Here is a 144179-nt window from a genome sequence, read left to right as displayed (position 1 = left end):
CTAGCATGCATGAAACTCTGGGTCTTATCACTGGTGTTTTAGTCAGGATTCTATTGTTGTGACAATCTGACCAAATAATTCTTATAAAATAAATCATTTCAGGATGCTGCTTATAGTTTCAGAGGTTTAGTTTATTTATTTTAGTCATGGGGGGAAGCATGGCAGCATGCAAGCAGACATGGGTGCAGGAGAAGTGCCAGAGTTCTATATGTAGATGTACAGGCAGCAGGAAGAGAGAGACACTGGGTCTGGCTTGTGATGTAGGAGGGTCATCTGTCTATGTTACTTTCATTTGTTAATAAAGAAAACTGCTTGACCTGATAGGTCAGAACATAGGTAGGTGGGGAAGACATAACAGAATTCTGGGAGAAAGAAAGCAGAATCAGGCAGATGCTATGATTCTCTGACCAGAGACAGATGTTGGTTAGGATCTTTACCGGTAAGCCACCACCTCGTGGTGATACACACATTAAGAGAAATGGGTTAACCAAGATGTGAGAATTAGCCAGTAAGAGGCTAGAGCTAATGGGCCAGGCAGTGTTTAAATGAATACAATTTGTGTGTTGTTATTTTGGGTGTAAAGCTAGTTGTGCAGGAGCCAGGCAGAGCAAAAAGCAGGCCTGCCTGCAGCTCCTTCTACAGGCTTGGGCTCTTGAAACCTCAAATATTATCCCCAGTGACATACTTTCTTCAACAAGACCACACACTCTAATAATTTCAAATAGTGCCACTCCCTGGTGACCAAACATTCAAATATCTGAATGGCCTATGAGGACCATTATTATTCAATTGGTATGGCTTGGTGATACATGCCTACAGTTCCACTTCTGGAGGGGGCATGATGAAGGTAGAAGAATCACAGTTCAAAGTCATTCTCAGGAAAATAGAGAATTCGAGGTCAGCTTGGGATACATGAAACCCTGTCAAAGAAGAAGGAGGAGCAGGAAGAGGAGGAAAAAAGTGATAGGGAGGAAGGAAGAAGGGGAAGAAGGGGTAGAGGAAGTAGAACAGGGAAATATTGAAGCATTTCTGTTCTATATAATGGGACTTATGGGGATCTACTTCAAAGGATAGGGGCTTGTAGAGAGAGGCTGGGGGGGGGATCAGAAAGGAAACAAAGTTATACAATAGATGTTTGGGTGTAGAGAGGTGGGGGAGACCAAGTGCTGTTAGTCTGTCTGACAGTATGCAAGGCCTTGGTCCAACTGATTTGCTTCCTTGACATGAGTTATTTGGTGTCACTGTGACTGATCATCCCAAAGAATGCATGGGATCTGTGCCCCTGTGGCAGAAGCCTATGGTTTCCAGCAAGGCTGCTTTGTGATGGGCAGGGCAGCTGCAGGAACTGGAAAAGTGCCTTCAAATTGAACCAGCAGTGGCTGAGCCTGTCCAGAGATTAGTTCATCTTTGTGAGCCACTAAAACTGTACAGAGTCAAGAATATGCTACCTGGCAGAGGGTTGTGCCTGCCTCAAAACGTTTCCAGGTCCTAGTTGTTATCATAAGTTTTATCAAGACCAGAAGATTCTTTAAAAAATGCCAGCCATTGTTTTGACTGAGAGGGGTGCAGGAGGAGGCAGAGAGAAGTGAATAGATCAAGGAGATAATAACAAAGGCAGGTGCACCCGTCATTTGTGCTGGACAAAAATAATTTGGTTGATAACTTCAGTGTAACTCATGACCATACTGAAGTTTCTAGAATGGATTACAAACAGTTACTATTAAGCATTCTAATGATCACAAAATATAATTTTTCTTTTTTAAAATCTTTCTCATAGTATTGATTGAATGAAGGAGTTCTTCAAGACTCCTCCTTTGGACATTATCAGTACTGATGTTTGCCTCTTTACTCGACTACTGTCCTCATGGGATCACCATCTTTGCCTTGACAACTCTCAAGTTTACATGTGTAGTAAGGACTTCTCATATCAACTATCTCCTGGAATTCTTGATGGAGGAAAAGAAAAGACAGTTCATCTTTAGTGTGTCTAGAATGGAACACCTGATGGTATCTTTAAGCTTGTCCTTACTTCTCCCAGCTCAGCTAACAGGGAACTCTAGTTTTTCAGTTACTCAAGATGAAAGTCAGAGTCATTTTACTGTTGTGTTATCCTTTGATCTACATTCGTGCATAAGCAGAATTTTAACTAGCAGCAAACATGAGTTTGTAGGTAACAGCCAACCAACTCTTAGTATCCCAATTATCCTTACCATAGCCCAAGTTCCTAGTATCTCTAACCTGAATCATCAAAATAATCTCTTAATTAGTATTTTGGTTTTGACCATATCCCTCTCTAGTCAAGTTTTCTTACTGCAGCTGAGGTGAAGTTCCTCATCTAAATGTTTGCAAAAAATTCTTACATTTCATTTATAATTTAATTTCAGAAGTTGACATCCTTAATATTTGATGTAGATTGGATCCACAGCAAACTGAGTTTCTGGCTGTGCTCTTTTCTGTCCTTGTCCTTCCACTCTCTGACAAATGTGCCACAGCATCCCATGCTCCGTGCCTTTATACTTGCTAGTCCTTTGGCCTGGAGACTTTCTCCAGGTCTCTGCTTTGCCAGGTCCCTGACTCCAAAAGTATATAACACAACAGCTTTAATGTCACATTTCAAGATATCCCTGCATTACACATTTCAACCTCCCTCCCCCACTTCTTTTGTTCTTTCCAAAAGAACATTTTCCTTTTTAATTTTTTCTAATACCTAATTGCATCTGACATGCTGTCTTGAGTTATTCATGTATTTCATGTGTATATTCCCTAATTAATACCATCAGAATGAGGTCACACAGGATTTAATAGCAGTATAAACCACTGTGTAGTCCTCAGGGCACAGAACAGTGTTCTTCGTTATCACTTGATAAGCATTTTAAAAATTCATCAATGAATAAAGATGAAGTAGACACACAAGACAACCTTGACTCATAAAATCTAGAAATCAGTACTAGAAACTAGGGATTGGGGATCATAGCTCAACTGACTACCTGCTCAGCATGTGAATGGCCTCAGAACAATAACAAGTTACCAATAAAACAGTATAAGGAGAAGTATTGTGGAAAAATGGGTTATAACAAAGCTATATATTGTTTGAATTGTCAAGTCTGGAGGAAGGAAAGGAGAAAACCACTTCTTTTTAGCAGTTAAAATTATTTGACAATCCTTCCACCTCATTTCATGGCCTATAGAAAAGTAAACCTCAAAAATAAATTAAAATTTCATATACATTGGAGAAGTCCAGATGTAATTGAGTGACATCATGGATTGTGGTAATTTAAATGTGATTGGCCCCTAAAGCTTATAGCGAGTGTCTCTATAAGGAAGTGAGGCCTTGGTGAAGTAGGGGTGGCCTTGTTGGATGAAGTGTGGGGGTAGGATTTTAGGTTTCTTATGTTTAATCTATTGTGGAGGTCCAAAAGGGCCCATTTCCACTTTGACCAAAGGTCAGAGAGTTGGGAATTTCCAGTTCCTTCAAAGTTATTGTGCTTCTACCTCAGACAAAGGTCCAGGTGGGACCAGTTGTAAACCAGGGAGGTCTGCTCTCTCAAGGTTATTGTCAACAGGTAAGGCTAATTGCCAGACCTTGTGTTCCTGGAATAGAGAAGTAGATTGTTCCTACCTCAAACAAGAGTCTCAGGATCCAACTAAATTCCAGTTCCCTTTATGAAGATAACTTGGGATTCCACCCAGGGAGTGGTTTGCCTACAGAGTGTTTTAGTCTAGGGTGTGAGTGTGACTTGGTGATTTGTTTTGTCTAGCAATAGAATGTTTAACTATGAATGTAGCCCTGTAACTTTCAGTTAGTATGTTCATTTCCTTGCATCATATTGATGCAGTCTTTTGTTTTACTCCTACTTTTTGGGGTCAAGGGTATTTTAAGCAATTGGAAATTAAACACGGGCAAATTTTCAGTACTCACTGAAAAATTCCCTTCCAATACTATCCTATATGCTTCTCTGTTTTATTATTTTCATTTGTATCTTCATATTCTTTACTATATTTCTAAATCCCCATGCCCTTACCCTGGTGAGAGGTATTTTTGTCGATGCTGGTCACTGACAGTCTATGCCTAGTTCAGTTCACTTCCTGTGGCTTCTGGGTCAATATGTAAGATTCTCAACTTCTCTAGCACACCTGCATGCTGCCATGCCTCATCATGATGATAAAGGACTAAACCTCTGAACCATAAGCTATCCCAGTTAATGTTTTCCTTTATAAGAGTTATTGTCATCATTGTAATGGTCTGTCCTGTCCCTTTAAGACACCATGGAGGCAGGCGGATCTGCCCTCTGCTTCTGACCTGAGCTCTCTTCCTTTTCACCTCTCTCCCAAAGAGGTAGCTGCCTCACTCTCTCTGCCTCTCTCTGCTCTTCTCCCTTCTCCCCTTCACCCTTATCCTCCATAATCCACTAAATAAATATCCAATCTCACTCTGCATGATGTGCCTATCCATCTTGGCCTCTCACCCACCACATGGCTCCCTACCTGTGATCTGCTGCCCCAAGTGGCCCACCATTTTATTTTTACCATAACTTTTGAGCTTGTGACTTGGCCAGGCTCTCCACTTTCCCTCTTGCCCACAGGTGGGCTGGCTGAGAACATGTGGAACCCTGGGCTTGGGAACCAAGTTTCTTTACAACAGCTCTGCATTCTATCTGCCTGAACACACACACCATCAGCTTGGGTGGTGAGTTTTCCCCTTCCAGTCAGCCAACTGCAGCCTTCATGGTTATGGTTGAGCCCTTCACTCACAATCATCTCTGGTTGCCTTCCATAGCTAAAATCATGACCAGACAACCCGGGGTCAGTCCTCCACACTAGCACTGCACACACTATGCAGTGCATTTGATTGGGAGGACCAGGGTTTCTCAGATTTTTCTTTCTCCTTTCTTTTTCTTTTTCTTTTCTTTTCATTTCTTTTAGTGGTCCCCGCCACGAGAGACCTCTTGGAGTGGCCTCTAGCCCTTTATGGTATCTAATAATAGCAGCCCTAACCACCTAATACTGACTGAGAAAGAAGTTCTTTCTAAGTAGAGATGAAAATTATTTCTGAAGGAAGAAAAGATAACCCAAAAGCACATAATTTCTTGTTCTGTGGTGAATTAATATGTATTCCATGTAATTAACAATCTTATTTCTGTAATTTCTTTTCAATGATTTTAAATGTACTATCTTTCATATTGAATAAACTATATTCAACATTTTAAAAAGTTGAAATAAAAAATTAACACATACTCACTATGGATTTGTAAAATAATTATGTTTTTTAATTTCAAAAGTAATATTTTGGGAAGAGAAGAGAATCTTAAATTTATAATGCATGTTATATACCATATTCCACTTTTATATCTTCGTGTAAGAATCATTAAGAATTAAGCAGTATTTAGAGCACCATTTACATTAGTTATCACAACAGAAGTCCTGTGGGTCATCTGTTGGCATATGGATAAAATGATTGTTGCATCAGAACCATTGTCATCCACTCTCTTTTTTTAAACAATGACATAAGTGTTGTATATACTGTGTTTTTATAGCTTACTGTAGACGTTGAGATTCACTCAACACAGTCCTTCATTCTGTAATATCAATACCTACAGAGTTAGTAAGAATGGTTTTCTGGTCAAATGAAATTTTGACTTCATCCAGGAGTTGTGATAAATAAAAGACATGCTGGAACTTTTACATAAGGGGAAGGCCTATGAAGGGGTTCACTGGGAAAGGAAAGCAGGAATTCCTTCAGAATTCTCTCCTGTCTGTGAACCAGGATGCAAACTTGTATTTATACATAACATTCAGAGCACTTTCTCTCTTCTGTCCATGGTCCCCTGACCTGGAGTTTTAGAGACTGATGCCTACTCTTTGATCATCTTGTCCCTGAGCTTGCCAGGTTTCTGCAAACCTCAGGCTCCCCTGCTGGGGTCAGATCCAAGTGGAAGAGAGGCCTTTCCCTGGTGACTGAAAACAGAGCTTGTCAACCAGCAGGGAGACAAGAGCCCAGTGCCGGGTGAGGGTGGCAGATGAAAGGCTGATGAGATGCTGATGTTATCCCCTCTAGAGGGTGACAAGTCAGGTGCAGCAGGCTTTGTGCTTCTATACAGTGTGGCTGCAGATGCCACTGGATACCAAGTAAGGACAAGAACATGCCCAATAGGCACGATTACTGTAAAGGGAAAAACCTCTTTTTAGTCAGGGAAGAAAATGATCACCTTGGGGGTATTGCTCAAGTGATTTCTGGGAATCCATGAAGGGAACTCTATAGGGCATGCAAAGTTGTGGAGAACCATACATACTCATCAATAAAAGGCAAATGTTCCAGATATCTATTTTCTTTCCCTTCCTTTTAGGACATTCCATTTGTTTCTGCTCTGTCCTGCTGGCCTTAGCACATTGTATGGCATGCAGAGTAGATACCCTATATGTTATGGTTTAAATAAAATGCTGTGGATTCCCGAGAGGCACAGCGGCAGAAATGTTGCAGGTCCCTGAGTGGCAACAGTGGGCAGTGGGTCATGAAGGCAGCCAATTCCAGGTAGGGAGCAAGTCCCAGGCAGGGAGCCACATTGTGGGTGAGGCTGAGATGAATATGCATGTCACAAGACCATGCTGAAGGTTTCTGAAGGCAACTGGTCTCAAGCAGGGAGCTACGTGGCAGATGAGAGACAGAGACATGAATAGGCACACCATGCAGAGTGGGGCTGGATATTTATTTAGTGAGTTATGGAAGGGAAGGATGGAGGAGGAAAGGGGAGAAGGTGGAAGCACAGAGAGAGGCAGAGAGAGAGAGAGAGAGAGAGAGAGAGAGAGAGAGAGAGAGAGAGAGAGAACTGGGGAGAGGAGAGGAGCCATGGTAGCAGCTACCTCTTTGATCGCGAGACAGAAAAGAGGAAGAGGCTCAGACTGGAAGTGGAATGAAGATCATCCTGCCTGGCAATAGATGGGGGAGGGAGTGGGCAGGGCTTGTCTCTTAAAGGGACAGCACAGACCATTACATTCCCATCTCTTTTTTATAATAAAAAGACAGGAGGTTAGGCACAACAGGTTAAAGGAATTGGGGTGGCAGATTCTCAATACTGATTCCTGCTTATTTGTGGGCATTGTCTTGAGGGGAACCTAAAAAAGCTGGGTGCTGGTCACATCCTGGCATAGCTGGTCTCTTTGTTTCTATCTGGTGTTTGTGGTATGGAAATGCCTGGTGTCTCTTATACCTGTTTAAGGTGTTGGCTGAACAGAGGACAAAGTTAAGTTTATGAAAAAAATTTAGGGCCAGGAATTGAGAGGGTGTATCGGACCTGTTTAAGGTAGACCCTTCAATAAGAAGTTTTTGAGTTTGTGAAAACATAAGTTTTAGACATCAGAATGACTGTGACAGATAATTTTGCATAATGAAAAGTATTTTTAAGACTATGGAAAGCAGCACAAGAGAGAAATTTGATAGCGTGTACTTGTCCTCACACCTTTATAACTTACAGGTACACAACTTAATAACTAGTATTTGCATTTTGCTGAAATTTGTTTGGTGAGTTATTTTTAAACTGGCAAAACCTTTCAGCTGTCAAACTGCATCAGAGATCTTTGAGAAAGATAAAATTTTATTTGAGTAGTTATTGATTTAAAATTGACAGAGAACTTATTTGGGTGGCACCTAGAGCTACTCCTCATAGTCCTCCATGGTCACTGAGGGTTGTATTTTTCTTTTGTTGTTTAGTACAGGGCCTGCCAGGTTTCAGAAGTCCTGTAGGCTAAGAAATCTGTAGGAAGACAAGCCTACCTTGACCTGAGCAGCTAGGCTGTTGATTTCAGTGATTTTGTCCATTTTTGGTGATATTCAGTTTAGATGAAAGGCAGTTTTACCCAGTGGTCAGCACTTGGCAGTTGAGGCAAATTGTGGATGAACATTGTTCTGTGCCATCTGTCATCTGACTTCTTTGGAGGAAACAGAGTGCTGCTAGGAATCATCCTGTCTCTTTTTGTTATGAATTTTTAAAATAATTAAGCATTTAAATGTCATATCCCCCAGACCTCTGAGCAGTTGAGGGCTGTTTGCTGGGTATAGATGAGTTATAACTACAGTATAGAATCTGCCTGGAGAGCTGGGTCCAAGCTTGACTGTACCATCATATTTTTAGCCATGGAAAGCAACCAGAGATGAATGTGAGTGAAGGGATCAACCATAGCCGTGAAGGCTGTAGTTGGCTGACTGGAAGGGGAAAACTTACCACTGAAGCTGGTGGTGTGGTTGAGGTTGGCGTTCAGGCAGATGGAACACAGGGAGTACCATCTGTTAAAGAGAAACCTCTGGGTCCCGACCCCTGAGGAAGGATGGGAGAGCCTCCTGAGTCTCAGGCACCAATGTTACGGTGGCAGTGGGCAATGTTTGTGGTGGCAATAGGCAGATGCCGCAGGTCCATGAAGGCAGCTGGTCCTGGGCAGAGAACCACGCGGTGGGTGAGAGCCAGTTGGCTGGGCAGCTGGTCACACGAGGAGCTGCAGCCTCAGTGGGTGAGAGCCAGATGGATACACATGCCATGCAGAGTGAGGTTGGGCCTTTATTTAGAGGTTATAGAGAGAAAAGGGGAGAAGGGAGAAGAGCAGAGAGGCAGAGAGAGAGAGGGGGGGAGGGGGAGAGGAGAGGAACCACGGCAGCAGCTACCTCTTTAGGAGAGAGACAGTAAGAAAGGAAGCTCAGGCCAGAAGAAGAAGGAAGCTCTGCCTGCCTTGGTCGTAAACAGGGGAGGGAGTGGGCAGAGCTTGTCTCTTAAAGGGACAGGACAGACCATTATAGTATGTGCCCCAGCATTCCCTACTACACAGCTGAATAAGGACAAAATTCTGAGCTCAGAGTAGCAGGGGCCATAGAGGGTCAGAAAAGCCTCAACAAACAAGCAGAATGTAAATAAACAGAACTCTGTAAAACTTAAAACTCTCTTATGAGTGACTAGTGAAAGTTATGCCGAATAAGTTCCCAGTCTGTACGGACATTTATTAATGTGCCAAAGTTCAGAAGAAGAGAGAAGGGAGAGCCAAGTCAGAAATTACCATCAGAGGAAGAAGTGCCAAGTGTGCATAAGAGGAACAAAGCATCCAGGACAGAAAAAGGGGGGTTGGTGGAGGTTAGGCTTTGATTATCTCTGCATCTAAGTCTACCTTCCTATGCCATTCCTTTAATATTGATAAAAAATTACTTGTATCCTCATCTCTCAGCTATCTTGACCCGTAATATTTCAGTGGGCCAAGAATATCTAAGCAAACAAGAGAGTGCTTTTTGAATCAGACTCTGATCACCTCTCCGTTTCTCACAGCTCTTACAAGAACTCAGAAGACTATGCATCAGGAGTCTGGGATACGATGACCCAGTAGTCAAAATGTAACCTTGCCAGCATTTCCCTGACCCTCAATTCCCTACTAACAAAGGTGCTTGAAAAAAAAAACATTTTAAAAACAATCTGTACTATCCACTCTTCTCCTTACTTAAATCTTCCCCATAAAGAAAAGACTCAAAATATGAAGGATTCCGAGTCCAAAGTATTGTTCTACTTGGCATTCAGAAAATTAGTATGAACATTTTACACAGCAGAATATCTAAGTTAAAATGGTACATTTTTTCTTTTTCCTACTGCTTGGTAAAAATTGGTCATTCATCATGTACTCCAGACACAGGACCTATAGCTCCTGAGCTAGAATTGACCAGAATGCTTCCTCTTCCCCAAAACCAACTAGGAGACTGAGTCTTGTATGTAAAAGCAAAGAACCTTTATTCTTACACAAGTTTGCAAAATCGTACTCTTCATATCCCAAGGTATTGAAGTGATCAGAGAGCCACGAGCTCAGATGGGGTTGGGTTTTTGTAGTAGCAAAGGTTGGGGTGAGGGATTTCTAAGGTTCAGGATCCCTGATTGGCTGCCATCAGTCTAGGGGAGTCCTGGTGAAAAGCGATGTGTGTGTGTGTGTGGTGGCAGGTAATCTTTTCTACAATGGTTGGAATGTTAGAAATTTCCTTTGGGTAGTCTTTTCCTAGGTGGTGCTTGGGTAGTCTCAGCCGGCGTTCTTTCTTGGAACCAGGTATTATCTTAGGGTATACTATTGAGACTCTGGCCTCTATTGTGCTGGTCGTGGCTGGGTCATACAAGGACCAGCTTTCATGGTACTAAGGTGCTATGCAAGTTTTAAAAGGAAGGAAGCAACCAACAATCCTAGCCTGTTATGATGTCTAGGAACCACATCAATGACCAGCATGGCACAGGAACCCTAAGAGTGCAGTAGTAGCACACAGAGCTTAACCATAGCCAATAGCGCTCTTCTAATGGGATGTAAGACCACTCAACAAGAGGGAGACCATGTCTGGTACTGGCAACCTAGTCAACTACCCAAGGAACTAGTGAAGTCATGGATCTTGGAGGAGAAACCTACAACCACCACTTTACTAAACCAGCATAATCCTTAACTACACTCTAAATATTTGTTGTCCTTATACTCACAGAGAAGTACAGGCCTCACCCCTCATCAAGTAAATATCTCTTTGCAGCAGACAGAGATCATTACAGAAAACCACAACCAGTCAATATACAAGGAGGTGGGGCTTAGTCCTGTAGTCAGTGTCTGCTTCTTCATTACTAGCCACCCAGACCCAAAATAATCACACAGAAATTGTATTCATTAAAACACTGCTTGGCTAGTCACTTAGGTGTGTTTCTAGTTAGCTCTTATATCTTAAATTAACCCATGTCTATTAATCTGTACTTTGCCACAAGGTTGTGGCCTACTGGCAAGTTTCCAACAGGCTCCTGCAGGCATCCTTCTCCTTCAGTGCATCAATGGTGTTTCTCTGACTCTGCCTTCTTTCCTCCTCTCTCTGCTTGCAATTCCTGCCTTGCTCTATTCTGCTACGCCACTGGCTGAAACAGCTTTCTTTATTCATTAACCAATAAAAGCAACACATAGACAGAAGGACTTTCCACACCATTTCCCCTTATCCGTTCAAATAAAAATGAAAGTTTTAAATTTAACACACTAAAATTACATATAACAAACAGATATCAATCAAGAATTACAGATACAATGTTTATATTGACTTTATTTTTTATGACAACTAAGAAAAAATATAACTATAACTATCTATTCTTCAACTCCATCAAAAAGTCCAGAAGAATATAATATTACCTAAGTAAACAGGAAGTGCATTGTAAGAAACTTCCAAAGCTCTAGAACTGACAGAGACATCTCGCTGCCTGGACAGTCACCCAAAGTTTTTTTAGTAACATTGGGGTACCCATCTTCAGCTTACAGGCCCAAAGTAGCTGGCAGAATTTTCCATGAAGCGGGAAATTTCAAAGACAGTTCAACCTACATTGGCAGTTTGTCAGTCACTTCCCTCTGTGACCTGCAGAATGTCTGGCAGACTCTTTTATGAAGCCAGAACCCCGAAGAACAGCCTCACCTTTAGGTAAATTCAGCAGTCATTTTTCTGCATGTTCCACATGTCCAATTCATAAAGCAGTTCAGGCAAGAGCAGGTTCTTACCCAAATGGCTAACAAACTACATAAGGAGCCTCTTCAATGCCTATCTTCCTCTTGAAGTAATTGGTGCTGCCAGGAGCAGATGAGTCTCATTGTCATGAAAAGTCCTAAGTTCTTAAAACATTTTAAATGCCATATTCCATAGTCTTTTAAAAGTTTGAAGAATACCTATCCATCTGAAATATATCTCTGTACATCTAGAAACCCTAACAAATGTGCCAACAGGCTTGACTATTACAGATGGCTATCTATCTGTACTTTTAATTATACATTACATTTTTAAATGAACTGTACCTTTAAATGAACTTAACCAAGAGCAGAAATATACATATAACAAAATTGATCTTAAATTTGTATCAATAGACAAAAACCATACCAATGCAAAGTATTCATCTCTATAGCATATCCCCCTTTAAACGTAAACAAAAATTTCTAAACAATATTTGGGAATTTGTGCATAGTTCTTTCCAAACTGCTTCTGTGATTTTTTTGGGGGGGGAGGTGGTTAAATTAAGATATAAGAATTAACCAGAAATACAGTTAAGCTATTGGCCAAACAATATTGCAAATAACATGGTTTTCTGAGTGATTATTTCAGGGCTGAGCAGCCGGGAACAAACAAGCAGCCTCATACAACACCTTCTCTTAAAAGAATCATATCTCTGCTTGCTTATAGCAAACAGAGCCCACCCAAGAAGAAGTTGCTACCAAAAAGCCATGCTTAGCTCTGTACTTTTGTGTCTAGAATTCCTTTCCAAGCTCTCTTAGGTTTTTATGTAGGTATAGCTGGCCCATGTTGATGCACCAATCTGTTGTCAGAGGCTGCTTGTTCGTTCCCGGCCACCCACACCCGAAATAATCACACAGAAACTGTATTAATTAAAATACTGCTCAGCCAATCACTTAGGTGTATTGCTAGCTAGCTCTTATATCTCAAATTAACCCATATGTGGTCATAGCCTACTGGCAAGGTTCTACCGGGCTCCCACAGGTGTCTTTCTCCTTTGGTGCCTACATGGCATCTCTCTGACTCCGCCTTCTTTCCTCTTCTATCTACTTGGAATTCCTGTATTGCTCTATTCTGCTAAGCCAGTGGCCAAAAAAGTTTTATTCATTAACCAATAAAAGCAACACATACTCAGGGCTTTCTACACCATAGTACCAGTGAATAGATCTACAAATTAACTCACACACCCAAGGCTCAGGGAACACTGCATAAGAAGAGACAGAAAGAGTTTAAGAGCCAGAAAACCAGAGAATTTGCTGTGAGATTGTTTCTCCTAGTAATGCCAGAAACAGCACCTATAAAATCTCAGGAACATGGCTACCTGATCATAAACTGAACAAGGATCACAATGGAAAGCCAAAGTGGACGGAATAGCTAAGAAATGCTGAAAGTGGGAGAAATAGTCTTGCCCAGGGATGAGCACACTATTGGTTATCCAGTACCAAAATATCCTGGAAACATATACATGTAAGTAACATTATACAGACTGAGAAGTTTGCGATTATAAATTTAGGAATACATGAAAGTAACAACAATTACTGATCAAAGAGGTCATATATTTGAAAGAGAGTGAGGAGGGACATATGGGAAGGTTTGGAGGAAGAAAGGGAAGGGGGAAATGAGATAATTATAGTCTCAAAAATAAAAGAAGAAAGGTTTTGCAAAAAGGCAGCCACGTTACTGTTCAATCCTTTATTGAACAGGGTTATTTACAAGGAAGTAATGTCTGGCCTTAGAAATTTCTGGGTAAGAATTGTACAGGAAAGAACGAATTACATGTAGATTTGGTAGGAGTCCAGGTCAAATTTTGCTGGGTTGCTACAATGACAGACATTTTTCACAACTTTAGCAGCTAGAAGATTTCAAGTCAAGGCTCTAGAGACCAGAAGCCACTTCTAGCTTACAGACTGTTGTCTTCTTGTGCAGTCTTATGCATCAGAGCAGAGAAGGTACTCATCTACCTCACGCCTGTCTCACAGGACACCATTCCCCCCTGCAAGTGATCACCATCCTCCCCTCATGATCCTCCAAAGGCTAATTCTCACCACATTTGGGATTTGGGCTTTGGCATGTGAATTCTGGGCAGACATGGTAAGTCAGTATGGTCTTGGTGCTGGTCTCTGGTCTGTAAAGTGCCAATCACTGAATGACCTTGAACACTTTCTGCCTCTATTTCCTTTTACATGAAATGTAAGATCATCTTTGTATGGCATTGTTTTGACAGTGTAATGAAATGATGAATATCTAAATGTTTTAAGGATGATAGAAAGTCATACAAATCAATGCTTCTATAGTATTCCCTTTACATACCACTTACTCACAAGTGTCTTTTCTTCCCGGAACTCTAACAAGCAGAGGGATGACTGGTGGTTTCGTGACCTGACTGAGGTCTGACCTTCTTCTAACCTTTTCTCATTCTCTACTCATCGTAACAGATCCATCTGTACACAAGCACCAAGAGGAACCCGTGTAGCATTTCCCCTTCTTCCCTCAACCTTTAGTTTCCCAGGAGAGAAAGATATGCCAACCCATCATGAAAACTAGTTTTTACAAACTCCATAAAATATTTCAAAAAAAATTATGTTTAGGTGGCCGTATCTGAACATTGACAAACAAAATGATAGTCAAACCAGTTACAAAGAAAAACACCAAGTTTTATACTACTTCCCATACCAAAACAGGGAAGGAAAAAGAAAAGATTTTTAAATGTTATGGGTATGGGTGTTTTGTTTGCATCTATGTTTATGCACCATGTAGATACCTGGTGTCTGTAGAGTTCAGAAAAAGGCATCAGATCTCATGGAACTGGAGTTACAGATAATTGTGAGTGCTGTGTGATAATAAAAATGAAACTCAGGTCTGGTAATCACTGAGTCTCCTTTCCAGCCCCATACGGATAATTTTTGAATGAGAACAAAAGGTAAAATTATCTATCACACGTTGTTATGAAACCCTGTTACATAGTCAGATAAAAAGATGAAAGAAAGCGTGAGTCACTCAGAATACCATTGATGTCAAACCTTACACACACACACACACACATTTCATTAACAAGGAACTACAAAGAGGATTCAAGAAGACATAGAAAGATTAAGCATTTATAGAGGCTGAAAAGCAAATAAAAATACTTTGATAATATTCACAATTTAGATGCAAACTTATCTGCTACCTCACAAGGTGGCAATTGTGTAATTTTAGGGTGTTTGTCTCCACCTGGATTATTATTTTCTCCTTTGTGCACCACTCTTTGAGGAGAATCATATTGACCAATAACAGTTTTATAGGAATTAACCTTTATACTTTCAGTTGTTAAATATCACAATCAATAGTAAATGGCAAGTCAAACAAAAGTGGTTACTCTGAGAGTCAGGAAAGTCCCTCATTTAGGCCCAAATACAAGACCTGGCCAATGATAAAAAGGACTTGCTACATTTCTAATTATTTGATTTAAACTTAACAGTCCATTATACACCATGGCTTCCAGAATTTAACATTATTTCATGAGAACTTTAGAATTCTGAATGGTAGTTTTGAATTATTTCATTTATGCTGATGAAGGAATTGAAATCCAGAGAGATCAAGAAGTTTCACCAAATTCACACAACAAATGATTTCCCCAATCTGTTTGTGAAACCTTTGACCTCATACATGTACTGTACCAGAGGTTCTCTGTGTATTTTTCTATACAAGAGTAACTACAAACACTGGGTAGCTTTTTCTAACATCAATCATTGTGGGTTAGTTTGGCCTGATTTTCATAAAATGAGATGGTGTATATACAGTTCGTGTCTTCTTGGGTCTTCAAGGTGTCTCTTATAATGGTAAAACATTCACCCACAATCTTGTGTGTAGCAGTTCTTTAGGAGGTTATTCCGCTGGGAATGTATAGACACAATCTGTGTGTAGCAGTTCTTTTGGAGGTTATTCCACTGGGTGAATGTATAGACACGTATCTACTCTCTTGCTGAAGAAACTTAGAGTAATTTCTAATTTTGTAGACAAAAAATTCCTGTGGATATAAGCTGCCATTCTTACTGGCTGAGTACTCAGGAAAAGAACTGTTGGGTAGTAGGTCATATGTCCACTTAGAGTTAGTAGGCACCACGTGCACTGCTGAGGTGATCACACTAGTTTCTGTTCCCACCAGCAGATGTAAGGACTTCAGTACCTTCATTTTCCCACCAACACTTGATGCACCACTCTTTAGTTTTATCCACCCTACAGCATTCATAAGTGCTCCTAATGCTACATTTGATACAGACACTACGATAAATAAAGGAAATAATTGCACATCCTACAAGATGTTAGAAATACACCTTATTAATCAAATGGCTCACAAAGCAATTAACAATGACTCTCTGGGACTAGTGCATGGCCTCGTGCTTCCAATTTGGGTTGTTATTTTGCAGAAGGGTGCTATATACTGAAGCACAATTGCTCCTACATCCTTTTTCTCACATGGGCACCAAAATTCTGATGGTGTTTTTCCAATTCAATCTAGTTGGTACAAAAATTTGTACCAAAATTGGATTTTTTGGTAATTTAGTATTATATACAATGCCTAAATTAGGAATCAACACTATGCAAAGCACTGCATACATTTAAACAAATTTAAGCAGAAATCCAGACACATCGAACTCAGATATCTAACTTCAGAATGATTCCTGTAATAGTAAGAGAGCAAGAACACAGTAAACTGAGGGTGTTCCTCTATTTTGTTGTCTGTTCTGTTCCAGTAGAACCCGAAGATTAGGTGCCTCTGTCAAGGCAGATGTACTAATGTACAGAAAATCTGTAACCCCTACTCCTGTAGATACTATGACTTTATATTTTAACTGGTCTAAAACTGTATTTCTGAATCTGCAGTTATTTTTGTTCCTGCTGCACAGACTTATACAACCTAGGATTCTGAATGAGGCTGCTATCCATCAATGGCCAGACTCTCTCTCCTCCAGGGGGCCAGTGGGTGCAGTAGGCAGGCAGCCGGCTCAGAGACAGCTGCAAGTCCCTGCAAGATCCCCAGCGGGCCATGTGGCAGCCGGCAAGAGACAGAGACTTGGACAGACACAACATGTAGAGTGAGGTTAAATATTTATTCAGGGGGTTGTAGAGGGGGAAGGGAGAAGGGGGACACACACACACACACAGAGAGAGAGAGAGAGAGAGAGAGAGAGAGAGAGAGAAGAGGAGAAAAGGACAGAGAAGGAGGAAAGTGGAGAGACACGCATGCCAAGAGGGAACAGACCGAATCTAAGATGGGTGGAGAGGGCAGGGGTCGCCAGGAGTGGGCATGGCTTGCCTCTTAAAGAGACAAAAACCATAACAGGAGTGAACACCAGGAAATAATCAAGTTGAGGGCTGAAATTAATAAAACAGAAACAAAGAAAACAATACAAAGAGACAATGAGACAATTTTCTTTGAGAAAATAAACAAGATAGACAAAACTTTATCTAAAGTAACCAAAAGGCAGAGAGAATATCCAAATTCAAAAAATCAGAAATGAAAAGGGAGGATGTAATAACAGACACAGAAGAAATGCAGAGAATCATCAGGTCATACTTCAAAAACCTGTATTCTACAAAAATGGAAAATTTAAAGGAAACAGATAATTTTGTGGATTGATACCAAATGCTCAAATTAAATCAAGACCAAATGAACAACTTTAATAGACCTATAACCCCTAAGGAAACAGAAGCAGTCATCAAAAGTCTCCCAATCAAAAAAAAAAAAACCCAGCACAGAATTCTACCAGAATTTCAAAGAAGAATTAATACCAATACTCTTCAAATTGTTCCACACAATAGAAACAGAAGGGACATTGCCAAATTCTTTTTATGATGCTACAGTTACCCTAGTCCTCTGACCACAGCAAACAAGCTCGGGATAAACATCTGCATCTGATCACTTTGCTCCAAGAGAAGATGTCACATATGCACACACCAGGGATCAGGAAAATATTTTGCTCCACAATGAAGCAAGGATGAGTAGTTCTATATACAGATCTACAAGAGGACAGCACTGGAGCAGAAAGCCCTTCCACACTCATAGTTCATGCAAGGGTTTACAGATGTCACTCAGACATCAGGCTCCTCTGGATTGTGTCAACTACTGGAGGTAATGCTCGGGAGTCTGTGCTGTAATATTTCTCTCAAGGGCATTTTGATATTTGACCAAGTTGGGAAACCCTGTGGCCAGAAGCTCTATCAGAAAGCGAGCTTGGCACTATCTTGCAGCAGTTCATGTGATCCTCTGAGTTCTTGTAATCCACTGTTGGAATGGGCACTCTGCAGGCAAGACTGCTAAGGTTGATGGATAGCCCAGTCTTTCCATAGGTGGTGGAGTAGACTGTTTCACAGAGTCCACACTGAAGTTTCAACAAAACTATTAAATGCTAGCAAACCATTAAGGCACATGGAAGGAATGAAGTAGGAAAAGAGGAGAGGCCAATGAGAAGATGACTCTATAGGAATCAGTAGGTTATTATGAAAACCAGATATGAGTTCTGGCTTCTAGAGATAGGCACAGATCCTGTGGAACACTGTACTTCAGGCCTGTACAGTGAATGAGAGCATAGACTCTGTTTTGTTTTACATGGGGTTTTGCTACCTACCCAGGCTGATCTCAAACTCTCAATTCTTCTGACTTAGTTTCCAGAGTGCCCAAGTGAGATCTTGACAGTCTTGAGAAAATGAAAATGTTATCAGGAAAGAATAAATTGTTTACAAGTGAGTATGATGGAAAAGTTAGTATAAGCTTTAACATGAGTTAACTCTTCACACAGAACAGTGTAAAAGATTCCACCAAAGAAAACATGATGGGCTTCTGAACATTTTAAGGGTGCACTTAGCCCACTGTGCAGTATATTCCTATTGTCTTAAAGGGCTTCTTCTTGTCTAATTTAGATGACAACTTCAGTGGCATGCTGTTTCTAGACCATAATGAAACCAAGATCCTCAAAAAATCCTTCCAGAGCCGGAACACAAAGAGGGGCTTCAGATTTGAGAAGACTGAACTGATATCTAGATGTAGCGATCCACAAAGAAAGGTACGATTAGAATCATTTCATTTAAAGTGGGTGTCTTAAACATTTTTCTGAAAATCCAATTTTAATGTTTTATTTTTGTAAAAGGAAAGAGTACAAAGATTTCTTGGAAAACTAGAATGATTCATTTTGTTCAATTCATGCCCACCAATGATTGAACCCGTGATTGGCAGGTGGAATTTCATCTGCAGCAGCTGTGGGTTCTGCATACATAGCACAGCATCATAAATGCTGAGGGGCTGGGCACTTCTGAGCCAGGAGTGACTTCTGAGATCCTACCAGAATAGTCACAGACTCAACATTATTTAACATGATGGTGATTTGGTTTATCTGTCTAACGGTGTGACCTGTGACTGACCTGTTTTTCACAAAGGACAACCACTTACTAGAATTAAAGAAAAAAATAATTTCCCGCTCTCTGGAGAACACTACTAATAAGTAATCTTGTTGTCACAAAGGCCACAGCCTACAATGCAGCTACTGAAGACCCACTGGTGTCATTATAGAGGGGGAAGAACTAGCAATCCAATTAAATTATAATAAGCTGAACTATTTCAGGTGCTTTTAATCAACACAGTTCTTACTCTAAGTTATGGGGAAGGTCTTCAAGGCTGAGAAAAGGAAAGGCTAATGTTAATGTAAATGAATAATTGCTGAATGGCTTGAATGAAGGCAGTCGACCTGAAAGAGTAAGCCTTGCCTCTTCATTGCTTTATTTCCTGGGACCTCAACTCATGCCCTTCAATACCTGACCATAAAATTCTTTGGAAACAGTCAAGTATCTGGAGTGTGGCCCTTCTTGTCTCATCTTCATTGTCATGGAATTGCTTTCCAAATATAAACTTGTGCATGCCAGTGCCTGGACAAAAGTCTTCTGTGTTGATTTAAGCATCATGGAAAGCACTTGCAATCCAACCTAACCCACCTCTTCCACTCACAGTGTGAACCAAGCAATACACTCTACCTTTTACTTCCGCGATGCCAAATCTTTCCTGCCATGCAGCCATCCATGCCGTGCTCGTGCCTCTAAGCCACCGGTTACCCTCGCCCACACAACCCCCTTTCTCTTCTACATCCTCAGTTTGGTCTGTTGCACAGATTCTCTTGGTAACCCAGGCAAAGTAAATTTATCTCCCTGGACGCTCTCTCCTCCCTTCCTGCCTCTGGACTCCTCCACGATGCTTATATGGCAGTCCCCAGCTACTCAACTGGTTTGACTGAAGACATTCAATCCATTGAAGTAAACAGAGGACTAATTTTAACTTACAAATGGCTGCTACTGACTGTGTTTCTCATCTGCTCTTTTGTCTCTCTGGGCAGCAGGCTCTTATAACAACATTTTGTTCTAAGTCATAGCTCTTCAGTCACTTGTGTTTGTTAAAACACTTTGCTCCTGTAAACTATTGAATATTTGGCTCAAACCTCTCTCCTCCCCAGGGAAGCAATTCAATGGCAGATCCACTCTGTGGCACTGGCTCCTTCTTTCTTATGTTATGTGAAGAAGGAGAGGAAGAGAAGGGGCCCCTTTGTCCCTGTTGTTTTTATTGCCTTTAGTGGTGGTGAGGCTGCTGAAATTCTGCTGTTCTTCTTAGGGCTCAGGGAGAATATCCTGAATGAGTAAACATGCCATGACCTTAGATCTCCACTGAAGAGAACACCAGTCTGGGGAGATGACTCAATGAATGGGTAAAATGCTTGTTGTGCAAGCAGAATGACCTGCATTCGGATTCATAGCACCCACTTCTAACACACACACACACACACACACACACACACACACACACACACACACCAAACATCTCAGAACTGGAAAGCAGAGTCATGAAGGGCCTAGAGGCTTGCTTGCCAACCAGGCTAGCCAACTGGTAAGTTCTGTACCAAAAAAGCAAGTTGGAGAATCAGTGGAAGACACTGAGCATCAAGGCCCAGCCTTCACAGGCAAACACATATCAGCATGCACACATGCATACATATTCACACATGTACCGTAAAGCTTTCCTAATGTTCCCTAACCACTGATGACTTCTTTCAAGAAGACTCATTGTACCTTCCAGCTGACTCCAACATAGAGGCATCCCGTCACACCCCACTATCACTCATTCTCCTTTGCCCCTCCCCATAATATTTTCATAAAACATGCTGGACCTCCAGTGGATTTTATTGTTAGAGAATTTCACCTATCAGAACTATGAGTAAAATCTTGAAAATGAAAATATGTGCTCATATACTTAGGTTTAAAATACAAGATAGTTATTATTTACTGTAGGTTCTTTCTCCATTATTTTATTTCCCCTGTTTGTCTCTTTCAGGAATGTGTCTATGGGATCAATTAGAAATCTTATAAATTATACAACTTCAAACACAAATAAAAATCCATATGCCTTTATGTTCCATTTTAGAAACAATCTGGTCCCATGTTTCTCAAAATATGTTCTTAAAACACAAGTGATGTTCTGAGAAGATAGTGTTCAGTGCTCAAACATACTTGGGAGAGCCTATATTCTCTAGACTCCTCTCTTAGAGAATCATTATAGACATGAGAACATCAACAAGCCTTGACAGGTCTGCAGTAAATAAATTGGATAGGTACTACACAATTTAGAACTTCACAAAATTATTAAAGCTCTTAATTTTCTATCCTAATTTTGTACCCTCGTTACCTTAGTATTGCTATAATAGGACACCATGACCAAGGCAACTTGTGAAAGAGTTTAGTGAGGGCTTACAGTTTCAGAGGGCAATGTCCATGACCATGGTGGGGAGCATGGCAGCAGGCAGGCAGGCGTGGTGCTGGAGCAGCAGCTGAGAACTTACATCTTGAGACACAACTAGGAGGTAGAGAGGGAGACATTGGGAGTGGTGTGAGCTTTTGAAACTTCAAAGCTTGTTTTCAGAGATATACCTCTTCCAGTGAGGCCACACCTCCTAATCCTTCCCAAACAGTTCCATCAATTGGAGACCAAGCATTTAAACATACGAGCTTATGGGAGATATTCTTATTCAAACCACCACACTATGTGATGTCTACTGATCCAGTTTGGGACATGCTAACTTTAGGATGAGTAGTACAAAGAATGCAAGAAATGCCCTTGCAGAAATCTATTTGTTTGTACTCTGTAGTCCCATGGCTCTGAGGTCTATTTGGTGACTCAGGTACCAACATCTGAAAAAGGAGAGGTTGGAATTCACTGCTGCATCAACTCTGATAAGACAGATTTTACGAAGGGACCTTGTGGTTCCATCAGTTTATCAGTGTGTATTTTAGAAAATCTAGGAAAACTCTACCAAGTTAGATTTTAAAAACATGAAGAATTTGTCAAAAGGCAAGAAGATACTTTGTAGAAAAGGAAAAAAATGATTTTAAACCATATATTTCTGTAATACATGATGAAAAGTTCAGATGAAGTATCAACAATTTTAGGTTTTTATGCATACTTAGAGTAATACATACTTTACATTTTTCTCCTCAAACAAGTGCATTATGGATTTACTAAGGTAAATATTCAGGCTATGATATTAGAGAAATCTAGATTGACCAATTTTTGGTACACAGTTTTAATCAGGGAGTTACATATCAATAAAAGGGAGAAACATAGTTAATGTTTTGTGGTTAATTTACAAAATTATTGGATAGAAATAAAATTCCACATGACCAAACATGAAATGAAAGCAATTTGGAATCTCCACTCTGTTCTTTTAACCTTAAATAATCAAAAGCATTATGAAAAGGGTTTATAAGAGCTGTCCTTTGTTTTGCTTTGAATCTAACTTAATTTTTCCATGTCTTTCAGATTTCCTCCTGGTGGGACTGATTGCTGGAGGGCTCCAGCCACCTGAGAAAGGCATCCTTCTTCCTGTCGCCATGCCAACTGCTGGGGATTTCCCCCTTCTTTCTCAGTCTTCCCATCAATGTGGGACCGATACACTCCCCCACCTTGGCGGGAGCACTATTTCTAACTACATTTGGCTCCTTCCCTCGCTTTTTGTGTGATACAAGAAAACTGGCAATGAAATTGTCTTTTCGAATATGATTTTCATTCGGTTTTGTTTCCTTGCTTTTATTACTGACGTCTTTGTGTGATAGAGCAGGCTGGGATCCCACTGCATTTACATGGCAACCAGGAAATCAGTCATTCGGCGTTGCCGTGGTAACCAGAGTGGGGGAAGGGAAAGGTCCATTTATCACAGTAGGCTGTGTCCCTTACTGGAAGCCTACAAAATTTTTAGACAAAGGTCACTCTGAAAACAGCAACCAAAAGAAAGAAAAAGGAAGGAAGGAAGGGAGTGAGGAAGGAAGGAAGGCCCCCAAACCCTGGCCTCAAGACAGGCCTTTGTGTGTGTGCTGGCATCATCAAGCAGGAAGGTGCTGGGCTTGTTGCAGATGCCATAGAGGGTAGAGGGCTTCTCCTTCTCACCTCTGCCTAGCACCCAGGGCTCTGACAAGTCGAGCAAGCTAAAGAAAGTTTGTGATCAGCTGGACCAATGCGGTCGGAAACTAGTAGTCTACAGGAAAAGGCAGGTATCCTTGCTGTATGAGGAGAGTTCGTCTCTGTTGTTCTGCTTTTATGGCTGTGTGGAAACAGAGATAAGGGTGCTGACCTGAGAAAAGCAGAAGTATCTGCTGAGTCTTCTTTCCTGTCACGTTTATTAAGGACAGTGGTTCTCAATCTGTGGGGGCATCAAACGATCCTATTACAGAGGCCGCATATCAGAGATCCTGCGGATCAGATATTTACAATACATTTCATAGCAGTAGCAAAGTTACAGTTACGAAGTAGCGTCGGAATAACTTTAAGGTTGGGGGTCACCACAACATGGGGAACTGTATAGCGTTAGGAAGTTGAGAAGCACTGGTGTAGGAGTTGAAAGCAATCGGCTTTCAAATCCAAAGTGGATGAGGCTAAGCAGGATGATGTCTTTTCTATAGGCCTGGTGATTAGACTCTTCAGTGAGGAAAATGGGGCAGAACCATCCAGCTATGGGCAGATTTATGTTGGTAACAAAGAGGAATCTAGACCCGGTTGGGCACAGACTTACTTCCTGGATTTACTGGTGTGACTTTTATAGGAAGAGTCCATCCAGCTCTAAAGTTGAGGAAACATTATTTGCTCTTAAAGTTTTTTATTGGAACAAGCCAAGAGATAGTAAAATACCATCTTCCTTAAAAAAGAAAAGTAGGTTGTTCTTTTCCCCTTACAGGCTGAGATGAGGAAATTGTTGACACTGTCCCCTCCACCCTGTTTTCATCTCTGCCTAGGGCTCCAACTTCCATCATTCACTTTGAACCTCTCTTCCTCCTACTCTCCTTCTCTCACATTCAATTTAGCAACAGATTCTCACAACCTTATTTTGAAAATATACCCTGACTCTTTCTCTGTACCCTTATTATCTGTCACCCTGAACCATGCTCCCACATCTTTCTAAATAAATTAACAAACAACAGCAACGAAAAGCTTCTGATTATACTTGCAGTTCCCTTTTTGAAAATCTGCATTGTCATCGTGTCAGGCAATTCAGACCATGCCACCCTGCTCCACCCGCTTACTGAGCATCACACTCACTCACTATCACCACCAAACCTGTTCAGATGTGGCTCCTGACGATGTCCCATTCTCACACCCTAAGTCTCTTCTATTTGTGCGTTCCTTGCCCATTTTTACTCTTCTGTGTTCCTTGAAAACATCTGCTGATCCCAGGGCCTTCATACTTGTTGAACATTGTGCCCTGGAAATTAGAGCCACCCCACCCCAGTTACTTTTTCAGAGACCCTATCATAAGAAGAACACTCATTTCTATCACCCTGGAAACAGAGGGCAGACATTTTATTTTATTTTGCAAAAGTGGCAGGACTAGTCACAGAGGTGTGTGCAGGGTTAAGGGAACCACACACAGCAACATTCAGTGCCGAATCCAGACGTGAAGGAGCTAGGGCTGCAGGAGCGGAAACAGCTGCTGTCCTCGAAACAGTGGGCATGACCAAGGACTTGTGGCTTTTGTGGAAGGAAATCAGAACCAGAGCAATGTGTTAAGGAACATGCTGACCTCACTTTCTGCCCACTGGCCAAACACAGACAGAAAGCAGAGGCAGAAAGAGCTGGAGTGACAGAGTTTTTGCACAGTGAATTTTCCCTAACACAGGAGATGGAAAAGCCATAAATATCAACTATTTCTTATAGTTTCTGTGGGTCAGGAGTTTGGGAGCCAATCTTTGTATTTCCAGGCCCCTTCTCACCAGATGCTATATAGTCAGAATGTCAGTTATTTGAAGTTTTGTCCCTATTGGAGAGTCTACTCCCAAAGTGACTCACTGACAAGGCTATCAGGACTCTGCTGGCTCTTGACAGGGGATCTGAGAGTCTTTCTCTCTCCATAGGGCTGCGTGGATGTCCTCAGAACATGACAGCCAGCCCCTGTGACTGGTTGATCTGAGAGGCCACCATGGGAACTCTAGTACATTTTGTGGCTTACACTCATGAGTCACACAGGTAAGTTCGATGCAAGTGTGACCAGAAATGGTAAGAATAGTCATGATGGAAGACCCATCTTAAAAACTCTGTAGGCAGAGGACAGAGCACAGAAAACCAGAAAATGGATTAGAAAGATCAGGGGAAGAGAAAGATCAAAGAAAAAAAAAAACCCAGCACAGTCAGCACCCTTTGAAGACCATATCACTTAAAATAGAGCATGCGTTCCTGCTACTCTGTCCCCCTTTAGTACTTCATTTTCCTCCACAGGGTTTAATGTTACATGATAGATATTTATCTGTTAACGATTTTCTTTGTTGATTCCCTTTGATCATATAAACTTCATGAAACAAGTGACATATTCTATTTTGTTTCTTAGTAAGTTCCTAATAAGTATTTGCATGTTTGAGCATATAATTAAACCCAATTTTTTTTTTAAAAAAAAGTAAGTGCTACTAAGTGACTAATTCCAGCAATATTTCAATTCCTTTTAAACTGAATTTATTTTCTTCTTTTCCACCTAAAGAGTGAAATCAGCTGGAAGGTTGTGGCGCACGCCTTTAATCCCAGAATTTGGGAGGTGGAGGCAGATGGAGCTCTGTGAGTTCGAGTCCAGCCTGGTCTACAAGAGCTAGTTCAGGACAGGAACCAAAGCTACAGAGAAACCCTGTCTTGAAAAACAGAAAACAAAACAAAACAAAAACAAAAAAGAGTGAAATCATACTATTGGTGAACTCAGTTTTGTCTCTGGGCCCCTTGTTATTAGCTGCTATGTGTTGTCTATTTTCCCTCCTCAGTTTCTTCTACTTTCATTTGAAAATTGCATTACTTTGTCTCAGGTGGAAGAAGGTGATGAAGTTTAGAAGTAACTATTTACATTTCTCCCTCTTAAAATAAGAACACATTAAATTGTGTTTTGTTTGTATGGCTGTCATTTTGGAGTTATCTTTTTGGAGATCTTATTTTAAAGTGGATCCTTAGGAGACAAATTCTTCTTGTCCTTCTAGAAATATGCCAACAGCACCTAGGGGAATTTCTTGTCCTTCGCAGGACAGATGAGATGTGGAAGCTTATTGACATGCAGTGACAGATGCAAGGGAGAGACCAGCTCGTAGTACGAAAGCATGTCTTCATTAGCAGCGGGGAGTGACTCCAGCTGATGAATCCAAATATGGCGACATCTATCCTTGTAAGGATAAGTTTCTCCTGTCTCAGTCCCCAAAGACACAGTGTAGATGAACCACTTGCCAGGTACCAAGTGGGAGAAACCAAACCCTCAGGGTATAAAGCAATTTCTTTGGATGAGGGAGAGAATCTAGTATCAGAAGGCATGACTTGATGCCATGGCCACAGATTCATTGCTGCACACCAGACACACAGAAGTCCTCACCAGCAACCCTTTACCTCTTGATACTTTTTATTACTATTAAAAGTAGCAATAGTGGTGTGTGTTTGTGGGGACGGGGGTACACGTGAGTGTGTACCAGCTCTAGTGCTTGTGTGGGCATCAGAGGACAACTTTTGGGAGTTGGTTCTCTTCCTCTACCTTTATGTAGGTTCCAAAGACTGAACTCAAGGTGGTTATTCTTATGTGGAAAATACGTTACCCACTGGGCCATCATAGCCTAGGAGCTATGAGTCTCACCAACACTAGACTTCATCATTCCCTTAGTATAATAACTTGTCTCTCTTATTTCTGGGGTTCTTCGTCAACTTACCAACAATTTAATGTCTACAGTGCACTAGGCATTGTGGAGACATTGGCTAGTCAGAATAAACTCATTATGACTGGTGTCTCAAGAGTTTCCTCAAAGTCTGATGTGTTGAAGGTTTTGTTCCCAGCTGAAGGGAAGTAGTTGGATTATGGCAACCCACCAAAATGTGAGCAAGCTGCTCGGCAAGCTCCTGCCTCCATGCAACCAGCCACGTCAGCCACCATGTTTCCCCCATGAAGATGGAGTATATCTAACCATAAGGCAAAATAAATTTCTCATACCTTACATTGCTTCTGTCAGGTATGTGGCCACAACAAATGTTCAGAATTTGGTGTGTACTAACATGGTTTCCTGCAGTTTTGCTGGGGGTGGGGTCTGCACCAAGTTCTCATTTCAAGCTTTCTTCCTGACCCCCTTCCAAGGTACCCAAAGAAATACAAAAGCTTGGGAATTTCTGCCACGACTGTTGAACTACCTGCTACATTAGTTAAGAAAACACAAGGGGCCCACACCAGAGGGCTGGGACAGGTATACAGCAGATCAGCATTAAAACAACTAAGGTTGAAGCCACATGGCAGGACGCCCTGGCAGAGGAGAGCACTGGCTCTGCTTACATGGCTGGGGATTTTTTTCTTTTCTCACTGCTGTGATAAAAGCAACTTAAAGAAGGAGGGGTCTATGGTGGTTCACATTCAGAGGGATGGTTCACATCTGTCATGGTTGGGACAGAATGGTGGAGGAAGTATGCAGCATCTGGTTATAGGAAGCAGGAAGACATGAGAGTTGGATCTCAGCCTGCCTTCCTCCTTTTCCCTTTTAATTCACTCTGGGCTCCCATCCCAGGGAATAGTGTGCCCCACATTCTGGGTTTACCTTCTACTCTCAGTTAGGCACCCCTAGAAATGCCTTCACAGACACATCCACAGATTTTTCCCAGGTGATTTTAAACCCAGTCAAGCTGATAACAAAAATAAGCTATCAAAGAAGACTTGTACGAAAGGTTGTCTTGAGTGATAAACAGGGCTTCCCAGAATACTATCATGGGGAGAAGGATGAGGGTGTGTGTAGAGATCGGAATGGTAGGTGCCAAGGTACAGAGGTGGAGGGTGGGAAGCAGGCTCTACCATTCACCCACTGGGAAGGTAGACATGGGATTGAAAGAGGCAATAAGGCTGGAGTGTGGACTGGTGATATCCTGTGGGGAGCGTCACTGTGTACTGTGCAGAGGGGTTTAGGCCTGTGTCTCATAAGCCATGGGAAGGGCAGAAAGGGAGGGATGAAAACAGGGCAGGTCAACTCTTCATTTTGAAACTGTAACTCTGGTGAGGATGACTTAGAAGAATGGCTGGAGGTAGAAGGGAACATTGCAGTTGCATAGAAAACCCAAAGGAGGGAGGACAGAAGGTGGCGGTAGGGAAAAAGAAAGGAATATCTTGAGTAAGGAGGTAACTTGGAGGTGACAATCAAAGACTGATTTACTTTGAAATAGCAAAGAAAAAGGGGTCTGAGGTCATCCTAGTACTGTGTGTACAGTTGGTTGATGTGCCTCACTAAAAAGAAATGGCGAGAATAGAAAGAGGAATAAGCTTCCGGTAAAAGTTATGTCTAGAATTCCAATTTAGCCAGAATGCTCAAAAATGCAGGACAGACATCAGGCTAAAATGATGTCCTTTGTGTCCCCATTAGCCCTATACATGTCATCAAATGTATGTAAGGCAGCTTGCATCTGACAATTGATGGCATACACATTCCACATGAGGTAAAATGCTACCACGTTCCCCTGAAATGGATACTTTGTAGACCCGGTGTCAGGGTTTCCTATGCTTGTGTTTGAGCTCTAAAATGGATTAATCTCTTCCCCTGGCTGAGCTACTACACACACCATGGACTTCTGTCTCCCGAAAAAAGAAGCTGCTACAACTAGCTGAAACGATCTTAACAGCTAGTGCTTTAGTTTGAGGAGTTTGGTTGCCCGCTCCTTGAGCTGGGCAGCTCAACCTACGGTGGCCTTTACGAGCAGAGATGGAAGAGGATGAATTAGAAGGCAGTAGACTTAATTCCTAGTGATTTGTTAATCAAAAGATTAACACCCCTGTGGGTGTTTAAACTAGTTTCCTTAATCAAGAATGACTCAAGCCTTGACTGTATTGTTACAATGAGCATCAGGGTCAGCTGTGAACAGAACTGTGGGGGAGCCAGCGGAACAAACACTGGTCCTGGTTTGGCTGTTCAAGTCACTTGTCACATCTGAGTTTCAAACTCCTATATATAATATGCACTTGTTATGTACTGAGTATTTCCTGTTCCTAGAACTATGAGATGATGCATTATGTGTCTGTCTGGTCTTATTTAGTTCTTAGATTTTTCACTGTGAAATATGCTACGATCAACTTGTTTTTTGCAAGTGGAAAAACTGAGGCACATATAAAAGTAATTTGTCTAAGTTCACAGGCAGGGACGATAGCTTAGATTCTAACTCTGAAGAACAGACTGCCTAGAAGTTCTACCTTTATCCATGACACCAACCATGAAGGGGACGAGAGGCCATGAAGACCCTCTCAGTCCTACCGATAAGTGCATGGGTGGTAGAAGAGGGGATGTTTCTAGGCTGGGAATCCAGACCACTGGGGATCACCCACTCCCTTCATTCATCTTTTTTTTTTTTTTTTAATTTTTGCCTGTTTTCACTGAGAAGTCTACCTCAGCATTGCAGGACTTGGCTTCGTTTCCATGTCCCAGAAGTCCTGTGGGGTCATTATTTTCTAAGCATATGGGTTAAATAAAATCTCAGTGGTAGGGAGACCTTGGGGGAATGAAGCTTCTGGAAGGTTGGCCACAAAGGAAAAATTCGGCAGCAAGAAGCTGCAAGCTACCTCGGAATGCGGATAGGCTATAAATCAGAAGGAGCTGTGGAGATTGGAGCCGGATCTCAGGACCAGAGCTGATGGGGCCACTGACTCAATAAAAACAGCAGCTGCGATTCAGAATAAGAAAGCAGCTTAGGTGTTGAGAAGGAGACCCACTGAGGCAGTCTGTGGATGCTGCTGGGAGATGAAGCTCGGGGGATGAGTCAGGGAAAGAAGACAGCGAGTAGGGAGGTGGGGGTGGAGGGGCGCTGGAACAAAGGAGTTCAGGGGATTAGAGCCAAATTACCCTCAGTCGTAGGCAAAGTCACTTAGAAGAAGCCCTGAAGTGGAGTGAGAGACAAACAAGAAAGCTGGCTTGCTACCCTATACTAAGAGAGGAGGAAGTGGGAGATGCGCTGCTTCCTGTAGAAATTATGATTGAAGACAAAGCTGGGTGGGGACTCACGCCTGGGCTGTGGTGGCTGCTACACAGACAGACACTCGACGCCGCTTGGTGGGCAACTCCTACTACGGCAAGGCTGGGCTGTGCGGGGGCTGGGCTGGGCTGGGCTGGGCGGGCCAAACTCACCACCCATCAGCTCCGCCAGAAGAAGCTGCTCTCTAACCAAGCCTCGGGAGCCAAGCAAGGTAAAGGACACGTTTTTTATCATGTAGCTCCTTTTGAATAGAGATAAAATGACCGCGCCTGTGGGCTTTAGGGTGGATTTCTTCGGGAATCGAGGGACATTGTTTCAGGCTTTTGGGAAAGTGGTTCAGATGGGGCTTTTAGTTTTATTCATTTATTTATTTTCCCAAGAAGGATGGTCAGATTTGTGAAACATTTTGTTTAGGGTGTGGGGAACCACCCTCAGTGTTTGGGAAAACACGCTGAATGTAAGAAGTGGTTTGCTTAGCTAGCCCGGCTGCCAGGCAGGATTGAGTTGCAGTCAGCTGGGCTGTGAAGCTGCAGTCTGGGCATCCGAGCGTGGCAGTCCCTTGCTTTGGGGTGTAAGTAGTGAAAGACGTTAAGCACATTCATATATTTCTTTGCAACACTATGGCTGTGCTTTGGCTTTGGGGAGTTTGGGTCCTTTTGTATATAGATTTTTTTTTTCCAACAAAAGCTCAGATTTCGCGAGTGAGGGGCAGGCATTATTTACCACTAAGGAACCAGTGTCTTCCTCTCTTTGCTCTGTGCAGCTGCTTGCAGGGTAACCTCAGAGCCAGCTAGGTCTTAACCTAAAGTTGCATCCTAGTTCAAAGGATCATGGACCTACTAGAGATGGTAACTTGCCCCAAATCGGATACCGGTGTGTGAATATAGGATTCTATGCCTGTATTTATTCATCTCTAGATCAAAGCGATTGCTAATTCCAGACAGAGATAATATCAAAGTGTCTCCTTGTCTGTGTATGCTGTACACTGAAGTAATATAATCAGGGCACAATTTTTATTCTGCATTTTCCCCGAGTAGTGGATGCTGATAAGGAGTCTGGGACTGGAAACTCATTCGTGTTTGTGAATGATACACGTAAGAGTGCAATAAAGAGGTCTAATGGGCTTGAACTGAGATTGCTAGTTTACTTTGGCAGAATATATAGGATAAACAGTTTAATAAACTGTGGCATAATTTAAAAATATCTCCAACAGAAAGTGTGTGGCTAAGCACAAGAGAGCATTGATGAAAATAATTTTTTACTTTCTTTATATAATGAAAAGAAATAATTTTTCAAAACAAAGAAGGAAGCTCGGGTGGTAGAGTGAAGACAATAAAATGGCACTCATGAATTATTAAAATACATTTTTAAATAACCAAGTATCCCCAAGGAGAAAGTATATACTTTTGGGATAACACTATTGTCAGTTGAAGGAGCCATATGGTTGGGATTCTGCTTTGTTTTGCTATCTTTATGAAATTAATTTAGTTTCTCAGACTTTGTGGAGTAGCAGTGCATTTTCTGAGACAGGAAGCTTTCATGGACACTGAAGAAATAAATTTATATTTTCCTGAGTATGTGTAGGAGTTGCTGTAACCATGGGGCTCTTGGGAAGGATTCCTTAAATTTAATCAAAGCGAGTTGTGTCAGGGTTTCACAGTCCCCACTGCATCCTAAGGTAAAATATGTAGCGCCGATCTTCTGGATGGGGCCGAGGCTAGACTTAGCCTGGTGTCTCTAAATGAAACAGGGAGCTGGGCCTCTGGGCTATTTGGAGGACATTCCCTTTACCCTGATCATCGACAGCCTGTGTTCCCCAGATGATGCCAACACCCGGCTTTGTTTGGGGATGTCTAGAAAATGTGTTACACTTCACTCACCCTCCCACCCTACCCCCACCCCATGTCTCATAGTAGGCAGAGTACAGTCAAGGGGCCCCCTGCTACCTTTCTGAGAACAACTAAGAGACGCCTGTTTTCTGCACAGCACGGAACACTTCCTTAATTGTGAAATTCCAGCTTGAGGCAAAACGTGAGTGCAGAGCAGCAGATGGGTAAGGATGAAGGCAGGGCTCTTTCTTAAGCAAGAAACAGATGGGCTTGCCTCTCCAATGCACAATGAGACTGTTCCCAGTCCTCTGCCTGGATAGAATACTAGCAGGCATTCTTTTGCTCCAGATATTTGGTGGCCCTAGAAGCAGTGGACAAACACTGAAATTTTAATAATATGTGCTTTTTTTCTCCCCTCTTCTGACATATGGTCAGTGATTGAATGGAAGCATGCCTCCTTGTTTTATGGCTGGCCCTGGGCTTCGTGTGATGGGTATATAGTGATGAGCTTAATCGAATAACTTTTTTTTTGCCTGCTTCAGAAGGCAGGGCTGACTTTTAAATCTAAAAGCAGAAAACCTGTTCACAAGAGATCAGTGTGGGGCAAAGAAAGGACTGGCGTATAGCGCCAAGAACGCAGGTTTTGGAGGCAGAATGGTCTGCCTGGGTCCTGCCACTGCCTCTTATGACCTGACTCAGTACAGTCATTTGTGAACGTAGTTAATTCCTTGTGAAAAAGGGATAACAGCACATAGTCAGGGCTTTATGTGATGCGGACTTTGCTTTTGTGTGTGGTTATAAAAAGAAGTTGAAGTGTCATTGTGTTCTGTAGTGGCATGAGGAAACGTTAGCTTAGTATTGGTTTCTGTTGCTGACTGGGGGAACAGAGATATCTTTATTGTAAAGAATATTCTTAACACAAAATGTCCCATTTTATTCACTTTTAAGCATGAAGTTCCGTAGTGTTAAGTACAGCCACATTATTGTGCTATTTTATTACCATCCACTTCTGAATTCTTTTTTATTTTTATTTTATTTATTTTTCAAGACAAGGTTTCCCTGTGTAGCTCTGGCTGTCCTGGAACTTGCTCTGTAGACCAGGCTGGCCTCGAACTCACAGAGATCCACCTGCTTCTGCCTCCCAAGTGTTGGGATTAAAGGTGTGCACCACCATAGCCTGTCTTTTTTAAATCTTGTAAAACAGAAAATCAGTAATATTACATAGTAACTCTCCTTTTTCCCTGGAGCCCAGGCTCTGACAAACACCATCGCACTTTGTCTCTATGAATTTGATTGAGAACCTGATAGAGAAGGAATCATGCAGTGTTTCATAATGAACTTAATTCATCTTCTATATTGTCTCCAAGTTTCGTCCTTATTGTAGCACATGCCAGAATTTCCTCCTTTTTAAGCTGAATAACTTCCCATCTCTTATATTTATCACATGCTGTTTGTTCATTAATTCTTTGATGAATGCTTGGATCAGTTTTTGGCTATTACAAACAACACTGTGATGAATATACATTTGTAGAGTCCGTGGTTTCTGTGTTCAGTTTTTGAGGTACCACCATATTGTTTCCTATAGCAGCCAAACAATTTGACATCTATCCAACCAGAAGGGCACAGTGGTTCCAGTTCACCTACATCTTAACTATCACCTGAGGCTGATTCTTTTAGTTTATTTTGTTTTTAATTGCCACCCTAGGGTGGACAGTGGAATCTCTTTGTGATTGGGTTTGCATTTTCCTGGCTATGGCCATAGAACCTCAAGTGACTCCATATGAACATATACACACTCTACACAAACAACAGAATCAACAGCACAGGGTGTTCAGTTATCTTGGCTTGACTGCATGTTTCTTTGAGGCAGTTTTACTGCAGAGGTCTGAAGTAAGGCAGAAGGAACCTTCCATCTCTGGGCAAGTATGAGCAGAAGAGCTAGTGCTTAGTGGGAAGACTGAAATGCCAGTCAGCGCCTTGACTGCTTCCTCTACCCTTGTTGGCCTAGTTGGGCCAGGCATTCACTCTCATGTTCAGCTCTTCTGTGCCGAGGCTCTGAGGCAGGAGAGAGGGCCTGAAAGCTAGGCTGACTGCTTCACCTTGTGCTTTGCCACCCTGTTGGCAAGCGATTGTTTCTTGAAAGCCCCCTCCCTCCTTTTTCTTCCTTCCTTCTTTCCTTATTTTTCTTTTGTATCTCACTTTCACTCTGTCCGTAGTGAAATCTGTACAGCCCCATTCATTATTCGCTCACTTTGTTCCTTATAATTGGTATAATCCTCCCTTTTTTTAACATATGTTCATATGTTAGAGGCTTCCTCAATTTTTTTTTTCTTTTTCAAGACAAGGTTTCTCTGTAGCTTTGGAGCCTATCCTTGTCCTGAAACTCACTCTAGAGACCAGGCTGGCCTTGAACTCACAGAGATCCACCTGTCTCTGCCTCCCAAGTGCTGAGACTTGGTGGCTTCCTCAATTCTTATTTCAAATTTTCTTTTTGTATTTATTTGTCTTAGGTCATTTAGACTGCAATAACAAATTATCACAGACCAGGCCTTTTATAAACTCCAGAAATCCATTTCTCACAGTTTTTGATTCTGGAGATTGGGGATCATGGTGCCAGTGGATTAGGTGAGGACCTGCTCTTCTGAGACGCTGTTTTCTTGTTTCCTCTATGTTCAGGAAGGCCCACTTCTCCAAGGGCATCAATCCCATGCATGACCAGATCATCTCTGCACAGGTCCCTCCTCCTCTGACTTCAGTGCAATGACACTAAGGCTTAGACTCTAACATATGAATAGAGATAGGAGTACAAGTGTCTGGAATCCCATTAATTCTGTGTTCTTTTCTTAGCCTTTCCTTCAAAGTGAGGGTATGTCCTCACTCTAGAATGTTTCCTCTTACTGCCTAAGTGATGAAGTTCTCACAATAATTTTCCTTCCTCCATGTTGGATTTCTTCTCTTTTAATAATCATTTCTACTATATTTACTCGTGTGTATGCACGTGTGGAGGGCTGAGGTCTGAGGATGATCTGTGGGAGTCAGTTCTCTTTCTACCATGTGCCTTCCAAGAACTGAATTCAAGTTGTTAGGCTTGATGACAAACACCTTTACTGCTGAGCCACCTCGTCAGTTCCAGATTTCATTCCTTAATTGGTTGCTTCCCTATTATCTTCATTTAGTTTGTTTTCTTACATGCAGAACTTAATAAATACAATCTCCTGACCTTGACTTTATTCCTTTGAGATAGGGTCTCACAGTGTAGCCCAGGCTGTCTCCTGTCTCCGTGTTCTGAGTACTGGGATTACAGGTGTGTGTCATCATGCCTGGCACCACTAAGTGACTTTTATAACCTTTCTTGACTTTCTTGTTTTCTCCACACCACTCGAAGGCTTCCAGCTCCACTAATTCTTCTGCCCATCCTCTTTCCCTCTCGCCACCTTACATCCTTTCCTGTAGTCAGCTGTGGGGGTCAGCCCCAACTCAGTTCCCTCTGAGCTCTCACTGATTTCTAAGCTTACATAGTAAACTCACTAGATTATCCAACTTAACTCTCACATCTGAGGCAACACTCACAACCACCTTTTTACACCTCAAATCTGCTCCTTCCCGAGTGCCATGGCTACTAATGGATAAAACTCTCCTCTTTCAATTCTTACTTAGAAAACCTCACTCTTCCTATTTTCTTCAGCAAGCAACCTGAGCAGCAGTAAGCTGAATAGTTCTTGCAATTGGGATTGGAAGCAAACCCCGATACTCTCTATTTGTTTCCATGGTGATAACAGTCTCTTGGTTCAGGCCTCTTGGTTGCTACAGAAGTGGTTTGTCTTTCCCTTAGATTAGCTTTCCTACTTCCCCTTCTGTATTTCACTTCACAGCCCTGCTTCTGCAAGGAGGTAGATTCTAACTAGGCTCAGTTCAGTGGTTATGTATTCCATGAAGCCTTCTTTGGTTTCTTCTCCTCCTTCCTAAATAAACAACAGCCTTTTTTTTTTCCTTCCCTGATATTTGTTCCTACACCACAGTATTTAGCTCCTTTTGGTGTGTGTATTAATTTTGTACACACACTCCCCCTTTAACCACACAGCAAACACTTTGAGGATAGCAGCTACATTGGGTTTTGTCTCTGTCTCCCTCACAGCAATGGAATTTGTTTATCATCCAGTTATTTACTGAACTTTCTTCAGCGACTCATGCTTTTGATGCAGCGTGAACTAGACATAGAGCTTGTTCTCTGGGCTCTCACAGACCACTGGGGAAAACAGGCAGATGCAGGAGTAATTATGATTCAGTTAGTCAGTCTGTCCACAAGCCTCAAATGAATGTCTGCCCTGTGCCACCTGCCCTTTGAGATGCCAGGGAACAAAACAGGCCAGTTCTTTCTTTTCTTAGAACTTAAATTCTAGTTTTACGAGAGACTCAATTAAACACATAAACTGGAGGTTCTTAGATCTGCCTGCACATTAAAAATCACAAGGGGGTGCTTTTAGGAGAAAAAAAAAGCTATGTCCCAGCTTCACCCCAGACTATGAACTCAGGGTCACCCAGGATTGGAAACCATGGGCAGAGACAATTTACGGTATAAGAAAGTATCATCTACCATTGTGTGTTGTGTTAGCTGAAAAAGGTAGTGGCGTCATATAGGTTGTATATGTAATGACGGGGACTTAGGTCTTTTGATTTTTTGCTTTCTGATAATCTTAGAAGGCTTCTGAAGAGGTGACATTGAGGCTAAGACCTCGGTTGCTAAGGAGTCAGGCATGTGAAGTTTAAGGCCGTACCAGAGTGCTTCCAAGCAGAAAATACAAATACTTTTCTGCAGTAAGGATGAGGTGACAGCCCAGAGGCGACATGCCCTTCCTCCCACAGAAGCAGGGTGATCTACAGGCTTTCTTCTACTGGAAGCCACTTTTCAGTCAACCTAGACAGGTTCCAAGGCAGAATGCTTGGCTGTGCTGTTGAATATTTGGCCTGGGTTAGATTTTATTTAGATTAAATGATTTGCACAGTCAGGAAGATGTCTCCATTTAATTATAGATTTTTCCTACACTGCAATCAACTCAACAGGGCTTGTTGTCTGAAGTAAACACTATCCTTTTTGTTTAAAATAACCTAAGATGCATGATACTCATCTCTTAGTTGAATAAAGAAGAGAAAGCAATGGTTTCTGTCTTTAATTGTGTTTGGGGGAAGCAGCAAAACTCTTACAGAGGAATCATTCAAGTCACACGAATAAAGCACCTCCTCCTTTAGGAGGGATGAATAGCTCCACCCTCACAAACCAGCTGAGAACCAGCATTTGAGGAGCATTCAGTCTGTGCCCTAAACTTTAAATGTTACTGTTTTCAGCTCATCTTTAAATTAACCACGTGAAATGGACATTTTTTTTTTCTGCCAGAATATTTTGAGATGCTGGTGAGGGAAAAGCTGCTGCCTAAGTGGAAACAATGGGAAATTTATCTCAAGATTCAGAGTCTGTTATTTAGCAGCTGGGCAGTGTCCTCAATGAGCTGAACTCTTTTATTCTTCCTGCTCTGGTAGCCTCAGCATGCTGATGTGCTCCTGGGCCCGCTTTCCTAACTGTGTGGAGATGCCTGCTAAAGCAGCTCATTGCCTACAAGCGCAGCTGCGGGGCTAAGTTCTTCTCATGAGGCTCATGCATTCCTTTCTGTCAGTTTCTCGCTCAGTGTACCAGAGTCATAGAGTTCATCGTGCGGTACAGACTGGCCACAAACTAGTGACAGTCCTCTGTCCCAGGCTACCTACTGCTGGGATGATAGGTCTGATGATAGGTATACCCTTCACTTGTGCACCTCTTTTTAAAGCTGAAAAGAAGCCTGTGGAGTCACTTGTATACTAGGGAGATATGGGCAGGAATTTCTTAAGTACGAGGCTAACATGGGTTACATAGTGAAGTCAAAGCCATTAGATGCTACAGGGACAAATCCCATCTCTACCAAAAAAAAAAAAAAAAAAGGCTGGGGATGCATCTCAACCACAGAGCACTTGCCTGTACGCCCAAGACCTCAGTGTGCTCCATAGCACTGCAAAAAGGAAGAAAAGGAAAGGAAAAAAGATGTCTCCAGCTGGATTCCCCTCCTGACTCACACATGACCAAGCAGAAGGAACCACTGTGAATGTCCAATTTGGGAATTTCCTTCCAGAGGCCTTGGAGCAGCCCAACCTCTGTGAAAAACATGGTCACCAGAACCCAGGAGAAAGGTCCACTATTATCAACAAAAACAAAGGGGTTGATGGCTCCCAGGTAGACTGTCAATATATCTTGCTATTACTAGTTTCGTTTCGCAAGTAAGGGCATTGAGAGAGTTGAAGATCAAATAGCTCTTGGGCCCAAACCTCCTCGCAGCCTGACCTAAGTTATTTTTCTGCATTCCATTTTGAGAGCAACATGCACACACACATCCACACATATCTTCCTTCTCTCTCTCTCTCTCTCTCTCTCTCTCTCTCTCTCTCTCTCTCTCTCTCTCTCGCACTCACCACTTATGCACAACCCAAAACTTGATTTTGCTGGTGATGGTGCTCTAGATAGAATGGAGAAAGAACTCCAAGCAGGTTGGTGGGGGGGCGTGGGCAGGGGAGAGGGCGGGAATAGAAAGCTGAGGTAAAACAGAATAGTCCTGATAGTCCTGAAAGAAATATGGCAAGTCCCAAACAGGCAATAGGAAAAGTACTTAGGTTAGACATTAACCCTGCATTTCTGCATATATATATGTTGGTTCTCTGTGACTGAACATGCAGATCAATTTGGTCTAAATAAAAGCCAGCCTGGGCTGAGTAATGAATAAGCTCAGAGGACAAGGACTCATCTGTTCGACTTAAATGAGAAGACTTTTTCTCTCCCAAGGGGTATATTTTGTTGATTACAGCGCCTGTAAGTGAGGCCTGAATGATCGCTGGCATTTCTGATTACAAGTTACTTAGAGAATAGGTTTCCACTCTTTACTTCTGGGGACAAGTGCGTGGTTCCAGCAATGCTACATTTGCCTTCGTTCCTGCTTTCTCCTCAGGTGTGCCACAGTGATAGGGACAAGGAGAGATTTCAGTGTTGTGACGGCCTGTTGCTGAGATGTGTTTCTGTGTATTCCTATCCTAGCACACGGGTGGGAGTGGGAGGCTCTTTCTGCTGTGGATGATGGAGTGCCTCCTACTCTTAGATTTGCATTTTAAACAGGAAAGTACAGTTAATGTCTAATGTCAACAGAGCCCTGTTTAAGAAGGGTATTTGTCTTATCTGTGCCGAGCATATAAGGAAAACATTATATAGAAACAAAAATCTCACTGTCATTTTTGAGGTTTCCGTTTTTTTCTTTAAGACTTCATGAATGTTTTTATGGAACACTGATATCCATGTATACTATTAAGTCACTTCACTAATAGTTTTATTGTTATTTTTCTCCTTTAAACAAAAAAGTTAATATTAAATAACTTTAAGGTTTTTTTTTCAATTAAAAAATGTAAAGAAAAGTGAGAATTTCTAGGCCAAAATATATTGGTCCAATCTGTCTTTTGTTCTGTCTTGAAAAATCCAAAATACAGCCGTGTAGAAAAACAAGAGTGTAAGGTTAATATTCAGGAGCTAGGTAGTTAACGGAGATTGGTGTGGATTCAGCAGCACTTGGGGAAGTTACTTAGACGTTCTATACCTCAGTTCCCTTATCTGACAGGTATAAAGTGTTTATAGTCATATACCTGAACTATAGTGATTGTTCTGGAAATGGAGATATTCCTATAGCTTATATTGCTACAAACCTCAAGGAGAGTGCCTTTTAGTTTAACCAGGGTCTAATTGGTAAATCTCTAGCAGAAGGACTCCTTCCCCTCCAGTCAGTGTTCATCACCGGAGTTCGGAGTTGACTGGTACAGACAGCTGTCAATGCCCTGATTTAGTGGAGTGCTAATCTCAGATTTGAACTATTTATCTAGGAATCCATGGGCTTATCCATAACCACGTTCAGTTTTCCTCTCAGTAGTCTATTCATAATAGACTGACATGGCCCAAACCTGCTTTTGTGAGGTGTGGCCAAGTGCCCAGCATTGGCCCAAGATAGGTAAGCAGTGTGGAGCATGTCATTTGTTGAAAGATGCTGCAAGAACAGTATACAAACCTATTCCCTGGCCATTGGCAGTGGTGTAAGGACAGCGAGGGTTTTGATTTGCAAAGACATGCCCCAGCCAGTAATGTCTGTGGAGTGAGGAGAACCAGGCTTTGCTATATAACAATGGCTGTTATATAGTGCAGTCTTGCCATTCTCACTGATAGTCACTTTGGATTTCCTTTTAAACTGTGGGGGTGGTTATTGACATGAGTACATAAACATGTATATAATTCAGAAGATGCTGATTTTAAATGCCCATTTTGTGGCATTGGAGTTACTGAGGGAGGAAGATAATTAAGTTTATATAAGTAATTTTCATTTTAATTTTTTTTTGAAATAAGGTGTATTTCCATTTCACACAAAGGAAACCCATACACTAAAACCACCAGGATTTCATCCTTTGAGGGAGTCAGTAGTTGTACCAATGTCGGACGTGTGGCAAGCAGCAGACCAGGAGAGTTCTACCCACAAAGGTGCCTTGTGAGAGTTCAAAGAGAAGGGAACAGCCAGGCCAGGCCATGGCCTCTGTCTGGAACAAGTCTCCTAAGCCGTGTGGTCATTTTCTAGCTACAAACAATGATGAATAGTTCATACATGGCCTTAAATGATGTTTATTACATAAATAGAAGTCTAGATTCTTTCATGTTTCAAATTTTAAAAATAAACTATTTAACTTGGGACATTCACTTTAAAATTCCTTGATGTTAAGATTTTGAATTATTCTGTAACTGTTTGTGCTCTCCAATTTAGGTTATTTTGTTTGGTATTTCTTATTAAATATTTTATTCTACCTGCTTATTTCATTGCAGTCTCTAAAAGCACTTCATGGAATAATTAAATTATTTAAATTAGGAAAAGAATAGTTATCTTCCATAGATAAATTCAAGTCAGTTTCTTTGTAAATCTGAGGTAAAAGAGGGAACTGATTCACTCTTTCCTTTCTACTCTTCATTTCTTTTTTCTTCCTTTCCTTTTCTTTCTTTCTTCTTTTTTTTTTCATCTTCAAGAAGGGCCTGTTTGATTTTATGGATCCCTCCTCATAGCAACAGATATGCTAATAAGAGCCACAAGTGCAAGAAAACGTTAAATGGATTTTATAAACCAGTCAGAAACCCGTGTGTCTGGGGCTTCTGGGGGAACAACTTATGAGTCATTTTCACAAACACACTCATAATCTCATAGTGCCTGTGGTTACCATGGTAATTAGGCCTGTCGAGCTGCCTTGCTTATGTTTCTGCAGAGGGAAGATGGGAGAAAAACTGTGAACTCTGAGCTTTGACTCTCAGCGTTAGCCTGCCTACTGTGGGAAAGGATTTAGGGGTTTCCCTCGAACACACTGACACAGTCATCCTGAAGGGAAGGGGAGAGACTCTGGACTCCCCCCTCCCCTCTTTGCTGTCGAAGACAAAGTAGCCATATTAGTGTTGGGGATTGCAGTTCACAGGGGAGAAAAGGACCAATTGGTACTCTCTGGGGAAGAAAAGGACAAATGGTTTCTTCAGCTAATAGAAGTCTCTAAGGTCAACCTGGTAAAATGCACAGGGCCCTAATGATCTACTCAAAGGCACTCAATGCCTCTGGCGTATCATTATTGCAGATTATAGTGATCATCCATGTTCTACCCAGTGAGAGGCTGTTTTATGTTTCTGAGCTGATTCATACCTGCTGTATTTTCTTTATTTATGAACTGGATCTGAACCCTTTATATTGGGCAACCATCTTACAATGCAGGCCCATGTGTCTTCAAGGAGACCACCAAACTTACAGGAGTTCTGCTAAGTCAGTCATCGCTCCTAAGGAAACCAAAATTAAAGTACACACTTGCTTGATGGACATCCAAGAGGATCTGGGGCTCAGTCAGCAGACTTGTGTAGAAGTCACTTGTTTTGATTCTACTGAAGAACAAGCAGAGCCATGAGCCAAAGACATGAAGACACACAGAGAACTTTCCTATTGTAGGGAGAGGGGGCCCATTGTTCTGGCCGCCAGGCTAGCTTACACCTGAAATAACCACACAGAAATTGTATTAGTTAAAACACTGCCTGGCCCGTTATATCTATCCTCTTATTGGCTAACTCTCACATCTTGATCTAACTCATTTCTATTTTCTGTGTATCACCATGAGGTCGTGGCTTACTGGGAAAGATTCAGCATGTCTGACCTGGCAGTTCCATGGTGGCTTTCTCTGTCTGCTTTCTTCCTCCCAGAATTCAGTTGTCTTCTCCACCTACCTAAGTTCTGCCCTACCAAAAGGCCAAGGAAGTTTCTTTATTCAACCAATGAAAGCAACACATAAACATAAGGATCTCCTACTCCACTTCCCCAAGTCACCTTCGTAAGGCTGGGCATCCTCTCAACATGTATGATTATTGTGTATCAGCTGCAATTTTATTCTTTAGAACATGCCTCTTGAAAGCAGATTTTTATCTAGAGTTAGATTAAGATTTCCTTATTTCAAAGGCTTGAAATAAAGATGTGCATGATTTGTGCTTCCTACATTCTAAACTATACATTTATTTTTATTCTCATAAGTAAACATAATTATTACACAAACTTTGATTTGGTTGTCTTAACATTAGTAAAAAGTTTAATTTGGGCCACTAAGATGGCTTGAGAGGTAAAAGCACTCGCTGCCAAACCTGATGATCTGAACTGGACTTTTAGCTGGTAAGAGAATCCACTCCTACAAGTTGTCCTGACTTTCCAACACGTATTGTGGTGCACGTTGTCCATATTCACACATGTGCACACACAGTGGGAAAACGTCCAAAATAAGTACGTTCTAAAAACATAACAATAAACCTTAACTTAATATTTTACTCACCATCAAAATAATTTATGGAAAGCTTTAACAATTTGGTAGTAATAACACTATAAATTATGAATAATGAAAGTAAGAATAGAATCATTTATTAAGTTTATTGTTAGTTGAACTAACTGCACATAGCAGGTACCTGATTTACAGTGACTGAAGGAAGTTAGAAAAGATTCTTTTTAACAACCCAGAGATGAATGACCAAGGGCTGGCTTAGCTGTGCTCAAGATCATACAGGGGAAGTAGCTCTTCCATCAGATTGTTCCATGATTCCCTTGTTCTTGTGATCTCTTGTTCTTGATGGCTTGTGACAAGGACCCAGAAGGAAGGGAGAAGGAGAACATGGACCCACAGCTACACACATTACTTTTACAGTTTTCCCATTGAATTTTGTTGTTACATGGTGCACACCTCCAGCCCTCTTAGCATGTATGGGCGTGTAGTCTTCTCAAAATATTTTAGTTTTGTAGATTCACCATCTTGAGGTGATGTTAGATAATAAAATGCCTGCAGGATAAGACAAAGTACATTAAATAATAAAGATGTTGTAACAAGCATTAGGACACTACTTAAAGGATGCTTGACTGGACTAGCTCACGACAAGATGTCTAGTAAATGACTGTAGTAAGTGATGAAGAGGCAGGCACGTATGCGAGGTGGATACTTTGGGTACAGGGATGATTAGTGCCCTGGGCAGGACTGAGGGAACCAGAGTGGCAGAGTTTAAAACTTATGAAATATTAATTCCTGGAATTTTCCATTTTTCTATGTATTAACATTTTTCGGACTGCAGGTAACTAAAACCCAAAAGAGCAAAATTTCAAATGGGACAGCAGGATGGGCGAAGTTACGTTAAGAGGCTAGCTAACACCACACTGGAGACAATGCTCTGCGTTTGTGTCTCTCTGCATGTAACTACCAGGTGCATTCTCCTCATCATTTAAATTTCTGGGCTGGGGATGAAGTGTTCTGATAGAAAGCTTGCCTAAAATGTGCAGAAACTGCCCTCCCCAACAGAAAAAGTCTTGTACTCACTGTTGGCTCCACATGCAGAGTTCCCATTGCCTAGGAAGTGGTATTAATTGTTAATTGGGTTATTTCTAACACCTTGGTAATAATTTTTGTCTACTGCTGTTGTTAGAATCAAGGAGCTGACTCACTAGAATTAAGATTGTGATCATGTCTAAGCCCCTTGATAAATAGACCAAGCTGCTTTTCAGAGACTTGTGCCAGAGTTTATACCATCAGCGTAATATATGAGCCTGCACCTTATTTTCTAAGTCCCACTTAGTCATTATTTGCAGGCTTATTTTCTAAGTCCCACTTAGTCATTATTATCCCCAGGGTTCAGTCTCTGAAAATAGGTTGTTTTTTGCCCTTGGCTTGTTTTCTTTTCCTTTGGTCTCTTTAATCACAAGATAATGATTTTCTTTTTTTAATAACTTTGATTCGTTTAAAACCTGTGACTTCTTCCAGCAATCTGAGAATACAGCCAGTTGGGCCGAGATGTGCATGCCGGTCTCATGCAGTTTTCTTTTCCTTTGGTCTCATTAATCACAAGATAATGATTTTCTTTTTTTAATAACTTTGATTCGTTTAAAACCTGTGACTTCTTCCAGCAATCTGAGAATACAGCCAGTTGGGCCGAGATGTGCATGCCGGTCTCATGCAGTGTGAGATCTCTGGAAACACCAGCACCCATTTAGTCCCAGGATCTGATATGAATTTGCCTCCCACCCTCAGTCACATTCCTTTTGGTGTAAGATGCCTTTTTGTTCTGAGTCCGAAATGAAGTAGGAATGGGAAGGTCGTCCCTGAAACTTTGAGGTGGCTGTGTCTTCTGGTGGGAAGTATAGACACTAGCACACTAGCCATAATTAACTGACTCAGGTGGAATTCACAGGGGCTATGCGAAGAGTGCAGGTGCCTGTAGACCTCAAAACAACCTATGAAAGACTACATGCTGGAGACTTTTACAACCAATCTGCTCTTTTAAAGGGTCAAGTATCCACAGACTGAGCATTCTAGCTCTCCTAAAGCCTAGGGCCAAAGGAAGCAGTCTGCTTTGGTCTTGGTAGGAACCAATCAGCCTAGCTCAAGAACAGAGTTTAGAACTACCCATCCCAGAGTACACAGCTTTTGCCACCAAGAACTCTGTTTCAGTGGGTTCCTCCCTGATTATTGTGTTTTCATGGTGGTTTTTGTTGTTGGTGGTGGTGGGGTGGTATGTGTGTGTGTTTGTGTGTTGTAGAATAGTGAATTTCACAAAACAAAGAATTCTTATTTCACATGCTATTTCACATACATTTCTTAAAAAGAGACAGTTTACAAAGATGTGGGGCCTGACATGCAAATGCAGGACTCTCTGTCTTTACCATTGGCCACAGAGCCCTCGCCCTGGCCACAGAAATTGCTGTTTGCTTCTTTAGCTGTTATAAATCTTTCTATTTCTCGTTTTCTTAAATCATGCTTTCTTTGTTTTCTATACACAGTCAGATCTGCCAGTGAACCTCCGGCCTTGAAAGTTGACGAGGTAAGAATTCTGAGATATTTTCTTCTAGACTCATCATAAACCTAACTGGAACTTTTGGAGGGACCATGAGAATGTCAGAAATCGTACAGACCAGAACCCTTAAGTGTGTGACATCTTTACAGAAAGCAACCATGATAGTCTTGGACAGTGTTGCTGTAGTCTTGGTGTCTAAAGAAAGCATGGTTCTCTTTAGTGACAGTTAAAATTGGAGTTTTACCCAGATTTCCTCTATCTTCTAAAAAAAATGTCTGAACTAGGGAACATTTGAAGTTGTTGCCTTAATAATGGGATCCCTGTGGTACCAAAAGTGATTAAGGGATTTCAAACATTAACATACCCTGTGCATGACAGAGCCTCAGGGTGACTGGTTTGGGAAGGTAAGCCTTGACTTAATGGATTGGTCATAGACATTGCAAAAGCTTTTGCCTGAGCAGCAACCAGAACAGCAAGAGGTCAGTTGAGTGCTGGTGGGCTTCTCTGAAAGACCCTTAATTAACTCTGGAGATGAGTTAAAGCCATTTGAAACTGGTTACAAACTTGAAAGACCCCATTAGCCTGAGTCAGGTAAGACTGGAGTTTGCCTATCCCAAACTAGAAGTGGTGTTTTTATTTGACAGAGACTCAGAATTTTCATTCCATTCAGCTTCATTATGAAAAATTATCACTGTATATCAAAGCAAAGATAACTGTTATAAAAATTTCCCATGTCCTCATCATCCAGTATGAGCAGTTATAAATTCACAGCCAGCATTGTTCTTTATACTTTCATCTGCTTCTCTTCTTTTTCCATTGGGTTGAACGATGTGGCCTCTTGCATTCGGTGGTTGGACTTTCAGTCATTTACTTATGTTTAATGGCTTTAGCAAAATTCTGATAAAAACAGGAAGCCTTGGCACCTGGCTTAATTGATTTCTAGAAGTTGTCCTTCATTTGTTCTTTACGTAGCAAATGTGTGCTTAACATTTACAATCCCTAGGCCTTTGGATAAGGGAAGGTTTCTCTTTTTTTCAAACACACGGTAATGAGGTCCTCAAATTTGGACTTTTGAGATCATCAAATGAAGCTACCCATTTGATGACAGAATGAAAAGATGACATTCATCTACAACTTTAACAGTCAAATGTAAGCCTTTGACATATATCACAATTCTAGAAACCCAATGGGGGGGTTATTTCTTAACTTACTAACATCATGGGATTGCAAAGACTGTGCACAAAGCAAAACTCCTCCCAATTCTCTAATCAATCTTTCTGTTTTATCATGAAGTTCCTTCAGCAATCTCCCTTCATTTCAAGGAAAAACTCTGTGAGAGCAGGTGTGGTTTCCAACTGAACAGTTTTGCTCCAGCGTGTAGCCAGCACATCTGGCATTTGTTATATATTTAATAAAAGTGTTGAATGAATGAACAAAAGAATTTAAGCCAGATGTAGGTGTACAAAGATGAAATCCACATAGGCCACAGTATTGCCAACTGCATGGGAGAGTAATGTGGTATTAGAGGCCCCATGGATGAAGGATGAGCAAAGCGTCACCAGCAGGTGGAGGAGGGGCCTGGCCTGGTGGCACTGTGGAGGAAAGCTTTGAGTCATGGTGAGATGCTCCCAGTCTGGAAGGGAGAGAAGACTCAATCCAGGCATAAAGAGTCCTGTGTCAGAATACACACAGATGCCAAAGGCCATGATGTCTTCTCAAACCTTCAGAGACTTCAAGTGGCCAGGGTGTAATTAACTGAAGAGGCAGGCCAACTAAGTGTGGAGGGATTCTGTAATCTGGGTGGGCAGGCAGAAAAGAATATGCAATGAGATTTTTTTTCTTGGAAAAGATGATTCTACAGGCAGCTGGGGAAATGGAAGGAAGGCCAGTGGGAAGACGTGTCTAAGAAGGGGTTGGGTTCAGGAGAGCTGGTGGAATTGATGACAGGAGTGAGCAGTAAAGGGAGAAAGCATCTAGGATGCCTCAAAATGTCTCTTTGGGAAATTGAGCTGGGGAGTGATTGCCAGGCTCTAGATGCAAGAAGAGAGACTAGAATTCAGCTTCCAGGAGTGGCTTCATCAACATGGGTGTACCTGTAGACCCCTTCCTGCCAGGTGGAGCAGCATTGTCCTGACAGAGTCGGGGTTGTCCGCTAGCACCCCTAGAGAAACATGGAAACACAAGGCTACACAGAAGCCACCCAGATCAGTTGAATCAGAAGCCTTAGGGGAAAAGCCTGGATAGCCTAAGTTTCTGAAAGCTCTGCAGATGGTTATACAGTGCAGGCAGAGTTGAGGATTTCTGCGTGTGAGCTTATGTGAAGATAGCTTTGTGAGCACTGCACGTGTGTGTGCATGTGTGCATGTGTGCATGCGTGCGTGCATGTGTGCATGTGTGTGTGTGTGTGTGCATGTGTGCATGTGTGTGTGTGTGTGTGTGTGTATAAGACCAGGCAGAACTTCGGCTGCCCTGTAATCAAGTTCTTTAAGTTTAAGTATCTCATACCTTTTGGTTAAGGACTGGGCCATCCCGATATTCCTTCAAATATTACTAATACTAAGAATGTTTTATACATCTTCTGGCATTCTTTGTATGTTGTGTGGGTTTCATGTTAAAAAGTAAACTGAAAAATTTCAAGTAAATCCAAGCAGAGTTGCCCAATGGAGGTTGATCATGTGTTCATTGGGACAGTTCTTCATTGTGCTCTTAGTACTTGTAGCTCATAGAGGGCAATGGCATCCTGTAGTCATTGTGGTCTCTGGAATGCTCTAGGAACACGCTGAGAACTACTATGCCTTTGCGCACAACTTTATTTATTTTTTTGCATTTTAGAACTTTATTTCAATGTAACTGTATGCATAAGAAATACACTCATATTGGTTAATAGAGTACAATTATGTTTAACTTATCCTACACAATCTTGACCAGAAACTTGGTACATGAGTTAAAATTTTTTAAAGAAACACACTAGTCTGATTTATTTCTGTCTATTACAAATGTATTAAAGATCCTCCATTAAATGCTGCTGGAGGCAGTAGAACCTTGAGAAATATACTTTTGTTTTGTCTCAGAAAAGTAACACGTATTATACTGTAAAGGTTTATAAGATTGACACAAAACATTGTTGCAATGTTACAATACTAGTTTTTGGAGTTCAGTAACTATGGGATACACGCAGCTGTAAAAGCTGTCTCACTTAGCCAGCTGTACACACGGACTGCAAATCTTCGTATTCAAATCATTTCTGAACTAAGACTACAGGGCGGCTCTGTCGCTAAAGGCTAGGCTGCACACAACTTTCAAGGGGTTATTTGGCATTTGCTACTCTCTCCTTTTGCATTTTTTCTTCAGAAAAAATTATCTTTCTTGGTGGTCCCTTATCTAAATTGTCTCTGACTTAAACTAAAGAAAGAAACTAAACAAAGTAGGCATATAAAAGGTGGTGTTATTTTGTGCCCTCTCGGGGATTTTGAGCAGATTTGGTTTAGTACTAAGTTTGTTTTTTTTAAGTCTAAACAGAGAAGCAAATTAAACACTAGGTAAGAAATTGTCAAATATTATGGTTTGAAACAAAATCCTGCTAAGGTATCAGACAAATGGTACTCCAGTGATGAAAGATGATTTGTTTTCTGTTGCTGTTATAACAAGTTATTATAAGTTTAACATCTTGAAAACATACATATGCATATTCCAGTGCCATGGGATAGGATCAGCAGGGATCTCACTTTGGCTAAAAGTCACATATTAAGAGGCTCAAGGCCCCTCATCTTTATAGTTTCCAATGCCATTTTCAAAGCCTGTGACATTGTATATCTGTGTGACTTTGTACTGTAGGCACATTATCTTCAGACCTGCTACATCTAGATGAACAGGAATAATCTCACAAGATCCTTAATTTAATCATACCTACATACTCCCTTTATTCAGGTCAGGCTACACAGTCGCAGGCTCCAGGAGACTGAGACATAGACTTATTTGGAGGCTGTTATTCTGCCTACCACAGAGGAAAGAGGAACTGTTCAGAAGTAGCGATGCTTCAGGTTGGGTTCATGTCACTTCATTACACTAGATTGAGGGGTTTCAGTGCTCCTGAGCAAATGAAATAAGTTTTTGGCTTAGCTCCATAGTTTCTACGCTGTGGGTCCAGGCACTGGAGACTTCTCCTTTTCTTAGACTATTTGGCAGTGAAGCAAGCAGACAGGTTGAAGTCCAGTGCCTCCCTTGTTTTTGGCTAGACTGTGGAACTATGGGTGTGGCCTCTGGAGAGGTTGCTACTTTGGGTGTTTTTCCAGCTCTGAGTGCTTGTCTACAGGTCGTAGGTTCCCAGGACTTTAAATAGGGCCAGAGAGTGTGGGGGTTTTATCATAGGCTACTCTGTCTGCCTGCCACATCTGTATTATTTATTAGGCTCTGAAATATGAAGATTGGGGAGGGAGAGATATAGTATTCAGCATCTCTATGTAGCATGGCTGTTACTGACAGTTTCCAAGCGTATCTCAGCTTCCTCCGCGTTAGGTAGGTTATCCCTGAAAGCAAGAAACTATTTCTGGTGGAAAAAAAAATGGATTGTTGGGTTATTTTTAAAAGGGCCATCTTGAAAGGAACATGAGAGCTTAAAGATTTTGGTGAGGTTTTAAGTTCTTCATATGTCTTTGTAGCAAGACTTCCTTCTACCAACTGTAGATACCCCAGCACCACAAGCCTGAAGTTTAAATCTAGGGCTGTCAGAGGAGCATCAAAATGCCCTGATTTAACTTGGAGAATCCTAAGCATAACAGGATAGTGGGTCATCTTAAAGGGCTAAGGAAATAGCTCCAGTGGACTTTGATGTCATACTGATGGATTTTTAGAACAAAGGTTTTAGTTTAATTAAATAATAAATATGGCCTCCGGGGTTTGGATGGAAAATGCTAACAAATCTATCCTATTTGGAAAACCTGCATCTACTATCACCCTCTGCATTCATGGGTTCTGCACCAACAGATTTAGCCAATCATGGATAGAAAAATATTTTTAAAAAATTACTTCTGGGGGTGACAGGTGTATCTCAATAGGTAGACTGCTTGCCTAACATGCATGAAGCCCTGGGTTAGATCTTTAGCACCACGTAAAGTAAACATAGTAGTAGTACACCCTTCAATAGAAGCACTTGGGAGGTGGAGGCAAGAGGATCAGAAGTTCAAGAGCATCGTCAACTACATAGGAATTCAAGGTTAGCCTGAGATACATGGGATCCTGTTTCAAAAACAAACAAAACAAAACAAAAAACCCTCAGTTTTGTAGTGTGTGTCTACATGCTTTTTTTCCTGGTCATGCCACAAACAATGCAACCTAATAACGTTTTCATAGCATTTACCATGCCATGACAAGTAATCTAGAGGCAATTCAAAGAGAAGACGCATAAGAGGTTATATGTAAATATTATGCCATTTGAGGGGAAGAATTTAACAGCTACAGATTTTGGCGTCCAGATAGTCTTTCACAGGTACCCCATAAGTCAGGATGGCTTGACACACGCAAAGTCGACACAGTAACGACAATTCCTAGGATTCAGAAAAACCAGCAACATTTGTGAAACCACAAGGTCAATTAAAAGTGTTTTCCTGCCCAGTTAGTTCCCCAGTGGCAGCAGCTGCTTCCTGTGTGTTCCCTGCAAAAATGGAAGCTTCAAGAACTGTGTTACTGAGCATCCATGGGACCTCTCTCCCTCCATCTTCTTCAGTATGTCAGCATGTATAGAGGTTATAATACCCAAGTCTGCCACGGAGTTCTCTTAGCTTTTATCCTGCGTTTTGTGTTACAAAACTGAACACTTACCTCCTAATAAGCTGTGTAGAGTGTTTGGAAGACTGGGTGCTTTAAGGGACGGGGTTGAGCAGACAATGACTTAGATATTGCTGCATCTGCTAATGACACCTGCTTAGCTGTCTAAAGCAAAGCCTAACAGAAGAGATGCTGAGAGTCCTAGGGCGGTATCCCTTGCTCTTCTGTGGCTTCTATTTGGAGTTTTGATCTCTCTAAACCATTAGGACTAAACAAAGAGAATTGTAATCATACTGGAAACAGCAATATGTTGACTTCCTCAGGCAAGAGTTCGACTTTCAGGAGTCGGCAGGGTTTTGAGCTGTTGTTGATTTTTGATTGATGTTTTTTAAATGGGACTCATCATTTCCTACCTTCCGAACTATGCTACTTGATAGATCCAAGGAATTCTCTTCTTTTCACTTCCCCAAAAGATTTAACATTATCAGTTATTGAAGGAGCTATATCTTTGGACAGGGGTCCTGGACAGATTTGCAAATTTACTGTTATTTGTTTATTTATCTATTTCTTGTATAGAGGTGCAGGTGGGTGCATGGTATTTGTGTGTGTGTGTGTGTGTGTGTGTGGTACCATGGCTTATACACACAATGCTGGTTTGAAGGGAAGAAGACAACTTGCAGGAGTTGCTTGTCTCCTTCTGTCATGTAGCTTTGTAGGGATTGAACTCAGGGAGGAAAGTTTTGCTGCAAGCCCCAAAATGTGCTGAGACAACTCCCTGGCACCAGACTTGTGAATTGCTTTGACTTTTTGCTAAATCATATTTGGAACTTCTTTCTAAGACTTCTGATCTCCACTAAATTGATTAATTAATTAATCTATTTATTTATGTTTTGAGTCAGGGTTTCACCGTGTAGCTTCCCAGATGCTGGGATTTTGGGCATGCATGCCAGACATGGCAACCCTGGTGTCATTTTACCAAGACTACCTAGGGGCTAAGGACATAGTGTAGTGGTAGAGTACTTGTTGGGCTCCAGTGAAGGCCTGGTTTGAGTCTTAGCACTGGAACAACAAGACCCTACTGGTGTTTCCATGAATTAACAAGTTCTATAAGAAACTATACAATTACTTAAGCCCAGATTCTTTTATTCTTTTTAAAAGAGAGATTAGAGGACATATGCAAATAAGGGATCAAAGTCTCTAGTGGCTGGGCAGTGGTAGTGGCACACACCTTTAATCCCAGCGTCTGGGAGGCAGAGGCAGGCAGATCTCTAAGTTCGAGGCCAGCCTGGTCTACAAAGAGAGTTCCAGGACAGCCAGGTCTACACAGAGAAACCCTGTCTAAAATATATATATATATATATATATATATATATATATATATATATATATATGAAGGGAAGCAAAAGAAAAAAGACTTCTGTGCTGGGAACAGGATTTCCTATTGGGAAAATGTCCAGGAAGAAGATAGAGGTGACGTTTGCATTATTACTAAATGCCGTCCCACTGTTTGCTTTAATGAAAGGTGAATAATTTTACCTTAATTAAAAAACTAAACTTCCAGAGGAGAAAATAAGCTGCTTCTTCTTGTCTTCAAATTCTGGGAAGGATCTGTAGCCATTATAATGCACTCATGTTAAAGCCCCAGCCCTCAATTATTGTCTGTTCTTTTCCATTACTGAGAGAAAATATTAGCCTCAGAGTCATGGTGGTACTAAGTGAGGAAGCTGTTGAATTGTTCATTGTTAAAATGTGTCTTTTTTGTCACTAGGATATCAACTGGTCTATCTTCGGCAAAGCTTATCACAATAAAACGTTTTTTAAAGTTTAGCAATTTAAAGGGACTTGGCTTCTTTCCACCTGTCGTGGGATAGAAGTCCTTTTAGAACCATTGTAAGCTTTTACTATCCCATAGTACAGACTGTAATTGGAAGTAATAGAATGGAAGAAGCCCAGATGTGTCAATTTTAATAAAATGTGAGCCAGGTAGCAGATTTCATATATAGAAATATCTTTTATTAAACTATCTCCTTAGACGTCCCAAGGGCCAATAATTGATGGGGACTTCTTTCAAGAGAGCATGAGGAAATGTGGGATTAATTATGAAATCTTGTGTCTTTAAATTTCTGCCAGATTCATAGATAACCATTTTAACCTTTCTACAGAGATGTAACTAGGCAACCAATATAGCATTTGGTCTCTGCACAGCACCCAAAGTGTGTAGCTATTACATCATTTTCTTTTTTAGAAATACTATTTAAATCTCTGCTTTAGCTATAGCATATGCTGCCATGTAACCTTTATTTTCTTTGAAAATATCACACATATCCCCAGCCTGGCTTGTAATGTGGTTCCTGGAAGCCCAGCATTAAGGCAGTATGTACACAGGAGCAATGATGTGGTTTGACAGTGGCCACATGCACTGTGCTTTATAATTTAGGTTAAGGTAGTAGGTATCAAATTAAAAAAGCTATAACAATATTTAAAAATATTTTTATTAATCTTTTGATAATTTCATACACTGTATCTTGATCATAATCACCCTGTTTCTCCTTCTAACTCTTCCCAGATCTACCCCATCTATCTATCCCCTCAGATTCATGCTTTCTTTTTCTTTTTTTTTTACAATAACCCTTGACTCCAATTAGTGCTGTCAATATATTCCTAAGTCTGGGGCCATTCACTGTAGAGTGGTCAGTGGGCCAACCAGGCACCACACCCAGAAGAAAAATGATCCTCTCCCAGAGTTCATCTAGTTCAGTTATGGTGTAATCTTGTTAGTCTTTTCTCTTCCCATGACTGACTTGATTTTGCAGGTCAAACACAGGCAGTCATACTTGCTATGACTTCATAAGTGCAGCAGTCTATCATGCCTGGAAGACAATGTTTTCCTTCAGTCCTATCCGACCTCTGGCTCCTAGAATCTTTCTGCTCCCCTCTCCCATGTAACATGAGGGCCTGCTAGTTGGGGTTTTTGACCTGCCCAGTTCCCGCAGCCTTTTAGCCCCCCAAAAATCACACAGAGAGTCTGCATTAGTTATAAACTGACCCATTAGCTCAAGCTTCTTATTAACCCTTGTAACTTATATTAACCCATTATTCTTATCTATGTTAGTCACATGTCTCAGTACCTTTTTCAGCAGGGCAGGTCACATCCTGCTTCTTCAGTGTCTGGACAGGACAGGGGAGAGAGCTTCCTTCTTCCCAGGATACGCCTGTTCTCATTGCCCCGCCTCTACTCCCTGTCTGGTTGTCCCACCTATACTTCCTGCCTGGCTACTGACCAATCGGCATTTATTTAAAACATAATCGACAGAATACAGAATTGTGCCGCACCATGTACCCATGGGCAATCTCCACATTGGTTGGTCATTATTGCAGTTCACAGTAGGTAAGAGACTGTTGAGGAATCCTCCCCCAAGCAGCCTGCAAAATTCCTTCCAGAACTATGAAAGCTCATCAGAAAGACGCTTCCTGGTCAGTACCAACTTGATTTCTCCATGCCTTGTGACCAATGTGGGTGGTGTCTCCAGCTTCACTTTTAATGTGGGAACATGAAAAGGTTTAAACTTATGTCCTCAGTAGGTAGAAATGAATGTTTTCCACAGCATGATTAATGAAAACAATGTATATCATCTTAGAGAAGAAAACTGGACTTTATTCTAATGAACTTGGTTATATTGTACTGTATATGTGGTAACTAGAAATACCAAGTTTTGTCAGTAAGCAAGAACTTATTAGGAGCATTTTATATCTCAAACACTCTTTAGGTAGGTGCGGTGTTCCTTTTTTATTATAATCATAATTTTAAATTTTAATTAGCATTTTATTAATAAAATTAAAGTACTAGAGATGGATGTAAGTGATAAGTAAAGGGGTTTTCCTCCATCAGTTTCTAGCATCACTGTCAGAGGTGACTGAAGTGAACAGTTTCTGGTAAGTATTGGAGAGACTTCCCAGTCCTAGTTACTCTGTAGAGAGAAGGTGGGTGTGTTAAGTAGTATACAGCCATCTGTCCCTCAGCTTCTCTTCTAAGCCAAATCTTTTAATTTTGAAATGCTGTTTGATACTTCTTTTTCAAATGTGTCTTTTAAAAATTGCCATGGCCAATGTGGCTAGGGCTGAGGGCATGGGGGACAGTGGAAGAGTCAGTGTGAACAACAACCAAGGAACAGTCTTTAGTGTTGTTCTCTGTAATCCTCATGTCGCCTGTAGTACATGATGTCCCTGTATCCTTTAAAGGACCTGTGACACAGCAACTGCTCACTTTATAGAACAGGAAGCTGTGGTTCCCGGAGGTAGACAATTTGCCCATGATCATTAGGTCACATAGTGATCAGTAGAGACCGGATCAGAATAGACACCGAGTTTCAGCCTGTTTTAGTCAGTGTCCTATTGCTGTGAAGAGACACCATGACCATGACAACTCTTTCTTTTTAAAGTTTTATTTATTTATTATTTATAATTTCATTTTACATTCCAACCACAGTTCTCCCTCCCACCCCTCTTCCCAACTCCCTATTACCTCCCCTTCAGATCACCCCTCACCCACTCCTCCCAAAGCCCTCCCATGGAGAGTCAACAAAAGCCAAGCACATTAAGGTGAGACAGGACTAACCCCCCTCCCCATGCCTGCATCGTACCATAGAAAATAGATTCCAAATAACTAGGACCCAGGGCTAGATCCTGGTCCCACTGCCAGGGGCCCCTCAGATAGACCAAGCTACACAACTGGTTCCCACATGCAGAGGACATGGTTTCATCCCAAGCAGGCTCCACAGCTGTTAGTCTAGAGTTTGTGAGTTCCCACGAGCTTGGTTTAGCTGTCTGTAGATTTTTCTGTCATCATCTCGACCTCCCTTGCTCATATAATTCCTCCTCTCTCTCTTTTACTGGATTCCTGAAGTTGAACCTGGCGTTTGGCTCTGGATCTCTGCATCTGGTTCCATCAGTTACTAGATGAAGGCTCTATGATGATAGTTTGGGTATTCACCAATCAGATTACAGGGGAAGGCCAATTCAGGAACCCTCTCTACGATTGCTAGGAGTCTTATCTGAGGTCATTTTTGGACCATGATAACTCTTAAAAAGGAAAATATTTAATTGGGGCTTGCTTGCAGTTCAGAGGTTTAGTCCTTTATCATGGAGGGTACATGGTGTGGGAGCATGCAGACAGTCATGGTGCTGAAGAAAGAGCTGAGAGTTCTACATTTGGGGTCTCAGAGAGCAGGAAGAGAGAGCGTCTCTGGACCTGGCTTGAGCTTCTAAAACCTCCAAGTTCCCCTCCCTAAGCATTCAAATACATGATCCTATGGGAGACATTCTTTGTTGTAGGAAGAGAGGGCCATGTTCGTGGCCCAGCTAGATTAACCCCCGAAATAACCACACAAAAATCTGTATTAATTAAATCACTGCCTGGCCCATTAGCTCTAGTCTCTTATTGGCTAACTCTCACATCTTGATTCAACCCATTTCTAATAATCTGTATGTCACCACGAGACTGTGGCTTACCGGGGAAATATTCAGCATGTCTGACCTGGCAGCTGGCTCCATGGCGTCTCTCTCAGCCTGCCTTCTTCCCCCCAGAATTCTGTTCTGTCTACTCCGCCCACCTAAGGGCTGTCCTATCAAAAGGCCAAGGCAGCTTCTTTATTCAACCAATGAAGTCAACACAAATACAGAAGGACCTCCTACACTAATTCTTATTCAAACTACCACTCAGAGCACTTGATGATTATGAAGATGAAGTTAACCACACTTCTGTGGTTCCTGAAGTGACCGACTAAAAGTGTCGGTGAATTCTCAAGACTTGATTACACAGTCATTCTGATTCTGCCAGTGACAAGTTATTTAAGACAGTGCAAATTGGGGGAGGCAGCTCTCTCCTTTTTTATTTCGTTAGGTAATTCTGAGTGCAAGGTGAGACCACAGCCAAACTGATAAAGCCGTACATTTTCATCCCTAGACCACAAGGGTTAGTTTAAAGAACTGACACATAACCAGCAGGGGTCAGAGAGTTCTTTGGGTCATCTAAACGTTGAGAAAGGGAAGGCCCCATCTTTTCTGGACTTGAGGGAGTAGGAATTGTGTCTGACTATGTTTCAGTCTATTTAGATGATGAAGTCCAGAGCACAGTGGTAAGAAGAGTGGGGGACAGAAAGCCAGGGATCAAGGGAGGGAGGGAAAAGAGGAGGAGAGAAAACGGAAAGAATAAAAGAGTGGAGACAATGCAGGGAAAAGAATGAGGTCCAGCATGCCTAGAAACAACTGGGCTCCAAGAATCCAGCCTGTGTGAGCCAGCGCATTTCCACTTTTTGCCCAATTTAACCCAAGCTGTTACTAAAGGAGCTCTGACCGACACCTCCAGGCTTCAGTTCTCTCACCTGTAAGCTGGGGTTATGGTAGCTCTTACTATATCTGAGCTATTACAAGCAATAGCTGACATAATGAGCAGGAAAATACTTTATAAATTATAAAATGTGACACAAAAGCAGGATGACACTCTTTGCTGATGCTACATTGGACTAGGAAGAGTTGAAAGGATGGAGCCACCACCCATTTGGAATTATAAATGAGAGCTTGTGAGACATCTGGTCCTAAGGAAGCTGCCAGAGTTCCCTAGTTTTTCTTCTCAGATCTACTTTCGGAGTCCTTCAAGCTCTACTTGTGCCCACAATGAACACAAGGATAGATTTGAGTTAGTCCAGTGGGTCTCTCCTCTCCCCTCTGCCTTCTTCTATCACCCCTGCCACATACACACAACATCATATTAACACTTCAACATCTTAGCTTGTCATTTAAAGAGCTCTATCAATTCATACTAAAAACATTTTATCTTTATTAAAGAAAAAACTATGTAAGAGCTTAAGGCAGCTATTATTGTTATATCTCTTTTAGAATGGTACTGTGTAGGTGATTCTGAGAGTTGGAGGTGTTTGCTTCTGGATTTAGACAGACTCAGAATTCACCCTTTTTAAAAAAGAGAATATCTTACTAGTAGGTTGAAGTCTTGAGATTATAATTTATTCATGATTCAAGACTCATATTTCAGTTTTATAGTATTTTTCGCTATATGTAATGGTTCCTCCCAATGAGGTAAAACACACGGAGCCTCCACAGAACCTTAGCTTTGCCGGTTCATTGTATTACACATTCATTTCTTTTATGTTTGATAATTAGAACCTCCCCCAAAGTTATTTAAGGCCTCAGTCTGATAGGAAACTGCTTATAAAAAGGTTGAAGCCAGTGTGGAAATATGGTTTACTAATGTGAGAGGAGCAGGGCCCTTCAACCTGAAGATGCTCTGCATTTCTCATACTGGAAAATCTGGAAAACATGTCCATCTCCTTCCCTGTGATCAGAAGTCTGTGAGGATGTGTTATCTGACAGCCATCAGTGTGTGTGGGGGCATGAGGCTGAATCTGTGCTAGTGGACCCCTACACACACACACACACACACACACACACGCACAAATATGCGCGTGCACACCCTTCACCTATTGATGTCAAGAATGCCAGTGATTTCATGTAAACTAAGGAATGAGTTTATATTATGAATAAGTTTCTGGGTCTTCAAGCTGAAGAAAATGCCAACTGAATTGGAAACAGATGGAACCCTCAAATTGGTTCATTTTAGTAGAGCTTAATATGGGGAGTGATTTTCAAGGAAATGGGCAGAGTCTAGGGAAAATAATAAAGAATTGTTCAGGTTGTCCTGAAGCAATGACAGAAATGAGGAGAGAACCTTCAAAGAGGAGCTGAAGCCATCAGGAAAGGAGTCTGGTCATATTATGATGATCCTGTAAACAGAAGTCCCAGAAAATAAGAAGCCAGAATTGATTCTCCCTCTTCCCTCTGACCTTCTGCTGACCAAGACCCCTGGCAGGCAAGGAGCCAGGCTACCTGCTATGGAGTCCATATGGTTTAGTTTCCTAGGGGCACAGAACCAGGAGGACAACAAATGGGAGATATTGAGCCTGGTCCACCTAGGAAAAAGGGCTTGCATGAAAGAAATGGCCGCACTTAACCCTAATGTAACCCTTCCACCCCAAAAATATTGTTTTAGTAAATGTTCATGTTTCTATTAATTTAACTTAATCAAGGCCGTAGCCCATGTTCAAATGAACCAAAATACAACAGTAGCATTTGAGTGGAGCTGTTTGGTGAACGATGACTTGGAGGAGGTCACAGGATCTTGAGATCACCCTCACTCTTGTCTCATTCAGAGCTGGGAAGGCAACTTCAATAAACATAGTAGAATTTTCAGCTGAGCATCACTGAGAAATTTTTGTAGCTCACAGTCAGGGATTCCTCGCAGTTAAAGGAACGGCTGATATTCAAAAGAATTGACAGATCCAGCTAGACAGCTGAGGGCCAGGTTTTTGTTTTCTCTTGTTTTTTAGTATCAACTCAATTGTTTTCATTCATTTGCCGAAGGAATCACTATTTCTTACTTTGATCAACCTAGATGAACTTCTTTGAACTACTGAAAATGAGTGAATCCTTTGAGTTGGGTACACCTTCATAATTAGCAAAGGCACTGGGAAATAAGTCAAAAGAAAGCAAATGTGCAATCCTAGTCTGTACTGTAAATGTCTTCTTTGGATCAGAACATTCCCTGAGCTTGTATATTCTGGTGGGCAGAGTTGAGTATATAATGGGAACCATAAAAGACCTGGGAAGGAGAAAAACAACATGGAGATCAGGCATGGAATAAATAGTCTCAACGTGATAATGCCTGTGACCCTTGGTGACTTACTGAACTTTACTTCAGATTCTCCTCATGGACATCATGAGAATAATTTGACTTACTCAAAAATTAATTGACATTGCATATGCCAAATGAAGGCATTGCTTTCCATCCAATAGTCACAATATATTTAGGAGATATGTGTCTGTATTTAAACACTATGGTTAAAGAATAACCGATAAATGATGCATGCATTTGATGCTTGTAATGTGACAGTGGTTTGGGGTATGGAAGGACATTCCTGCAATCTCATCATGAGGGAAACAGAAATGAGAGAATCACACATTAGAAGTGAACCTGAATTATGTAGCAAGATCTTGTCTAAAAAACAAAGCAAAACAGAAAACTTCCAATTAGATTTGTCCAAAGACTCACTTTATAAAATTGTTACTTCTTACGTTTATTGATACATAATAAATGGTACATTTAAAGAGTATGATTTGATGAATGTGAACGGCATGAAACCATAGCCACGATAAAATAATAATGATGTCCACCCACAAAGTGCTTTATCACAGTGCTAAACCAGATCCCCTCCCTATTCCCACATAATCACATTGAGAAGTTGTAGTTAATTTTGTTTGCCTCTTGGTGAATTTTATTCAGTTAGGTTTTTGGTCCTTTTTTTTTCTTTTTTCTCATTAATAGTATAACATTTTTTTTTTACGAATCCCATGTTATTATAGTTGGCAGCTCTGTTATCATACTTTTGGAGCAGCACGGTAAACAAAGACTGGGCACAAAAGCAGACAGAGCAGTAATTGCATTTACTAATGTCGGTTTTGCTTGAGTTCAGAGCTGAAACCTGCTTCATTCAGCCTCCTAAGCTTACTAAAAACAAGCAAGATGGTGGAAAGAACCTAGTGACTACCAGCTGATGAATGGCTAACAAAATCTGTGGTCTGTTTTATTCATCTGAAGAAGGAGGGACATAGTGACGCATGTTTCAACATGGATGAATCCTGAGAACACTATGCCGTGACAAAAACCACATACTGTGTCTTTTTACTCGCTGACATATTCAAAAGAGGACAATCCACAGAATAGATGAGTTTTATTGAGAGCTGGTGGGAGGCAGGAAAAAATGAATATGATTCTGCTGTGAAAATATCCAGGAATGTAATAAAAATGATGGACATGAAACTTTGTGTTGTATCCCAATAAAGCTATGTGGGGGTGTGTGGGGTGTGTTCGTGTGTGCTGCACTTGTTGTAGAAGCCAGAGATCAATGTTGAATGTCTTCCTCCACTGCCACCCACCTTATTTTCTGGGATAGGTTTTCTTACCGAACCTGTAACTTACTGATTAGACAAGAATAGATTGCCAGTGAGCCCCAGGGATTATCCTGTCCCCTGAGTCCCTAGCACTAGAGTTACAGGTACAAAACACCTTGCCTGGCTTTTTACACAGATGCTAGGGATCTGAGCTCAGGTCCTTTGCTTTTGTGGCCTGAAACACTTTGCTTGGGGGGACAAGTGTAGTAATAAGGGCGGCGGCAGGGTTGTGTCCCCAACACCCCAAGCCGCCTGCCCTGCCCGGCTAGCTTATGCCCCGAAATAATTACACAGACACTGTATTCTTTTAAACACTGCTTGACCCATCTCTATCTAGCCTCTTCTAGGCTAACTCTCGCACCTGGACTAGCCCATTTCTAATCATCTGTGTAGCGCCCCTAGGTGCGCTTACCAGGAAGATTCTAGCCTAAGTCCATCCTGGGTTGGAGTTTCATCACGTGCGTCTGCCTGGGAGCTGGGCATGGCGTCTCTCTCTTGCGTCTGCTCCGGAGAGGAGAGCTGTGGAGTCTGACCTCACTTCCTCTTCCTCCCGGCATTCTGTTCTGTTTACTCCACCCACCTAAGGGTGGGCCTATCCAATGGGCCTAGCAGTTTCTTTATTGCTTAGCTAATGAAATCAACAGATTGATATATGACACTCCCACATCACTTCCCCTTTTTCTGTTTAAACAAAAAAAGGAAGGCTTTAACCTTAACATAGCAAAATTACATATAACAAAACAGTTATCAAGTAAAAATTACAATAATCTTTATCATAACTAAGGGAAACTATAACTATAACTAACTATTCTTAACTCCATCAAAGACTCCAGAAAGATACAATACTACATAAGCAAACAAGAAAAAAGCAACTTTTAAAACTCTAGAAATGACAGAGACATCTCGCTGCCTGGACAGTCACCCAAAGTTCCTCTGTACCGTTGGGGCATCCATCTTTAGCCTTTAGGCCCATGGTATCCAGCAGACATTTCCATAAAGCAGGAAAATTCAAAGTCAGTTCAGTCACTATCTGTTGTGTCCTGCAGAATGTCTCGCAGACTCTTTCATGAATCAGGAACCCCGAAAGATCATCTCACCTTAGGCAAGTTCAGTAGTCCTCTCTCTGCGGGTTCTCTGTGTCCAGTTTATGCAATAGTCCAGGCAAGAGCAGTTTCTTGCCCAAATGGCTATCAAACTCCATAAGGATCCTCTTCGATGCCCATCTTCCTCTTGAAGTAGATTGGTGCCACCAGGAGCAGACATGTCTCATTGTCATGAAAAGTCCTCAGTTATTAAAACATTAAATGTCCTATTCTGTAATCTTTGAAAGACATGAAGAATGTCTATCTAAAATATATCTCTATATGTCTAGAAAATCTAACTAACATGACTACAAGCTTTACTATACCTTAATCAAGATCAAGAAATACATATACATATAACAAAATTGACCTTAAAATCCATACCAATGCAAATTATTCATACCTATATCATTTCCCCCTTTAAATGTAAAAGAACGTTTATAAACCATATTTGGGAACATGGGCGCAGTTTTTTCTCTCCAAACTGCTTCCTGCTGAATGGGGGCGTCGTTAATGATTTTAGGGTGTAACCTGTGTGCCAGGTTTCATCTCAGTTGGCAGTTGAGCAAAGCAATTTTCTGAAGATGTTCACAGCAACCCTTCAGGAGGACGTGGTCCATCATACCAAATTGGAATAGAAGAAATCCATAGAGTCTCATCCTCTGTGAAAACAAAAGAAGACTCTCTCCAAAGCATCATATCCTTAGACCCAAATTCTGAAATCGTAATATCCTTATATCCATTCTGGTTTAGCTTGGCAGCCCATATAATGAAATATCTCTCTGTACTTAGCTCCTTCACAGTCAAAAAATTTAAAGAAAACACAATGTACATAATCCAGACTCTTTGTGAATTTTTCATTTTTACGCGGCTTAGTTTTACTCTATCACTTTACTTTATTCTGTCTCTTTAAAGACTTTACTTTTACTTTTTTTTTTTTAACCATTAACTTTATTCTCTATATTCTTTTTCTTCTCTCTCCCAAGCCTACGTACATTCATCCAACAGTGTGACTCATTCAGTGGTCTGAATCTGTCCTATTGTGAATCTGCAATTTTTTACTATCCAGGAGCACTTTTGATTTGTGCCTTTAAATCACTAGGCGCTTAAGAATCTAAGCTGTGACATTCCTAGGTTAACTTTTTGCTTTTTGAGCATATATCTTTGACCTGGAATAACCCTGTAGACCAGGCTGTCTTTGAACTCTCAGAGATCCGCCTGCCTCTGCCTCCCAGGCATTGGGATTAAAGGTGTTTGCAACTACACCTTGAACTCACAGAGATCTGTTCGTCTCTGCCTTCTAGGCACTGGGATTAAAGGCGTGTGCTACCACACCTTGAAGTCACAGAGGTCTATCTCCCTCTGCCTCCCAAGTGTTGGGATTAAAGGTGTGTACTAGGACACAAAACAACTCTCTTCCTTTTTTTGTTTTTTACTTTAAGAACTTCTCTTTTTCTGACCACAAGAGCCTTTAATTTGCCAAGCAATATCAGTAGGACTAAAGGCGTGGCTTTGCCAGCTAGATCCAGTCCATTCCTTAGCTTTCCAGCCTCATGGCGGATATACAGGCTGCAGCCATGATTATAGCATTTCAAGGTCCCTGCCAGCCAGCAAGCTACAACAGACGACACTCAAGTCCTCTCTCGGTAGCTGGCCCTCCTGCCTCAAACAGTCAGAGTTTGCCCTGGCAGGATGGCCCAGAAAGCCGGCATTTTTAAACAGCGCAGCTTTTTTCCTGCTACGGCTGAAAACCGAAAAGCATGCGTTCAGCTTTTCGTCAACACCATTTAAGTGTTTCGTGGCAGGACCTCTTAATGAGCTGCAGGGTTTTGCAGCTGAAGCTGAGTCAGGAAGCCTCTTGGGGCTACCAGGTAGGAGCGGCACTCAGCACTTTAATTCTGAGACTGAGCGCGCAGCACAGAAATTCTTTTCATCCAAGTTACATCCAAATCTGACACGCAGAGCACTGTGCAGTCTGAAAACACGTCTCTGTAGGGCGGCATGAATCCGCCATGCTCTTCCGCCTGCCTAAGCCTGATTCTGCCTTCTTTCCAGGAGCAGGCGGGGAGCTCTGAGTCATTGTCAAGGTCTCAGAGCACTCTCCTTCCTATCCCAAGCGGGAACACAAACATAAAGCCAGAGTTTGCACTGGCGGCACAGCCCCAGGAAGCCACGTTTTGAAATGACACAGCGTTTTTTCTGCTGCTGTTGCCGAATCAGGAAATCTCTCTACATCACGCCACCAACAAACAGCAAAAATCTGTGTTAAACTCTCTCTCCCTTATTTTTAAGTCTTCTCAGGTTTTTTAAGTAGGTTTAGTTAGCCCCACGTCTGGGCGTCATAATGAAGGCGTAAGTCACAAACAATGCCACACCAATTTGGGATTATGATTAATAGGGTGATATTTATTTAAAGGGGAAAAACTTACAGATCACTGTCCCAGGCAACAGCCCTCTACGCGACCAGGAGTCTAGTCGCCGGCAGAGCAGGAAGTGAAGAGAGAGAGGAGAGGGAAGTGGCCGCTTTTTTAAAGGGAGAGAAACCACGCCCCAAGGGGCTGGTATCTCAGCGGCGATAGGCTGGAGGAGTGGGAGGATCTCCCGCAACAGCCCCACGTTGGGCGCCATCTTTATTGCTTAGCTAATGAAATCAACAGATTGATATATGACACTCCCACATCAGACAAGCATTCAGAAACAGCAATTGTCTGTGCTGCATTTATTTCTATTCCAGGCCTGGAGCACAATACAGAACATTCCAGATGTAGGTAGTGGAAATGTGTGACCTGCAGATAAATGGTATTCACTGCTAGAAGGGGGCTCAGCATCATCTTGTTTTGGTTTACTTGAGAGAATAAAGGACTTATAGCCATTTTGCCTCTTTTTATTTTGTCTTTTTCCTTCCTTTTAAAAGTAGCACTACCCTGATTATTCAAACACCTAGCTTTGCAGTGTTAACTACATACGGGATATCCTGTGTGCAAGAGTCTTAGTTTTGCTGGATGATCCATTGAATACCTGACCTTGGAAGACAGGTGCAAGTCTGAATGCTTGTTGTAATCCCCAGAAAGACAAGGAGCCAAATCAGAAAGCAGAGTGATTCAGGGGTGTGGCTGTTCAGTCAGAGGGCAGCTTGGGTTTCAGGCAGCGGTGCAGGGTGAACTGAGAACAGACTTTCTTCCTTTCCAATTCTCTTCTTTCATCTGGGAAAGCCTCTTTAGTTTGGAGGCTGTGATGCAGGATAACCCTGACCGCAGTTAGTCACCAAGAGCAGAGCCCACCTCGTCTAATTCTGTAAGCCTGTTTGCTTCCTGGGTGCTTAAGGTTTACAGGAGAGAAAAACCTCCTCCCCATCTCCTCTCCGCTGAGAAAAATCTTACTAGCCAAGGCTTGAATTTCAAATCCATTTGCTTTAAACCTGAAGGTGAATGCAAGGTACTGGCACCCTAAGATGAACACAAATCCTGCATGACTCCACTCAGAAATATTGCCTTTGCTTTTTGCTGTAATTTGGCAAATTCTGTTTTTTCAAGGTGACTTGAAAACTTTTAAAGTGATATGTGTGTTGTTTTCTATTGTTCTCTAACTTTTGGTACACTGCAAAACACTTTACCTTGGCGCTGGAGGTCGACGTGCTCCAGCACGTGTCTCTGGGTTATCGTCTACTAACCCAAGTAGTGGGTGCCACACAAAGTGTCTTAGGAGGGTGACCATGAGGACTCTGCCGTGAGAGGATGGGCTGTGTGGCTGTGCAAACAGACATGAAAATGAATGTTCTAGGATTTGCATCCTCTTGAAATCTGGGGTGGCTGAGAGTATTTTCATATGTTTTAATCAATCTTTTGCATATTCTCTTCTGTGAGCTCTCGTTTCTCATCCTTTGCCTATCTTTCTGCAAGGCTATTTGGCTTCTTCCTCAATTTGCATTGAGTTTTAGTTGGGTGACAATACGGTTTTGCTCTCTTTAATACAGTTGTCTATTCCCTGACTATCGCTGCTCTTTAGTTTGGTTATAATGGTTTGGTTTTCATTTTTAGTCACATGTTTATCTTGTGTGGCTTCTTCATTTCTTACCTTGTATGGGAACATTTCCCTTACTCAGAGTAATTAATAGAAACAAATTGCTTATTGTTTTCTGGTATTTTAAAATATATATATTCGTATGCGTATATTATAGAATATATTGCTATGGTTTGCCTAAGGTTATGCCGTAGGAACTCAGGTCACTATCACAGTGCTTGTCAGGGGTGTTGGGAGTTGCCTGTGAGCAGGAATACCATTGCTTTCAGTTCTCAATAAGCCAGTTTTGCTAACATATATTCTGAATAAAGGAGATGAATTATTATATTTAAGTGTATATGCTCCATGAAGCAGAGCCTTATCTATTGGATAGAGGCTCATTTTCCAACAAAACCCACAGGATGCACACTGCTGTCAGATAAGAGCTATCATTTGTTGAAGGAATTTTGATATCTGTGAAAATTGATCTACAGTTGTTGTATGTGTGCTTATTTCCAAAGACTAGAATTTATAAGTGCAATGTGGTTACTTCTAAGACACAATACAATGTAGATGGCATTTTCGAGGCTATGAAAACACCTGCAGAAATGGACAAATGCCTCCAAGCAACATAACCTCAGCCTCCAATATGCCAAGTCCAAGAGGAATTTTCCAAAGTATCCACTTCATTTTTAAAAGTCATGACTCTAAAGAACAAATCGACAGGAGAATAGGACAAAAAGAACAAAAAACTTTAAAGTAGTCTGATTGGAAATGACATTAAAATACCAACAAGAAGTAACAAAGCAACAAAAGCTGGCAACCTGAATAGTAGTCTACAAGAGAAAAAGTGATAAAATTCATGAAACCAAAGCTGTGTCATAGAAAACTGCAATGTCACGATTGAGGGTGTTTCCAGAAATAATAAAAAAGGGAGAAAGATAAAAGGGATTACATGGTTATGTGGAGACTAGCCTTAATTAGGTAATCATGTTTATTAATTATAGAATCAAAAAAAGAAATTAGAAGGTTTAAATAAGTTTTAAAAAATAATTCCAGATCAAGTTGACCCATTTCTAGAATGAGACTTTGTTTATTACTTTAAAATATATGTAGTTTCTTAACTTTAAAATGATGGTGGGAATACTTGAACTAGTAAAATAAATATTTTTTGTTGATTTTTATTGAGCTCTACATTTTTCTCTGCTCCCCTCCCTGCCTCTTTAACCCTCTCCCAAGGTTCCCATGCTCCCAATTTACTCAGGAGATCTTGTCTTTTTCTACCTCCCATGTAGATTATATCTATGTATGTCTCTCTTAGGGTCCTTATTGTTGTCTAAGTTCTCTGGGATTGTGATTTGTGGGCTGGTTTTCTTTGCTTTATGTTTAAAAGCCACTTATGAGTGAGTGTCTTTCTGAGTCTGTGTTGCCTCACTCAAGATGATATTTTCTAGCTCCATCTATTTGCCTGCAAAATGCAAGATGCTGTTATTTTTTTCTGCTGTGTAGTACTCCATTGTGTAAATGTATCACATTTTCCTTATCCATTCTTCGGTCAAGGGGCATTTAGGTTGTTTCCAGGTTTTGGCTATGACAAACAAAGCTGCTATGAATATAGTTGAGCACATATCTTTGTGAGACGATTGAGGATCCTTTGGATATATACCCAAAAGTGGTATTACTGGGTCTTGAGGAAGGTTGTTTCCTAATTTTCTGAGAAGTCACCACACTGACATTCAAAGGGGCTGTACCAGCTTCCATTCCCACCAGCAATGCAGGGGTGTTCCCTTTACCCGCAACCTCTCCAGCATAAGTTGTCATCAGTGTTTTTGATCTTGGCCATTCTTACAGGTGTAATATGGAATCTCAGAGTTTTTTTGATTTGTATTTCTCTGATGACTAAGGATCTTGAACATTTTTAGATTCCTCTGTTGAGAGTTCTCTGTTTAGGTCTGTATTCCATTTTTTTATTGGATTATTTGTTCTTTTGATGACCAATTTCTTGAGTTCTTTGTATATTTTGGAGATCAGACCTCTGTCTGATGCGGGGTTGGTGAAGAACTTTTCCCATTCTGTAGGCTGTTTTTTTTTTTTTTTTTGTCTTGTTGACCATGTCCTTTGCTTTACAGAAGATATTCAGTTTCAGGAGGTCCCATTTATTAATTGTTCATCTCAGTGTCTGTGCTACTGGGGTTATATTTATGAAGAGGTATCCTGTGCCAATGCATTCAAGTGTACTTCCCACTTTCTCTTCTATGAGTTTCAGTGTGGCTGACTTTATGTTGAGGTCTTTGATCCATTTGGACTTGAGTTTTGTGCATTGTGATAGATATGGGTCTATTTTCATTCTTTAACCATTTGTTAAATATGCTTTCTTTTTTCCATTTGATACTTTTTGCTTCTTTGTCAAAAATCAGGTGTTTGAAGGTGTGTGGATTAATATCTGGGTCTTCTATTCAGTTCCATTGTTCCTCCTGTCTGTTTTTATGCCAGTACCAGGCTGTTTTCATCACTGTAGCTCTGTAGTAGCATTTGAAGTCAGGGATTGTGATGCCTCCAGAAGTTCTTTTACTGTACAGGATTGTTTTAGATATCCTGGGTTTTTTGCTTTTCCATATGAAGATGAATGCTGTTCTTTTGAGATCTGTGAAGAATTTTTCTGGGATTTTGATGAGCACTGCATTGAGTCTGTAGACTGCTTTTTGTAAGATTGCCATTTTTACTATGTTAATTCTACCTACCAAAGAACATGGAAGATCTTTCCACTTTCTGGTATCTTCTTCAATTTCTTTCTTCATAGATTTAAAGTTCTTGTCATACAAGTCTTCCACTTGTATGGTTAGAGTTACTCCAAGACATTTTATGCTATTTGTGACTATTGTGAAGGGTGATGTTTCTCTGATTTTTTTCTCAGCCCGTTTATCATCTGTGTACAGAAGGGCTAATTCTCTTTCTTAGTATGTCTTTCTGTGGTTTGGGTATCAGGGTAATTGTAGCCTCATAAAAAGAGTTTGGCAATGTTCCTTCTGTTTCTATTGTGTGGAATAATTTGGGGAGTATTAGTATTAGTTCTTTGAAAGTCTTGTAGAATTCTGAGCTGAAACCATCTGGTCCTGGGCTTTCTTTTGATTGGGAGACTTTTGATGACTGTTTCTATTTCTTCAGCAGTTATAGGTGTGTTTAATTTGCTTATCTGGCCTTGATTTAATTTTGGTAAGTGATATTTATCCAGAAAGTTATCCATTTCCTTTAAGTTTTCCAATTTTGTGGAGTAGAGGTTTTCAAAATATGACCTGATAATTCTCTGTATTTACTCTGTATCTGTTGTTATGTCCCCCTTTTCATTTCTGATTTTGTTAATTTGAATATTCTCTCTCTCTGCATTTTGGTAAGTTTGGATAAAGATTTGTCTGTTTTGTTTATCTTCTCAAAGAACCAACTCATTGATTCTTTGTGTTTTCTTTGTTTCTATTTTGTTGATCTCAGCTCCTCAGTTTGATTATTTCTTGCCTTCTAGTTCTCTTGGGTGAATTAGTGAGAGTGAAGTGTTGAATTTTCCCACTATTAGTGTGTGGGATTTAATGTATGATTTAAGTTTTAGAAGCTTTTCTTTACATGTAAGGGTTCCCTTGTATTTGGAGCATAGATATTCAGTACTGAGATTTCCTCTTGATGGATTTTTCCTGCGACTAATATGAAATGACCTTCTTTGTCTCCTTTGACTGATTTTAGCTTGAAGTCTATTTTGTTAGCTATTAGAATAGCTACACCAGCTTGTTTCTTAGGTACATTTGATTGGAATATTTTTTCCCAACCCTTTACTCTGAGGCAATGTCTGTCTTTGAGGATGAGGTATGTTTCTTGTATGCAGAATTAGGACAGATTCTGTTTTCGTATCCAATCTGTTAGCCTGTGCCTTTTTATAGGTGAGTTGAGTCCATTTATATTAAGGGATATTAATGACCAATGATTGCTATGTCCTGTTAATTTAGTTTTCATTGTTGCTGATTGTAATTTGTGTGTTTTCCCTTTCTTTGAGGTTTGCTGTAATGAGATCATCAACTGTCTGTGTTTTTGTTGATGTAGCCAACTTCCTTGGATTGGAGTTTTTCTTCTAGTATTTGTGTAGGGCTGGGTTTGTGGTTAGGTGTTGGTTAAATCTAGTTTTTTCATGGATTATCTTGTTTTGTCCTTCAATGGTGATTGAAAGTTTTGCTGGGTATAATAGTCTGGGCTGGCATCTGTGGTCTCTTAACTTCTGCATAACGCTTGACCACAACTTTCTGGCTTTCATTGTTTCCAATGAAGTCAGGTGTAATTCTGATAGGTCTGCCTTTATATGTTACTTGGCCTTTTTCCTTTGCAGCTCTTAATATTCTTTCTTTATTCTGTACGTTTAGTGTTTTGATTATTATGTTTTGAGGGGACTTTTTTTTTGATCCAGTCTGTTTGTGTTCTATTAGCTTCTTGTATCTTCATAGGCATATCTATCTTTAGGTTGGGAACGTTTCCTTCTATGATTTTGTTGAATATATTTTCTGTGCTTTTGAGTTGAACTTCTCCTTCTTCTATACCTATTATTCTTAGGTTTGGCGTTTTCATGGTGTCCCATATTTCTTGGATATTTTGGGTTAAGCTTTTGTTAGATTTAATGTTTTCTTTAACTGATGAATCTATTTCCTCTATTGTATCTTCAGCACATGAGATTCTCTCTTTCATTTCATGTATTCTGCTGTTTATGCTTGCATTTGTAGTTCCTGATCATTTTCTCATGATTTCTGTTTCTATAATCCCTACGGCTTGTGTTTTCTTTATTGTTTCTACCTCAGTTTTCAAGTCATGAATAGTTGTTTTTATACGTTTGATTGTTTTTTTCTTGGTTTTCTTTAAGGGATTTGCTGATGTCCTCCAATTTTTTGTTTGTCTTTTCCTCCATTTCTTTGAAGGAATTTTTCATTTCCTCTTTTAGAGTTTAAAACATTCTTCTGAAGTTATTTTTAGGTCATTTTTTTCTGCTTCTTCTATATTTGGCTGTTTAAGTCTTGCTGTTTTAGGCTCTTTAGGTTTTGGTGTTGTGTTGCTTTTTGTGGTATTATGTGTGTTTTTACCTTTTCTACTCATCTTTTTCTCTGATAGGTGTGGTTGGGGCTGTCTGTGATTCTGTTGAATAATCTTCTAGGTGCCAGTGAATCCAAGGCTCAGGTACTGTCAGTTCCTTGTGGTACTGTCAGTGCCATGGTTCTAGTTACCCCGTTGGTCACTCCATGTTCCTGGATGTCACTCAGCGTTCCTGTGCTTTGCTCTGCTCCCTTGGAGTTTTCTGTCTCAGGCCTGTTCTAGCCTAGGTTATTGGCTCAGACCTGTTTCTGTAAATGTCCCTAGTCTGGATCCATTCCTACAGAAGTCCTTGGCTTGGGTTTGGTCCTGTGAAGAACTCTGACTCTGATCTACTCCCTCAGAGTTTTCAGGCTCAGGTGCACCCAGACTCACAGAGGACCTAGCTCAGGCTTACTCCCTCAGAGGTCCCAGATTCATGCTTGGACCCGCAGATATTTCTGGTCCCTGCCTATCCCCTTTGATGTCTCAGACCAATGCCCAGGCCACAGAGGTCCTGGCTCAGGCCTACTCCCTCAGAGGTCCCAGACTCATGCAAGGACCTGCAGAGATCTCTGGTTCCTACCTACTCTCTTGGAGGTCCCAGATTCACACCTAGACCTGCAGGGTCCTAGCTCAGGTGTAGTTCCTCGGAGCTCCTAGACTCATGCCCAGACCCACAGGGTTCCTGACTTAGGTCTACTGCCATGAAGGTCCCAGATTCACTTCTGGACCCTCAGTGGTCTCTGACTCTGGCCCACTCACTCAGCGGTTACTCCCCTATACCTGTTTCTGTGGAGTTCGCTCTCAGGTCTGCTCTGGCCCAGGTTGCTGGCTCAGTCCTGCATCTACAAATGTCCCTGGCCTGAATCCGTTCCTGCTCCCATGGAGCTTGCTTTCTCAGGCCCACTCCAGCCTAGGTAGCTGGCCCAGTCCTGCTTCTGCAAATGACCCTGGTCTGGATCCGCTCCTGCTCTCGTGGAGTTCACTGTCCAAGGCCTGCTCTGGCCCAGGTCTCTGGTCAAAATAAATAGTTGTTAAAAAGCCAGCAATTTGGGGGCTGGAGAGATGGCTCAGTGGTTAAGAGCACTGGCTGTTCTTCTGGAGGACCTGAGTTCAATTCCCAGCACCCACATGGTAGCTCACAACCATCTGTAGAGGGATCTGATGCCCTCTTCTTCAGGCATAAAGTCATACATACAGATAGAACACCTATATACATAAAATAAATAAATCTTTTAAAAAAAACAGCAATTTGATAGATAAAGTCTTCCTAGAATTAATTAAAGGCGTAGCATATGTGTATAAATTAGCATCCAGGGGAAGATGCTGAGGCTGGATTCGTAACATTTCAAACTCCGGTGTGGAAGAGACCCTGCAGTTTCTGAAATGTAAGGCCAGAAGACGCTCTAAGTATGGTTTCCAGCGCAGTCACTGTTATGATCATGAACTCTCCAAGGCATTGAATAACATCTGTATTCAAAGGAAAAAAAATCCAGGCAAGATGATCATTCATTTGAAAAAACTCAAGATCTGACCAGCCCTCAGCCGTCACTGACTTACACTCAGAATCCACACAGCTCCTGCTCTATACTGAGGGGCCTCTGGCCAGGTTCTCCTCTCAGGAACATTAAGTAGTGTCTGATCTAGATCTGTCCAACAGAACAGCCCAGACCTTCAGGGGAAAGATGCTCTCATGTGCTTACTCATCTTCATTAAATAAAAGTGAAAGATACAAGACACATGAAACAAAGCCTAAAGAGATACCCCATTAAAGAGAGAGAGTTAAAAATAACAACTCCAGCATAAGCCCAGTGGAAGAAACAAAACATTCACAAAGGACCAGGGAAAGTTCTTTGTCTAAATTAAAAATAACAAAGTGGTAAGACGTGAGTTGACTGCAGAATGCTTTATTCATTGCAGACGCCCTGAGCTCTCTCTGTCTGCAGCCTTCCCAATGAGGCCTGTCTCTGCTGCCCTGAGCTAACCAAGTTCTTTGCAATCAACAACAACACTTGACCATTGTCAACTCTCTTTTCATGCTTTAGCTCTAAACCACGAGGAACTAGTAAAGATAAGATAGATAGGGTGAAGCAAGCAGACCACTGATTCACAAAGACAGGATTGTGACAGAAATGAGGAGAGGTGAGAGCGGAGGGGAAGGAGTGGAGCTATGGTCAGACTTTCCTGAATGGTAATTCTTTGTCCAGGTATTTTCAAACACAGCTCTACTATGGAGAGACCTTCAAGAACTCACTGAGTGCCGATGAGACTTGCCCTTTGAATGCCTCTTTTGTCTATGCCACACATTTCTGGTCCCATGCCCTCTCTGACTAAAGTGAGTTTGCATAGGGGCTGTTAGGAGGAAGTGGCTTACCTAATCCATTCTGGCCTTCCAGCTCTTGACTGGTATGTCACAGACTCTGGATAGCCTCTTCTTTGTGGCTCAGATTAATTATCTTGATTAAAACAATCTTAGGTGTATTTATTTTATGTGTATGAGGACTTTTTGTTTGCATGTATATCTATGCACCAAGTGCATGCCTAGTGCTCTCAGATGTCAAAATGGTGTGTTGCATCCCCCAGAACTGGAGTTAGGGACAGTTGTGAGCTTTCATGTGTGAGCTGGAAATACAACCTGGGCCCTTTGCAAGAACAAGTGCTCTTAACTGCTGAGTCATCTCTCTAGCCCCAAATTATTCTGTTTTAGTTACCTATGAAAAGTATTTTTTTCTCAAGTATAAAAAAATCTATAAAAATGAACCTTCCTTTTGAACATATTGATAATTTTAGTAAGACCCGAGAAATCAGAAGTTATGTATGTTAAATTATATAACCCATAGTACATCTCTTCCCAAAATAATGTTGATTAAAAACAACCATATTTACAATACACCTGTCATGACCAAACAGTTATAAAAAGGAAACACATTGCTTGCAAGTGCTTTATTCTTCATTTGAATAAAGACACTGTTAATTAGGTAGGAAAAAAAAGAGTGGACAGTGCTTAATAATGAGATGAGAATGAGCTATGGCTCTTTGGGGCACCTGCCATCCCCCAGGTAATTTTGTTAATTTCTTCAGCAGGCCTGAGCATGAGATGTTACAACTACTTCCCAGAAGCAGACACCTTATCTTGCTGCCAAACTTGAAGTCACTGAACCTATTTTTGTCTTTCTATTTCACCACCAAGCCAACAGGAACCAAGCTAACAGTTTCAGTTGAAATACTGATAGAAAGGACACTTAATCAATGATAATAAAGTCACTTTAAAACTGGTTGATAAGAATGAATTTCACAAACAATCTGCAGAAGTCAAGGAAGAGTAAACCCATTAGTTACGAATGTTAATTTTAATATATCACAATTCAAAATGGCATGGAGTAGACAGAGTTACAGGTAGTAATATACATTATCATACAAAGCAGAGAGCTCAGGAGCAAGCCTTCATACACTTAGGATTTAATATACAATGCTGCATTTGTAGTTGGCAGGGAAAGTAATTTATTGTTTCCTCAAGTCATTGTTTCATTAAGATTTTGTCTGCATTTGAAAAAGTAGTAAACCCTGCTCCATGCTGGCTAGTAGAAGCCTTGTGTAGAATGTGAGTCTGGGATAGGGCCAGAGGCTTTGTACTTCTAGCAAGTTCTGAATGCAGTGTCCTTCCTCCACCTAAGGCTAATGTTAATGGTGAGTGAGCCCTTAGGAGCTTTTTACATTGTCGAAAAAGCTTCTGTTTCATAGAGTGATTTGGACTCTTTAGATCTAATAATTTTAAAAGATGAATTGTCTTTTCAATGACATTTTTGTTTCATTTTTCTAGTTATATGTTACAGTCATTGGAATTTTATAATAGCACCAGACTGCACAGCACTGGAAATTAAAAACAGACAAATAGGGGTTGGAGAGATGGCTGAGGAGTTGAGTGTTTCTGCTCTTACAAAGAACTGGGTGTTCAGTTCCCAGTAGCCACGCTAGACAGCCCATAGGAGATCAGATGCCCCCTGTAGGCACCTGTACACAATTGCACAGACACACAGACATACAGACACAGACAACTCTCTCACACACACACTCACAAATAGAATAAGATATCTTTTTTAAAATGGACAAATAAAGCTATATCCTCAATATGGATTGCTCACTCTGCTTTCTCTTAAAAGAGTCACATAGTTTGGAGCAGACCACAGTATACAAGCCCTTATATATAACTTAGTAAAACAAGTAGAGATTATTTCCACAGACAGATGCCATCAGGCCCCACAAAGCACGAGAGCATAAGACCACATAGCACTGCTGATTTCTATGTTTATCATGAAAAACTAAGTCAAGCTTTTGGGGATCGATTTTCTTCTTCCACCAAGGGTTCCATGGTTCAAAACCAGATCATCTGTGTTTATGACAAACAATTCTACTGAGTTGTCTTGATGGCACCCAACATTTGACATTGGTTTGGAGCTTCCGAGTTTCTCTTTCTCATCAACTTGTGATGGAATTGATTCAGTCAACTCATTGTCCTGTCTGGGAGCCATTGTCTGCTTTTGATGTTAACTTTGCAAATCTCTATCAGAGCCCATTATGCTGTTACAATATCAAAGCACGAATATCACACAGATAGGAACAAGGCAAAAGTTTAGTTAACAAATTAGAGGACAAGTCAATACAAAGCCTGGCTTAAAGAACCATGAAATACAAATACTCTGAGGAACACAGAAGGATGCTGAAGTTTGGTTCCCATGTTTTATAAAATCCAGTTTATTGTCCTCTGGAGTAGGGGAGACATGACATTTTGGATGATTTTTTCATTCCTATGATTTGCACCTCTGCTAGGCAAAACTAACTGACAATTTACCAATCTATAAGCTTTTTGGGGTCATGGCTCTAATATATATTCAATGAAAATATGTCCTACAAGCAGTGAGCAGTGTCAGATGAGCTTACACAGTTGTTTCTCTAGTTCTAAGCTTTAACATTGTCTTTGCAGACTTAAACGTTTTGCTCACATAGAGATCCTTTTTTTTTTTTTGTTTTCTGCAAGAAAATATTGATGGGTCTGGGGGAAGAACAGAGAGAATGTTCATCTTTCCAATGTCCAGGATTCTAAAATGTCAGCCATGACCTTAAAGCACTTTGAAAACCTGCAAAATGTCTCAGTGGGTAAAGGCACTTGCTTTCATGTCTGATGACCTGAGTTCAATCCCCAAGACCCACATGGTGGAAGGAAAGAGCCAATTTTCATGAGTTGTTCTCTGACCTCTGCCTGTGTACCATAGCACATATAGCCCCCACACATCACACGTATACACACATACGCAGTTCACACACGCATGCGCACATGCGAACACCACATATGTAACTAAATTGATTAATGCAATATTTTAAAAATTGTTTTAAAATGCTATGGGATATACTATTTAATTGCCAGTAAGAGTAGTACTATTTTCATGTGGGTAATTGTGCCCACAATTTAAATTCTCTCCTCTGTGACTCTGGGGTTTGTTTATATGGGTTAGATAGTCAGTGCACACTAAGCTCAAATGTAGAACTTGATATCCCCACTTTCCCACATCCTGCCATGTTAACTGTCTCCATTGCTTGAAAATATATAGGACTTGTTGTCTAAGTATGATAAACCTCAGGATTGACTTTTCTGAACTATTCTTTAAAATAGTTAAAGGACCCAGAGGTTTTATATATCAGGGAAGCTCCATGTTGATATACTGAAATGAACTCTAGCCAATTGCTAAAACGAATTTTTCTCTTCACTAAGATTAAAAGTACCTAATGATGTGGCCTATTGGTGGCCAGCAGGTGCTAATGGACTTGGAAAGAGTGCCAAAACAAATGTGAATTACAACAGCCACTCAGTGCCCAAGGGCAACATTGGAGGTACATCAGTTACCCATATCTGCCTAGGAGACATAAGGAGAGGAGAACGGGCAGTGGACCAGGTGGCCCTGGGCTGCTGTTTTTGCAGGGTCAGGGGAAGACCTAGTAAAGCAAAGGCCTGCTGGGAGGGCCTGGCATTCAGATGTGCACTGTTCTGGTGGCTTTGTGGCTTGCACTGCTGCAACAGACACCAGAGTTTCAAGGATGTCAGTATAAAATTATGTCTTAAATATTATTCTTGTGTGGTCTGGCCAGGATGTCACTTAGCTGGACAACTACAGCATCAGTGAAGACCACTGAAGAAGTCTGATTTTTTGTTTGTTAGTTTTATGAGAGGTTTTCATGTGGCCCAGGCTACCCTTCCTATGTAAAATGAGAATAACCTTGCTTCTACCTCCCCACTGTGTCTTCACGACTCATTTGTGTTGTGTCTAGGAATGGAACTCAGGGCTTTGTGCATGCTGGGTGAGTACTCTACTAACTGAGCTCCCCAGTCCCATGAGAGTAGTTTGTAAAAACCCAGGAGAGGACTTGAAAATATCAATAGTACATTAGCAGATCATTTCATATATGTATATATCGTGGTGTGTGTGTGTGTGTGTGTGTGTGTGTGTGTGTGTGTGTGTGTGTGTGTAATGGTGAAGCTGACTTAACCAATAAAAGGGATGTTAAATATCTTTTAGCTAAATAGTTCTGGTCTATCACATTACACATTAACATTTTATCTGAGCATTTAAAAAATATTTTCATTTTGGGTATGGCTCTTCTGAATATATAAAAATTGAAATTATTTTAGCCAAACCATCAAGCTAAGAAAAGAAATGATATTGGCAATATAATAGTCTTATTGTCTAGGGCTGCCAAGATGGTTCAGTGGGTAAATGCTTTATTGCCAAGCCCAATTTTCTGAGCTCAGCCTCTAGAATCCATGTGGTAGAAGGAAAGAACGAGCTGCCACATGTTGTCCTGCTATCTCCACGTACACACACATACTGAGTCAATAAATGTAATTTTAAAAGAATCATTGTCTAAATTTACATAAAGTATTTATTCAAAGTTTAAAAGATGATAGAAGCTTCTAAGTACACAATTAAAATTTAATAGGCAGTTTGTAAAGAAGCAATGATGGGCATAGAAAAGGTTCCTGAGGGAAGAAGGGACAGTGGCTGACCTGAGCCTGGCCTTCATGCCAGGCTTGATAAAGATTAATTGATTAAATGAGAAAATGAGTCAGGACAAGAGCAACTCATTGGCTTGACCAGAAATTAAGTAAGTGCAAATGAAAGCAATAATGAAATATAGTTCCATATTTGTTAATTCAACAAGATTAAAGAAATAAAATCCATGCTAAAGGATCTTCAGGAAAACACAACCCTTATTAAAGGGCCTATTCATTTGTATCACCTAGAACAGCTCACTTTCTTCAACCTCTTTTGAAGAATTGCCCTCAGGAAACAATGGTAAAAACATTGTTTGTTGTAGAGCTATTAACACTGAAGCAAGACACAAGCTGAACACCCAGCTACTCCATGGAATATTATGCAGCCCTCTGAAATAATGTACTTGGATATAACCATGTCAAAACCAGCATGATGTGGGCTGGGGAGATGGCTCAGTGGGTAAAGCACTTGTGCAAGTCTGAGGACCTAAGCCCAGACTCCTAGAGCCCATATAAAAAGACAGGCTTAGTGGTACATACCTGCAATCCTAGTACCGGGGCAGGAAGGAGGGTCCCCGGGGCTTGATGACCAACTCCAGCTTTGGTGTGAGACCTTGTCTCAAAAACATAAGATGTGTGTGCTCATTAGTTTGTTTTTTTTTTTTTGTCAACTTGATACAAACTAGGGTCTTCTGGGGAGAGGGATCTTAACTAAGCAAATGTCTCCATCTGTAAAAGAAAAATGTGGGACATTTTTCTTGATTGATGATTGCTGTGGGAAGGCCCAGCCTACTGTGGATGGTGCCTCCCCAGGCAGGTGATCCTAGGTCATATAAAAAAAGAAAATTGACAGGCCATGGGAGTCAAGTCAGTAAGCAGAACATGGTCTTGGCTTCCACTTCTTCCTCCAGGTTCCTGCCCTGCTTGAATTTCTGCCCTGATTTCCCTTCATGATGGACTAAAGCTGTAAGATGACTTAAACCTTTCCCTCTCCAGGTTGGTTTTGGCAGTGTTTGTCACACAGAAGCAAACTAGGGCAGTGGAGGACCCACAAGATGGCTTGGTGGGTAAAGGCGCTGCCCTTGAGGACCTGAGTTTGATTTCTGAGTCCCACATTCCAAGGAGAGCCAAGACGTTTCATCCTTTGGGAAGGTTTTCAGGTCAATTGTTCAGATCTTTGTTCTCTAACAGACTGTTACTGAGAATCATGGATCTGTACAATAAACCCTGAGATGATGTTGTTCTCTTAAGTGGACGTATGCAGCACTTCTTCTTGTGTCTCCACAAAGCTGGATAGTGATAACACTCTCAAGACTGTGCTTTGGGAAGAACCCGGAGAGGGATGTAGTAGCTTCCCTCCAATCCTAATCAGAGAGTTTATGTTGGGAAGAAGAGAACCATGCTGTCTCTTAGCTCTGGCCTGTCCGGATCTTCATAGTTGGCTTAATATTTGTCACTTAAATGTCTTGCTCTATGAGTGGGAGGGGCTGTTGGGGGTTGATTGGGTTTTATCTTGGGCTGTCTGAATTGATGGTCCTCTGCTTCTCAGCCTCTGAGTCGTCCTCTTACCCAGGAACTGGAAGGAGTGGGTCCCTGTAGAGGTTTGAATAATGATCCCTATAGGCTCATGCATGTAAATGGGCATCTCCTGTCCCAACACTCAGTCCCAAAAATTGACTCAGAGACTGAGTATGAATTATAAATGCTCGGTCAATAGCTCAGGTTTGTTACTAGCTCACTCTTACATTTAATTAACCCATTTCTATTAATCTTTGTATTACCACATGGCTCATGACTTTAACTGTACTCTACCATGTCTTGCTTCCTGGGTAACTGGCTGGCATCTTTCTGACTCCCCCTCTTCCCCCTAGCATTTTCAGTTTGACTTTCCTGCCTAATCTTATTCTTCCTTGCTATAGGCCAACCAGTCTTTTTTTATTAACCAATGAGAGTAATGCATACTCACAGCATACGAAAAGATTCTCCCACAGCACATGTATTAAAATAATTGGTCCCCAATTGATGGAACTGTTTGGGAAGGATTAGGAAGTGTGGCCTTGTGGAGGAGGTATGTCAATGGGAGTGGGCTTTGAAGTTTCAAAAGCTCATTCCAAGCCCAGCCACTCTCTCTCTCTCTCTCTCTCTCTCTCTCGCTCTCGCTCTCGCTTTCTCGCTCTCTCGCTCTCTCGCTCTCTCGCTGTCTCTCTGCCTTGTGGTTGTATCTCAAAATGTGAGGTCCCAGCTACTGATCCAACACCGTGCCTACTTGCCTGTTATCATGTTTCCTGCCATGATGATCATGGACTGTAATCCACAGGACTGCTAAGACCCAAATATATGTTTTCTTCTGTAACTTTCCTTGACCATGGTGTCTTATCATAGTAATGGAAAAGTAAGTAAGACCATCTCAAATAACTATTTACATTTTTCTGTGACCCCAGCCCTTAAGAAACCCTAGACTTCCTCCTCAGTCAGTTATAATTTATTTGAAAGAGTTTTGTTTGTAAAAGATTTAAATTTTCTTTGAGACAGCTGTGGTTCTGGAAAAGGTTTGTGCTTTCTGGTTATTTACCACATCAGTGAACACTAAAGTCAACAACTTAAGAACAATAACTGTGGCTAAAACTGCAGTGCAATTTCCGTCTAGACAAATCTTCTACCTGATTTAGCTGAATTTTTCCTAAATACAACATTGGATGAAAAGAAAAAAAATCACATGGTAGCCCATGAACACATTTAACTCTTACCTTTTATAAAATATTTTTAAAGATTATAATATAATTTACATCATTCTTCTTTCCCTTTTCCTTCCTTCAACTCCTCCCATGTGCCCTATCTGGCTTTCTTTCAAAATCATAGTGTTTTAGTTGATTTTTTACATTTGTACATATTCTGAAATATATAAATACAACCTGCTCAGTCATAATGTTACTTGTCTGTATATTAACTCTTACCTTATTATGCATCAGTTTAAAACAAAGATGCCCTTGGAGCAGCTGGATGAGTTTGCTTCTTCAGTTTCAAGATTAAGTAGGTTCTTGAGGAATGGGATCAAAATGTCACGAGGGATAGGTCTGCCATGCAACAGGAAAGGTTTTCCTTGGCAGGATGCCATCAAATACAACAGACACCTGAGACCAGCAGCATTTCCCCCCATGGCTTGAAGTCAGCAAGCTCAGCGATAAATATTGCTGTCTTTCTGTGCCATGGAAATTGCTAGAATTCAGACTTTCCAGATGAGGCAAGGGTTTCTATTTCTTTCCTACCATCTGGCTTCAGGTCCCTCATTCCTCCACCTTCTTGTTTTGATTTTACTCATATATATTTACTCATATTGACATACTAGGGGTTAGGACATTATAGGCTAGTCTCTGCACCATGTTCAATCACTTGTGAGTTTACTTGTCAATTAAAATATGTTCTCTAAATGTAAATTCCTGGTTAAGTCCTTACTTAGTTTAAGCAATGCCTTGGATTTTCCTGTTGGAGGGTGGGTTCATGGTGTAGGATGGCCTTTTCGTCTCACTGAAGGAGGATGCTTAGTCCACCTGTAACATCACCAGAATAGTAGCTTCCAAAATTTCAAATTGGCAAAGTCTTCTTTTCTCCACACTACTTCTTAAATCTCAGTGTAGTAACTTGTAGGGGACAAGCATATGTCGGTGGAAGCCAGAAGTAGAGAACTGGCATCTGTCTTAGTCACTGAAACTTTGTTGCTGAGCCTGGAGCTGGCCAATTCAACTAGACTGACTGGTCAACAAGTCCCAGGAACCCTCCTGTCTCCACTCCCCCATAACAGGCCCTCCTAAGCTTTTTTTTTTTTTTTTAAAAATTGGATATTGGGAATAGAACTAGGTCTTCATGCTTGGGTAACAAGCGCTTTATTAAATGAGCATCTCCCCAGCCACTGGAGATGAACTTTTAATATCCATTATTTGGGAAACCATTTACTAACAAGTGTTTTAAGTGAATTTGCATTTAATCTCTCACTGCCATTTTCACAAAGCCATGAAAATCCCTGTATGTATAGAATGTGTTTTACTTCCAGTCTACTGGTGAACCCTGTACAGAAATTCTGTGCCTTCATTCTTAAGCCAAGTTGGAAGCACAAATAGGCAGCTCCTGGGTTGGATTCAAGCTGGCAAGTGCTGCTAGATCTTGGACCTGTGGAAGAGACTGACTCTCTGTGCTTAGCTGTCACGCCTCTCTGACCCCTCATTAATTTTAGGGGTCCTGATTCGCACCCACCGTTTTCATATATACAGTAACAATGATACATATACAAACTATTTTAAACAGAAAAGAAGAGGCATCCTACCTGTATTTGGACAAATTCTCTTGGCTGAAACCATAGAAACTGGGGATCATTAATGAGAACACACTAGTGATAATGACAGCAGAGAATTTTGTAACATGCAACCTCATTTCCCTCTGTGCCCTTGGCATTAGTGGAAATTAAGCATCCATACAAAAGGAGCCCATTTTTTTTTTACTCATCCAAGATCCCACTTAGCAAGAGAATAATAGGCAGTTTTCCCAGTATGCTAGTCTCTTCTCTTTGTTAGGGTGTGCTCCTATGACATTTAATTTGAGCCATTGTCTGGCTCAATAATGTAACAGTTAGTTGTGTCAAATAGAAAAGGCAGAAGTCTTTCTTTTAAAGTTCAGGACTTGAATCTGAAAGCTTGGGAACACATCAGTCCCCTGGCTCCTGTGATCTCTGTGACCTTCATTGCAACTCACTTCCTGCCTCTCATCCTGAGGTTGCAGAACACCCCAAGGGCAGAACTAAATACTTTGCACTAATTCCAGCATACAATCCTTACCAGTATGGAGCTGCACACAGACTAGTGTGAGAAAAGTTTAGATTGTGGAGAAGGGATCCACAACTTGGGAACAGGCTTGGAAACTTTGAGTTGACTAGGTCCAAGTGCAGTATGGAAAACTTGCAAACACATGCCATCTACTTACCGCACATGAGGGTATGCAAAGGGCTACAGTAAAGAGACTGCCCACGTGACCACTCTGCGATATGGCTAAGATTTTTATTGTAGTTATGAGAGACAGCAGCCAGAAGTACCTGGAAGAGTCTAGATCAGAGATAGAAAGAAGTAGCCTAAATATGGCCAACTGCCTGGACGTGGCCAGGGCTAGAAAATTGGGAGAGTGGAAGGGAATAGTGGAGATAATAGGAAGGAGAGGGAGGGAAAATAGAGCATAGTGAGAGTTTGAGAATAAGAGGGAGTGTGTGCTAGAATCGTAGGGAATAGCAGGTTATAAGGAGGGTGAGCATTTGTGAGAAGGGAAGGGACCGGAGATTGCCATGAAACCTTTGAAATATGTAACCAGTAATTGTGAGTAGGGGCTGAGGAAGCCTGTAGTCCAGCATGGGCTTGACATACAGCCACAGGTAGACGTCAGTGGAAAGTCATGTGTCAGAGATAAAGGAAATGACTCCTTTTGACAGATGGGACTAGGTGCTACAAGTTTCTGAGGAATGCTGGCTTTTGTCTAACCATGTAACTATGTAAATCCTTTTATGGTCTAGCTTGAGCTCATTTCTAGATATATGGACTGCCTTTTGGAGTTTGGGGTATTGGGGCTTCCTGTGGACCTGACAGGCCTCGTGTGTGTGTTGGCAGGTGTCTGTCATGAAGCTGCATTGTGATGTGAGCTGGGGTTGAAGCCTCTGAGTCCAGACTGTAGCTGGACATCTAGTTCGAAGTTTATTTGTGGGGCTGTTGGCAGGTGGCCTCAGTTCCTCATGAAGACTTCTCCAAAGGCCTCCCATGAAAGTCTTGCCTGAGAACCACTGATTCTAGAGAGCAAGACGAGAGCCATCGTCTTTACAGCCTAGTTTTAGAAGAAACACAACCCCATTTCTACCACTACTGTTGGTCACACAGGATGTGAATACTAGGAGGGGACAATTCTAGGTCATTTTGGAGGCAGGCTGCTGAAGGTCCAGATGGCTAGCTTTCCTAGGAAGCACAAATAGTTGCATTCTTTGTAATTCTGACATTTGATCAAGGTAATAATAATGTCATATTTTCAAAAAACTACATGTTTGCTTTTAAATGTCAAATTTTATATATGTAAATAAAACATACTCCTAATATATAGATAATAGATACTAGTATACAATATAGAAATTAAAAGATTTAGTAATACCCATCGTTCTTGACAAATATTTGTATTTCACTATAAAATATATCCACTTAAAAATACTCAATATTGTGAAGCTTGATCTATTTTTATTATAACATTATATCATGGATATCTGATAACGTCATATAAAATCTGTTCTTTAACTACCTTTGAAACATTATACTGAATGGCTATAACAGATAGAATTCCCTTATCTAGAGTTGTCTAACCAGTCCCTGTTGTTGGATTGAAAGTCTTATTTATACCCATAACTCTGCATCTACTATGAGAATTTTCAGGATAAATCACTTTCAAAAGGTGAATTCTGGAGTTTTACAATGGTGCTAGATATTGTCCAGCTATCAGATAAAGAATGCGGATCCAATTCCATCTTGTCAGTGGTGACAAAAGGGCCAGGACTATTTGACCTCTGAAGTCAGCACTGCTTTACTTTGGTACACCCTGCTGTGACTTTAAGGAAGGTACAACATACTTGGCAGGAGAAGTCAAGGAAAGGAAAGAAAGGGAGAACTGCAAACTCCAGTGAGCACGGAGTTTCTGTGTTCTTGGCTGCTGGACTGCAGTACTTCCTCTAAGAGTTGTCCACAGCTTTGAGCATGGACATTTGAGATGCTCACTCAGCTTCTCTCTGAATGGTGTCAGGCACAGCTCTGTCCACTGAAGCCAGAAATGGCAGAAAAAGAAGTCAGTGGTTGACCATGGCAAGCCAGCCTCCCTTTGTTCTTCCCAGCAGCCACCATCTTCCATCTTGAAAATCTCACACTACTGTGGCCAATGCCTCAGACTCATGAGCCTTTAAATGGCCCACAGATTATCTGAGGAAAGCAATGCATGGAGACTAACCAGTAAGGCACAAACAAGGTCACTACTTCTCAGTTCTTGAATACTAACTATGGTAATAAAATTCATTCATTCACTGGATTACATGATGTGATGACCGCAGCTTCCATTCATCTACTCATTCACAGATTCAACTGTAAAGAGAGTGTTATTGTGCCAGAAGCTAGAAGAGGCCCTGGGTGTGAGAGAGAACAGACATAGACGAGCTTCCTTCCTCTGTGGGAGATAGACAGCAATCAAAGAGTCACAAATAGGTATATGCAAAATATAACTATGTCCAAGAAATGAGGAGTATTTCAAAAATTCCAGGAGGTCAAATCTAAAGGATGAGTTTGAGGTCAGAGAGAAAGCTGGGAGGAGTGTGCAAGGCAGGAATCCAAGTCACAAAGGCATGCAAAGGCCCTGAGGTAGAAAATAGCTGGACTGTGAGAGAAGCTGGTGTGACTGAGCAGTTAGAGATGAGGTGGCAAGAGAGGAAGGAGCATCCAGGCCATACAGAACCCACACAAGCTGCCGGAGGTAGTGTTTTCAGAGAAAGACTCAAGAAATGGACTCATTAAAGGGAGACACAGGAAGGGACAGAAGTGGCATTTGCCATTGGACTGGTAGGAGACACATCAGCTAGGAAAATATACAACTTGAGTTTCTGTTGGTCCCCTACCTTCTGGTCTTCATTGTCTGCCTGGGATTTGTGCAAGCAAAGTTCCATTGTACTAATCGTTACTGCGTGTTGCCAGGACCTTCTTTTATATCTACTTTGCCTTTCTGCCATCTGGGAGCATTCCAACAAAAGTCCATGCTATGAATTGAATTACAAAAGGCCCTAGAACATTCAAGAAGACTTAATTCATCTCCATGTCACGTTCCAGTGTTCATAGCTGTAATAAGCCTGTTGTGGTGGACCTCTGCAGTAGCCCTTAATTAACACAACGTGGATCACCTGTCTACATGGAATTTGCCATCATAGTGTCCAGAACAATCTACTTCCTCTCTCTTTGCTGTTGAACTCCTGAGGTATATTGCTGTGATTCCTGTTAGTTTTGAACTATTGTTTAACAAAGAACTGATATCTAGTGGATCTGTACTTCTAGCTCATGAATTTACCTCTTGGTGTTACTGTGGGATGGAAAGCGATGTGGCTGGGTCCTTGGGAACTGGGACAAGACCTGCTGATGATACTCAACCATTTGATAACTTCAGCATATAACTCGAAGATTGTAGCATGGGGATTAGGAATGTGTTTCAGTTGGTAGAAAGTTCATCTAGCACCCATGAAGCCCTGGGCATTATTCCCAGCACCACACAAACTGGGCATGGTGGTAAGGTAAACTGAGGCACAGAGGCAGTATCACTTTACACAAATCACATCTCTAGTAGTGGAGCAGAAGCTTGAATTCTGAGCAGTAGGACCTATCCAAGCTCTTATCTGCCTTGCCTCACATCTCTCTCAGCTGTAGAGAAGTATTAGCTTTTATTGTTACCAAAGACAAGGAGAAAATCATGCTGAAATGTAAGAGGTAAGCACCCAGAGCCTTTGAATAATCCATCAAGGAACAGTACATATACCAGCTTCCTCAAGTGACAACAGTTGAGTCTACTTCCTGTCCTGTAGGAGGAGGAGGCTGCTTGTTCGTCCCGGTCATCCAGAGATGAAATAATCACACAGAAACTGTATCCATTAAATCACTGATTGGCCCATTAGCTCTAGCTTATTGGCTAACTCTTACATCTTAATTTAACCCATTTCTATTAATCTGTATATCACCATATAGGTTGTGGCCTACCAGCAAAGTTTCAGCATGTCTATCTCAGGCAGCGGATCCATGGTGTCTCTCTGACTCTGCCTTTTTCATCCCAGAATGTCTTAGTTTTCCCCACCTACCTAAGTTCTGCCCTATCAACAGGCCAAGGCAGTTTCTTTATTCATTAATGGTAATCCCAGCACACTGTCCCACTTTCTTTCCACACCCTTTGATGCCTAGAAGCTTCATTCATGAAACTTGAGTGATTGAATCACTTTGAAGGCAGGAGTAGTAAGTGTGAGCTACCATCCCTCAGTGTTTGCTTCAACTGTTCTACAGCTTTCTCCCACCTCAGGGAGCAACATGAGGAATTAAAGTAAGCTGGGTAGCTAAGTTAGGAGTTGTCCAGTGCCTATGACCAGCGAGGCAGAGAAAAAAGCAGTGTCATGCTGTACTGCCACAGGCAGGACTAGAGGCCCTCCCCACCCTTTGCCCTAATCTGAAATCCTGCATTCCACTGAGTCACCTGGTGCCCTTTGTAAGGCCCTCCTCCCAGTTGTGCTCTCTCTGCTTCCATCACTCCTGGGCCTCTTCAGAAACATCAGAAGTTCCTTGGGGTGGGAGGGGGATTTCCCCAAATATAACTGCATGATTTACCCAATCTGACATTCCAGAGTCAGTTTGTCCCTGTCACCAGCCTAGATTCTTTCTCCTGAGATGTCAGTGAGTCTAATAAGAGGCCAGAGGTGCCGCTCAAGAGAGCAAAATCCATGGATAGTCTTTACAGAATCTTTTCTCTCAGCAATATGCCATGGCACAGGGCTTCCCTCTAGCTAGGGGAAAGTTCAGGGGGTTTTGTATGCTTGTTTGCCTCCCTTACAGTCTTTGGTTCTTTAACACAGAATCTCAATAACCTGGCTGGACATCAAACTTGCTGTGTGGCCGAGGATGACATGAACTCCCTATCCTTTTGCCTCCACCTCCTGAACAGTGGGATTACAGGCATGCATGCACCACCTCACCTGCACAGGCTTGATTCTTTTTCTTTAGTATATTCTGTGCATGGTACTTAGGTTTCAGTCAACTTCTAACTTTGGAGAATGCAATAGTCCATTTGAGCTCTTGAGCATGTCTGTGTCTATTTTTGTTTTCTTGTGGTCTTGGGAATGGGACTGAGGGCCTGACAGAGACTAGGCAAGGGTTCTGTCCACTGAGTTACAGTCCCACCCCATCACCAGTGCAATACAGATGGAAGTATCTGGATAGGAGTCACTGGAAAACATAAAATAGATAAGTCAGAGCAAGGCTGGGTGGGAGAGGATGGCCATCTTAGGCTGCCATTGTCCAAAGCAGAGGAAGAAGCCACACCCACAGGCTCCTGCTTTCACCCTCCTCTGAATCAGGGTGCCCAGGGCATACAAGAGATAAGTCGTTTCTGTCTGCTTCGGTGTTATGCTCCAAGTGACAGCATCTGATTAGAGTGTGGTGTCAGTGTTTTTGTTGTAGTTTTTGCTTTAAATCTGCTTAAAACTTTAAAGAGGCCACAGGAGTAAGATACTCCAAGTGCGGCTCTCTCATTCATTCATTTGTAAGTGAAATGCCTAACTAAAGCAGGCTGGGGAGTGCCTCAGCAGCCCACTCTGGTGGGTCCGGCAAAAGATCTTTGCTGGTGACATGGGTGGGACAGGCCCTCGTGCTTTCTCAGATGTTGGCAGAAGAATACTGTTGTGACTTTAAGTATCATGTGGGGTGAACCAGTCCTGCTGTCTACCAGCCTCTCTTTGGTAGCTCTGAGAGAAACCTGGTGACACTATGTTGGGTCTATCTCAGTAGACATGGGAGGCATGGACAAGACAGGGCTTATCCTTACCCTGTAGCCAATGGTCACTCACAGTACCATCAGGAAGAACCAAAGAAAGAAGAGCAAACACTTGGTACAGGCAGTGAAGAGTCTTGTAAGTAAGAATGTCAGTCTTTGCACATGAAATTCCCTTCAACACTTTCAACCTCTGCTCTTTTCTGAGGGAAAGGATGTTTCTTTGTGTAGTAGCCAGGGCAGACTAACAGTGTTTTGTTCTTTGTACACTGTTAGTACCCCAAGTTAAAGGACAGAAGCAGGAACATGAGTGAGCTCACAAGACAGCTGGGCCATCTCAGGGGATAGGAGGAGCTTCTATTAGAGGCAGCAGGAAAACAGCTCAAAGAAAAAAGGAACTTGAGGTATTGGGCAAACAAGCTGCACAGTTATGGTGATGATAACATAAGTTCATCTTTAGGCCTTTTACTTTTTCATAGAAAATTGATATTTTTCTAAAATGCTTTTTAAAATTAACTAAACTGGTGTGGGACACTAATCTATATTCTGTCAATTATATTTTAAATAAACACTGATTGGCCAGTAGCCAGTCAGGAAGTATAGGCGGGACAACCAGACAGGAAGTAGAGGCGGGGACTGCAACAGTTGACCTCAGAGCTCAGCCTCTTCCTGTGTTACAACATACAGCAAGCAAACGGTCAGCACTAACTGGGGGAGTGAACAAAGTCCTGTCCCCTCTCTCCACGTCCTTTTCTTCTGTGTTAACTGTCTTGGTATCTAAACAGTGCTAATTTTCGGGCAAAAGCATTATTTTTAGCACTCATTATTTTAGCCAGAAGAAAACACGGAAATCGAGTGGATGCTAGAACACAGCCATCTTGTGCTCTCCAAAGACAGATGCAACAGTTGCCAGAGGTGCAACCTCCAAAAACGTTAGGAAAAATTGCATTGCATACTGGCTCCCAGGATGACTGTTAGATGCTGAGGAAGTTCATATCTACCAGTGTGAGAATAGCCTCGCGTGTGACACTTTCTCACAGAAATAATTGGTGGGGGTGGGGTGGGATTCAACTAAACACCCCCACCCCCCAACAGGATTTGAGTGCCTAAAGCCCTACCGAGTGATACTGGAAGGAATGGAGGGAGCTGCCCAGGGAGAACCAGCTGTAAGGCATTGGGGGCGGGGCAGCGGGACCTCCTGGACCTTATGTAGAGCAGTGTGACCAACAGGACAGTGTCAGGCAGTAACGGATAGTGTCCCTACTTATCTGAACTCCCAGACAGTGCTAGAAAAGGAGCAGGGAAGAAATATTTTTTTCACATTGCGCCTGTTGAACCCCAGAAGGAAAGAAACTGCTAGAAAATGTCATTCCATTTTTCGAAGAGCAGTGATTGGTGGAGTTCATATTGCAGTGGCCTTAGTAATCTTCCTGAAAGATCACCATCCTCTGGAGGATTAGTGTTGAAACCCTAGCCTGGGGCAGAGTTGATTAGAATTCTGTCTTTTCTGTCACTTAACATCCAGCAAACGGAATTAATCCCTCAGACACCAAACTTCCTCAAATTAAAAGTATATGGAATTAATCAAAGGAGATTTTTGTTCCCTGAAAGTAAAAAGGGATTGAGTCTTTTTAAAAAATCTGTACCATTGAACTTGTTAATTGTTATTATTTTGATCACACAAGAAAATCTGAACTTTTGATCATTTTTTTAATCATCAGATGCATTATGTTAGAAATGAACAAATAAAGCTGGGGAGATGGGTTCAGTGAGTGAAGTACTCACTTCCCAAGCTGTTGAACCTCAGTTTGCTCTCTAGAACCCATGCCTGTAATCCAAGAATTTGGAAGTGTAGGCAGGAAAACAGTGAGTTCAAGGACAACCTAAGCAATATAAAGAGGGCTTGGCTTTAAAAGGAAGGAATGAGAGAAGGAAGGAAGAAAGGAAAGATAAAGAGAAATAGCTTTTTAGACATAATTACTAACATACCACCCTACCCCTCCCCCCAATCATTTTATTTAGTCTTTCAGTTAGGGTCTCACAGAAGTATCTCTTTGATAGAGCCTATAATTTAGCCATTTCATACTGACCATTTTGTCTCTGCTAAGTGTTGCGTTGAAACTTTGCAGTGTTGCCTGACCTACCTACAGGATACCTTAGAGGGTTTCTGAACACTCAGTGATAGAAAGATTTGGAAGTCAAGTGAGCTTCTCCTGTTGATTTGAATATGTTCTGTCTTGATGACATGATCCTATGACATGGTGACATAGCATACTGCATGGGCTCAAAACAGTAGTTGCTTCTTAGGCAGCACATGGGTGGCTAAGATCGTCTTTCAAACAGTGCTGCTGAGAGGCCGGCATGCATTTGTTTAACATATCATACTTGAGGACCTACTGTATACCAGGTTCTAGGTATTTCTGGGTAAACCACGTGGTCCCTGTCCTCACAGAACATGCAGAATAGCTGCTGACATGGGAAGTGGATGCACATACAATTAGATGTAACTGCAGATCATGTCACAGAACTGGTCTGAGGGGAAGGGGCAGGAGACACAAGGCCGTGAAGTATTGCTGGAAGGGCTTGCTGCAGAGATAATTTATAAGGAGAGGTCTAGGTAAACCCTGGAGGGCTAAGGCTTTTAGAATAAATGTTTGGAGCAGACCCAAGCTCCCTTCCAATCTGCAGGCATTGATAAGAAGAAAGATGGCAGGAATGTTCCCACTATGAGTTTTACCTGTGCCTCCACAAGATGTGAATTCACACAGGCCAGATGAGTTGCCACCACCAGAGTCATGTCACCATGTGAGCCAGGCTGCTCGGGCAGTGCAGCTGGGACGGGGAGGACTTGGACCCACATCATGCTTCATCAGGATTAGAAGGATCTGGTTCAATTGAAACCTGGCCAACAGCCAACTGTCCTCCCCTAATGGCCCACCTAAATTCCTAGAGTATCATATTTTTTTTTCTTCTTTAAAGTGGAATAACTAAAGTCATCCCCTAGGTATGCTTGGATTCAAATCTTAACAGGCTGCTTGGTGTCTTGAAACTCAAGCTCATTTTCCACATTCACTCTGCAAAGGCATCCTGGCTCTGCCACCTGCTCATGGCGTGGCTCGTAGGCTTCTCACTAAGTCTGCGAGTTCACTTCCTAAACAGTGAAGTTGGGGTATGCTCATGCTAACCACATACTAGAGAATGCCACTGAGTTAACTCAGTACTTAGAACAGGACCTGCAAGACTGTGATCACATCCCCCAAAGCATGCCACTTCCTCTAAGGACCAGGCCCCCATGGAGCAAAGCTGCAGGGACGAACACACAGACAGTGTGAGGGTGAAGAGTGTGCCAGTCTGGGACCCTACACAGCCCTCTGCTGTAGGCTTTGAAGGCATGCACACCTTTTTATAGGGGGCAACCACTGGGAGCTTTACATCACACTTGGGGAACTGTCTTCTCTAGTTCTCAGCTGGGAATTAAGCACATCCCACCCACAAGCATGGGGTGTGCAACACAGTAAACAAGTGCTCACTTTACCTGGCTTTCAACCTGCACACCAGACAACAAACCAGCAGAAGGGCCTGGCAGAGCTGGATTCTCTTAGGCGGATGGTGTTTCTACATAATGCAATGAGTTCTCTGAATGAAACTTGTGAAGGTTTTTTGTTTGTTTGTTTGTTTTTTCATTTTTTTTGACATGCATGGGTTGTGCCATCATCAAAGACCACTGAATGCCCTGTTGTTTGTTTTTTCAAATCAAGAGAATATTCTTTTTTAAATTTATTTATTTTTTATTGAAAATTTCCACCTCCTTCCCTCCTCCCACTTCCCTCCCCTCCCCCCACTCCCCTCCCCCTCCCTATCCAGTCCAAGGAGCAGTCAGGGTTCCCTACCCTATAGGAAGTCCAGGGTCTTCCCTGTTTCCCCCAGGTCTAGGAAGGTGAACATCCAAACAGACTAAGCTCCCACAAAGCCTGTCCATGCAGTAGAATCAAAACCCAGTGTCATTGTCCTTGCCTTCTCCATCAGCCTCCACCGTCAGCCACATTCAGAGAGTCTGGTTTGGTCACATGCTCCATCAGTCCCAGTCCAACTGGCCTTGGTGAGTTCCCATTAGATCAGTCCTGCCATCTCAGCGGGTGGACACACCCCTCTCGGTCCTGACTTCCTTGCTCATGTTCTCCCTCCTTCTGCTCTTCATATGGACCTTGGGAGCTCAGTCCAGTGCTCCAGTGTGGGTCTCTGTCTCTATCTCCATCCAACGCCAGATGAAGGTTCTATGGTGATATGCAAGATACTCATCAGTGTGGCTATAGGATAAGGCCAGTTCAGGCACCTTCTCCTCTGCTGCCCAAGGAACAACCTGGGGACATAAGAGAATATTCTTTAGAAAACATATGAGCACTCAATTTAGCCAATGCTTGTCTCTCATGGAGATTGTTCCAGTGAACCCCCATTCAGCTTCAAGCCAGCCGGCATTGTATTCTCATCATTTCATGATGTACCACCACTAATGCTCTGCCATTTCTTCCACACTATTTTCTTAGCCTTTTCAGCATAAATCTCATGATATAGCCTTTTATATAATGCTTTTGTATAGTAATAAATTATGATTAAATATTAAATTAATAAAGAAGTAGAGTGTTTGCCCAACATGCAGGAAGGCTTAGGTTCTATCTATTCCCACCTCCACATGAACTGGGTGTGGCCGTGCATGCCTGGAATCCCATCTCTGAGAGACAGAGGTAGGAGGATCAGGAATTCATCTACCTACTGAGTCAAGGCCAGCCTGGATTACAGAAGAGCCTGTCTCAAAATAAATAAATTAGACTTTGTGTGGGTGTGTATAAGGTTAGCCTTCTCTGCCTTCTGCAGAGAAGATTTGGGAGTGTCTAATATAGTTTTGGTAAGTTTGACCTCTGTAGATAAAGAGATGTAGATCAGAAAAGCCAGCGATGTTGACCTTCGACCTCTACACACATGTATACACACACACAAACCAGAATGGGCCATACATGCACCCACACCACACATACATGTGGAAAACAAGTAAATGAACAAACAAACCAGGAACCACTTTTGCGATACCAAACTAGAACAGTTTGCTTGTAAATCTTTGAGACAGGGTCTCACTCTGTAGCCCAGGCTAGCCTTCAGGTCTCTGTTGTCCTGTCTCAGCCTGCCAAGTGTTGGGATTACAGTTGAGAGCCACCAAGTCTGCCCTGAGTCTGGTCAAACAGAGGAAGTGACTTTTCTGGGAGAAAGAAAAGTAGAGAGGGAAGGAGATAGGAGGGACAGAGAGAGACAGAGAAAAGGTTAGGCTTATTTAGTATCTACCCAGCTGAAATTTTCTTGGGGAACCCTGAGTGTGTCTTTTAGATATACCTTATTGTGGCTGTCTTATATTTTGGAGGGAGAGGGTGCTCCAAGTAACTAGATTAACCGGAGTCTCTGTGTCCTGGCGCCACTCTACAGCAGCAACTGGACACCATCACCTTCATCTTGGAAAAGCAGGGTTCAACTCCCAGAGCAGGGCCACTAATCCTCCTGCACCACCAGCTTCATTCCACAGCAGTCCTCCCACTCCATGTCTGTGTCCTGTCCCTCCCAACCCCCTGCAAGGGACCAGCTCAGCCGGGACACTGGGACCAACAGGACAGGGTCTCAGGAATAGGTAGGTAAGAAGTTGGTGAATGACAAACAGACACAAGACTCAAAGGAATTGCATCTGAACACGTCTTTACTAGGCATGGGGCTCATCCTTTATACAGAAGAGATTGCTTAGCAGCATGTGTTGTTTTTTCATGCAGTACAGATTATTCTTAGAATCATTATATCAGATACGTGAGAATAGAATTTCATCAGACAGATGTCCCCGTGTGAGTCTGCAGTTGGTCATGCTAGACATGGCTTGGCATTAGTTTTGATATAAATCTTTATCTAGGCTATGAGTTCATGGCATTTTGAGCTAAGGGTGAGCAGTTGTGGTTAAAAGTCACACAGTCTTCAGTCTTTTTATTTTTCTGCAATCTATGCAGAAGAACTTCTTTCCTCCTCCTTCTCCATATTTCTAACTCCTTTTCAAATCTTTCCCAAAACCAATCTCAAAACCTTACAGGCATTCATCTCTCTCGTCTATCTTTATCCCATCTTTGCTGAAACTGTCTTAATTGTTAATTGAGTTTGCCTTTTGTTCTTTATTTACTAAGCACCAGATTAAACCTGGAAACCTAAAGAGGAAGAAGCCTTGAGTGTTAACCCATCTTCCCCCATTAGTCATATACTCCTGTGTATGGCAATGACTCATCAGTAGACTCTGGAAGCTTAAACATCCTAGCTTCCCTTCCAGAAGAAACCAGACTATATTCCTTAGAACAAAAGCAGGCAATGCCAAAAGTGCAAGAGCTCTGCTGCAGGAAGCACAGCACACACACCTTCTCTGCGGGCACTCTTCCGTGAAGTTTGTGCCACATCTTACACATAAGAGATCACGCAGACTCCGTAGGAGGTGGAATGGCACCCCCCATCCTTCCTGAAGTCAACATCCCTACCCTCCCTAAAGGCTTGGGAAGGAGCTCAGCTTTTCTAAAGAGCAAAAAAAAAAAAAAACAAAAAAAACACAAAAAACCAAAAAGGCCTTTATGTGGGAGTCTGCTGAAGAAATAAAGGCTTTCAGGGCACAAAGACCCCTTTCACTCTGCCCCAGGCCTACAATTCCTGAGCTGTGGGGAGGGTGGCTTAGTGGTCCAGGAAGAGATGGCAGCCACTTTGCCAGGTGGTGGTGCTGCGCCGGTGAGGGTGACTCTGCCCACAGGCTACCTTGCAGACACTTGGCACAGGATTTACTCCGAGTAACTGCTGGAGCTCCTGTTTAAACAGGAAGATATGTATCTGTGAGTCGAGCAGTTCTGTCTGGCAAACACCTTCCTTTATGGCTTCCCACAGGTTGAGGAGGAGTGGGTACGGTGGGTGGGGAGGTGGTCTATTTTTCATAATACTCTTATTTTAAAATATCACCCTGAGCAGAGGAAATAATAGTCACCCAGCAGGAAATGCTGTCTTCTGTGTCAGGTTTCCTTCTGCTGAAGGTTAGCAGAGCACTGGAGTCTTAAGCCAATGAACTGTAGAAACCTATAGGGACTGTGGTGAGGGACCGTCACCCAACATCCCTACGTATCTCGTAATGACAAGGGGCAACCATGCTTCCAGGAAATGGGAGGTATGGATCTGAACTGTGGCGGAAGAGAGGAACATGTAGAGAGATGTACGGGACCAGATTTGTTTTACTGTGCCATGCATATGCAAATCCATGTGCACACACACATTTGTGTTTCCCCATTCTCTCTGGGTATTTGATTTCAATTCCAGTGGAAAGATATTTGTTTGGCAAACTTTAAATGGATTCTATCCCTACAAACATCTTCTTCAGTGGGGGCATGGTACAAGTTTTACTTCACTGTGCTTTTGTTCTTGTTGTTAACAAAGCATGGGCTTTGACTTTAGGGAGCAGTTGTCTGAGGCAGGATGGGCTCACAGACTTCCCTTCTCTCTTCACCCAGCAGATATTGTAGGTCACCTCAACTTAGGACTGTCAATGACAAAAAGAAATCAGAAAGATTCTCTATTCAGAAAGCCCTCCATCCACTCCCTACTCCCACCTTTGTCATCCAATTATAAATCCATTAACCTTTTTAGTTCTCTTTTCAATGCATGTGTCTTTTGATAGGTATAAGGTATCGGTCATTTTAGTATGAATTACTTTAAGCAAGCAGTATTTTGGTTGGCTGCAAAGACCACATCAGAAACATTGATTTTCTAACCAAGGGCTACTTGACAGTTTTGTGCATTGTTACAATAAACTGGTGAATTTACTTGAACTCCAGTTTCTAACCTGAAAATAAGAGTAATTACAGCTGCCTTCATGTCTTAGGATGGCTAGGATGTCAAAGTGGCATACTGCACATGGAGGGCCTTTGTGGAATTAGGGAGCTCCCTGGTCTGGTATGGAGGTGCACATATGCGCTGAGGGGAGAAGGCAGGAGGAAGACCGACGTCTTAGTTAAGATTTCGATTGCGATGATAAAACACATGACCACAAGGTGAGGGAAGGGTTCCTTTGAGCCTACAGTTGCACAGCACTGCCCATCCATCACTGAGGAGAGTCAAAGGAGCAACTCAAACAGGTCAGGAACCTGGAAGCAGGAAGTTGGAAGCAAGCACCAGAGCGGAAGCTGTGGCTTGGCAGAGAAATGCTGAATGGCTTGCTCCTCCCAGCTTGCTCACTCTGCTTTCTTTTATATCCCAGGACCACCTACCCAGGGAGCGGCATCACTCACAGTGAACTGGGCCCTCCCTTAGTAACTATCAAACAAGACAGCGCCCCAGGTGTTGATTTTTACCCCAGTGGTGGTTGTAGCCCATCCCAACATGACTCATCTAGTGTTCTGTTGGCTGTGTATGTGAAAAAGGAGGAGGTTGCTGGGAGCCAGTACTCACTAAGCAACCTTTCAGGGCCTCAGAAAATGAATCACCATAAATACATTATCCTCCAGCAGTTCCAGCAGAATTTGCTCCTCTAAGTGAGGCACGGGATGAAGACTCTAGTCACTACAGCCAAAAGTGAGCGTAGGTGGCTGGAGGCGATGATCTGGAAGCAATGCTGACTTCTTACTCAGCTTGGATTGGGTTGTCATGGAAATTTTCACTGGGATAATGCTAATGCTGCTTGCCACAGGAACACAGAGGTCATTTGGTACAGGGAGCTCTGATCCTAGTGGGACGGACACATAGCATTTCTGATGGGTAATGAATTCCTTGAGAAAGGTTTGCTATGATGATGTTTTTCGCTTTTGTCCGAGCATGTGTTTCTCTCATTTTATTCCCCTAGTAATGAAGCATTTGCCTCTAGGAATTTGGCAAATCCCCTTTCTATCTCTTTCTGTGCTGCAAGCTGAGGGGGACCCTGCAATTGGTCACAGCAGGAAGCAAACTGTGAAGAGGTGAAAATTAAAACTCAGTTTAGATTGGTTTTATTAACCTGGATCAAACTTCAAGGAGTCTGATGCAAGGCAGTTTATTATCAACAAATTTAAACACAGTATAATTTGAAGAAAGAAAGGTTTCCCAGTGTAATACAACCCCTGAGGCACAAGGAAGCTTAATTACAACAAAATTTGACTCAGGTTATGCGTCATTTTTTCCAAGAAGATGGATTCTAGAGATAGGCTACCTGTACTAGCTTAAGGAAAAGTCTGGCCTGATCTTGGTCAGACAGATAGCATAGAGGTTATTTGGGCTGGAGCTTGACGTGGCCTGGCCCAACAGATAATGCAGATCACCAGGCCGCTAATCTCTCCCAGTTCCCAGCTCTCTGGATGGAAGAACAGGCTTTATGTCTTTCCCACTGGCAAGACAATCCTGTGTACTAGCATTCCTGGTTTATTTAGAGATCTGTGGGAACAAGGACCTTCATGCTGTGCTCTCAACAGTGAGCATTTACTTCGGTCTCAATGCTTAGAACTGGGTGCCCAGCACTCAGCCCAGTGAATGGCAGCCTAGCAGGGTAGGAACTGACTTCTGTTCTTTCATATGAACTTCCTGTGTTTGGTGAGTGTGCTATAAAAAGCACTCTTGTTCCCCCTGGCAGAGTCAGCTCTGCTCGTCCAGCCCCATCATGTCTTGGTAATAAGGGATAGCATAACCATGCAGTGACTAATTCCTACCTACCAGAAGCTAAGTGGTTCAGGATGTGAGCATTGTCCTTGGCCCCAATTTAGGATGGAAATGAGTGATCTTTGCAGGCTGAGCCTTTCCTGGTGAAGGATTCTGGCTTTCTGCAGGTTTCTAGTGTGAGCACTAGTTCTCAAGGTGTGAGGATCACTTCCAGTCAGTCTGTGACCTCGGTCAGGTCACCTGACTCCTTATCGTTGCTTCAACCACAAAATCTGTTTCTGCTTACCTTAGTGGTGTTTCCCCTAAGCAGAAAAATACAATGAGTCCTTGATGTTTACCTTTCTTTCTACTACCTACCTTTCTAAAGATTAAATGAAACGAATAAGTCCTTAGAGGTGCCACATAAAGCAGGTGTCTAATTTCCTTATCTATAGGTAAGAGCAAAGCTTAGAGGCCAACAGGAAGTCTTTCTTCTTTATTAGAATTTCATGCATAAGTACTGAATTCTTACCATTTCCTCTCTCTCTTTTCCCTCCAACGGTTCCCGTATCTGCCGCCATGTCTCAAATTCATAGCCTCTTGTTCTTTAATGATTATTAAATTAAATGACTACACACATGTGAGCTTATAAATACAACTTGCTGGGTCTGTTTAGTTTTGTTCAGATGTATATGTATTTAGAGCTGTCCTCTTGAAACTAGATAATCTTTCATGGTATTTGTTACTGGAGAATTCTCTCAGGTGTCAATAATTGCCTTAATCTATGGATGGGGTCAGTTCTAGTTTGCTTTCTGTTGCTGTGATAAAGACCATGATCAAAAATTACTTGGAGAAGAAAGAGTTTGTTTGGCTTGCATACCCCAATCATAGTCCATCATTGTGGGAAGTCATGGCAGGAACTCAAACAGGACAGGAATAGATGTAGTGGCCACCAGAGGAATGTGGCTTGCTTAGCTTGCTTTCTTACAAACCCAGGAACCTGCCCAGGGGTGGCACCTCCTACAGTGAACATCAATCATTAATCAAGAATACGTCCCTACAGACTTGCCTACAGGAAATCCGATGGAGGCCTCTTTTCAATTGAGGTTCCTTCTTTCGATGAGACTCTAGCTTTTGCCAAGCAGAAAAAAAAAAACCAACCAGCACAAGGTCATGTGAGATCCCCCGATCCTTGTTGGCATGTCAGTTATTACTGTCATTGCTTGGATCTTGTTTTGGCAATCATAATGTTGAGGTTTCACAAGTGCTTCCCTATCAAATATAAAAGAGACTATCTCTCAGCAGACACCCTGATCCTCTAACTCTTAAAATCGTTCTGCCCCTGTTCTGAGATGTCTCCTGAGTCGTAAGGGTAGGGATTGTGTTGTAGATGTATCAGTTGGAGGTGAGCACCCTGTGTTTAGCTGTTCTCTTTGTTTTTAGCCAGTTGTGGCTTTCTGTAATGGTCTCTGTCCCCTGCAAAGAGAAGCTCCTTTGATGAGAGATGGAACTACACTTATCTGTTGGTTTAAGGATAAGTGTTTAGAGTGCAGTTAGAAAGTATACTGCTTAAGGAAGTGGCAATCGTAGGTTGTCCTCTAGGGTCCATGTCCTCAACAGCCACAGGTATGTAGTGGGCTAAGATGGTGGTGCCAGGCATGACTGCCCTCCTATTGAGCATGCTTCAATTCCAATTAGGTGACTGTTGGTTACCCCCTTGACATGAGTTCCACTACTGCATCTTTCAGAAGAATTTGCTGTTCTTCTTATCAACAAGTGAAAGCTGGCTTCCATTAAACTTCTTTTGCTGTTACTGAAATCCCAAAGCAGCAGACCTCTGAGGCCCATCTTCAGATGACTCTTGGACAGAAAACAAATATGTGCACCTCATTCATTAACTCACACAATGACTAGTTACTAAAACTGAACACGTGGTTTATTCACTCCTTACCAGGAGCCAGGCCCCATTCTAGACTTAGCAACAAAACAGTATAAAAAAAAGTGTTGTTAGAGGAGACACGTGATTATTGTGAACAGGAAGAATACGCCAAACTGAGGCATGGGGAAGTACAAAGGTCCCAAGACTGTTCTAGAAGTAGCAAATTGATGTTGTAATCATACTGGAATAAACAAGTTGAATTCAGTAGAAAGTCAGTAAAAGGGATTCTAGGTCCCTAGCCATTCAGAGCTTTAGGTCCATTAGAAGGGCTTAGACCAGTGAACAGACCGACACCCTGCTAGTGTGTGTGTATGTGATGAGGGATAGGAGTTGAACCCAGGACCTTGTACCTCACATGTCCTAAGTCAGTTTTCTACCATTGAGCTATATCTCTATCCTTAGTTCTTTCTTTTAAATTTTTGAGACAAGGTCTCCTTGAGTTGCCTAAGTTGGCCTTGAGCTCAAGCAATAGACCAAGCAGGTCTTGAACTAAAAATACCCCTGCCTTGACCTCTCAAGTAACTGGCATCACAGGCCTCACTGCCTGGTGTGTCTTTTACAGAAGAATGCTATGAGCGGTGTACAGAAAGCGGCCTGAAGCAGACTGGGTCGGAGTGTGGGACCATAGGTGCTATTTAAATGTTCAGGAAAGGAGGACATGTGACTGCACCTATGAGACAATGGTGGAAGGGTGGAGAAGGGACTGGATTCTGAGTGCATTCTGAAGGAAGAGTCCTGAAGTGTGGCGGTACAGTAGAGATGAGATGTGAGGAGAAGTTCTTGTGGGAATGAGGTTCCCTGAGAGTTTTCAGTCTGAACCACCAGAAGCGCAGAGCTATGGGACTGTGGCAGGAGAGGCCACAGGATGAGCCAGTTTGCAAGAGGAAATCAAGTTTGATTGGAGTGACATCAAGTGGGGGCAGCCCATTCATGTGGAGGAAGTAGGCTGGTGGTTGGATATGTGGCTCCAGAAGTCACAGGCAAGATTGGTACTGGAAACATAAGCCAGGGAAATCTAAGTTGGTTTTTGTAACTGTGGCAATGAGTGAGATCATATAGGTTGATGAGTGTGAATGTAGAAAAGAGCAAGCAAACTACGGGGATCCAGGAGCTGGTGGAAACCAAGCGTGCAGAGCTAAGAAGGGGCTAAAGGACAGTAAAACAAGATCCAGAAAAGCCCAAACCAACAGGCATTAATGAGGATGTGGTTACAGTGGCAACTGAGTGAAGTCAGGCAGTGGGCTAAGAACTGAAGAATCAGGGCAGCTCCTCCAGATGTGAAGGCCAGAGGAGACTGAGTCAGTGTTGAGCACTGTTGCTAGTGATGTAATATAGTGCCAATGTTATTGGAAACAGTATTGACAATAAGCAGGATGCCATGAGGCTGGCTTCAGTAGCTCAGGAGGCTGAAGTAGAAGACTTGTTCTAAGCCCCCCAGTGAGATCTGGTTTCAAAAAATAAAAAATAACAATGGAATGGCAGGATCCAGCCATCCCACTTCTGGGTGGGCAGCTGAAGAACTGCAAGCAAGACCTGAAGAAGCTGCTAATACACCTGCGTTCACTGCAGCAGCATCTGTAATAGCAAGCAGTGACAGGGACCCCACTGTCCATCACTGGCTAGCTGGATAATGTGGAGTATACGTAAGAGGTCATCATTGTTCTTCACCATCACTCCCTACTTTTTCCTTTGAGACAGGGTTTCTCATTGAATCTATAGTCCTAGCAATCTTCTTTTCTTCACCCAACAGCACTGGAGGTACAGGGTGGGTTTTTTTTGTTTTTGTTTGTTTGTTTGTTTTTTACAAGAGTACCAGGGCATGCCTGGTCACCAAGCACTCTTAGTTACTCTTGTTTATTTCTTAAGATGAGAGGTGGTTTGGCATGTTTATATACTGATAGCAGTGCCTCAATAAAGAGACAAAAGCAACTATTAATGTCAGAGAGAACCAGAAGCATAAAACGCAAGGGGCTGGACCTTCAGAAGCAGAAGATGGGACCCAGTGATTCCCTGAGAGGGAGTCACCATGATACAGGGCAGGAGTCACTCACTCACCCCAGAGAAGAGAAGTCAAGCTTAGAAGGAGGATGCTCAGGTGGGGAGAAGGGGATATCACTGGGGAACGGGCACATTCTCCTCTAGTTGTTGCTGTGTTCTTACTGAGATGAGAACCAAAGTCACCAGCTGAGAATAGGCACAGGGAACAAGGAGGTACAAGAGGTTTGAGGAGAGAAGGGAAGAGTGGAAAAATCATTCAATGGCAGCTAGGGATGGATATGTGGGTGGGAAGTAGGATCCACTGTAGTGAACTCTGGGTTCTCACTGAGCTGAGCCACGTGGTGTGTGCTCACTTACCACCCTTCAACTTCTCTAGATCCACCTAAACACACTTTCTAGCCAGGCCTGGGGTAGAGGGAGTCTTACCAGTAGGTGTGATGGAGAAAGAGCCAGGCAAGGTTGCTGGGAGTGACAAGGGGAGACATTGGGATGGGAGCCTGGTAAGGTCTGACAGCTTTAAGGGACCGTGGAAAGGCAGTAAACTTAGCAGTCTGAGGTGGGGTTAGGGAGCTGGATCAAAGAAGAGCTGGGGTACATGCCCAAGAGTGGTCTGGAAAGCTGGAAAAGGACACCTCGGGTGGGAATGTCTGAAATTACCTTTTTACCTGTGCTGCTGTTGGCCTCAGAGATTTTCCATATAGTTACCCATGTTTCTTAGGTATTTGATTTTGGAGTGTCCAAAATCTTACAGAGCCCAGATCTGTGGGACTCACCAATACTGGAGGAAAAGTAATACCACACCAGGTCTCTTAAAAAATAAATAAGAGGGCTAACAGAAAGAACCAGAAAGGAATTAGCAGTCATCATGAACAGTACTGGAAATCCCTCCATGAAGTAGCTCATACAAGTCACTCAGTAAAGCTGAAATTCAGATCCAGAGTTTGAGCCTGAGCCTTCTGCACTGTGTCCCTCTCTACTCTGATGTTTTCAGTTGCTTCTTGTGTCTGCATGCCAGGGCTATCTACTCATGCCTTGTCTCAGGTTGCAGCCTCTTGGCTTTGCTACTTTCCCAGATTCTCTGTCTTTCCTTTCCAATTTCCATCACAAGATGCCACATTTACAAAAGAAAAATGTCCTGTGAAAACTCCCTGGAGATCCATACAATTATCTTTCCTCCCTCTGTACAACATTAAACCTATTTTATTGACGTGCAGAGACTTGCTCAGCAAGTACCATTTACACTCTAATCAGGAAGCCTTTGTGGTTCACTTTTCCCCCTTTCATTTTAAGTCTTGGTAAAACAGCATAAACAATATAAGAAGGTGAGCAAATCAAGGCTGGTGCCTTTGATCTCATTACAGAGCCACCACCAGACCCCACCTGGGAGCTGGCAGGTTATCAGGGCCCCTCACTGACTCTGCCTTTATGTTCTCCTCACAGGGTTGCTCTAGTTGTGGCTGATGATTTGAAGGGGAGGAAAAGACAACTTAGCGAGAAGTCTGGACCTCAATAATGCTCCCAGTGTGAGGGAAAGGGGTTGTCAATGCTTTTCTAAGATTTCAAGACCAGTAAATAAGAGCATCTAAGTAGGTTAGAGACGATAACGATGATTTTGAGCACTTGGTTCAGATATTTCTTTGTAGTCATGTTTTCTAAGGCAATTCAGATAATTGTTCTGTCTCCTGTGTTTAATTTACTCACAACATAAAGGTCGTGGTTCAATAGGCTTCAAATGTCTCATATTGCATGTCTATTTAAAGTGGATGAAAGAAATGTGTATTAGAGGCTTTTTTTGTCTATTTCCAGAAAAATCCTCAACCAGTTCCTGGTGATGACTTCTTTCCATGAGCTAGTCACCGCCCCCCAAATATAACCCATGTTTGTTAAGTAAAATAATGTCACTCTGGTCACTGTAGTTTAGGAGGGCTTTCAAAAACCTGTATGACAATTGCTTAAAGTGTTTACTTGGCAGTTATAAAAGAGATTCCAGCTTTGGATAGATGGTTGTATCTTCAGGACAATGTTTGGCTTCTGTTTAAGGCAGGGATTTAAGGATTTCTGGTGTGGTACCTAAGATTGGCCCTTTCAGAACTGCTCTTGGTGTCTAAGATTCTCATTCTATGATGGTAGGATGGAATGGAAGAAGATGAACATCAGACATGGCTTACCAGTTCCCTAAATTAGGACATGCGGTGATGATGGTTTTGGAACTGCACAGTTATTGGCTCCCCAGGTGAGGTAAAGGAACACATGCATGGTGTATATATTGCAAGTTGAGCTTGTCTTTATAAAACTTTGGACCCAGAAGTGTGGATTTTTCTGTCCTGGACTTTGTAATACTTTCTCATATAGTGAGATATTCCAGAGATCCTCATGATAATTATATATAGTATTTTCAGTATTTCTGTGTTTTGCCCACAACCTGTCACCAAGATCAGGAGTGGAATTTGTGTGTCATCCTGACATTTTTTTTTTTTAGCACCCAGCTCCCAAGTCAAGTAAATTCTTCCATCCTTTGGGGAAAATGTAAAGCTCTCTGGAGAAGGCTTCTTCTTGGTTCACCATCCCACCACCTTGGGCATTTCTGAATAAGCAAAGGCAGTAACTGTTACACTCTACCCGAGTGATGTTGTGAATGGAAAGTTACATACCCCTCCCACATTTGCCTCTAAGCACTTCTTATTAGTAAAAGGATATTGGCATGGCCATTTAGTTTTATGTACTTGGAGAAGGAATTTAAAGCAGTTTTGACTGCAGGGATAAAAGGAGGCTCTTTTCTGTGTAGCATTGCTGATGGGACTGCTTAGTATGATGTATAATATAAACCTTGACACATGTATGACAGGAAAAACTCAAAGTCACTTCATTCTCTAGAGGGAGCGTTTGTATAGTGGTAACTCATGCAGTATAGATAAAAAGAACTCACTCCAGAAAGTCAGCCTTGCACGGGGCCCAGAAAATGACCACATATTAGCTAACATTACTTTCTCAGCAGTGGGACACACACATACATACACATTAAGCAAACAACAAGTATTTTTTAAAAATGGAAAACAAGGAAGTAGTATGGTATACCTTGGTGGGAGAACACATGCTTAGCAAGCATGAAGCCTGAGGTCCTGAACTCAGTCTTTAACACCACAAAAGAGAAAGAGAGCAAAGGTAAAGTAGGTAGGAAGGCCGACCAGAGAAATGACAGGAGAGAAGGCAAGACAGTGAGAATTGAGTAGAAATGTGCTCCCTACTCTCCCTAATAGTAAACTATCAAAAGGAAGCTGAACCACCTATGCTGCATAGTCAGGGGCACGCATGGCCTTCGAGTCCATGGCTGTGATTCTGTCGGAGACCAATGCTCATAGACTGATAGAAGAGATCCTAGCTGGACCAAAGTCTGTATTTCTAATGGAGCATGTGTGTTACTGGTTATTGGGAAAAGACAAAACCCAACCTATCCTCGATTGCATCTGGTCCCCTGCAGATCTCAGTCCCTTCCTGAGTGGTTATCACAAAATAGTAAGAGGGATGATGGCCCACTGGTCTCAGGCTTATTGTTTGTCTCAAGAATGTGCAAATACTCAAAGGTGAGAAGAGCTAGACTCAGAACCTGGGTGGTACCCTTTTGGGTACTTGACATGTGGCCTATCTGCCACCAAAGAGCCCGGCAGTTAGATGTATCCAAGGGCATTGTGGTAGGATAAAGCGGGAGTCTCTGCTGAGGTGCTACTTGTCTTCAAGGGTGGCATACATTTGCCAGGCACTTAACTGTAGAAGAAGGCTGAGCATAGGAGTCAATAAAACAGTACTAATTAGTATTCAGTAGGCACCTACTGTGAGGAATTTCAAGTTGCTGTTCTTAGTTTACATTAAGGAAGGAAAGAAATGGTTGATAACTAAGTTAATTAAATACTTTACAAAGGGATTATAGTTCACCAAATAAAAGAACCAGAGTGGTGTGCCAAGGGGTGGCAGGAGCTGAATCGAGGCCTTTCCAGAGGCATGATCAGGAAACTTGATATTTGAGCCTGGGCCTGAGTCAGAAAAGTTCGTGAGCTGTACTACCTGACAACAAATGTAGCGTTGCAGGCAGGGGAGGCAGCACGTGCAAGGGCCCTTGGGGGGAAACCAGAGCAAACTATATAATGAAGCTAGATACCACAGCTATTGTGGCGGTTCTGTAGCAGGTCTAATGAATATCTACTGTATAAATGTCTGAGCAAAATAATGATCTTTAATAGTGCCCGTCAGCAAGCAATAACAAAAAAGAGAAACCATTTGGATTATCCTGGAGGTTTCTGCAGGATTATACTGCAGGTTTCTGGACTGCTGTGGGCTGAAGGAGCTTAGAAGGTTACAGAAAAGACACACGACAAAATCACCATGGGTGCTATAGGCACAAACTGTATTGGGAGAATGGAGGATTTGCCTGAAGATCAGAGATGGTGATGTGGGCCCAGGGTAGGCAGCATTTCTCTGGCTAGAAACACTTTTTGGGGGTGCTGTCAGTCTTTTGCATACAGGAAATAGGCCTGGCTGCTAGGCTTGCCAATTTATTCACTGGTACAAGAAACCTTTCCAGGCCAAGTGGTAGTGGCACACGCCTTTACTCCCAGCACTGGCAGAGGCAGGCGGATCACTGAGTTCAAGACCAGCTTGGTCTACTGAGTGAGTTTCAGTACAGCTGGGGCTATACAAAGAAACCCTGTCTCAAACCTTCTCCATCCCCAAAAGAAAGAAAGTAAGTAGTAAAGAAAGAAACCATAACAGCTGCATTTGTGGACATGGGTTTGTCCTGAAAAAGCGAACTGTGAGATAGAGGCTGTTGTCCTAGAATCATCATTGAGGAAGCTCACAGCTTGTTCTAAAATCGCTTACCCTCTGGTTCCTGTAGAAACTTAATAGACCACGTGATTGTTGCTTCTGGATGCCACCCTTAACAGGTACTCAATACTTGACTTTCAATTGATCCATCCTTTTGATAGGACAGGTTGTCCATATTAATTAGAAATTTCAGTGGTAGATGTGAGGATTTCCTTACCCTCTCCTCCAAAGCAGATGCCCATCCCACCCTGAGTTATTTAAGTTCTCATTTATTATTTAATTTCTTTATTAATAGAGATCATAGATTTTTCTTCTTTGCCTTTCTTATTCCTTGATTCTTTGTCTGTGTTCTCTGCTGTATGGAATGTAGATGTGTGTAGTATTTTTAGGTCACCATGCTCAGTGGTCATTCCACAGACAGTCACTGTTCTCTGTTCTTTGCACAGTACTCCATATTTTACAATGGTGTCGGCCCACCTGTGAAATGTTCACTTTCTTGATAGGCGAGAGAAGCTGAGGAAGACTGGCATTTTTGCATTTCCACCCTAGCATCCAGTGTTCCTAGAATCCAGTGTTCCTGTCTCCCGATGCCTGAGTCTTGTGCCATTTGTCACTTGCATCAAGGGAACACCCAAACAATACAGCAATGAAAGCAAATTTGAGTGGACAGGCCCAGTGCACATTTGGAGAGCTCAGCATCTCTGAAGACCTGCTGGCTTGTCTCATTTAGTAAGTAAGTGGGAACACTGGAGCCTCGACGAGGCAGCTCAGCCACGGAAGTCTACGGAACTCCAGGAACCATTTTTTTTTTTTTAGGTTTGGGATCTACTAAAGGTTTAAGAATGAGGCAATGGCTTCTTATAAAGAAATTAATTAGCCAATAGATAATCTCCTAAAGGAAGCAGAAGGCTGCTGCAAGTCAGAACCCCCACTGCCTGCTATTAAAGAGGATTAGGCATGGTAGGTTAACAGTCATTTTCATAGAAACTAGTTTGTATTTCTCTGTCCTCAGGATCCTGTGGTTCATGGTCTAGGCTTCCGTATGTATAATTTATTAAAAAAACAAACAAAAACAGCATATATCATATGGAATACTAATCTTTTCTTGGTGGGAACAAAGCTTACCTAGTATCTAATAATGCCAGCTCCCATTTACCTTAACAAGCCATTGCCTTATGCAAGGCGCACATGAAAATGTAAAGCTGATATGTCATGTTTGGGTGACAATACAGCCTATTCCCTTCCCTTCCGCTTCTTTTTACAAAATTTGTGACTTTGAAGGAAATATTTTTATCAAGGCCTGTCTTTTGTGAAGGCCATGACAATCACCTAGCCTGTGTCCATTAGGAAGGCTCTATCTTGTTAATATTATCAAAAAAAAAAACCCAGCAATTTGCTGGGAAGCAGAGAGTTGTCTTTTCTGGCAAAGGCAATTTTCAGGGAAGCTCTGTCTTCCTCTCCACCCACACAATGGAAGCAGCCCCCCTGCAGAGTGAAAGGCAACCATGGAGAATACAGACATTATGCCTGCCTTCTTTCTTTCCTTAAGCCACATTCACTCTCCAGGGAAATCTTGTGGAAATAGAGCTTGGATCTGAAGTCATTTCTGGGCCAGTGTTCTTCCCATTTGGCCCAATAGCAAGTCTGGTTGTTGATTTCATTCACATTAGCTACAGAGACTCACAGAGCATAAGAAATGCTTTTATGTGTGTGAAAATGACTGAACAGGTACCATAGACCCAGATTAGGAGCAGGCCAATGCTTCTGAAGCTGTGAACTGGAAAGTGCACACAATCCAAGCCTCCTAGGAAACTGACTTCCTAGGAGGAGGGAGATGGTGCTCACACTTCCCTGCTGTGGGTTAAAGAGAATAATGCTTGAATGAACCTGGCCCAACTGTGACACTTGGCAAATTTTTGGTGTACAAGTAAAATGTATTCACACAAACTCCTTGTCCCTTAGTGAAAGACAAGAGCCAGGAGAGAGCATTCGGGGTTGGGGACTGCTCTTGGGAGCCTCCATACCCTTCCTCCTGACCCTCTCTGTTCTGTCTCTCATCCCTTACCTTCCCTGTCTCCTACACACAAATCAGTGACTCTTGAAGCCCCAAATCATGCAAACTTCTCCTTGCTCTTGGTGTGGATACACACACACACACACACACACACACACACACACACACACACACTGCATACATACACTGCCCAATCTGTTTTCTTTCTCTTCCTCAAACTTTCACAGTGCTGCTCAAAAGCGATCAAAGGCAAGGAAACCAAGACACTGCGACACCAAGAAGATCTCTGTGATCACCCAGTTGTTGAAGTACATGACTGGGACTGGATAAGCAAAGTAATGTGGATTCTAACCCAGATACCCAGGGCATGGCAGTGTTAAGGGAGAAGCAGTAACTCACGATATATCTTGTATTGATTTAAACTGTCCCTTGTTGCTGGGGAACCAAAGGAAATGATGTGTGCTAATTGGCAGAGATCGATGTGCTATTTTGCTGTTTCCAAGTCCAAGTGGCCAACTGTTAACAGGAAGAGATACAAGACCAAAATCTACCATGAGACTGGCAAATTCATGTTTTATCATTATTTGATTTATACTACAGCCACTGGCATTAAGTTCACTAGTGTCCTGATGGTAAAATTGTAAGTATATATAATCTAGTATTTGATGAGTAACCTCCTTTAGCCAATGGCCTTTGAGAGGCTGGACCAGGTTGGGTGTGACTTTGGTACCAAAAAGCTTGTAGGAGCACCTACGCAGCCTCCTCCAGCTTGCACACCCAGACGTTGGGTTGCATTCCTGTTTCCTCATTGTGATCTGTGAGTTTCCCTTTTAATAAAGAAAACCTTATTGTACCCTTAAAAAAGGAAATTAAATGGGAAAACACATGTAGATTAGTGTGAGCTTACTCATAATAATAATAATAATAAGTGATTAACAGAGTGGATACTTGTGTGATGTGGGATTCCCCTCTGCATGCTGGGAATATCATTGGTTAATAAAGAAGCTGTTTTGAGCCCATGATAGAGTAGAACGGAGCTAGGCGTGGAAAAATAAACTAAATTCTGGGAGAAAGAAGTCAAGTAGAAGCCATGTAGCTCCACCAGACACAGACGCTGGAAATTTACCTTGTAAGCCACAGCCTCATGGTGATACACAGATTAATAGAAATGGGTTAAATTAAGAAGTAAGAGTTAGCCAATAAGAAGCTAGAGCTAATGAGCTAAGCAGTGCTTTAAATAATATGGGTGATTGTCCAGGTAGCCAGTTGTCTCTGTCATCTACTGAATATTTTGGAAGCTGCTTGATTGCACTTCCTGCCTACACAAGTTTTATTATCTCCCTTCTCAGGCCTTCAATGGGGCTGAAGATTACATAGTCTTAGTTACCTTTCTCTTATGATCTAGCCAAGCCTCTAATACAAGACTTAAACTGCTTAGGATAGGATAATTATTGAAACATTTAGCATTTGTTTCTTGCTTAATATTGTTTATACTGGTTGTAATACTAATTTTTATACTTGATATCTGTTCTTATTATATATAGTTTTGTATTGGGTTTGGAACTCTCTTATTTAAACAAAACAGGGAGGTGATGGGGAACGGCATTTGCGAGGCAAGGTACCAAAATCCCACAGGAGCGCCCGTTTGGCCTCCTCCAGTTGGGCCTCTTCCTGCTTGCAACACCTGGATGTTGGGTTCCATTTCTGTTTCCTCATTGTGATCCATGAGTTTCCCTTTTAATAAAGAAAACCTTAGTATACCCTATTAAGAGCTAGTGTGGGATTATTTGACTCATGTTCCTCCCATCTTACACGTTCTGTTTCAAGTGTTAGTATACATGCTAATCTCATCAGTATGTATGTATGTATATATATATATATATGTAGCAATCAATTTGATGGTATATATAATATATAATGTAGAATTTCCTTTATGATATGTATTGTATATAATATATAATGTCAGTTTGATGTCAGTGTACTTGCAATAAATTTGAATAGTGGCCAAAGTGCCCAAGCTCAACTTGGATGATTATGGTGTGATTCCTTAGAACAGATATATATGTGAATGAATCACTGTAGAATCTCTGAAAACTTTTTAATTGGTACATTTAACAATTGGTCTTCCAGTTTAAAATGAACTAAACCACCAAACACCAATAATATTGCTAGCCAACAAATGAAAATAACAATGACATTACCAAGTTGTGAGAGCCTGCTCATTTGTTCCTGGCTGCTCAGCCCTGAAATAACCACACAGAAACTGTATCAATTAAATCATTGTTTGGCCCATTAGCTCTAGCTTCTTATTGACTAACTCTTACATCTTAATTTAACACATTTCTATTAATCTGTGTATCGCCATGAGGCTGTGGCTTACTGGGTAAAGTTTCAGCATCTGTCTCGGGTGAGGCTACATGGCTTCTTTTTGTCCCCGCCTTCTTTTTTCCCAGAAGTCAGTTTAGTTTTTCCTGCCTACCTATATTCTGCCCTGCACAGGCCTAAGACAGTTTCTTTATTAGCCAATGGTATACACAGCATACAGAGGGGACTCCCACATCTCCAAGTGGTTGGGAGACTATACCCTATAATAGGTATTTTAGATCTATAAATTGCTTATTACCAGTTTAATATAAAACAAACTAATCAACCTCCCCCACCTACTGCAAACATAAAAACATGGTACAGAGAAATGCACAGTTGTAATTAAAATAAAAGTTCCTAGGAAGTTTATCTGAATGCTTAAATAAAATCTATTAAAGGATAAAAAGAAAAGAATAAAATACTCTACAATTAACCTACAATTAACCTCCAAGGCAAAGATCCCAATTTCAAAACACGTATTTATCTTTAGGCCATGAATTCAAGGGCTGTATGCTTTTTTTTGACAAAGCCCAAGTGACAGGAAAATGTACGGTTCTTTAACCAAAATATTCCTCCTGAAGAAAAGGAAAGTGCTGAATGTGTTTTGAGAAAAGAGAAATGTTATCACCCCCATATAGTTTTTCTGGTCCTTGGAGTAGGTGGAGACTCATAAATGGAATACAATAATGCTTTGTGTTTGCTTCTTGCATTTGGAATTCAGGTGGGATGTGACATTCCTGCAGACTTCTACCAGTCCCTCACATATAATCCCTGTGACTGTTTTAGAGATATTTGTGGGGTTTGGGGGGTTCTATTGTTGTTTCTTTGTTTTCTTATGGGCAAACTTAGCTCAGCATAATCTTAGTCTACCAGGACACTACACAAAGAGACTATGTTCTATTTTAAATAAGCAGGAAGCACAGAGAAGCTAATGAGAATCATGATCTCTTAGCACTCATCCATCACTATGAGGGCCATGGGAATCATAAAATATCAGGTTCTACAAGTAGGTAGGATGCTTTCTGCATGATGTGTGTTCTTGGAGCAGCTTTGTTGTGTATGAGTCAATGGCTGTTTTTTGAGTGTTTTTCCAGCAGGGCACCAGGGGCATTTGGAACAACTACCTCATTGTTGTGGGTATGCTTCAAAGAACAGAGTGTCTGCATCAGCGCATTACATACCACATACAATATTGTCACAACTAGAAGTACTCACACACTTCCGAATGCCTTCCTTGATCATTGCTAGTGGGTCAAGTAGAGGGTGTGGACTAAAGATATTCAAAATTGCCTTAAGGTAGATTATTAAAATGAGGAGGGAAAAGGAGAAAGGGAAAGGAGAGATATCAAAATTCAAGAATGTAATTATATGTATCCCATACTACATGATGGCTGCGAAATGATGCAGATGTCATAGCTACTACAATTAGAGAGAATCATACTCTTCTAATCTCTACCTGTACAAGCATACACGTGCACATACACACACAAATAGACATGTAATTTTTAAATGAATTTTTATTAAAAAAGAAAGGGTATGACGCTAAAACTTAAAAACAAAAAATGCATATTCTTCTTACTCATCCTGAAATGTTCAAGGTGGCCAGAAACAGGAGGGAAAATGACAATGAGGGCTAAGTCCTTCCATCAAGGATATCACTCCTTGACCAAAACTTAGATAATTATTTCTAGCTGCAAGTGAGGCTGGAAAACAGATCATTCCATAGATAATACTCAGCTATGCTTCAGGGTTCCTGTAATCTCTGTGAAACAGAAAAGAATGCTGACTTGGGAAACAGCTAAGTTGGTAAAGTGCTCTCCAAGGAAGTATGAAGTCCCAAGTTTCTATTCCAAGAACGTATGTAAAAAACACTGAGCACAGGGGCCTATACCTGTAATCCTAGGATTGGAAAGGTAAAACCAGGAGAACCTATCGGGCTAACTGGCTAGCCAGCCTAGAAAAATCAGTGAACTCTGTATTCAGTGAGAGAATCTGTCTCAAAAAATTAGGTTAAGAGCTGTTGACATTAACCTCTGGCCTACACACTCACATGCCCATACACATATGACTTATGAGCATACACAAACAGGTAACACACACATATACACTCAAGGAAAGGAATAAAAAGGAAAAGTGCCATTACTAATTAATAGAGGAAAGAGTGCTGGCAGGCAAATTATGGTCTGTGCTTTGCTTTAATATATCATTTAGTTTCAATTCAAGACAGAAGAATAGTTGGCCACAGCTTCTAAATCCCTTTCAAGTCCAGGCAGGTCCAGTCACTCTATGATTATCTGCATTCTAATTTGATGGATGAATTCTAGTTCGGCAGAAACATTAGCTTCACAAATCATTGTCCAGGGGCTTAGAGACCATGGCCGTTTCTATCTCAGGTTGACTGGAATATTAAATACTCCATCTTGACAAAGCCAAGATTTGCTAGATTTTTAAATATTTATTGGGTTTTGGAAACACATTATCCCTGTGCAATGACTAGTTCTTAATGATGCTGATTAAATCATAGCCTTTAAATTTATTTGGTGTGTGTGTGTGTGTGTGTGTGTGTGTGTGTGTGTGCATGCACTAGGGTGCACATATGGAGATCTAAGGAAAACTGGCTGGTATCATTTCTTTTCTTTCACCATGTGGGCCTTCAAGGGATTGAAGTCGTCAGACTTGGCAGTAAGTTCGTTAACGATTTGAACCATCCCTCAAGCCTCTTTCTTTCTTTCTTTCTTTCTTTCTTTCTTTCTTTCTTTCTTTCTTTCTTTCTTTCTTTCTTCTTTCCTTCTTATTCTCCTCCTTCTTCTTTTTTACCATAATTTCTCCCTTTCTTTATCTTTAAGTATCTGAAGGCACAGTTTGGAGTTCCTTGTTGCTTCAGACATTGCTTCAATTCCTCCCTCATTGTATTATCTCCAAATCCTTTGAAACAAAGTTGAGGGAACAGTTAATTGCCTTACACTAAAAATATTGGGAGGCTTGTTTTGCAGCATTCACACTATTCTAACTGTCTTAGAAGGGACTCAAGACAGAATTATACATAATGTCTTCTTTTATCTTGAAGAATTATATATGAAAAAATTACTAAACAGATAATTTATAGACTTTTTTCTGTTGTAAGGAGGCTGCTTGTTTGTTCCCAGTTGTCCAAGACTCCAGAAATAATCACACAGAAACTATAATATTTAAATCATTGTTTGGCCCATTAGCTCTAGCTTCTTATTTGCTAACTCTTACATCTTAAATTAACCCATCTCCATTAATCTGTGCATCACGATGAGGTCATGACCTACCAGCAAAGTTTCAGCACCTCTGTCTCTGGCAGAGGCTCCATGGCTTCTCTCTGACTCCGCCCTTCTTTCTTCCAGCATTCAGTTTAGTTTTCCCCACCTAGTTTTGTTCCCCTATTATAGTTCTGCTACAGGCCCAAAGCAGTTCCTCTATTAAGCAATAATATTCACAGCATACAGAGGGGAATCCCACATCACCTCCCCTTTTCTGTTTAAATAAAAAGGAAGGTTTTCATTTTAATATAGTAAAATCACATATAACAAAGCAGTTGTCAAGCAAGAATTATAGTCACAATATTTATATCTACTTTATTATTTATCATAACTAAGGAAAACTATAACTATAAATTCTTCAAATCCATCAAAGACTCCAGAAGGATATAATATTACCTAAGTTAACAAGAAGTACATTGTAAGCAACTTCCAAAACTCTACAATTGGCAGGGACATCTCACTGACTGGACAGTCACCCAAAGTTTTTCTGCACTATTGGAGCACCCATCCTCACTTATAGGCCCATAGTATCCAGTGGACTTTTCCATGAAGCAGGAAATTTTAAAAACAGTTCCACCTATATGATTAGTCACTTTTTTCTGTGTCCTGCAGAATGTCTAGCAGACTCTTTCATGAAGCAGGAACCCTGAAGGCAAGTTCAGCAGTCATTTCTCTGTGGGTCCTGCATGTCCAGTTTACACAGCATATCATAAAGCAGTCCAGGCATGAGCAGTTTCTTGCCTAAATGGCTAACAAACTGCACTCAGAGCCTCTTTGATGCCCATCTTCCTCTTGAAGTAGATTGGTGCTGCCAGGAGCAGAAGTGTCTCATGGTCATGAAAAGTCCTAATTTTTAAAAACACTTTAAATGCCATATTCTGTAGTCTTTGAAAGGTTTGAAGAGTCCTTATTCATCTGAAATACATCTCTGTACATCTAGAAAATCTAACTAACCTGACTACAGGCTTGACTATTATAGATGACTCTCTATTAACCTATATTTCTTAATTATACATTAAATTTTTAAATGAGCTGCACAATCACAATACCTTAACCAAGAGCAAACATATATATATATATATATACACACACACACACCTACACATACACACAGTATAACAAAATTGACCTTTAATTTTCATCAATAAACCAAGATCCATACCAATGCAAATCTCTAGCATATCCCCCTTTAAATGTAAACAAACATTTATAAACAATATTTGGAAATATGGACATAGTTCTCCAGACTACTTCCTGCTGATTAGGAGCACTGTTAGTCAGGTCTTTCATGGTGTATCCTGTGTGCTAGTTTCATTTAAGTCAGCAGTTGGGCAAGGTAATTTTTATAGCAACCTTTCTAGGGGTCTTGTTGCATCAAACCATATTAGTCTGGAAGCAATCCATTAGTTCTCATCTTCTATGGAAACAAAAGAAGAACCTCTTTTGCAAATTCTGAAATCAAGATACTTTTAAAATGTATATGTTGGTTACTTAGCTCTTTCACAGTCAAAAAATTCAAAGAAAACACATTAATATAATAATCCAGACTCTGTGAATTTTCCATCTTTATGTGGTTTATTTTTTTCTTTACTCCTTTTAATCTATGACTGTACTCTGTCTCATTAAACACTATTTTTAAAAACAATTTACTTTTTTTCCAACTCTTTATACTCTTTCCCTTCTCTCTCCCAAGCCTACATACAATTATTCAACACTGTGACACATTTAGAGATCTTTTAAAATCTGGATTTGTCTTTATTGCATATCTGTAATATTTTCTGACCAGAAGCACTTTTTAAAATGCTAAACATTTAAGAATCTAAGTTGTGGCATTTCTAGGGTATTGACAGTACTTCCTGCTTGCTCCGCATAATCCAATATGGTGGAAGTCCATTCGCTGCCTCTGCAAGCAGTGCATATTGCCCCATTTTTAGGCACACAGAGGGTCTATGTTGTCATTAAGCAAGTTTTAGCACTCTTCTAATAAAACCCATTTAAATGCTCAGCCTTCTGAAAGAGCTGGAGGTCGCGCTGGCTGCATGGCCCAGAAACCCAGCATTTTAAAATGATGTGACTTTTATTCTGCTATCACTGAATCAGGAAGACCTCTCTTATGAGAGCTGTGGCAACCCATCAGCAAACAAAGCCCATTCGGAACAAAAATGTGGCTAAACTTTGTTTTTTAGTGTCTAGAATTCCTTTCCAAGCCCTTTCAGGTTTTATGTGAATTTTAGTTGGCCACATTGGGTGCCAATTTGTTGTAAGGAGGCCACTTGTTTATTTCCCAGCTGCCCAAGAATCCCAAAATAACCACACAGAAACTATATTATTTAAATATAGTTCACTGTTTGGCCCATTAGCTCTAGTTTCTTATTTGCTAACTCTTATATCTTAATTTAACCCATCTCCTTTAATCTGTGTATCACCACAAGGTCATGGCCTACCAGCAAAGTTTCAGCACTTCTGTCTCCAGTGAAGGCTCCATGGCTTCTCTCTGACTCTGTCCTTTTTTCTTCTAGCATTCAGTTTAGTTTTCTCTGCCTAGCTCTGCTATAGGCTCAAAGCAGTTCCTTTATTAACCAATGATAGTCACAACATTCAGAGGGAAATTTCATATCATTTTTTCTTAATACTAAAAAGATCGTTTATATCTTTTGCTTTTTTAGTAATTAAAATAACAACAACAAAGCAGAATTTTAGTGTTTGGTAAATTTGTCTATGACTTATTGTGGTTTACTCTTCATGCCTGGGTTTTCTTTGTGCCCTTGTTCTTTTTTGAGATGAAGAGTCCGATTCCACTCTATCCCTACTTAATAAAGTTTCCCAAAGAGAGCCAGGGTTACAACCTGTAGTATAATGGATCAAGAGCAAGACTATCAGTGTCAATCAATGGGGTGTATCATGTTTCATTTCCTGGGTCTGGCACTCTAGTTAAACTAAAGCTCTAGGTCATTGCTACCCCGCCAAATGTCAGTAACTTCCAGGGGCAGCTTTAAATAAGAGCGTGGAACCTTGATAAGAGCAAGATCCCATCAAATCTGGGGGAGGACACCAAACACAAAGCAGAATACTTTTTAAAAAGGAGCAATAATAATAATGGAAAATGATATGCTAGATCAAGAGTTAGAGTAGAAATAAAATTAGGATAAGTTTGGAAAGGTTGTGGGGACCCACCACATGAGGGGCCCTGAAAGTTCTAACAGAGATGCTGTCCCATGGTCTACAACAGGGAGAGAATGTAATTTTCAAAGCACAAGGGCACAGTTTCGATGACCCAGAAGAAGTCTTTTGTGTTTAGTTTAGAAAAATGCTATTAAACTAATTAATGTCCTTTAGACATTATTAATTTAGACATGGTTCTGTCTCCCCTTGACAATGTGGATTTATTCCTGAAGGATTGTGAGAAAAACAACTGTGAACTCAGCCACAGTTCCAAGTGTGAAGGGATGGCTCTTCACAGTGTGCAATTAAGTGGCATTGAAAAGTTACACTCTCCCCATCCACCACCACTTCTGCTGTCCCAGTGTAGTGTCCCTGTGGTAACCAATCTAAGCAGAGGAGTGGAGCTTGATTTTATCAGAATATTGGAAATAGTGTTGAGACTGAAGGACTGTTGAATTTTCTCCCACCCCTCAGCTCAGCTTCTTTCTCATTCTGTAAGGATAGTTTACCCAACCTCTGACAACAGAGCACCCACAACCCACAGCAGCCACACAGCGGTGGTATACACCAGTACCCTACCACTTTCAGAGAATTTTATAAATTAAGTTGATTTTCTCTCTCTCTCTCTCTCTCTCTCTCTCTCTCTCTCTCTCTCTCTCTCTCTCTCTCTTTCTCTCTCTCTCTCTCTCTCTCACACACACACACACACACACACACGCTAGTGTATTTTACTCTGCCTGACTTGGTGAACATTCCTCTTTGGGACAGGGAAATCAAGTCCTGTTAGTTATACATAATGCTGACTGGGATATAGATGACCAGGGAACTGGACCTAGTTATTGTCACGTTCTGAGATCTGCCTGCTGTGGAGAACTGTATGTTCCGCAGTTTGTGAACTCTCTGATGCAGTCTTCCTCTTTGCTTTCTAGAGTGTCTGAAAACCCTATCCAGCTCTCCGATGGCCAGTAACAACACCGCTAGCATAGCACAAGCCAGGAAACTGGTGGAGCAGCTGAAGATGGAAGCCAACATCGACAGGATAAAGGTGAGGGTGACATCGTCTGTAGCTCATCCAGCTTGACTACGTTACAGACATTTATTTGATTTTCTATAGAAATGGGTAATATCAGAAAGAATAGGAGTGGGTGTAATAATCCTGGTGATACCCATCTTTCTAAAGTATCTCTACCTTCATGGAGGGGTCCCAAGGGAATGGGCGAGCACTTGAGACTTCCACCCTCTAGTCACCTCCTCTGATCCAATTAGGATGCTTTCCTCATTCTGGGTTCTAACATGTTCTATCCCATTTAGTATCTAAGACTAAGTGACTGTTTTATAAGTCTATTCTGTTTTTTTCATTCACCATTGAAAAAAAATTTCATCTTTATATCTTACTAATTTTTTTTTCTTCAAAGCACAAGAGTCCCACTTGAGGCCTAAGTAGATGGCTCAGTGGGTGAAGTACCTTCTGTGCAAGCGTGGAAACTTAAGTTTGGATCTCTAGCACTCTCGCGAAAACTCAAGTTTGGGGGCCTGCAAGATGGCTCAATGGTGAAGCCGCTTGCTCATTACCAAACTGGACAATCTAACTTCAATCTCCAGAACCCACTTAGTAAAAGAGAGAACTGACTGCTTCTGCCCTCTACAGGTGTACTGTAGTACACACACACACACATACACATACACATACACACACACTGCACACCACACCACATACCACATCACACATACACACCACACCATACACATACACCATACTACATACCATAGTACGCCACACCCAAATACAATAAATATACACACCACACCCACATAACACCACACCATACCACACCACATACCACACACACACATACACACGGTGTGGGTGGGCAATGAAAATTAATGTAAAAAGAAAAAAGCCAAATGTGTTAGTGCACAGAAACAGGCAGATCTCAGGGACTTGCTAGCCTGACAGTTAATAGAAACAGTGAGCTCTAGGCTCCATGAGGGACCCTGTCTCAAAAAATAAGGTGGGGAGTGATAGCGGAAGTTGTCTGGCATTCACCCCTGGCCTCCACATGCAGAAAAGTTAAATGAATGTTAGTAATTTACTTTTTCGTTCATGTCCCAGACTTCATCAGCTTGTTGAGGTTGGCTTAGATGCAAGATTTTTGTTCAAACCATTAGTTTGGCATATTTTAAATGTGAAGTTAACTCCACTGTCATTATGAGTAGATAGCTATTATAAGATGGATTATAGATAAAATTTGTCAATAATCAATTTTACTTTCTCAAAAGCATTTTAGGAAACAGAGCTCACAAACATATCCCACTGTACTCAAATAAAATAAAATAGAACATTATTCCAAATGCATTTTTAAAAATTTTTAGTATTTTTACTTTTTTTCTCTACACTTGAAAAAGTCTGGATTGTTCAGCGGATACACTGGGGTATGCCACAGAAAATAAAACATGGCTTAGGAGTCAAATCTAGTCCGTGCTATGTTTTTATAAATAAAGTATTATTGGCACACAAGTATACTCATTTGTTTATATTTTGTGTGTAGCTCCATTCACACTCCAGCCACAGAACCGATATCAGGGATCGCATAGCCCCTGAAACTCCAAATCATGACCTTCTGTTCCTTTATGAAACAAGTTTGCTGGCTCCTGGTGTAGAGTAGTTGTTCTCAGCCCATGCGTATGTTTATATCACCCAAAGGACTCTATAAACAGACCAATTCCCAAAGCACACTAAAGGAAAGCCAATTAAATTAGGATCTCTTGGGTTTAAGAGTCAGACATCAGTATTTTATTATTATTCAGTTAATTCAAATATAATAGCCACAGTTAAGAACGGCCTCCTCAGGGCAAAAGGTTTGAACCTTCTCACCACCATTTCCTCAGTTCTGGATCGTGAAGGGAGAACTCATCCATCTTCACAAAGAATCTGGGCAAACATCCAGGACATGTCCCATCCCCTAGACACCCCCTTTGTAAACTCAGACTCCCGGTGGTGGGCGATGCTGTAATCAGATCCTGCTCTGTTTTCCATGGCGGTTATTCTTCTTTGCTTGTGAATGAGATAAGGGCTCCTTCCTGTGTGTTTTCTTCCTCTGCCGCCTTCTGCTTTCTCCTCCTTTGTTGCCTCTTCTTTTTTATCCCCCAACTGTTAGGAGAAGGGAGATGTCCCAGGGACTTTCCTTTCTCCTTTAAGGGGAATGCAAGCTCCACACATCCTCCTTCTGAGAAATAGTGATTTTGGCCTCTCTGTGAAACTCTGCTGGAGCTGGCGTTTTCTGCCACTCCTCAGAATCCCCAGACACTGGTCTTGAGGGAAAGTGTGAGGTTCTGATGGGTGCTAAAGATGACCACAAGCGAGGGTGCTGAAATGCCCTCCTCAGCCATCTTCCTCTCCCACTGAAAACTTTATTATACCACAGTTCTGCATCCCTTGTACAGTGAATCCTAAACTCTTTAATGGAAACTACAGAATTCCCCTGTGCATGTCTTCAGCTTTATTTCCTGTTCTCTTGCCCACACTGGGCACATTAACTTCTGATTCCCTGGAAAAAAAACCTCCAAGTTTTGACTGTCCTTCATCCACCCCTTCACCTCTTCACTTTAATGGAAAATAGAACTGATTCCCTAAGATTCAAACCAATCATTAGGTTTTGGATAAAGGTTTCCAGGACCCTCCTTGTGAGGTTGATGTTTTTATCTGTCTATCCATCTATTTGTCTAATAAATACTTTATTGAGATTTTCCATATTGCCAGTACTTACTAGGTTTTAGAGGTAGAAATGAACAAATACAGGTCTTAACCTTGACAATCTGTCTCATAGTGAGAGGTTACAAAAGATATGAACAAAGACCTACTATCAAAATAAACAAAAATATCCAGGAAGCATAATTACCAAAGGTGTCAAAGCCAACTCCTAATTGCCCTCTGAAGAGACATAAATAAATAGCTAGAGAGAGAGAGAGAGAGAGAGAGAGAGAGAGAGAGAGAGAGAGAGAGAGAGAGAGAGAGAGCTCGTGCAAGGGTAAATAATAATAAATATATAATAAATAAATAATAAATATAATAATAAACTATGCACCAAGCCACCATCTCCCAGGCAATTGTCACAGTTCCATGTCTGAAATCTTCTTGCTGCCATCAGATCTTCTGTTGATGGAAATCCAGCAACTGCCTGTACTAGGGCATTTGTTCTGCACCACACAGCCAGGCGGGCATGCTGGGGTGAAGTAACAGATTATTTTTAGTTTCCCTGCTGGGTAAAATTGTGACTATATTGACACAGTTGTCAGCTAGCTGGTTATCTGCTTTCAGGGGTCTTTCAAGGGCCCCAAGATTTCTAGCTTCTCCACCCTCTTCCAGTGCAGAGCCTGTGATGGTGGTGGAGGGGAGGGCTTTTTGGAGGATGCCAGGCTGATGATTTTCCAGGTACAGAAGTTACCTCATTATATGATAGCTTTATGCACATCTGAAAGAATCAGCTGTGGCTAAGGCTGCATCAGTAGGACCCTTAATAAGAGGTGATAGCGTACAGCTGCCTGGAGCTTCTAAAGGTCTCATATAAGCAAGAGGCACCTTATCCCTCAGGTGGTCTCTAGAGAGACCCCGCCTGCTCTATTTGACCTGAATAACACTTTTTGTTTTGAAACTTTGTATCACATCCTAGGAGATTCAGACTAATAAACCCCTTATCTGTTCGCAAGCCCCAGGCATATAATAATGACACAACCGTCCTCTCTTTGTTAGCATTTATTTCAAGGCTAGGGAATGAAGCAAGGGAGTCAGCATGGCAGAGTAGTGGGGCTGTGGAGTGGCATGTGAATTTCTAAAGCAGGACATATATGAACACTAACAGCAGAATAAGGAGTTCAGGGAGGACAGACAGAAGTGGAGGACAGCGGAGTTTCAGGAACTATCTGATTATCACCATACTAGAACTCTTTGGGTATCAAATAGAAACTGAAGCTGTCTAGCTTAAGCAGAAAGTGAGGATTAATTATAGAAGATAGAAGGTGTCTCAGAATACATGGACAGAGAAGCGGTGGGGTCAGCAGTTGAAGGGACAACTGGAAGCCACTGGGAACCACGAGTGCTCCATAATCAGCCATTTGGGGCTCCTGGGAAGAGTGGATTCTTGGATGATTGGTGCATATGACAGGCCCGAGATGGCCACCCACTGTCCCCAGGGTAGCAGATATCGGCTGCGTCTTTTCAGTTTTGCATCCATAATCTGGCATTCCTGTTTAGCAAGACGCAGACACCTCTAGCTTCACTTTCCTGCTATCAAGATCACACCACAGTGTGAAATCAGGGTTCCTAGGAATTAACCCACCTGTACGGATAAGAAAAGTTATATTATTTGACAGAGTCAACTCTTACCATTATAAAAATAATAGAGGTAAGAGGGGAAAAAATCGAAGGCCAGGAGTATGAAGGAAATCGTCGTTTCTTACCTGATAAGTCTCATAAACTGATCTCACATAAAGATTTCAAACCTACTCATTTTTCCCAGTTATTCCCAGTGTTCCTTTCAACCAATGCTCCTTACTGCTTTAACAGTGTGTTGTGTAATTCCTGGTTATTCTGGGTTCCTCCCTGGGACACCACACCCCAAACCCCTCTTTTCTGTGCAAATCATATGCTTTCACTAAGTATCAGCTCAAATCCCCACCCGATCATGAATCTTTTTCTATTTCTACCAAATTTGCTACTTTAACTTTTATTAACTAAACTATTCCAGGCAGACTGCATGTTCTTAAAGGTGAAGGCAGTGCTTGTGTTCTCCATGGTTCTTTGATGACTCTAGTGTGAAATTATTAGATAAATAAAATTGCATCGATTAAAGGGAATTCAAATGCTGTATAAAAGGGGGGTAGGATGGGTGGTTTTAAAGTCAAATTGTTGTGTACCATAGTGTGGTTGTAAGTAAACTCCATTTGCAGTGCACCTTTTGAAACAATTCAAAAATAAACAGGTAGGCTAATTTTAACAATTGAAAAAAGACATAAATTAGTGAGTCAAGTCTAGGCATTTCTAATAACTAGATCATCTTTCTGATAATAGACTCATAGTGCATAGGAACTGAACTTCAGAGAGCACTGTACTGAGAGACAAAATAGTTTACACCAGGACAAGGTCTGATGGTGTGCACCTGTAATCCCACTTGAGAGCCCGAGACAGGATGATTGCTGCAAGTTCAAATACAGCCTGAACTGCATAGCAAGTTCAATTACAGCCTGAACTGCATAGCAAGTTCAAGTACAGCCTGAACTGCATAGCAAGACTCTGAAGAGAGAGATTGGGAGAGGGGGCATAGCCTAGGTTTGGGGCTTTGCAAATATTTTTCCAACATTTAAGTTGAAAGCTTTAATATTCCTTTCTCAAAGCAATATGTTTAATTTTATTAGAAAGAATATGCTATAGTCCTCTTTATAGCACAATTGAGAACATCTCTATGGATGATAAAATCAATAAAGCATACAAAGAACTTACAGATCTTCAAGTATGGTCATTGCAGTTTCTGGAAACGAAGCAAATGTTTCCAATTAAATTCTGTTCTGTATTGATATGAGTGTGCAACTTCAGTTTCTTGAGGGCTGGTACAATTTTTAACAGCTGAGGACTATTTTTCCATCAGAAAGTATATACTTAGCCTTATGCATTGTACATCGCCACCAGGAAAACATTATACCCTAACATTCCAAATTTAGCCAGGCAGTGGTGGTACACACCTTTAATCCTAGCACTCAGGAGGCAGAGGTAGGTAGATCTCTGTGAGTTTGAGGCCAGCCTAATCTATAAGAGTTAGTAGCTAGTTCCAGGACAGGCTTCAAAGCTACAGAGAAACCTGGTCTCAAAAAAAAAAAAAAATAACACAAAACAAAAACAACAACAACAACAAAAAAAAAAAACAGAAAAGAAAAAGAAAAAAACTCAAAGTCTTCCCAAACTTCCTAAGCACCAAGACACTGCTACCAGAGGAAAGCTCCACACTGACCTCATTTGACAAGTCGTAGTAAAATCATAAGCTTTCCAAAAATACTATATAGCATTACCTTCAGGTTATATGCATGAGACTTGTGAAATATAAATGAATTTTGTGTTTTGACATGTCAGCCATAACACATCTCATCATATATATGCATGATATATGATATATATATATAGTTCCATTTTTATTTAAAAATTTTTAATATATGAGCATTTGAGATCCTCATTTGTACTATAAAACCTTAGAAGTTTCAAATCCCTGGGAAATTAATTTTTTAAAATAGCCAAGCCTGATGGAGTAAGCTTGTAACACCAGCTGCACCAGAGACTGATATAGCCCGGATGACTGCATTAATGCAGGCGAGCCAAAGAGGAAGTGACTTCGTGACTCATACCCTTCAACACAAGGCCACTTCCCACAGGCAGAGGCAATGGCGGCCTCTCAGGGGTTTGTTTCTTTGCCTGACAGCTTGCATGCATTCTGTAACATCGATTTGAGGAGGGAACTCAACTTTGTAATGTAATGTAGATGGAACTGTATCTTTTCATTCCATTTAATTTTGGCGGGAGGTCTGGTTTTTATTTCAAAAGAAAGCTGCCTCTTCTGCAACTTCTCAGAGACATCAAGTTCTTTATTATTTCAGAGCTTACAGTCATAGTCTGATGGCTTTTATTGGGGCTGTCCAGAGTTCCCCTCTCCTGGCTCCTTGGTTTGAATTTAGTGAGGTTACACATAACTGGAGTTCAACAACTGTCAGTCTTGGAAGACAAATGCTGCTGTCCTAAGTAACCTCCTGGGCTAGAGACATCACATCTCAGTGATGGACAAGTCACAGGTACAGTGCCGAGGGCTTTTATTTTCCTACCATTTGGAATAAGTTAAGGAATGGCCCATCTAAATATTGAAAATTACCCCAATAATACCTTCTTTAGCAAAGGGTCTGACTGAAAATCTTGTTTTGCACTTAGCTGTCCTGTGTAACACAGTTGCTTTCATGACCTTGACACATGATTAAGATTGTGGGCCATTTATTTTATGCAAGGTCACTCAGTTTGGGCTTGTCTGACTTTTCTTTCCTTTCACCACATGGCCTTGGGATCAAACTCAGGAGGCTTGGCCACAAGGACATTTAACCACTGAGCCACTTTGCTGTCCCTCTTATCTGCTATTTCTCTCTGAATAAATTCCAGTGAGACAACTTGACCATATGAAGTGTTTTTCTGTTGTGCCTCCTCCCTCAGGCAGGACTTGATTTTGAGTTATCAGTTACTGGTAATGTTAACTTTGATTATTGACTAAGATGTTGTCTTCAAGCTTTCTCTATGAAAAGCAGTTCTTTTTCCCTTTGCAGGTCTTCAGTACTTGGGAACTTGAGTAGCTCTAGATTGTGTAATTCTCTTATTCCTCAAAAACATTCCGTTTTTAAGTGTATTTAATTACATTGCTATGGGCTCAGGGTGTCCCCTTTTAATCAATGGTTGATAATCTTTGTTTAATTTCTCATTATTTTATTTTATATGGCACTCTGGGAGGGCAGAAGAGGGCAGCAGACCCCCTGCTAGCAGCCACGTAAATGCTGGAGATTGAACCCCATTCAGCTAGAAAAGCGGTCATGCTCTTAACCACACAAACCATTACTTCAGCCCCTGGGGCCTATTATTTTTTGTGTTAAATTTTCATGGGTTAAGAGCTAGTTACTGGGTCCTTTTGGTATGAGTCACTCATTTCTTGAGCACTTGCCTAGTCCTTGCCCAGCCTTGCAGTCATTCTTTCCTCCAGTGCGCCCTAACTCGTTTGAGAGCAGCTTTTAAAAACAAAGATCTAGATATGCAGCATGCTCATTGCTTCAGGTCCTCTCCCTGGATGGAGCTAGAAAATGCACATGCATGTTCACATATAGACACACGACACATAAGCATTCATGTACACTTCATACCTATTTTTCCTTTGTCTGTATGTATGTGTATATATAACCATGTATTTATACCCAAACCACCAAGTCCTATTCTATACCTTAAAGAAGCAGTATCATTTTCTTGATTTCTACAATTTTAACCCCCTTTACTGGAAATGAGACAACACCTTGCCTCAACCTTGTCTGCCTCCTCTCCTGCAGAGAACCAAGTTTCCACTCTGCACCTCCCCTTCGCCACAGAAGATGCCTTGCACATCCTTCATGTCTCTTTTGGTCATGTTTTTATTTTTTCTGTGTTCATGATCATATAGAGAATATTTAAATAGCTTTGTTGGCCCCATCCCTACCTACCCATTTCATGGACCATGTCAGTCTTATGTCTATCTCACCACTACAGTGAAACTCTCCTCTTGCTTCTTTGCAATTGGCAATATTGTATAGAAACTAGACACTGTGAAGCTGATCTTGTAGCGTACTGTTACTTTTAATATTCCTTTAAATCTTTGAGTTTTAATGTGGGGTGCAGTTAAGTTGATCAGAAACATTTACATCTATTTGGACTTACTTTAACACTTTGATAGAATGAAATATCTGTTGACTAAGGTTACGTCTGAGAATTCTTTCAGTAATTGCTTGAGCCTCTTTTATGTGTCAGCACTGAAGATACAGCAATGCATAAGACAGATAGTTACTGCCTTCATACCAAAGAGTACTTGCAGAGTTAGAAAATACTAATAAACAAGCTCAGAAGGATGACCATACTGGGAGGGGTGTGGCATCCATGAATGAGAAGATTCACACTTGGACAGCAAAGGGTAAAGAAAGTCAGTTTGGACAAAGTGATCAATGAGTGCCCTGTCAGGAACTGGGTTTCCATTGATTACTGGCAGAAAAAGAAAAAAGAAAATAAACATAAAGCAGACCGCAGAGGATGTGAAGAAAGACGATGTCTCAGAATCAGATACACAAAACTATGAAGCAGAAAGGACTGCAGAGTTTTCAAAATTAAAAGGGGGAAGTAGGGAGTTATGAAACTAGAGAGGACAGAGTTCCAAACTTTCTGGATCCACAAGCTACTATATGATGTTTTTGTTTCTACAAAGTGTAGTAGGGAACAACTGACAATTTCAAATGGGAAGTTACATAAGGCAATCTGAATGTTTGAACTGTCTTTACATACACCATATGATGAGAACATTTGTGACAGCTTCCTAAACATTTTGGTATCCTTGACCTAACTAGTTGTTGCTGAAGTTTATGGTCCCCTTCTTAGAGTGATGCTTTTAAACTACAAAGGAAACTAATTATGTTGAAATACAGTGTAACAGAATGTTTTTCTAAAATATTTTAGATAATAGCATACCTTGAAAAATATTTTCAAAACATATATAATATATAATATGGTTATAGATATATTCCTTTATTATATAGTCTAATGCCATGTCTATAACCATAAAGTGGATAAATATAAATACCTCGTTGAGATATAAAGATGACTGTAATATGATTGAAAATATCTGATTCCATTAACTGACTGGCTTGCCTGCACAGCTCATGCTAGTGTACCTGTTTATAAAGAGGGAGATGATAAATTTCCATTTGACATTAGAAAAAATAAAGGAATAGTTTTAATCATCAAAGTTTATAAGATACTCTTTAAATTTTATCCTCAGGCCCATTGGGGAATCCAATTAAAGACTTTTTATATAACCAGTTATTTCAGTTGTCACAGAGATGTTGCTTTAATCTATGGAGATGATAGCAAGGCATCTAAATGTAGGATATTTTTGGAGTATGAATCAACAGGACAGAAAAGGTAGAAACTGTTCTAAAGTTCTGAGAAAAGTTTTCATGGATCACTGGGCCTATAAATATAAAAATAATTCACGTGCCAAGTGTTAGAAGGGATAAGCCCAAAGCATAAAATCTAGGCAGATTGTCGCATAATTCACACTAAGGTAAGGAACACACGTGGCAGTCTAAGTAGACTTTAAATCAAGAACATGAACACTCACAATTGGCTGTTCCTGAGCTGGGACCTAAGCCTAGAATTCACACACGTTGAGGACAGTGCTTGATATGACGGCACACATCCGTAATCCTAGTGTCTAAGGGACTGAGACAGGAGGATCCCGAGTTGTATACCGACCCGAACTACATAGCAAGGGCCAAGGCAGGATAGTAAGATTCTGTCTGCCCCCCTCAAAAAAAAGCTAGAAAAACAGGAATAAAACCCCAGAAAGAACAAAGCATGAGGATATTAAAAGCCTACAGATACACGGTACTGCCCTACAGATACACGGTACTGCCCTACAGATACACGGTACTGCCCTACAGATACACAGTACTGCCCTACAGATACACGGTACTGCCCTACAGATACACGGTACTTCTCTACAGATACACGGTACTGCCCTACAGATACACGGTACTGCCCTACAGATACACGGTACTGCCCTACAGATACACGGTACTGCCCTACAGATACACGGTACTTCTCTACAGATACACGGTACTGCCCTACAGATACACGGTACTGCCCTACAGATACACGGTACTGCCCTACAGATACACGGTACTGCCCTACAGATACACGGTACTGCCCTACAGATACACAGTACTGCCCTACAGATACACGGTACTGCCCTACAGATACACGGTACTGCCCTACAGATACACGGTACTTCTCTACAGATACACGGTACTTCTCTACAGATACACGGTACCGTCCTACAGATACACGGTACTGCCCTACAGATACACGGTACTGCCCTACAGATGCACGGTACTGCCCTACAGATACACGGTACTGCTCTACAGATACACGGTACTGCCCTACAGATACACGGTACTGCCCTACAGGTGCACGGTACTGCCCTACAGATACACGGTACTGCCCTACAGACTTTGTACGACACAATCTACAGATTGGTATAACATGGTTTACACGGTTTTGACACATAGCAAAGGTCAGAGATATCAGCAATTATTGTAGTTATTAATAAGATTTTGATGTGTTGGATTATCATCCACAGGAGACTGCAATCTAGTTGAGGAAACAAAATATATTTGAAAAGGAAATCCTTCAGAATAATTTGTTCAAATATAAACTATGAGCAACTCCATGTTATTAATTTTTCCCACTCTAATATCTTCTGGGTCATAAAAAGCATGTTGACTAAAGCGATGACCTGGAGGCTAAGAGCACTGGCTGCTCTTTTAAAAGACCTGGGTTTGTGTTTGGTCCCTAGCATGGCAGCTCACAACAGTTTGTTACTCCAGTCCCAGGGGATCAAATGCCCTCTTCTGACCTCTTGGAGCAATGTACACACAGGATACACAAACTTGCATGCAGCACTCATACATGAAATAAAAATAAAATCTTAAAAATGAAACTTCATGCCACATGTTTGTATGTGAGCATCGTGGGTGAGTAGGTGTGGATGGCACCAGATCTCTTCCTCACAAATGTGATTTCAGTATTGCTGTTTTACAGTCTCTGCTACTTAGCAGTTAAGCTCCTGTTTAGTGAATATTGCTCAAATAAGTAAAAGTCATGATGAAAAAATGGCTGCCATTCCTACTCTAAGTCTGACATTTTCCCTGTTTCGGGGAGCTGAGCCTAGAAAGTGAATTCCCTTTCATTTTGCTATTATCAAGTTAGGTAAAGGTGTGTGAAGAATTAGTTTCCCCCTTTGGAACTAGCCAGGGATTTGAGTGCTTTGCACGCAGATGGGACACCTTAGTGGAATTGGTGGAATTAAATTTACCTTCCCAAGTAACAAAAAATGTGCAGCAACCACAAAGAAAAGCACCACTGGCAACTTCTCACCTTCTCCAGAAGCAGGGCAGCACCTCTGCTGGAGACCACAAACAGTGATACTGTGATGTATATATTCTGTGCTACATTGTATCACTGTGTGTGTGTGTGTGTGTATACTTGAAACTATGCCTCCTTGGTAGTACCAGTATGGCTTTGGCATTCCTAGCAGAATTCCGAAAAGCAGGGGAATAGCTATAGATATGTATATACACATATATATGAATATATATTCTATAAGATATATGTTATCCACAGATATATAGTAACAATCCTGTGTGAAAAGCTTCCTGTACATGAGGTCTTGGATGTCTTTTCTCGGTTATCTCACTTGTATAATTCTTGCCACCAGGTACAGCAACTAAAGTATAAGGATGCAGAAGTAGGATAACAGAGTAGGCACTTGCAGGACCCTGATGTTAAGTGGCCCTTTCCTTTGAGGCTCCTTTTACCCTAGACTCTCACCTCCTGGCAACAGTCCTGTCAGCTCAATTCCACTGATCCCTTGTGTGCAGACCAGGAAGCCAAGTTTATGCAGGAGTGTCTCCCTTCACTTTCAGTCTTTGGCCTTCCATCCGGACGAACCCAAACGTGGCGGACCACAAAGCTGAGACTTGAGCAACAGCACCGGGGGTGTTTGGGTCCATGCCTGTCTGTCCTTTCAAGTTTCTGCCTTCCCTTGTAGGTGTCCAAGGCGGCTGCAGACTTGATGGCCTACTGTGAGGCACACGCCAAGGAAGACCCGCTGCTGACTCCAGTCCCGGCCTCAGAAAACCCCTTTCGGGAGAAGAAGTTCTTCTGCGCTATCCTTTAAGTCTCTGAGAGGAAGATGAAGACCACCGGGGCTCCAGGGACATTGATGTAGAGTTTCTAGCAAAGTGGGCGCCTTTCTGGTCTGCAGCATTTAAAGAGAGGAAGGAGAACCATCCTGGACACTCCAGGCTGTGCATGTCTAAAGAATTGTCCCCTTGTGAGAATGGAAGCCAATTCCACATTCCCAACTTTAGATCTGACCCTGCAGACCTGTCTGGAGGAGGGCAATGTATAAAAAACAAAATCAATGTCACTTCTTTCCTGCTATCCCTTTAAGATCTTACATTTCTGCTTCATATTTAAAAACAAAATAAACATTAAAGCCAGTGTCTTGAGCTGAGATATGACTGACTTGGGAATGAGAATTGTCTTTAAATGCCCTCTGATAAACTGCTGTCTCATGTAGCCACAGTTCTACTTAATGGCATCCATGTTTAGTCCTTCGTGCCTTGTTCTTTTCCTTCCCTTTCTCTTTCTCTACCCCTCCCAATTAGAATACTGTGGAGATAAGTCTGGGTTTATGTGTTAAACTGAACTCTAAGGATAAGTGAATAGCTGTGATGTTTAGAAAGATGTTCCCCATAGTCTGTCTCCACGAGAATAATAATAATAAAAAGAATGCACACACACACACACACACACACACACACACACACACAATGCCGGCTGTCTGTGTTCTCTTACCACTGTTCCTAATATTTGTATATAATAGTTTTGATTCTGCAAGTAAATGTAAATCATGTGTTGTGACTGGTGCTTTCATATCTTTGTGATAGTTTTTGAGTAATACTGCATGAAAATGTTTCCATGTTGCATCCATTCAGAAGTTTCGTTGTTCAGATGGAAAGCTAAGAAGAGAAGTGGGAGAGAAAAAGATGCCAGAGAGGGGAAAAGTTCTCTGTGTTTTGAAAATTGAGATCACTTCAGCGCCTTAGCCATGCCTGAAATACCTCCTAGTGAACTGTGGTATAAGCACCTCACATCAGATTTACCCCAATCCATAGCATTTAGGTTTACCCAGGATCCAGGACAGTGCAGTAAACCCACACTGAATGTCGGACAGGGATCCACCATGACCTAGGAAGTCATTGTCAGAATATCAGCAAGTTCCCACTCTCCAGGAACGGTGGAAATCATATGTAAAAGAATATTTTCCATGTTGATAACTAGAAAACTATGGCCCTCTTTAACTCATACATCAGAAGAAATAAACTCTCAGCTTCAAAGAAGGCACACCCCCAGAATACCAGCTGTTTGAGAGACAAAGCACCCCAAGCACACTTTGAGTAACCCCACAGCTGGCCCTTTTTCCCACTGACATGGTCCTCATTTTTCACTTCCCCAAAATGTCAGAGCAATCAGTGCTTTGTTCTCTGCCCTGTTTGTCAGAGCCTCTGTGCCCTATTTACAGCTTCCTCTGGCTAGCATTCTCTCTTCCCACAAAAAAAAAACATTGGATCTTTTCTCCCCTCCTTTCCCCTCTCCTCTCCTTTTCTTTTTTTTCCCATTGTACTTGTAGCCCCAGCAGCAATGGAAGGCCCTGGAAGCCTTTGTATGCTTTCTGCATTCTTCCCAGTCTCCTGTACATCTTGTTTGTTTTCAGATCCTAAAAGACCACCAAATCCAAGTTAACTTTACTTTCTCTTCTTGTCATTCTCTCCCTCATTTTTTAAAAAGTGTGTTTGTTGTGTGTTGGGGGAGGGGTATTTTGTGAGAAGAGTAAGATGAAAGGAGCCATTTTGAAATAGATTTGGTAAATATTTTTCTTAACTCTTTTATGGGTCTTCAGATAAAGGAATAAATATGTCCAATTAAAATTGATACCTGAGGTGGGAAGAAGAGGATACCAGAACATTTATCAATGCATGAATGCAATTTCCATGAATTCTCTCTGGTCAGATCTTGGGGGTTTGTTATAGTTGGTGGGATGCTCATGGAGATTTAGTGGTTGAAAAAAAAATCTATCAGTCTTTACAGAACTACACCATGTGCAACTGAGAATACTGTGGAATCAGCTGAAAGCGTCCCACATTTAAAGTGAACTGAAACAAGATGTGTTCGTGTGTTAACTGGGGGTACTCCTTGCTGGTGAGAGGGCATCACTAGGATTCTGGTCTTCTGTGCAAATTTAGACCTCTGCAGCTATTAAAGTATAATCACGGTCTTCACGGCACACCTTGCACAGGTCTAGCAATTAAAAGTTAAGGAATTATGAATTTTTTGTGAGCATGCCTACAGAACGAGAAGACAGAAAATGCATTCCCCTTCTGAAAGGAAGTTTCAGGAAATTATATTGTCTCTTTCACAATTTCATATCCTTCAGTATAGAGCTATAATCAAAATCAGTTTTGACTTATTAATGTTTGTATTTATTGAAGAGGAAAAGTTTTCACTTACTTGGGTCTCCAAAGAGCTTAATTCTTTTGAATGTCAACCATGGTTTTCATCAGCATAATTTTATCTTAAGATAACTAATAGAAAACCAACTCGGTTATTTAAGAGCCTCATTTCTATATGCATAGTCGTTAAAATCTGCCATGGAATTATGAAATAATAAATGTCATACTTATAATGCAATGTCCATTAAAATACTTAAACCATTTTCAACACCAACTCCAATTTAAAAATGTTTTTCAATTTGAAAGCAAGTAAGAAAAAATTTAAATCATCGGATTTAAAGAAAAAATAAGTGTCATACTTTCCCTCATATGCTTTTTCACATAATGGATTTTGAGAAAATCAAGCCAATGGGCTTTAGGAGATTTTTATTCCTTTTCTTTTTCCTTAGCGCTTTGCTTCTTACTGCTCCTGGAAATGATGGATATTATGTGTAAAATACTGACTCATAGCCCAACAATTGTTAGAGATCTCCATACTTTTCCTGTATAGGATCTCTGGAAAATACCTTTAAAGAAAAGGGAACAGGAACATGGCGGGGGGTTGTTGTGTTTGGGTTGTTTTTTTTTTCTGTTTGTTTGTTTTTCTTCAAGACAGGGTCTCACAATGTAGCCCTGACTGTTCTGAAACTTGCTCTGCAGACCAGGCTGGCCTCGAACTCAGAGATCACCTGCCTCTGCCTCCTGAGCGCTAGGGTTAAAGGTGGGAGTCTTCGTGCCCGGCTTAGAATGTTAAAGCAGGAGAACCTGAATGTGGTGTGCACATCTCTACCCCACATGAACTGTGTATTTGTTTTAATAAATGGAATTTTCAGATTCATTTCCTATGGGGTCATTTTCATTGCAAAGATCTATGGACCACTTCCCATGTCAGTACTGACCTGGGGAAGCAGGGATGGGGAAACAGAGATCCATGGTTTTCTTTAGGAGTCTGTTCATAGCAGGTTTTAAAAAAGAGAAAATACAGCTTATCTGAAGCTCTGTCTGAAAACTTCTCCCTTGGTCCCTGTGCCTCATGTACAACCATTGGGAACAAAGAACCAAGGGAGGGAGAGTGCCCAGGACTCTGACGGCTGGGAGACACGGAGACAGAGACTCCGTGTGTAGATGTTTTAACCTGCTGTAACTATACCCCAGTAGGACCACCCTGCTCTCACTGTGTGTGGAGTGTGTTGTTATCTGACTGTGATTTTAAAACTGTGCTGGAGAAGACAGAACCTTTGAATGCTAGATTCAGCAGTCTCCTCAAAGACCTTTCTCAGTCAACAAAGACTTTCTGTCAGTGCTGGATTTGAACTTAAGGTTGCATAAATGCTGGGAAAGCATTCTACCGTTGAGCTATATGTTCAGCTCTTTCTCTACTTAAAAAAAAAAAAAACCACCAGGATCTTGCTGTATTGCTCAGACTGGCCTTGAACTCATCCCGTATCCCATTCACACATGCAATCCTCCTGTCTCAACCCTACCTCCCCCAATAACTGGGGTTGTAGGTCTATCCCACCAGACCCCCTCTAAGAAAGCCTTCTGACTATCCCTCAGATTGTGCCAGTAGTAGCTACTGCTAGTGAAGAAAGAAGCACTGGATTCTGAGGTCTTGTACTAGCAACAGAAGCAGCTCCAACACAGAGGAGCCACATGGTGGAGCTGGTGCATGACTGTTCCAAGTCCATCACTGTTTCTCAAATGCTGCCTGCCTGCCTCAGATGTATTTTAAAAGGAAAATCCCACCCTGCACCCCCCCACACACAATCATATTCTCTGATGGTGACTTAACAACATGCATTCTTTTGCATGCTACCTACCGAGTTTCATTCTCTAAGTATCCAGCAATGCTTGCTTTCCCATTAATGCTGAAGAAAGGCACAGATCACAAGCATTGCAGGAGTGAGCACAGAACAGCAGGTAAAGTTCCAGGCAGTTCCTGGTCTGAGCCCTTGCCAGGAGGATGGGGGAGGGAGGGAGGCTTTTGGCTCTGTTCCTGTTTCATTCAGTCCCTCTGGGAGGATCCCCTCCAGCACTCCTTCTTTAATAAGCCAGTCACATTTTAGACAGTGCTCACAACGACAGAGGGAATTAGAGCTGGGTCAGCTCCAACCCACAAATTGCAAATAATTTGCCAAGGGAAATCCCTTTCCCTTCGGTTCTGCCCCAAATCTACATTTTCTTCTATTTAGAATCAGGAAAGTTAAACAGAATTGATTTCAATGAAAGGGTCATTGGGTTCCCAACCTTTCTTTCCCCAGTGAGAACTCCCACGGTAGCTGGTAAGTTGCAGCCCTAAGCTAAGTTACAGGGTGACAGTAACTGGTGACCTCGAGCACATTTGGAACTCACTGTGAGCCCATTGCACTGAAGAGTCAGAATGAGGCCCCAGCTTCCCATGTGATCTCCAAGTTATAAAACTGAGGGAAGACTACTGAATTTATTTGTCTTTACAAAGCAGCCAAAGAGCCTTGTGTGGTGGTACACACCTTTCATCCCAGTGTTCGGTAGGCAGAGGTAGGATAATCTCAGAGTTCAAGATCAGCCTGGTCACAGAATGAATTCCAGGACAGTCAGAGCTATGCAGAGAAACCCAGTCTCAAAAAGCCAAACCAAACAAGGAAACAAAACAAAGTGGATAAACCAAATGAAACAAAGCAGAGGAAAAGGCATCATGAAGGAGGGAGTGATGAAGGATGGTGGCCCTTACTTGCTGGCAACCCTCAACAATGCCTCAACTCCTGAAAACACTTTCCTGTCCAGCCACGCCCCTGGCTCAAACCCTTGTGTCTGAGTTTAGCCACACCCACTGCTACGATCACTCTCACAGCCCCCCACTCCCAGCAGTGGAACCAAAGAGGTCTGTAATAATCAGGCTCCCTCGGTTGCAGGAGGCAAGATCATTTTTTTTTCCTTTGATTTTTCAAGACAGGGTTTCTCTGTTTAGTCCCTGCTATCCTGGAACTCAACTTTGCAGACCAACTTGGCCTTAAACTCAGAGATCTGCCTGCATCTGCCTCCGAGTGCTGGAATTAAAGGCACATGCCACCACTGCCTGGTCAGGCAAGATCTTTTTTAAAAAAATAATTTATTTTTATTTTATGTTCATTGGTGTTTGCCTGCATATATGTCTGTGTGAGGGTGTGTCAAAGCCCTGGAACTGGAGTTAAGACAGTTGTGAGCTGCCATGTGGGTGCTGGGAATTGAACCAGGGTCCTCTGGGAGAGCAGTCAGTGCTCTCAACCTGATTGAATGGGAGGCAAGATCTTAACTGCCTAAGCGGGTCCGTTGTTCGCTCAGCTGGATCCCAGTGCTAAGTTGAGTTTTTCACGTGCCTCTGTCCTCTGTGTTTCCCTCTGGAGCATCGTGATACTGTCAGCTCCGACCAGACCAGCAACTGCAGGAAAAAGACAATGACAGTCCCAGAAAAAGTGCCCTGCCATGTCCCTGGACAATGACCTCACAATATAGACTGCGGGAAGGTTATGAGGGCGGAACAGGGATTCCGAGGAAACTGAACTCCTTGCCAGACTGGTATCGCCAAACTCAGAATCCCATGGTGCTCTGCTTCGAGGTCCTCGTATCAGGCACAGGCTCTAGAGCACCAGGCCCTACTTCTTCAGTCTTTCTATCTCACCAGGCCTCTCTCTTTCACTGCCCTGTGACTCTCTACTTCCTCAACCCCTTTGCTTATGGGCTTACCCCCTTCGGGACTGCCATGTGGCAGGAAACAATAACGGATACAAAGCACATCTCCTAAGCCAGGCAATAGTGGTGCATGCCCTTAATCACAGCACTCAGGAGGCCGGTGGATCTCTGAATTTGAGACCAGCCTGGACTACGGAGCGAATTCCAGGACAGCCAAGGGTACACAAAGAAACCCTGTCTCTGAAAACCAAAAACCAACCAAACAAAAAGCCACAGCTCTTTGAGCAATTTCCTTTTGCTCCTCTTCAGAGGCCAGTTCAAAGTTCGTGCTGTCTTTGAATGGCTTCACCCCTTTCACCTCCAAACAGACCAGTATTTTGCAATATTTCAAAGTAGACAACACTGTTCTGGTTTTATGAAACTTGTGGATTAATGGTGAAAGTTCCCAGTTACCAAGGACCCAGGAAGCTGGGAGGAAAGCAGAGGTGGATTATGGACTGGAAGGGTTAATAGTCCACCTTGTGAGAATCTTGTCTATCAGGTAAAGTGTAGCCATCCCCAAGTAAGGGATACCCCTTTTGGAAACTTCCCTTTATTCCTTCTGCAGTCTTAAGGCCACTGAGAATGAAGTTCTCCACACAAAACAATGGGCCAAAGCTGAGTGGTGGTCTTGGCACCCTTTCCTGAGCTGTGTAAACAAGTTCCACGCCCCATGCCATGGCCAGGGCATTCTGTCAGACAGTGATTCCTTGGCGTCAGTGATAATACCGAGGGGTCAGTGGGCTTCTTTAGGGTCAGTGATTAGAGACGTACAAGGTTGACTGCAAAATTCATCTTTAGCTTAGGGCTGAGGAAGGGGCCTCTTCCTCTGTCATTGAGATCACCATCTGATTGTTCTCCATTCTGCCTATGTGTTACTATTCACAGTTAGCTATAAATTAGCTAGGCTTCAGGAAAATTAAATTTCAATCCCTCATATAAGATAATCCCATGTTAAGTGTCCAATAGCCACACTCAGCTAGCAGCTAAGCAGCTATTTTGAATGGCACAGATACAGAATATTTCTATTCTAGTAGAGAGTACTGTCATATGCTATTTTAGAGCAATGGTGGCTGACTTTCTGCCCCTAACAACTGACGGAGTGTATTTTATCCTTGTACTCAAATTATGATAATGCAGTTTTTTAAAAAAAAAAAAAGGAAGAAAGAGAAAGTGAAATTCAATATGAGCTTGCTGTCCAAGGGTTCTGCAGCCGCAGACACGCCTGTGGGTAAAAAAAAAAAAATTTAAATTTTATCTGTGTGAAACATGTCATGATTTTGTTCCTTGTCCTTAGTCCCTATATAATACAGTATAGAATTATTCTGTCCATAGTATTAACATGAGGTTATGTATTATAAGCAAGTTAACGGTGTCCCCCTAAGGGGCAGCTATACTATATTAATCCACTATTGGCACACTTGGCCACAGTTCATACGGGCTGTGGATTATGTCATTCCTGGAAGCCTCTAAGTCACACGTTGTCACCTGTTTGCCACTCACAAAAGTACAAGAAAAACCATGAAGATGATAAGAGCAATAGCAGCCACAGTGAAGTGAACATGCATTAAGTACTTAACTGGGCATCAGGCACTAGGCCCAACATTTTGTACACAATGTTCCACTCCATTCCCATAGTAATTCAAGGAGCACCATGAATCTTCTGAAACAGATATCTTTCCTGCCTCCTCACACGTGCATGGCCCACTTCTGTGTTCTCAGCAGGATACAGCTTCCCAGAGGAAACCAGGACCCCCAATCTCTCCTTAGTCCCTACTCTTCCCTTCCTCCCAACTCCCTCTGCCCTGAAACAACCCTCAGCCAGTGAGGAAGAAGAGTCTGAGGCAGTGTCAGCAGCTCCACCCAACAGAAGGATCATTTTGGGCACAGTCTATAGCTGACCTGAGAGTTCCTCACAGGGTTGTTCCCAGTCAACCACAATAGTAACCAACCCAACAAGCTCTTCAGTGACTTCTGCATCTTCAAACTTCCTCCTTTTTCTTCATTAAAACTTTTTAAATTTTTATTTTTAGTTCTCTGTATGTATATGTAGACTATATCCATATGCAGATGCCCTAGAGGGTGTGGATACCCTGCAGCTGGAGTTGGACAGTTGTGAGCTGCCTAACATGGGGGCAGGGAACTGAACCCTGATCCTCTGTAAGAGTAATAGGTGCTCCAACAACGGAGAACATCCGTCCAGCGGGGCCTCCTTTCCTCCTATTACATTTGTGTCTGCTGCACTCGCTCTTTCTCAGCATTTTCTCTCAATAAACTCCCTGCATTCAACCCACAGACCCAGGCCTTGACATACCAAGTGCTCAAACAAATCCAGCCTGTTTGGTAGATAAAGAACTGGAGGTTTGGAAGATTGGCATTCTCCCGAACAGCAGATGAATTCATCATGTAGATTCTTCTTGATTTCAGAGACTCTGCTCTTAATTACTATTCTGGGGTGTAAATTGGAATGCAAGTGAAAAAGGGGAGGGTTTTAAGGAAAGTTCTGACTGTGCTGCTTTTTGGAAAGTACATGGTTTGTGCACACCAAGCCCCTGGATTACCTCTTTGAATGAAGAAATCAGTGTGGTAAGTCAACACTTAACCATTTACTCACTAAGCTAACTTGGGCCCTAGACACTGTCAGCAGAAACTATTAGGGTTGTTTTGCACAGAGAATACTTCTTGATATCATGGGTCCTGTAAAAGGAAAAACCAAGAAGATTTATTATATCAGGGATGATGCAAATTGTTGCTTTATTTCTTGAAGACTTTCAGGAGGGGAAAAAGAATTCTTCCTTTTCCAACTACTGTTCTAATAAAAGCTGCTCTGTCAGCTGAACTCAGCAACTGTCTGTGGGTCAGAAGTAGAATCTTCCAAGTGGTCATGAACCTTTCTCCCTCCAGCCAAGATCCGGGTAAAGTTCAGTAAGAAAAGCAAGAACAGTGCCCTCACCCATGAAGCTATAGGCCTCATCAAAGCTGGAGAAAGATAAGAGAAAGGGTGTTCATTTCTGCCCCAACAACCTCTGGTTGGTCAAAAGCATCACCTCAGCTCCCTGGCACCCCTTTATGCAAAACGTCTGGAATATTTGGTTGGGGCCTCACCCTAGTTCCTGGCATAAGTTCCCTCCCCTGGGAGTTGCCTCAGTCCAAACTTCACCTCTGAGAAAGCCTGCCAAATGGTGACCCCTCCCCAGTGAGGGTCAAAACCACCCTCTTAGGCTATTTAAGCTGCCCCCCAGAGAATGAACACGTGGTCCCTGGGTTACCCGTGGTCTTTCCTTCTCTCTCTTCCCCTCTCCATGTTTTCCTGGGGCCACCCAAGAGTGCTAGCACCCAATCAAACATGTTTGCCTTTTAATTTGGTCTGATTTGGTTTGATTGGGATTATTTGTGTTGGCAGAGAGGTTTGTCTAAGAAAATACTTACCATTTGGAGGTCTCATGACGGGGGCTGTTTTTCCCATGGGCCCAAGGCCACATGTTGAAAAATATCCTTCTCTCGCGTGTTCTTTGCTTTGCCAAGATCGGCTTCATCTCAGTGAGTACATCTTTTTGAGTACATGCCGCTAGGGCCCGGGCCCCCTTCACATTTGTTTATGTTTGTCAGTTTTTGGACTTTCCTGATGGAGTCATGGCCTGTACCAGGTGCCTGATGCAAGCGGTGAGCCATGTCTCGCTGAGGTGGGACTGGGTGGATAGAGACACCTGCCACTCATTTTCCATGCCCCCCCATTTTTGACTCAAGAGCCCTGTCCTGGTGGACACATTGTGACAGGCTTGAATTCCAAGACTTGGCATAGACTCCTAATGTGATTCGAAGCCTGATCCTCAAATGTCATTGGATTGCCTTTTACAAAAATCCTTTTAAATTGGGGCTAACACCTAATGTAAAAAAAACAAGGCTCCAAAAGCCCATGTTTAAGGCCAGCTGGCCTGGGTCTGAAAAAGCATGGGATAAAGCCGGACTTGCTGAACATAGCGGACAATGAGGACTACTGAGAACTCAAGAACAATGGCAATGGGTTTTTGATCCTACTGCATGTACTGGCTTTGGGGGAGCCTAGGCAGTTTGGATGCTCACCTTACTAGACCTGGATGGAGGTGGGTGGTCCTTGGACTTCCCACAGGGCAGGGAACCCTGATTGCTCTTTGAGCTGATGAGGGAGGGTGACTTGATCGGGGAGGGGGAGGGAAATGGGAGGCGGTGGCGGGGAGGAGGCAGAAATCTTTAATAAATAAATAAATTTTTTAAAAAGCCCATGTTTTCTGGATGCATGCTCCCACCCCCACTCCCATTCCCCACTCCCCTCCCCGCTTCTCCAGCTGTTTGTCTCTCACTGTTTGTTCTCTACAGTGGATCCGGATCTGTCCCCGCCCCCCCCCACTCCTTCCACTCTAGAAGCATATAGTTCTTCCATTCTTTGTTTTTGTTCCCTCTTGCAGCGTCTGCTAATAATGGGACCACCTCTGTGCTTCCCTGGCTTCTACTGCTTGCCTACATCAGGTTTTTCAAGTTGGTCGGCTGACACAGGTTCCTATAAGAATTTTATTTGTCCATCTGTTAAAATAATATGGCCACAGTATGCTTGTTTTATGTCTGTGTGAGTATGGGGGTGTGTTTCTACAGTACGCTTGCTTTATGTCTCTGTGAGTGTGTGTGTTTGATTTCACAGTATGCTTGTCTCATTTCTCTATGTGTATGTGTGCATATTTTAAGATCTGTAAGGCTTATAACTCCAGATCACAACAGCTCTGGAAAAATACAAACACATGGGTAACCTCCATTTTGACCTCACCACCATCTTGGGTAAGAGTACCCACATGTGCTAGTATTCTTTGACTTATTAAAATATTCCTTTTAATCTTCTTACATTTACTAGCAATGGTAAGCTATAATTAATTGGGTAAAATACATTTCTATAACGTATGCACCCTTTTACAATTACCCAATTCTCAAGTGCTTTTACAGATCGAAGAGTATGGCATTTAACATAAGAGCTTCAACACAGAGACATGCCAGTTCTTGCAGCATCCTATAGCTCCTCCAAAAAGATATGTGGTTACAAAAGACCTTCTACCTTGAGGCTTGCCTTTGGGCTTGGCAAAGTCACCTGCGTAGCAAGAAGCGGCGTTCCACCTCTTCAGCTTCCTGGATGCTATACCTGGGGATAGATCTTCTCATCCTGCCAAGACAGGTAGACTAAATCTTCCCCCCACAGGAAAATCTTTGGGCCTCTTATTCTCAGCAGCTCATGGCAAACACTGCTTCTAAGGCTGGTGTTCTCCAAGGACTAAGGAGAGACTTGGGATTGCCTGCGGCACTAAAAAAAGCTGTCTTATTTCTGCTCATTTATCTCCCTTATATCTGTCTAATGGCATTTGATGACTTAAGGTACTGATAGCTCATTACTTCATGTGTTATGTTTCCTGATAAAATACAGAGAGATATGCCTCTTTAACAGGCTTCATAGTCCAAGAATGACAGGTTTCAGGTGTATCTTTAAAAATTCAGAGTTCTCAATTCTCTTTAATTGTCTTCTAAAATGTTTATGTTCCAGTTGTCTTACAGATACCTGCAGGTTCCCTAAAAAGTTATGCTGCTATATCAACAACTCTGTTCTGATAAAAAACTAACAGTCTTGTCTCCAGAGCCTATTTTAACCCCACCCATTTTCAAGCATATTTTACAGGTCATTCCTGCTGTCTGGGCCAAGACCAGCTTACAAAGCACTGTCCAGACAATGCCAACACCTGCACCAACTCCTGGGACTTCACCATTGGAACTGACTCTCTTGACTCAAAAGGACACCAACCAACTGAAATCTGGTTTTAAAAGGGCATATCTGCTCAGTTATTCACCCAAGCCTCATCTGTACAACCAGGACACTTCTCTGTCCCATTCTTTCTGGCAGTTAATAATTTGTCCCATGGCTAGTCCCATTCATAGGGCCAATAATAACAATATATTTTTTCTCCTAGCCACCTGCCTTCTCATCTCCCTCAAGAAACAGCTGCCTGAGGTCTCCAGGATGAAAGTAAACTGGATGCCTCTTCAGTCACACCTCTCACTGAGCATGAGCCCACCAAGTCCCAGATCTCCCACGTTGCCCCACGCCCACCCATAGAAAGTAGACAGACTTGAGCTGGCACCCCTTTATCCAAAAAGTCTAAAATATTTGGTTGAGGGGCTTACCTCCACTCGCTGGCACCTCTTTATCCAAAAAGTCTGGAATGTTTGATCAAAAGCATCACCTCAGCTCCCTGGCATCCGTTTATACAAAAAGTCTGGAATATTTGGCTGGGGGCTTCACCCCTGCTTCTGGCATAACCTCCCTCCTCTGGGAGTTGCTTCAGTCCAAACTCCACCTCTGAGAAAGCCCACCAAATGGTGACTCCTCTCCAGGGAGTGTCAAAAAGCCCGACAAATGGTAACCCCTCCCCGGGGTAGGTCAGGACCACTCCCACAGCCTATTTAAT

The 144179-nt window shown here is 41.7% G+C and overlaps 1 protein-coding gene across 2 annotated transcripts; it reads left to right on the top strand.

The window, feature by feature from the left end:
* Positions 1-29807: 29807 nt before the first annotated feature.
* On the top strand, positions 29808-134851 carry Gng2 (G protein subunit gamma 2). 2 transcript variants are annotated; one of them, XM_075949175.1, is made up of 5 exons: positions 30142-30237; positions 45277-45317; positions 104578-104680; positions 119022-119137; positions 131508-134851. In XM_075949175.1, the coding sequence occupies exons 4-5, from the start codon at positions 119051-119053 to the stop codon at positions 131634-131636; spliced, it is 216 nt and encodes a 71-aa protein (XP_075805290.1). In that variant the 5' UTR covers positions 30142-30237; positions 45277-45317; positions 104578-104680; positions 119022-119050; the 3' UTR covers positions 131637-134851. The 2 variants fall into 2 exon arrangements, with proteins under 2 accessions (XP_075805289.1, XP_075805290.1); XM_075949174.1 differs by lacking the exon at positions 104578-104680 and having other exon boundaries at positions 29808-30237.
* Positions 134852-144179: the final 9328 nt, after the last annotated feature.

The sequence above is a fragment of the Microtus pennsylvanicus genome, chromosome 15 (genome assembly GCF_037038515.1).
Source record: "Microtus pennsylvanicus isolate mMicPen1 chromosome 15, mMicPen1.hap1, whole genome shotgun sequence".
Classification (NCBI taxonomy): domain Eukaryota; kingdom Metazoa; phylum Chordata; class Mammalia; order Rodentia; family Cricetidae; genus Microtus; species Microtus pennsylvanicus.
This window is presented reverse-complemented; position numbering and strand designations above follow the sequence as displayed.

Coding starts and splice junctions, on each gene's coding strand:
- Gng2 (XM_075949174.1), top strand. CDS start 119,051: ATGGCCAGTAACAACACCGCTAGCATAGCACAAGCCAGGAAACTGGTG. Junction 119,138..131,507: donor CCAACATCGACAGGATAAAG/GTGAGGGTGACA, acceptor CTTCCCTTGTAG/GTGTCCAAGGCGGCTGCAGA.